This window comes from Oncorhynchus masou, chromosome 11, assembly GCF_036934945.1.
Source record: "Oncorhynchus masou masou isolate Uvic2021 chromosome 11, UVic_Omas_1.1, whole genome shotgun sequence".
Taxonomy (NCBI): domain Eukaryota; kingdom Metazoa; phylum Chordata; class Actinopteri; order Salmoniformes; family Salmonidae; genus Oncorhynchus; species Oncorhynchus masou.
This window is the reverse complement of record NC_088222.1, coordinates 31,876,268-31,988,798: the sequence shown is the minus strand read 5'-3', so window position 1 is coordinate 31,988,798 and position 112,531 is coordinate 31,876,268. Positions and strand designations below refer to the sequence as shown.

The 112,531-nt window shown below is 43.6% G+C and overlaps 4 protein-coding genes across 14 annotated transcripts; 2 read left to right on the top strand and 2 right to left on the bottom strand.

The window, feature by feature from the left end:
* Nucleotides 1–18,803: 18,803 nt before the first annotated feature.
* LOC135548541 (glucose-6-phosphate exchanger SLC37A4-like) lies at nucleotides 18,804–35,635 on the bottom strand. 2 transcript variants are annotated; one of them, XM_064978266.1, is made up of 10 exons: nucleotides 35,567–35,635; nucleotides 33,915–34,643; nucleotides 31,781–32,013; nucleotides 25,133–25,370; nucleotides 24,791–24,946; nucleotides 23,183–23,268; nucleotides 22,989–23,102; nucleotides 22,775–22,840; nucleotides 21,643–21,781; nucleotides 18,804–21,519 (listed from the first exon to the last, which is right to left on the bottom strand). In XM_064978266.1, exons 2-10 carry the CDS (start codon nucleotides 34,060–34,062, stop codon nucleotides 21,353–21,355), a joined length of 1,347 nt encoding a protein of 448 aa, XP_064834338.1. In that variant the 5' UTR covers nucleotides 34,063–34,643; nucleotides 35,567–35,635; the 3' UTR covers nucleotides 18,804–21,352. The 2 variants fall into 2 exon arrangements, with proteins under 2 accessions (XP_064834338.1, XP_064834339.1); XM_064978267.1 differs by lacking the exons at nucleotides 18,804–21,519; nucleotides 21,643–21,781 and adding an exon at nucleotides 21,853–22,240.
* Nucleotides 35,636–41,451: 5,816 nt separating this feature from the next.
* On the top strand, nucleotides 41,452–65,338 carry nup98 (nucleoporin 98 and 96 precursor). 10 transcript variants are annotated; one of them, XM_064978263.1, is made up of 33 exons: nucleotides 41,452–41,618; nucleotides 43,055–43,161; nucleotides 43,331–43,429; nucleotides 44,101–44,148; nucleotides 44,702–44,887; nucleotides 49,186–49,328; nucleotides 49,591–49,698; nucleotides 50,256–50,442; nucleotides 50,529–50,707; nucleotides 50,809–50,952; nucleotides 51,045–51,180; nucleotides 51,307–51,399; nucleotides 51,589–51,729; nucleotides 51,946–52,267; nucleotides 52,483–52,602; nucleotides 52,690–52,849; nucleotides 52,992–53,193; nucleotides 53,285–53,423; nucleotides 53,627–53,804; nucleotides 53,887–54,042; nucleotides 55,874–56,101; nucleotides 56,213–56,342; nucleotides 56,640–56,905; nucleotides 57,197–57,372; nucleotides 57,517–57,749; nucleotides 57,949–58,215; nucleotides 59,608–59,765; nucleotides 61,322–61,605; nucleotides 61,755–61,976; nucleotides 62,351–62,592; nucleotides 62,671–62,825; nucleotides 63,129–63,240; nucleotides 63,894–65,338. In XM_064978263.1, exons 2-33 carry the CDS (start codon nucleotides 43,083–43,085, stop codon nucleotides 64,079–64,081), a joined length of 5,481 nt encoding a protein of 1,826 aa, XP_064834335.1. In that variant the 5' UTR covers nucleotides 41,452–41,618; nucleotides 43,055–43,082; the 3' UTR covers nucleotides 64,082–65,338. The 10 variants fall into 10 exon arrangements, with proteins under 10 accessions (XP_064834335.1, XP_064834337.1, XP_064834336.1 ...); XM_064978265.1 differs by lacking the exon at nucleotides 44,101–44,148 and having other exon boundaries at nucleotides 51,048–51,180; XM_064978264.1 differs by lacking the exon at nucleotides 44,101–44,148.
* An 8,439-nt stretch (nucleotides 65,339–73,777) lies between these two features.
* Nucleotides 73,778–79,111, top strand: LOC135547966 (neuronal acetylcholine receptor subunit alpha-9-like; the record flags this gene model as incomplete). The annotated part of the gene is made up of 5 exons (XM_064977169.1): nucleotides 73,778–73,942; nucleotides 74,106–74,260; nucleotides 75,799–76,045; nucleotides 76,409–76,694; nucleotides 77,509–79,111. Coding segments are annotated over 5 exons (1,704 nt in total), but the record flags the coding sequence as incomplete, so codon positions are not given.
* Nucleotides 79,112–104,032: 24,921 nt separating this feature from the next.
* On the bottom strand, nucleotides 104,033–104,971 carry LOC135547965 (olfactory receptor 8G17-like). The gene has a single exon (XM_064977168.1). The coding sequence runs from the start codon at nucleotides 104,969–104,971 to the stop codon at nucleotides 104,033–104,035; it is 939 nt and encodes a 312-aa protein (XP_064833240.1).
* Nucleotides 104,972–112,531: the final 7,560 nt, after the last annotated feature.

Below are 112,531 nucleotides of genomic sequence, written 5' to 3'. Positions count from 1 at the left end.
CAGCCCTCTCCTGTACTCCCTGTTCACCCATGACTGCATGGCCATGCACGCCTCCAACTCAATCATCAAGTTTGCAGACGACACTACATTGGTAGGCTTGATTACCACGACGAGACGACCTACACATCGGGATACACATCACAGACAAACTGAAGTAGTCCACCCACACAGACAGCATGGTGAAGAAAGCGCAACAGCGCCTCTTCAACCTCAGGAGGCTGAAGAAATTTGGCTTGTCACCAAAAACACTCACAAACATTTACAGATGCACAATCGAGAGCATCCTATCGGGCTGTATCACCGCCTCGTAGAGCAACTGCTCCACCCACAACCGTAAGGCTCTCCAGAGGGTAGTGAGGTCTGCACAACACATCACCGGGGGCAAACTACCTGCCCTCCAGGACACCTACACCACCTGATGACACAGGAAGGCAAAAATGTTAATCAAGGACAACAACCACCCGAGCTACTGCCTGTTCACCCCGCTATCATCCAGAAGGCGAGGTCAGTACAGGTGCTTCAAAGCTTTACACTTGTGTGTATAAGGTAGTTGTTGTGAAATTGTTAGATTACTTGTTAGATATTCCTGCACGGTCGGAACTAGAAGCACAAGCATTTCGCTACACTCGCATTAACATCTGCTAACCATGTGTATGTGACCAATACAACTTGATTTGATTTAGTTGAATCCATTCTCCATTTAATGGATTTATTCACAGGTAAATAGTAATGTGCTCTAAACCGCTCTGCTGACAAACTTTTTGCCCTGTTTCCAATTGTCAACAAGTAAATACAATTTTTAACAACTTTTTATTATTAGCAAACTAGCTCCAGGGCTGGCCAACTTTTACATACGATATAGCTAGCTAGATAAGTGAATTAAATATCACCAGCTACCTAACTTCATATTAGCTAGCTATCTTGGTGTATTTATCATTGTAAAAAAAAACAACTCTAAATGCATTTAGCTAAAAGCCATGGCGGAGGGTGAAAGAATAGCAGCCCCAACTGTCAAAGTGAGAGAATAGGCTATTCTGCATAGGGCAGGTGCTTTTATGGAGTTCCTCTCCCAGTAAGCATGCTCATAGATAATAGTAACAATAGTAAGATAATGCTCAGTGCTGTATAATTTGAGTATAATGAAGTCTGATTCTTCTGATGTTTTCTGTCCTCAGATACAGAGAGCTGTGAAAGCCTGTATGCAGATGAAGATGTCCCAATAAAGAACAGTGGTTCTCAGTCCTGGTCCTGGGAACTCAAAGGGGTGCACATTTTTGGTTTTGCCTCAGCACTACACAGCTGACTCAAATGATCAACTCATCATCAAGCTTCAAGTGGTATTTATGCATTCATTTGTGATGCTATACTTGAAATGATCCTGCTGTTGTCATGCTACACATGCACATGTGTGTGCACGTGCATCTATCCCAATGTTATCATGATTTGTTATAAGATATATTATACTTTAGTAATCCACAATGACATGGTGATATAAACGTCTAATAATGACATTATCTTCCATATTCCTACAGACACCTTGCAATTGGAGATTCCTTCAAAACGATTGCCTATAGTTACACGTTTGGGTGACCAGGGCCATCTGGGACTGTCTCCTGGGAAATTCGGGCATGTGAAGGCTACCTGTGTCCTGTATAACTTCATGAGAATGGACACGGGGACCAGGAGGGGATCTGCAGCTCGCCACCGTGTGCCAGAGGAGAAGTCTGCTGCTCTGCAGGATGTTTCAAGGATGGGGTCCAACAATGCAGCAAGAGAGACAATCTGTGAGCGGGAGCTCTTCATCTCCTACTTCTTCGAAGAGGGTGCTGTTCCCTGGCAACACCATAGACTACACTATGCACAACCAAAGGCTCTTTTAACCTCTTGGGGCTAGGGGGCACTATTTTCATTTTTGGAAAAATAACGTTCCCAAAGTAAACGGGCTATTTCTCAGGACCAGATGCTACAATATGCATATAATTGACTGCTTAGGATAGAAAACACTACAGTTTCCAAAACTGTAAAAATATTGTCTGTGAGTATAAGAGCCATTCACATTTTAATCACAGTATTATTCCATTTACTTAGCTATGTTAACTGCAGTTCTTCAATTCCCAATTTCTTTCCTTTTGATTTCTACTTCTCAGGTGAGGGGGCTGTTAAGGTAAGGGTGTGATGTCTGTACAAAAACAAAACACTATTTTAAGTCACTCATATTGAAAAACATTTGAACAAATACATGCCCTATAACCCACACTTACACACTCATGTACAGTGCCTTGCGAAAGTATTCGGCCCCCTTGAACTTTGCGACCTTTTGCCACATTTCAGGCTTCAAACAAAAAGATATAAAACTGTATTTTTTTGTGAAGAATCAACAACAAGTGGGACGCAATCATGAAGTGGAACGACATTTATTGGATATTTCAAACTTTTTTAACAAATCAAAAACTGAAAAATTGGGCGTGCAAAATTATTCAGCCCCTTTACTTTCAGTGCAGCAAACTCCCTCCAGAAGTTCAGTGAGGATCTCTGAATGATCCAATGTTGACCTAAATGACTAATGATGATAAATACAATCCACCTGTGTGTAATCAAGTCTCCGTATAAATGCACCTGCACTGTGATAGTCTCAGAGGTCCGTTAAAAGCGCAGAGAGCATCATGAAGAACAAGGAACACACCAGGCAGGTCCGAGATACTGTTGTGAAGAAGTTTAAAGCCGGATTTGGATACAAAAAGATTTCCCAAGCTTTAAACATCCCAAGGAGCACTGTGCAAGCGATAATATTGAAATGGAAGGAGTATCAGACCACTGCAAATCTACCAAGACCTGGCCGTCCCTCTAAACTTTCAGCTCATACAAGGAGAAGACTGATCAGAGATGCAGCCAAGAGGCCCATGATCACTCTGGATGAACTGCAGAGATCTACAGCTGAGGTGGGAGACTCTGTCCATAGGACAACAATCAGTCGTATATTGCACAAATCTGGCCTTTATGGAAGAGTGGCAAGAAGAAAGCCATTTCTTAAAGATATCCATAAAAAGTGTAGTTTAAAGTTTGCCACAAGCCACCTGGGAGACACACCAAACATGTGGAAGAAGGTGCTCTGGTCAGATGAAACCAAAATTGAACTTTTTGGCAACAATGCAAAACGTTACGTTTGGCGTAAAAGCAACACAGCTCATCACCCTGACCACACCATCCCCACTGTCAAACATGGTGGTGGCAGCATCATGGTTTGGGCCTGCTTTTCTTCAGCAGGGACAGGGAAGATGGTTAAAACTGATGGGAAGATGGATGGAGCCAAATACAGGACCATTCTGGAAGAAAACCTGATGGAGTCTGCAAAAGACCTGAGACTGGGACGGAGATTTGTCTTCCAACAAGACAATGATCCAAAACATAAAGCAAAATCTACAATGGAATGGTTCAAAAATAAACATATCCAGGTGTTAGAATGGCCAAGTCAAAGTCCAGACCTGAATCCAATCGAGAATCTGTCGAAAGAACTGAAAACTGCTGTTCACAAATGCTCTCCATCCAACCTCACTGAGCTCGAGCTGTTTTGCAAGGAAGAATGGGAAAAAAAATTCAGTCTCTCGATGTGCAAAACAGATAGAGACATACCCCAAGCGACTTACAGCTGTAATCACAGCAAAAGGTGGCGCTACAAAGTATTAACTCAAGGGGGCTGAATAATTTTGCACGCCCAATTTTTCAGTTTTTGATTTGTTAAAAAAGTTTGAAATATCCAATAAATGTCATTCCACTTCATGATTGTGTCCCACTTGTTGTTGATTCTTCACAAAAAATAAAATGTTATATCTTTATGTTTGAAGCCTGAAATGTGGCAAAAGGTCGCAAAGTTCAAGGGGGCCGAATACTTTCGCAAGGCACTGTATCAATCTGATCAATGGTTGTGTTGTGCAGTAAGCAGGTTCAGGTGTATAACTGTGGCTCCTTCCACCTTCAAAGAATAGGCAAGAGGGCCTACGCTATATTGCTTGTCCTCGTGTGTCTGTGCATGTTTTTCAGTATAAAGTACTCTGAAGCCACTTAGTGTGGATGCCAGGTGAGGCTACACACACAGATACCTGTTGAACATGGTCTCTTTAACCACCTTGTTTTCTCAATAACAGTCTCTCTCCTTCACTTCATCCCTCCCCCGTCTCCCTAAATCCTCTAGGTTATATCAGCTATGTCGGTGAACCCTTCCTGCATCTGAACTGGCTACATAGAGGGCACAGCAGGACCAGAGGTGAGAGGTCACTTGGTCGGGTCAACAGGAAGTATTATCAATGACATGCTTTACATTGAAATACAGATAGAGATGTAGTAGTCTCAGAGTTAATGATCCAAGGTCAGTTTTGCATTTCACCTCCTGATGGTTATGATGACTGACAATGTTAGCAAGTTTAAGCCTTTTTTGTTCTCTTTCTCCATCTGTGTCTCGTCTGCAGGTATGTTTTGATGTGAGAGAGGATGCCAACCCCCAGTCCCATCATCGCCGCCTCACCCACTCTTAAGATAAACTGTGGGCCAACTGGGGGCCCAAGGCTGGTTAGGAGACACCGCCAGAGACACTTATGTAATTGGGATGAACTGAGAGAATATTAGAGTAGCACTGTGATTCATTAATCATATGCTGTCTTCCTTGCACCTCTGTTCTTACCTCTTTCCCTTTCTGTTACTCTCCCCACCTCTTTCTTCCTCTGTTTTATAATGCAAACCAGATGTGCATTGAAGTACAGATTGAACTTGTATTTATAATATTACATTTTTTATAATCCATGTGTTATGTATCTATAACACTTGGATAATGAACTTCTTTCAATAAAGCATTTCACATTCTCTACTGGTTGAAATTAAGTCTATCATTTGGTGAAATACTACACCTATCCTGCATCCTCAGATCAGTGCAGATGAAGGAAATTCTATATTGATATGAACCCATTTTTTAGTATTTACATGATGCGTCGGAAGTGTCGTTTAGTGTTTTTTAGATTCTGTTTCTGTATAGAGCACCATTCAAGTTCGAACACACCTATAATTTTTACTATTTTCTACATTGTAAAATAGTAGTGAAGGCAAACTATGAAATAACACATATGGAATCATGTAGTAACTAAAAAGTGTTAATATATTTATATTTGAAATTCTTCAAAATAGCCACCCTTTTCCTTGATGACAGCTTTGCACACTCTTGGCATTCTCTCAACCGGCTTCATGAGGAATGTTTTTCCAACAGTCTTGAAGGAGTTCCCACATATGCTGAGCACTTGTTGGCTGCTTTTCATTCACTCTGCGGTCCAACTCATCCCAAACCACCTCAGTTGAGTTGAGGTCGGGTGATTGTGGAGACCAGGTCATCTGATGCAGCACCATCACTCTCCTTGGTAAAATAGTCCTAACACAGCCTGAAGGTGTTTTGGGTCATTGTCCTGTTGAAAAACAAATGATAATCCCACTAAGTGCAAACCAGATGGGATGGCGTTTTGATGCAGAATGCTGTGGTAGCCAAATTCTCAAATTCGGACTCATCAGAACAAAGGACAAATTTCCCACCGGTCTAATGTCCATTACCTGTGTTTCTCGGCCCAAGCAAGTGTCTTCTTATTATTGGTGTCCTTTAGTAGTTGTTTCTTTGCAGCAATTCGACAATGAAGGCCTGATTCACGCAGTCTCCCCTGAACAGTTGATCTTGAGATGTGTCTGTTACTTGAACTCTGAAGCATTTATTTGGGCTGCAATTTCTGAGGCTCGTAACTCAAAGGAACTTATACTCTGCAGCAGAGTTAACTCTGGGTCTTCCTTTCCTGTGGCGGTCCTCATGAGAGCCAGTTTCATAGCGCTTGATGGTTTTTGCGACTGCACTTGGAAGAAACTTTCAAAGTTCTTGACATTTTCCAAATTGACCTTCATGTCTTAAAGTAATGATGGACTGTCATTTCTCTTTGCTTATTTGAGCTCTTCTTGCCATAGTATGGACTTTGTCTTTTACCAAATAGGGCTATATTCTGTATAACATCCCTACCTTGTCACAACACAACTGATTGGCTCACACGCATTGAGGAAAGAAATTCCACAAATTAACTTTTAAGAAGGCACACCTATTAACTGAAATGTATTCCAGGTGACTACCTCATGAAACTGGTTGAGATAATGCCAAGAATGCCATCAAGGCTACTTGAAGAATCTCAAATATAACATATTTTGATTTAACACTTTAGTTACTACATGATACCATATGTGCTATTTCATAGTTTTGATGTCTTCACTATTATTCTACAATATAGAAAATAGTTTAAAATAAAGAAAAACCCTTGAATGAATAGGTGTCCAAATGTTTGACTGGTACTGTGTATGAATTACAAATCTGCCTTTAACTAGTCAAATCATGTTTCTTGTCTATTGCATAGTTACAATGTGCAGACATGCAGACACAGGATCATTCAAAGACTGGAATTTGATACTCCTGGTATTAGATAGAACTGAAAAAGAATGCCTCACAGACATTCATACCTGAACTACACCTTTATTTGCTAAGGTAGAGTACATGATCAGTGGATATATTCAATATACATGCTACAATGTAGGGATCTCATGCATGGTAATAACCACATGTATATATAAATTGTATCCAGGGCAAAGTTATATTATAGTCTACTCAATCCATAGGCTTCTTTAATTTCATTCAGACCGTTTTGAAGTTGATACAACCGGCTATGATAGCTGAGGTTCATAGCTAGTTTCTGAACTAATATTTATAGCAAACGTTTTAGGGTCCATACACAAATCAGCTACATAGCTAGCTACACATCCATACATGTAGTTTTATCCTCCACTGCACAATAAGCAAGAACATAGTAAGCTAGCTAAGTTATTTCAGCTGCATTGCATGGCAAATATCAGCAAGTGAAGATTACAACATTTTACATTCATTTTGCTGTAAATGCTTTAGCGAGCTAGACTCTTTACATCCACTGTTTCAAAAGACCACAGCCTGGTTTGCTGGTTGTTTCAGGAGTCCCTAAAACATTAAAACAACCAGAATTATAATTTCATACTAACCCATAAAGCTAGCTGGCTAATGTTAGCTAGCTTGCTAAATTGTGGTTTTGTAAATTTACTCTATGACCAAAAAATATGTATAATAATTCTCAACATTAACATATTCAACAACTTTTTTGCATGATTCATTATGACGTTATATTTACCTCCATCCTAGTATTTTTGTCAGCCATCTTTGCTGAATGCCTCCCATGCCACCTTGGATTGCACAGCGTCAAATTCATCATGGGAACCACTTGATATGATTGGTCAACGCCCAGTGGTCGCCACTGGCGATTTGCATGACGTTGGGAAATTAACTTTTTCACTGCCTCCCATGCCACTTTTGCACCGCACAACGATCCCCCGCCCTCTCCGCTTTCCTTCCATTGGAAATTAATGGGAAGCTGTGTTTCACTGCGTGCTCGTGTACACTGGGCATGAGCTGATCTACTAGTGGTCTGAGGCAGGCATTACTATTAAAGGCTGATATGTAATTCACATACACAGAAACAATGTAAAAACAGTACACTACACTTCCAATGCATCAGCAAGTAACTGATGTGGTGTATTCCTCAATGTCATTGGAAGAATCCCGGAACATGTTCCAGTCTGTGATAGCAAAGCAGTCCTGTAGTTTAGCATCTGCTTCATCTGACCATTTTTTAGACCGAGTCACTGGTGCTTCCTGCTTAAATTTTTGCTTGTAAGCAGGAATCAGGAGGATAGAGTTGTGGTCGGATTTACCAAATGGAAAGCTTTGTACGCGTCTCTGTGTGTGGAGTACAGGTGATCTAGAATTGTTTCCCCTCTGATTCCACATTTAAGATGTTGATAGAGATTTGGTAGAACTGAATTCAGTTTCCCTGCATTAAAGTCTCCGGCCACTAGGAGCGCCGCCTCTGGGTGAGTGGTTTCCTGTTTGCTTATTTCCTTATACAGCTGACCGAGTGCGGTCTTAGTGCCAGCATCTGTCTGTGGTGGTAAATAAACAGCCACAAAAATTATAGCTGAGAATTCTCTAGGCAAGTACTGCAGTTTATCACAATATTCTCCACTTCAGGCAACCAAAATCTAGAGACTTCCTTAGATTTCGTGCACCAGCTGTTGTTTACAAATATGCACAGACCCCCCCCCCCCATCTTACCGGAGTGTGCTGTTCTATCCTGCCGGTGCAGCGTGTATCCCGCTAGCTGAAAATCCATGTTGTCATTCAGCCACGATTCCGTGAAGCATAGGATATGACAGTTTTTGATGTCCCGTTGGTAGGATATTCATGATCTTACCACGTCTAGTTTATCATCCAATGATTGCACGTTGGCGAGTAATATTGACGGTAACGGCAGCTTTCCTAGTTGTCTTCTGCGGGTCCGGATGAAAAATCTGGCTCTTTGTCCGCTTCCTTTTGTGAATAATTGGGATGTCTGCCCTGTCGGGTGTTTGGAGAATATCGTGTGAGTCCTGCTTGCTGCTGTTGAAGAAATCTTTGTCTAATCAGAGGTGAGTGATCGCTGTCCTGATATCCAGAAGCTCTTTTCTTCCGTAAGATACGGTTGCAGAAACATTATGCACAAAATAATTTACAAATATCGCAAAAAAAAACATAATAGCACAATTGGTTAAGAGAGCGTAAAACGGCGGCCATCTCATCCGGCGCCATTTTGCAATGCTCCATCCCCCACGCCACATGTAAATAGTCTAAAACCGGTCAATCTGCACTGATTTGAGGACACAGGATAGGTGTAGTATTTAAATGAGACTTAATTTCAAATCAGAGAATGTGAAACGCTTTATTTAAAGAAGTTCATTATCGAAGTGTTATAAATACATAACACATGAATTATACACATATTATTATTGTAATATTATAAATACAATTTCACTCTGTACTACAATGCACATCTGGTGTCCATAATAAAAATATAGGAAGAAAGGAGGTGGGGAGAGAGGTGTGAGAGTGTAAAAGACAGAAATGGAAAGAGGTAAGAACAGAGGAGCAAGGAAGACAGCATATTAATGAATCACAGCGCTACTAAACTTAAAATTCTCTCAGCTCATCCCAAATTACATAAGTGTCTCTAGCAGTGTCTCATAACCAGCCTTGGGCCCCCAGTTGGCCCAAAGTTTATCTTAAGAGCAGGTGAGGTGGCGATGACGGGACTGGGAGTTGTCTGTTTTGATGTGAGAGAGGATGCCAAGACAGATGGAGAGAGTGATAGCATGATTTAGTGTTTTTTTTATTCTAACACTGTCAGTCATCATAATAATCAGGAGGTGAAATACAAAACTGACCTTGGATCATTAACTCTGGGACTACTACGTCACTCTGTAAAGCATCTCTTTAATAATTCTTCCTGTTGACCCAACTAAGTGACCTCTCACCTCTGATAATGCTGTGCCCTCTATGTTGCCAGTTCAGATGCAGGAGGGGTTCACCGACACAGCTGACATAACCTAGAGGATTTAGGGAGAAGAGGGAGGGGGATGAAGTAAAGGAGAGAGACTATTGAGAAGATAAGGTAGTTAAAGATAGTGTTCAACAAGAATCTGTGTGTGTGGCCTCACCTGGTGCCCACATTAAGTGGCTGCAGAGTACTTTATACTGATAAACATGCACAGACACACAAGTACAAATAATATAGCATAGTTATAGAAATAATGACGTACTATTCTCTATGGTTGGTCCTCTTGCCTATTCTTTGAAGGTGGAAGGAGCAACAGTAATACACCTGAACCTGCACAACACAATCCATCAATCAGATTGAAACACAAGTGTGTAGGTGTGGGTTATAGGGTGTCGAATTGGTTTTTTTTTATCTTAAAAAATAGCCTGTTTTGTTTTTGTACAAACATCAATTCCCCTTACCTAAACAGTATCCTCACCTGAGAAATAGAAAAGGAGAGAAACTGGGAATTCCATAACTGTGGTTGACATAGCTAAGTAAATAGAAAAATACTCTTATTGCAATGTGGATGGCTCTTAAAGAGCCTTTGGTTGTGTATAGAGTAGTCTATGGTGTTGCCAGGGAGCAGCACCCTCTTCAAAGAAGTAGGTGGTGAAGAGATCCCACACAGGGGAAACATCCTGCAGAGCAGCAGACCTCTCCTCTGGCACACGCCGGCAATCTACAGATCCCCTCCTGGTCCTCGTGTATATCCTCATTACGTTATGCAGGACACAGTTAGCCTTCACATGCCTGAATTCCCCTAGGAGGCAGTCCCAGATGGCCCTCATCACCCATTCTCACCAAACACGGTAACTGTAGGCAATCAATTTGAAGGAATCTTCAGTTGCATGGTATCTGTAGGAATGATGGAAGTCATTAGACTTTTCCGTCACCAGGTCATTGTTGATTACTGAAGTATAATAACAAATCATGACATTGAATAGATGTGTGTGCACGTGTGGCATGTGACAACAGCAGGATCATATCAAGGATAGCATCACAAATGAAATACCACTTGAAGCTTGATGAGTTGATCATTTGACCCAGCTGTGTAGCGCTGAGGCAAAAACAAAAGGACCAGGAGTGAGGACCACTGCGCTTCATTGGAACGTCTTCATCTGCAGACTGGCTCTCAGTATCTCAGAACAGAAAAGATCACAAGAAACAGACCCCGTTATACTCTAATTTGACAGCACTGAATATTATGTTACTATTATCTCCCTCCTCACTTCTAGGGACTGAAACTACACAAAAGCACATGCCCTATGCAGAATAGCCTCCTCTCTCACTTTGACAGTTGGGGCTGCTATTCTTTCACCCTCCTCAATGGCTGTTAGCTAGCTACCTACAAATATATTTAGAGTTGGTTTTTTACAATGATAAATACATCAAGATTGCTGGTGATGTTGGCTAGATTGCTAGCTAGCTACATTAGCAGCTCATTTGAGTTAGCATGCACTGTAGCTAGTTAGAGTTCTCTTTTAAACTCTTTATAAAAGGGTGTAAATAATTTAGGACTCCACTGTATATAAAAGATAAATGTGACTAAGTTAGAGGCCACATTCAATAGACGCAAAGCTGGCTAAATGTTCTGTAATCATGGATGTGGTCTACTAAATGTCCAAAATGAATACATGTGTGTTCCTACTGAGTGCCAACCACCATCTCTGCAGTGCTATTGAAAGGATCACCTAATTTCTTCCTTACCTTCCTTCTCCTCCTTTTTCTGCGCCTTCACACTCCTCAGTGCCCCTTGTGTAGATCACCTGTGCTCTGTGCTTGGACACCAGCTTGATCATACCTGTGGAAAGCAGATAGGAAGAATACGCTGGATAAGAACACACAGCACATTTATGGGAGCACAGAGGCTATTAACAAATTACTTCCAGTGAGCTTCAATCTGTAGATTCATGGAGAAGAACATGTCCAATAGATGGGTCACATGTATGCAACTAATATACTGACAAAGCTACATACTGATTTACCAAATTCATTCTTAACTTGGCAATTTGCTATGTTCCAACTCTCTACCCTTTCCCTCAGAATGTACAATCATTCACTCCCCCTCAAGTACTTCAAAAAATGTGCAGGAAGGTTTTTTGACTATATTCCTTACACTGGTCGATTCCTTTAAATATTTGATGTTCAGGAGGAAGAAGGGTAGAGAACAGGACTGAAGCCAGTTTGAGGTATACCTTTAGACAGCAGTTCCTGGATGGCTACCCTGGCGAGACAGCCTCTGACCTTTAGCCTTTCAGATACAATAGTTGGGGTGATGAGTTTGTAGTTGGGCACTTCCTTGAGCAGTTTGTCATAGGTGGCTTTGCTGAAGAGGACCAGGATATTGAGTGTGTCCCTCACTTATCCTTTGGAACACTTCTACTCAGGACAGAGAAAGATGATATTAACTACTTATTATACAAGGCCAAACGGTGAGTTATTATAGCAACCTATACCAATAGCTACATTCCCAATGATGTTAAAGTTGCATCAAATCCAATCAGATTGTCACGTTCATCACATTTATGAGACCAAGGCGCAGCGTGATAAGCATACATTCTTCTTTTAATGAAGGAAAAACACTAAACAAACTAATAAAGAAACAAATGGGAAGCTATATAACACGAGTGCTGCCAGGCATAGACAATAACCCACCAAACCCAAAATGGAAAATGGCAACATAAATAGGATCCCCACTCAGAGACAACGATAAACAGCTGTCTCTGATTGGGAACCAATTCAGGCCATCATAGACCTACATACAGTGGGGCAAAAAAGTATTTAAAATCACATTGTAGGATTTTAATGAATTTATTTGCAAATTATGGTGGAAAATAAGTATTTGGTCAATAACAAAAGTTTAACCTCTATACTTTGTTATATACCCTTTGTTGGAAATGACAGAGGTCAAATGTTTTCTGTTAGTCTTCAAAAGGTTTTCACACACTGTTGCTGGCATTTTGGCCCATTCCTCCATGCAGATCTCCTCTAAAGCAGTAATGTTTTGGGGCTGTTGCTGGGCAACACAGACTTTCAACTCCCTCCAAAGATTTTCTATGGGGTTGAGATCTGGAGACTGGCGAGGCCACTCCAGGACCTTGAAATGCTTCTTACGAAGCCACTCCTTCGTTGCCCGGGCGGTGTGTTTGGGATCATTGTCATGCTGAAAGACCAATGCCCTTGCTGATGGAAGGAGGTTTTCACTCAAAATCTCACGATACATGGCCTCATTCCTTCTTTCCTTTACACGGATCAGTCGTCCTGGTCCCTTTGCAGAAAAACAGCCCCAAAGCATAATGTTTCCACCCCCATGCTTCACAGTAGGTATGGTGTTCTTTGGATGCAACTCAGCATTCTTTGGTCCTCCAAACACAACGAGTTGAGTTTTTACCAAAAAGTTATATTTTGGTTTCATCTGACCATATGACATTCTCCCAATCTTCTTCTGGATCATCCTAATGCTCTCTAGCAAACGTCAGACGGGCCTGGACATGTACTGGCTTAAGCAGGGGGACACGTCTGGCACTGCAGGATTTGAGTCCCTGGCGGCGTAGTGTGTTACTGATGGTAGGCTTTGTTACTTTGGTCTTCAGCTCTCTGCAGGTCATTCACTAGGGCCCCCGTGTGGTTCTGGGATTTTTGCTCACTGTTCTTGTGATCATTTTGACCCCACGGGCTGAAATCTTGCGTGGAGCCCCAGATCGAGGGAGATTATCAGTGGTCTTGTATGTCTTCCATTTCCTAATAATTGCTCACACAGTTGATTATGGCAGGTTCAGTCTTCCCAGCCTGGTGCAGGTCTACAATTTTGTTTCTGGTGTCCTTTGACAGCTCTTTGGTCTTGGCCATAGTGGAGTTTGGAGTGTGACTGTTTGAGGTTGTGGACAGGTGTCTTTTATACTGATAACAAGTTCAAACAGGTTCCATTAATACAGGTAACACGTGGAGGACAAAGGAGCCTCACAGGTCTGTGAGAGCCAGAAATCTTGCTTGTTTGTAGCTGACCAAATACTTATTTTCCACCATAATTTGCAGATAAATTCATTAAAAATCATGTGATTTTCTGGATTTTCTTTTCTCATTTTGTCTGTCATAGTTGAAGGGTACCTATGATTACAGGCCTCTCATCTTTTTAAGTGGGAGAACTTGCACAATTGGTGGCTGACTAAATACTTTTTTGCCCCACTGTATACCTAGACATACCAAAACCCCACAGAATACAAAAAACCCTAGACAAGACAAAAACACACATACCACTCTCGTCACACCCTGACCTAACCAAAATATTAAAGAAAACAAAGAAAACTAAGGTCAGGGCGTGACACAAATTGTATTTGTGTCAGGTGTAGACCTTACCATGAAATGCTTACTTACAAGTCCTTAAGCCCTTAACCAACAATGCAGTTCAGAAAATACAGTTCAGAAAATATTTCCAAAATAACTAAAGTAAAAATAAAACCCTACAAAAATAATTCAATTTCCCCAAAGGCCTTGTCAACGAACCATGGCAGAGTTAGTACCTACCCCAGACACCATTACTATTGCTCTCTATTTGTTGTACTTCCGGGAAACCCTGAGCCGCCGACTCCTTCTTCTTCGTGTGGTGTTCCAGCAGACGCCTCTTTGTTGCATATTGCTCCCTTTCACAATTCGGAAAATGCATTGCATATTTGTTCTCAAAAAGAGGGAAAAGGGGAATGGGGGAAAATGGAAATTGCGCCACCATTTAACCCTATATATACACACATCCACAACACACCTCAACACCCCTTCCCACTACTTTGGCCCTAACAGATCCTACTTCAGGCTGTTGGCCTGGAACCCCTTTTCTCAAAACCCTCTACAGTTCTTCTGCACTAAAATCTCTGACACCCAAAAACTTCTCTGCTGCTGCTACTACCAATTAAATTTTCTGAGATTATCTTTTAATTTGTCCGGTACAATTAATGACCATAGCAATAAACGCCAAGAAGTCAACCTTAGCAAAGCACAAACAGTTCGGGTCACTCTGTACTGACCTACTACTCACATGGATCCTCTCAGGCTACAATTTGCCCTCCATTCTCTACTTTCCTCACTGCCTCAGCATATGACACATTCTGCACTACTACCACCCTGGAAACTTGAACCGGTGTTACTCGCACAGGACATTTCTGATCCCCAGCAACATGGCCACCCCCACAATTGAAATACTCCACTTTTTCCACTGAAACTACACTCCTTAGTCCCATGCCCTCCTGCTAATTTCTCATACCTCAGAATAAAACTCAGAGCAATTGGGCTTGTACGACATTGCAGGCAGCTTTCCATACCCTAAGGGAACATTTTGACATTCGCCATATGGTTAGTGAGAAAGTCCACATTGCAAATGTACGGTGCCTTACTAGAAGTCCGCCAACGTTTCAAAAAAATTGCGGATGGCGGCGGGCCGTGCAGCAGGGCCGGATCTTCCGAGAAGTCATCAAACGAAGTCTCTCGGACATCCGGTTTCCGTTTTATAAAATGTTCAAATGGTGTCGAGGACTCAATGACTTTTGAGTTATGGCCATTTTTCTGTGATTAAAGGTCAAAAATGAAAATAGAAAAATAATTTTACTGCTTCACGTCAAAGTAAATGAACCTACGGTGTCAGGAAAAAAAGAACCATTTATCGATCAAGAGCCATTTATCGATCGTAATTTAAGAGAAATCGTACAATGTATGGTGATGTTCAATTTTTTTTTTTTTTTTTTTTTTTTTTTTTTTTTAAGTTACAGATCCAGTTGCAGTGTGTTCAGACAAATCTTTTTGAAGTTTGTTTCCGAGCTCTGCGAGATTTCTGTGATTTTCTGAAAAAACACACACTCATTCAACCCTCTGTAAATAAGTCAGTTCTTAACATAAAGACTTAAAACTCAATATTCTATAAGTACCTACCCCAAGGAGGATATGTGTTCACTTTCATCTTCCTGTGTAAACCGGAAGTGCCTTAAAATGGTGTCATAGGTGCTGTTTTGAAGGGTTAAAAAAGTCAGATCTTTTCAAAACTTCATGTGTGAGATTAGGCAACCCTCATGAACTGGAAGTCAGTCATTTCTCCCAACAGTCAAAGAAAAGCTCTCTATCACACACACACACACAGCAAGGATGGAGTGACAAAGTGCAGTGCTTAAAGACAGCTAGCAATGGCATTACCATAATCTCTAGGCTGTGCCGAGTTCAACGAAATGCCCTGCTTGACCGTAGCTCGCTCGGTGTAAACGCAGCGACCATGAGAAAAAGTAGGCCCAAAATTAAGCCTGGTCCTAAATTGAATTTGGTTTTGGGTGACAGTGGGATAACCTTTAGAGTGAGAAGCACAATTTGACCTCAGGAACGTTCCTGAGGTCCTCCCGATCTGTGCAAGCCTAACCTTGACCGTGTGGCATTAACCCTTAACAGTTAAAAGAAGGTGTTTACATCAAACAGTTTTCAATGACTTCTCTCCCCATAGGAATACATTGCCTGTACCCCTAAATTCAACCTGAAGCCTATGTGGTTTATGAATGCCGTATGAACCTGTCTTCGATGACAATCCATCAGGCCACTATGAGGTTGACCTGTGTTGATTCTAAGCTTCCTGAAGCAACCGGAAGTGATAAAATTCACCCTAAAAGTGTTTTAATATACATAACCTGCAATTATGAAAATCACTGCATTCAACCCTGTGTATCAGTCAATTCAAAACATAAAGACTTAAAACTCAGGATTCTGTAAGAGCCTACCCCAATGAGGACATGTGTTCACGTTCAGCTTCCTGTGCCAACCAGAAGTGCCTTAAAATGGTGTCATAGGTGCTGTTTCGAAGGGTTAAAAAGGTCAGATCTTTAAAAAAAAAAATCATATGTGTGATTAAGCAATCCTCATGAACTGTCAGTCATCAGTCATTTTTCCCAACAGATGTCAAAGGCTCTCTCACACATACACACAGCAAGGATGGAGTGACAAAGTGCGGTGCTTAAAGACACACAGAGCCTGCAATGGCATTTCCATATTCTCAAGGCCGTGCCGAGTTCAACGAGATGCCCCGCTTGACCGTGGCTCACTCTGAGTGCAGTAGGCCCAAAATTAAGCCTGGCCCTAAATTTAATTTGCTTTTGGGTGACAGTGAGAGAACCGTTAGGGTGAGAAGCACAATTCGACCTCAGGTACGTTCCTGAGGTCCTCCCGATCTGTGCAAGCCTAACCTTGACCGTGTGGCATTAATCCTTAACAGTAAATCAGGGTTGTTTGATCTCACAGATTACAATGACATCTCTCTTTATAGGAATACATTGCCTGCTCCCCTAAATTTAACCTCGAGCCTATGTGGGTTAATATTGCCTTATGAACCTGTCTTCGATGACAATCCATCAGGCCACTATGAGGTCTACTTGTGTCGATTCAAAACTTCCTGAAGCAACCGGAAGTGGTTAAAATCACCCTAAAAGGGTTTTGCCATACTCAACCTGATGTTTGATAGAAATAGTGCATTCAACCCTGTGTAAATCAGTCAGTTCTTAACGTAAAGACTTAAAACTCAGGATTCTGTAAAACCATACCCCAATGAGTTTACTTTTAGCTTCCTGTGCCACCTGGAAGTGCCATAATTGGTGTAACAGGGGCTGTTTCGAAGGGTTAAAAAAGTCAGATCTTTCCAAAACTTCATATGTGCGATTAGGCAACCCTAATGAACTGTAAATCAGTCATGTCTCCCATAAAATTTCCAAGAAAAACTCACACACACACACAACTTGGACAGAGGGACATAGTGTGGTGCGTAGAGACAGATAGAGCCTGCAATAGTTACCTTTGTTCGAATTATTAAAGAACCGTCAGACCTAGAGTTCTGAAACCTGTTCCAGAGCTCAGGTTGATAGTGTGTGGTGAGTTATGTGGCTCTAGAAGGTTCTCGGGCCGAGAAACAGCCTCGTACATTTGCAATAACTTCAATTCAATTTGACAAAAGTATATTCATACAGTTCTTACACTCTTGGGTCTTGACTTGTGTTACATTTGCAATATGAAAAATTACGGTGGATTGCACTTGCCATCTGTTGGATTTTTGCAGTGTAACACTTGGCATTTACCATATGGCATTTGCAATCAATTTTGAATGAAACAACGTCCAATTGAGTGGTATTGGACACCGTGTATATGTTTCGTATGGTGCCAATATGTTCCCATTCATTTTTGTACATTTCAGGGGGGAGTTCCCTTACATTAGATAGCACAGCCACAAAGTCAAAATTGTCTGTATCGTAAAAAATGTATGTAAACAAAAATTTGCTTGTTCATAATTTAAGGTTAGGTTAAAAAAATCACATTTTAAGAAGATAAATTGTAGAAATAGCTGGGGTTTGACTTTGTGGCTGTGGTAACTAGTTTTGACCTTGCAGGTGACTGCTGACTGACTGATAGACAAAGAACCTTGCATCATAAATAACTACTCATTATTATTTGTAGAGAGTCGGACTCATAATACATTACAATTTGATCCTCTCGAACATGAGGTAACCTAAATAGCTTGCGTTCCTGGGACATTGAGTTTCTCATTGGTACCTCACACTTTTTTCTTCATATCCACCCATATCACATTTGAGAGATTTTTTGTTGTTGTATACACTGACCAACATCTATGAAGGTTTTTGCACTATGGGACTAATATATATATATACTGAACAAAAATCTAAACGCAACATGTAAAGTGTTGGTCGCATGCTTCATGAGCTGAAATAAAAGATCCCAGAAATGTTCCATACCCACAAAAAGCTTATTTCTCTCAAATTTGGTGCACAAATTTGTTTACATCCCTGTTCTTGAGCATTTCTCCTTTGCCAATATAATCTATCCACCTGACAGGTGTGGCATATCAAGAAGCTGATTAAATAGCATCATTACACAGGTGCAACAGACGCCTCACAAGTCCTCAACTGGCAGCCTCATTAAATAGTACCCGCAAAACACCAGTCTCAACGTCAACAGTGAAGATGCGATTCCGGGATGCTGGCCTTCTTGCCTTCTATTAGGGCCAAAATGAATTTATTTAAATTGACTGATTTCTTTGTATGAACTGTAACTCAGAAAAAAATAAATGATATTGTTGCATTTATATTTTTGCCCAGTACATATATTTATTAATTTAGTCCCATAGTGCAGAACCAACAAATATGTGCCCAATATGGTTACTTCTATTTCTGTGGTTAATGTAACCTACAAGGCACATTGGATTAGAAAACCAGTACGTTTTATGATTAATGGTCTGTCCATAACAGGCTTTAGGGTGAAATAAGAACAGGGTGACAATACATTCATTGCTCTTTATTAGTTTTCCTTAACATATCAATAATTCCAGTTAGACAAATATGCCTGAGTGGCACAGAATAGTGAGATAAATATTTTTCAGTTAAAAACTGCTTGTGAAAAGGTCCAATGCAGCCATTTTTATCCCAATATCAAATCATTTCTGGGTACAAGTATGTTTCTGTGATTATTTGTTTACCATTTTAAAACAAACAAAAATAGCTTCTTAACAAAGAGCAATTTCTCAAGTAAGAATTTAGCTAAGACTGTCTGGGAGGGGAAAACTGTCAATTTAGGGGTTATTAGCCAAGATGTCTGTAACTCTTTCTTATTGGTCTATTAACTAATTTACCGCCTGGTGATAACACCAGGAAGGCCAAAACTCCATTCCAACAAAACAGGCTGAAATTTCTTTTCAAACAGCTTACACAAAAAAATGGCATTATCATAATTTTCACAATTTCACAGTATTACTATAATTAATGGATAAAGAGCTGAGCTGATTGGCCGAAAGACCAATTATTGGCAAAAAATCAGAATAAGGCTGCCTGTGTAAACGCAACCATTGGGCACATTGCTCAGCCCAGGTGTTGCTGATGCATGCCAGATCTTACAGAGCCTGAATAGGTATTTTAAGTATCAGCTAACCACATCATATGTTAAAGCAATCTGTCAGTCAATGACGGTCGATGACGTGGAATGAAACCATTTGTTGATGCATGCAACGTCTGAGCAGGGGAATGTAACCAGTGGATGTGCTATTTTGCCAATAATTGGACAAAAGATCAGAATTAGGCTACCTGTGTATAAACACAACATTTCATACTTTTGTGAGAATATCAGGATGATGCGAGCCTGGTGTTCCAGTCTGATTAGCCTCTTTGGCTGCATTTACACAGGCAGCCCATTTCGGATATTTTTCCCCCCAACTAATTGGTCATTTGACCAATCAAATCAGCTATAAAACAATATCTGATCTATTTCAGAGACCAATTAGTGAAGAAATAAACATCAGAATTGAGCTGCCTGTGTAAATGCAAACATAGAAGAGTTGGCCACAGCTCATACAGTATGGGACCAGGCTCAGAAATCTAATTCTGATATTTTTTTCACAAACCAGATCAGCTCTACTACCAATAATTGGGGAAAAGATCAGAATTGGTATACCTGTGTAAACCCAGCCTCTGTGACCACATTGTCTAATAACAAAACCTGTAGTGACAAAATAGTATCCTGTGACAAACACTTGGACTGTGTGCATACTTCAATGCTTTCAAGACTTCACATTATTAAAGGGATATTTTGGCAATCCGGAAATGTCCCAGGTTAGCCCTCAGAAAGGAAAAGCTACTCCAAAGTTAAATTGCAGCTGATATTTCAATAAATCAAACGCTCTGGTACAATCAGATTTGCATGTTCAAACAGTGTTTATCCCCGAACCAAACTCATTTGCTCCCACAGCTTCACCGCAGACCTTTAATGAGAATGTTGTATGTGATACCTAGCCTCTTCCCTCCCGAAGTGGCTAAGTGATATCTACATTGTAACCACTGCATATGAACAACCATGCCCACAGCCAGAAAGTGTTGTATCCGCAACAGCATAGGCTACAGAACTTGGGTGATTCTGAAATTACTATACTATTTTAAATATATTTCACCCCCATAGATTATACATTTTTTCACACAGCTCCATCACCTTAAGTTAGCAATTTCCTTCAAACTGCACGTAGATACATTAAAATGTTCATCTGACTATGGGGAAGTAGATAAAGGGCCTCAATGCCAAAATCCTGAACTATCCCTTTTAAGTTGATGCATTTAAATATTTTCATAGACAACTAGCTAAGATCTCTAAACTTTAAAAGTCCATTTAGTAAAGCCAGTATGTCTTCAAAAATAGATGTTGTGTTTGTCGTAAAGTATCTATTTGACTGAACATTATTTTATAAATGAAGAATTAGTGAAAGGGAAATACTACTGTGATCGTCAAACATTACCGTTTTGTGCAAATTTCTATACATACAGTTTTAATGCTGGCTCATCAATGAAGCATTTGGGAACTTCAAGACATTTGGCATTCACTGAAGGCAATCTATGCAATGGACAGCAGATTCACTGTGTATCAACAACATGCTTCAAATAATATTAGTTATTATACCGACTAAATAAGTGGTAAGAGAACAGATTATTTGAAATTTAGGACTTAGGCCTACATGATATACTATACTTTTTGAAGTCATTACTGTGAGTGGATGCCATAGGTGTAGATTCCATAGGTGCTTAGAACTGTACAGCTTGTGAGGTGTTTGATTCTGACGGTGCATTAAATGGCAAACTAAAGTGTAGCAAAGTATCCTTTTAGAAAACATGGTTGCTAACATCTAAAACGTCTCGAGGGGAGATCACTGACACAGTGTTGTGTTTCCAGGGATAGGAGATGTACTTTAAGGGGCTATGTAATGTGCAGCCAGTCCAACAACCCTTGCTGTAGAATATTCACCCAGTCACACAGCAGGAACCAGTGCATAGCTCAGGAGATGCAGAGATCAATCAATCCATTTTCTGGGGGATGTGGCCCATTTTGGTGCGAATGTTACGGAACAGAAAGAAGATGACTGTCGTCACGGCAATGGTCACTTCAGCTACCCAGAAGGCCATGTCCCAGCTGTAGTACTTAGCGATGGTGCTGAAGGGGAGTCCCGCAAAGAAAGCCCCAACTGCAACCAATAAAAACACAGCTAGCTTACTGATATGAATGTCTCAGAGAATTGCAGAGTTCCAGAACCATGCGTTGTCTTTTTGAGAATACAGATAAAAAGGAACCAATATAGGAGACTTACCATTGGCCATGAGAGCTACGATGGCATGGGAGGACCCACAATAGTTTGCTGGAGCACTTTCATTGGCTATCACACCAAACAATGCGATGGGTCCATAAGAGGAGAATCCGAACATAGCACCCAGGGAAAGTATCCAGATCTGGATGAGAGAATATGAAACAGAATATAAAACGTAATGAATGTTTTTTCATATACATCATTTCAAATTGGTCTACAACTCAGATAAATATATACTGAACAAAAATATAAAAACGCAACATGAAACAATTTCAAAGATTTTACTGAGTTACAGTTCATATAAGGAAGTCAGTCAATTGAAATCAATTCATTAGGCACTCATCTATAGATTTCACATGACTGGGCTGGGGTGTAGCCATGGGAGCCAGGCCCACCCACTGGGGAGCCAGGGCTAGCCAATCAGTTTATTCCCACAAAAGGGCTTTATCACAGACAGAAATACTCCTCAGTTTCATCAGCTGTCCGTGTTGCTGGTCTAAGACGATCCCGCAGGTAAAGAAGCTGGAAGTGGAGGTCCTGGGCTGGCGTGGTTACACGTGGTCTGAAGTTGTGAGGCCGGTTGGATGTACTGCCAAATTCTCTAAAAAAACGTTGTAGGTGGCTTATGATAGAGAAATTAACATTAAATTATCTGGCAACAGTTCTGGTGGAACTGTCAGCATGCCAATTGCACACTCCCTCAAAACTGTGGCATTGTGTTGTGTGACAAAACTGCACATTTTAGAGTGGACTTTTATTGCCCCCAACACAAGGTTCACCTGTGTAATTATCAAACTTTTAGCTTCTTGATATGCCACACCTGTCAGGTGGATGGATTATCTTGGCAAAGGATAAATGCTCAGTAACAGGGATGTAAACAAATTTGTGCATTTTAGAGAAATAAGAGTTTTGTGCATATGGAACACTTCTGGGATCTTTTATTTCAGCTCTGGAAAAATGGGACCAACACTTTACATTTTTCGTTTATATTTTTGTTCAGTATAAATATTCCTGTTCTTGCAACCAATATACATTTTTCAACAGATAGTGTTGCCAATGACTCAGGACGTTATGTGATAGCGTATAAACAAAGTAAGCTACAAACACATTTGAGTAAATTCGTTATAATGGCTACCTCTTTCTCTGACAGGCCAATAAGGACAGAGAGAGGATGAAGGGCCACTACCCAGACGGGAGCTTCCTGTGGGAACAGTGATGTGACAAGAAAAGATAAATGGCACAGATTATAGTTTTACATACATTATTCTTTAAACGAGGAGTAACAACTGAAAACTTGCAAAAACACCATCATGACTGAGATTTTAGTGGAAATGTTGAATTTAATGTACCTTTAGGGCCTCAGCTGTGATAGTGACACGGAACAGGTATAGGGACAAAAACATGCCAGCCATCATGGAGAGGAGGAGGACATGGCGAGGGTTACCATGGGTACCCAAACCTTGCTGTGGGACAATAAGACAATAAAAACAATGCAGAGTGATGTAAACACTTATTTTGATGTGGGATTGGTGTTGTCACTCACCCGAGCAACAGCCCTGTCAGACAGGAAGCCAGCTGCGAGGCTGCCCACCAGACCTCCAACCTCCAAGGCACTCATGTAGGAACTGCCTTTGGATGACATACAGTACCAATCAAAAGTTTGGACACACCTACTCATTCAAGGGTTTTTCTTTATTTTTACTATTTTCTACAGATTTCTACATACAACCCTGTTTAAAGGCACTTACATATTTGATGTATATACTGTACCAGTCAAAAGTTTGGACACATACTTATTCAAGGGTTTTTCTTTATTTTTACATTGTGGAATAATAGTGAAGTCATCAAAACTATGAAATAACACATATGGAATCATGTAGTACCCCCAAAAACTGTTAAATCTGAGATTCTTCAAAGTAGTCACCCTTTGCCTTGATGGCAGCTTTGCACACTCTTGGCATTATCTCAACCAGATTCATGAGGTAGTCACCTGGAATGAATTTCAATTAACAGGTGTGCCTTGTTAATATGTGGAATGTCTTTCCTTGTTAATGTGTCTGAGCCAATCAGTTGTGTTGTGACAATGTAGGAGTGGTATATAGAAGATAGCCCTATTTGGTAAAAGACCAAGTCCATATTATGGCAAGAACAGCTCAAATAAACAAAGAGAAACAATAGTCCATCACTACTTTAAGACATGAAGTTCAGTCAATCCGGAAGAGTTACCTCTGCTACAGAGGATAACTTCATTAGAGTTACAAGCCTCAGAAATTACAGCCAAAATAAATTCTTCACAAGGACATCAACAGTTCAGAGACTGTGTGAATCAGGCCTTCATTGTTGAATTGCTGCAAAGAAAACACTACTAAAGGACACCAATAATAAGAAAATACTTGCTTGGGCCAATAAACACAAGCAATGGACATTAGACTGGTGGAAATCTGTTCTTTGGTCTGATGAGTCCAAATTTGAGATTTTTGGTTCCAACCTCCGTGTCTTTGTGAGACGCAGGGTAGCATGGAGGAGGAGGTGTGATGGTGTGTGGGTGCTTCGCTGGTGAAGCGGTCAGTGATTTATTTTGAATTCAAGGCACACTGCAGGGATCCGCCATCCCATCTGGTTTGCGCTTAGTGGGACTGTCATTTGTTTTTCAACAGGACAATGACCTAACACACCTCCAGTCTGTGTAAGGACTATTTGACCAAAGAGAGTGATGGAGTGCTGCATCAGATGACCTGGCCTCCAAAATCACCCGACCACAACACAAATGAGTTGGACAGCAGAGTGAAGGAAAAGCATCCAACAAGTGCTCAGCATATGTGGGAACTCCTTCAAGACTGTTGGAAAAGCATTCCAGGTGAAGCTGGTTGAGGAAATGCCAAGAGTGTGCAAAGCTGTCATCAAGGCAAAGGGTGGCTACTTTGAAGAGTCTCAAAAATATTTGATTTGTTTAACACTTTTTGTTACTACATGATTCCATATATATTATTTCATAGTTTTGATGTCTTCACTATTATTCTACAATGTAGAAAATTGTAAAAATAAAGTAAAGCTCTTGAATGAGTACGTGTGTCCAAACCTTTGACTGGTACGGTACATGATGTTAGGCAAATACCTAGATATACACTTGTAAATTGTGTGTGTGCGTTACCTATGAGGACAGTCTGGCCCTTATCCTGAATGAGATAGAGCTGGCCCCAGTCAGTGCATGCCGTCTTCACCCCGAACACTACCAGGTAGCCTAGGGACAGCACCCACAGGTATGGAGACAGCAGGAACTCACTCAGAGTACTGTCACAGTTGGCTACTGCAGGATAAAACAACAAGAAAACATGTTTTTAATGATTATGCTCCAAGTCTGTTGGACAGAGTAACCAGAGCAATACATATGGATATAGTCAATCAAAATGTACACATGGATCTTAAAACACACAAAATCAACAAATACAAAACAGTCCCTCTGTCCTGCGGTAACAGCTTTTTTTCTCCTCACCTCCTTTCTTGGCTGAGGCCTCAATGCTGGGCAGGCCCACATCTTTGGGTTCGTTTTTTATAAACACCAGGCAGATGACAGAAAAGGATGCACAGATGATGCCTGACATGGACAGGATAGTCCTCCAGTCGTAGTACTGAAGCAATACCATAGCCAGGAGAGGACCCAATCCACCGGCCAGGTTCATGCTGCAGGACAGCACTGCCCACCATGTCCCAAACTGAGACGGCTCAAACCACTGAGAACAGAGAACAGATATGTTGATGGCATGAATATGTAAACTATAGAATGAGAACACTGAAAACAGTCAAATAGATCTGACATCGAGACATGTGGAAAGGCAAGTCAAAACATTTTCACTTTGATACTACATTTAGACCACTGTGGATACTTATTTTATGGTTTTATCTGTCAATACTGTAACCAGTGTCATCAGTTAACAACCTCTGAAGCTGTGCTGAGTTGTCTAAAGTGATGTAATGTAGCTCAAGCCATTACGCCACCGAAATGGTGACCGCAGCAATTAACAGTAACTTAACAATCAATTTGCCGGCTGACCACTTAATCCTGCCTGCAGGTTGCTTTAATACCATATTGATCCAGAGTGCTAAGCACAGAACCAGCACTACCCCCTGCACTGTTCAAACAGTCCGGCTGAGGTGCTATCTGCATTGTTCTTATTCCATTTTTACAAATTCCCCCCACGTCCCTTCTACACTGGAGGGGAGCCTGCCACCTATTGGTCACCACACACCTCATTCAATGTAATCATTCAGATCACTACCACCTAAAAGGGGTGGAACTAGCCCTTTAAATGCCCCACCACGAGGACTGTGTGCTCTCGTTCTCTGTGGCCGACGTTAGTAAGTCATTTAAGCGGGTTAACCCTTGCAAGGCTTCTGGCCCAGAAGGCATCCCAATCCGCGTCCTCAGTGCATGTGCAGACCAACTGGATGTTTACGAACATATTCAATATCTCCATATCCCAGTCTGTTGTACCCACTTGCTTCAGGATGTTCCTGTACCCAAGAAAGCAAAAGGTAACAACTAAATAATGGTTGCCCCGTAGCACTCACTTCTGTCATCATGAAGTGCTTTGAGAGGCTAAGTTAAAGATCATATCACCACCTTACCCTACACCCTAGGCCCACTACAATTCGCATACCGCCTCAACAGATCAATGGACGACGCAATCGCCATTGTACTGCACACTGCCCTATCCCACCTGGACAAGATAAATGAGAAGGCTGTTCCTGTGAAGGGCTTGTAAGTAAGAGTTTCGCTATAAGGTCTACACTTGTTGTATTCGGCGCTTGTGACAAATAAACTTCGATTTCATCTACTACAACTCAGCTTCCAACACCATAGTGGCCTCCAAGCTCATTACTAAGCTTAGAGCCTTGGGTCTGAGACCCTCCCCTGTGCAACTGGGTCCTGGACTTCCTGAAGTGGGCCTACCCCAAGTAGGCAACAACTCCGCCATGCTGATCCTCAATACGGGACCCTACAGGGGTGCGTGCGCAGTCCTCTGCTGTACTCCCTGTTCACCAACGGTCTCCAACTCAATCATCAAGTTTGCTGACGACAACAGTGGTAGGCTTGATTACCAACAATGACGAGGCAGCCTACAGGGAGGAGGGGAGGGCCCTGGTGGAGTGGTGCCAGAAAAATAACCTCTCCCTCAACGTCAACACAACGAAGGAGCCGAGTGTGGATTACAGGCGACAGCTGAGAGAACACGCCCCTATCCACATCGATGGGGCTGCGGTGGAGAGGGTCAATTCAAAAGCATCAAGTTCCTCGGCTTGCACATCACTGACAACCTGACATGGTCCCTTCACACAAACAGTGTTGTGAAGGAGGCTAAAGAAATTTGGCTTGACCCCTAAGACTCTTATTAACTTTTACAGATACACCATTGAGAGTATCCTGTTGGGCTGTATCACTGCCTGGTACGGCAATTGCGTTGTCCGCAACCGAAGGACTCTCCAGAAGGTGGTGCGGTCAGCCTAACTCATCACCGGGGGTACACTGACAAGTCCAGGACTTCTACAGCACCTGGTGTCACAGGAAGGCCAAGAAGATCATCAAGGACCTCGGCCAACCAAGCCACGGCCTGTTCACCCTGCTACCATTTAGGAGGCGAGGACAGTAAAGATGCCTCAGAGCTGGGACCGAGAGAATGATAAACAGCTTCAATCTCCAGGGCATCAGAATGTTACAGTCACCACTAGCCGGGCTCCGCCCAGTACCCTGCCTTGAACCTTAGTCAATGTTACTAGTAGGCTACCACCTTGTACTCTACCATGCACCTTTGACACTCCTGCCCTATGTACATACTCATTGATCACTGGTCACCTTATTAATAATGTTTACATACTGTTTTACCCACTTTATATGTATATACTGTATTCTGGTCATAGCTCATTCTATATAACTACTACTGTAAACATTTCTATTTATACACACCATTATTTTTTACACACACTACCAGTCAAAGATTTTAGAGCACCCAATCATTCAAGGGTTTTTCTCTCTTTTTACAATAATATTGAAGACATCAAAACTATAAAATAACACATATGTAATCATGTAGGAACCAAAAAAGTTAAATAAAAATACATTTTATATTTGAGATTCTCCAAATAGCCACCCTTTAAATTGATGACAGCTTTGCACACTCTTGGCATTCTCTCAACCAGCTTCATGGGGTAGTCACCTTGAATGCATTTCAATTAACAGGTGTGCCTTGTTAAAAGTTAATTTGTGGAATTTCTTTCCTTCTTAATGCTTTTGAGCCAATCAGTTGTGTTATGACAAGGTAGGGGTGGTATACAGAAGATAGCCCTATTTGCTAAAAGACCAAGTCCATATTACAGCAAGAAGAGCTCAAATAAGCAAAGAGAAATGGCAGTCCATCATTACTTTAAGACATGAAAGTCAGTCAATGCGGAATATTTCAAGAACTTTTAATGTTTCTTCAAGTGCAGTCGCAAAAACCATCAAGCACTAAGATGAAACTGGCTCTCATGAGGACCGCCACAGGAAAGGAAGACCCAGAGTTACCTCTGCAGAGGATAAGTTCATTAGAGTTATGAGCCTCAGAAATTGAAGCCCAAATAAATGCTTTACAGAGCTCAAGTAACAGTACATCAACTGTTCAGACGAGACTGCGTGAATGGTCAAATTGCTACAAAGAAACCACAACTAAACAACTAAAGGACACCAATAATAAGAAGAGACTTGCTTGGGCCAAGAAACAAGAGCAATGGACATTAGACAGGTGGAAATCTGTCCTTTGGTCTGATGAGTCCAAATTTTAGATTTTTGGTTCTAACCGCCGTGTCTTTGTGAGACACGGATGATCTCTGCATGTGTATTTCCTACCGTAAAGCATGGAGGAGGTGTTATGGTGGAGGGGTGCTTTGCTGGTGACACTGTCTGTGATTCATTTAAAATTCAAGGCACAGCATTCTGCAGCGATATGCCATCCCATCTGGTTTGCGCCGAGTGGGACTATCAGTTGTTTTTCAACAGGACAATGACCCAACACACCTCCAGGCTGTGTAAGAGCTATTTGACCAAGAAGGAGAGTGATGGTGCTGCATCAGATGACCTGGACTCCACAATCACCCGACCTAAACCCAATTGAGAGGGTTTGGGATGAGTTGGACAGCAGTGTGAAGGAAAAGCAGCCAACAAGTGTACAGCATATGTGGGAACTCCTTCAAGACTGTTGGAAAAGCATTCCAGAATGCTGTGGTACCCATGCTGGTAAAGTGTGCCTTGAATTCTAAATAAATCCCAGACAAGTTCAACAGCAAAGCACCCCCACAGCATCACATCTCCTCCTCCATGCTTCACGGTGGGAACCACACATGCAGAGATCATCCATTCACCTACTCTGCGTCTCACCAAGATACACCGGTTGGAACCAAAAATCAAAATATTTGGACTCATCAGACTGAAGGACAGATGTTCACCAGTCTAATGACCATTGTCCATGTTTCTTGGCATAAGCAGGTCTCTTCTTATTGGTGTCCTTTAGTAGTGGTTTCTTTGCAGCAGTCTCATCTGAACAGTTGATGTTGAGATGCGTCTGTTACTTGAACTCTGAAATATTTATTTGGGCTGCAATTTCTGAGGCTGGTAACTAATGAACTTATCCTCTGCAGCAGGGGTGACTCTGGGTCTTCCTTTCATGAGAGCCAGTCTTTTACCAAATATATCTATCTTCTGTATACCACCCCTACCTCGTCACAACACAACTGATTGGCTCAAATGCAATAATAAGTAAAGAAATTCGAAAAATGTACTTTTAACAAGGCACACCTGTTCATTTAAATGCATTCCAGGTGACTACATCATGAAGCTGGTTGAGAGAATGCCAAAAGTGTGCAACCTGTCATCATTCTACAATGTCAAAATAAAGAAAAAACCTTGAATGAGTATGTGTCCATACTTTTTACTGGTACTGTATATAAATCAAATATGTAAGTGCCTTTGAACAGGGTCTGGTAGTAGGTGCCAGGCGCACCAGTTTGAGTGTGTCAAGAACTGTAACACTGCTGGGTTTTTCACATTCAGCAGTTTCCTGTGTATCAAAAATGGTCCACCGCCAAAGGACATCCAGCCAACTTGACAACTGTGGGAAGCATTGCTGTCAACATGGGCCAGCATCCCTGTGGAACGATTGAGACACTTTGTAGAGTCCATACCCAGACGAATTGAGGCTGTTCTGAGGGCAAAAGGGGGGTGCAACTCAATATTAGGACCGTGCTCTTACTGTTTTGTGCAGACTGTCAGCTTTAATTTGAGGGTATTTTCCTCCATTTCGGGTGAACCGTTTAAAAAATATAGCAATTTTTGTACATAGTCCCGCCTCCATTTTTTGGGACTCAAAAGTATTGGGCCAAATTCACTTGTGAATTAATGTAATTAAAATGTTTGGTAATTGGTCCCATATTCTAAAATGACACAGTACATTATTTACCATTACCTTCTATTGGGCACAAAATAATCTGAAACAACCAAAACAAACAGCAAATGCATCCAAAAAGTATGTAGAGTCACAATATATTATCAATCATTGCGTGCTAGGAATATAGACCAAATACTAAACTTTGACTACTTTAATACACATAAGTAAATTTGTCCCAAAACTTTTGGATCCCTCTAAAATGGGTGGACTATGTACAAAAAGTACTGTAATTTCTAAACAGTTCACCCGATTTGGATGGAAATACCCTCAAATTAAAGCTGACGGTCTGCACTTCAACCTCAGTCAATGCGTCATTTAAACTCCAAATTGCTGGAGTACAGAGCCAAAACAAACAAAAAAGTGTCACTGTCCCAATACTTTAGGAGCTCACTGGATTATAATGTATTTACCTGCCTGGAGCTAATTTGATTGAGCCTGTGTTTATTTCCCAGAGTGCTAATATTGTATATAGATGCTAATGTATAGCTTTAAGTTCTTTCAGTTTGATATAAGTATGTTGTTTGCAGTTTATTGTCCATGTTAACGGCACAAATCCTGTATGGGCTCGGGAGAGACGAAGGTTGAAGGTCATGCGTCCTCCGATACACAACCCAACCAAGCCGCACTGCTTCTTAACACAGCGCGCATCCAACCCGGAAGCCAGCCGCACCAATGTGTCGGCAACCTTGGTTAGCGTGCACTGCGCCCGGCCCGCCACAGGAGTCGCTGGTGCGCGATGAGACAAGGATATCCCTACCGGCCAATCCCTCCCTAACCCGGACGACGCTATGCCAATTGTGCGTCGCCCCACAGACCTCCCTGTCGCGGCCAGTTACGACAGAGCCTGGGCGCAAACCCAGTCTCTGGTGGCCCTTAACCACTGCGCCACCCGGGAGGCCCCCTGTTGTCTTAACTCATTGTGAATTTAATTGTATCAGGAAATAAAGGATTGACATGGATGGTTGAGGGTAAGGGATGGGGGAAAACACCAATACATTACATTTATATAAGCGGTATATCATTTTTATTTCTCTCACATGTTGAATTCATATAGCACTCAAATCTAATTCAGATATTGTACAAATAGACAACAGTATAATCTACACTGTAGTTCATTCAAATACATATGACAGAAAACAAGTGTGAAATGTAATAGGAAGGCTGTAGTATATGTTGATTGAGAACAGTATTGCTCAATCTCCATGAAATAGTAATTTCCTTGTGGCCCCTAACTCATGGACATGGCACCATGAGCACACAGTGTTCCAAGATTACAGTTGGCATAAGCTGTTGTGACTTCATGCCAGAAATCACCATCTCTCGCCCATAAGGTCACTGCTAAGTCATGGCAAGTGTTCAAATTCCTGACCACACTTGGGGGAGGTGAGTGACAGGTACACTCTAAAGGCAAAGGGTGAAGCACATTCTCGTCACTATTCTTTTTGAAGGGATCTGTTTTTTGGGTGGGGTGTAAATACCTTCCCAAAATAATAGTGTGCATATTGTAAAGCCAAGTGTTAAAACACAGATGGCTGACGGCGCAAGCCTTCAGGTGTGAGAGTTTCCTTACTTCAGGGATTTCCTGAATGGTTTTCATTATGTATTGATTGTGAATTCACTTCATTCTGTTACAGGAGCCTCCCATCCTATAGGAGCAACAGTCTTACCTTGCGTAGTACCTTCCCACATGGTGGCCAGCCTAAGCCCTGGCCCAGACCGTTGACAAACCACAGAGCAGAAAACACAGTCACAGTGGAAGACCATGAGAAGATCACGTTGATGCCCCCCACCACCAAGAGGCCAATGGAGAAGAGCCAGCGAGCGCTGATCTGGTCAGACAATACACCACTGATGAACTTACTGATGGCATAGGCCATGGTCTGACTACTGGTGATCAGGCCTAAGAGGACAGGAGAGGAAAACACATTCTTAACAGGACATCAATCACAAGGGATATAGATCTTAACATGGTTCTAAACCTTAGATAGAAGGCCCAAACTGATTTTCTTATGTGGGTCAGTGAATTGACTAAAGATAAATACAATGTCATCTCTATACAGATGTGTGCTTAATAAAAGTTGCTTACAGTGACTGCTGCACATTCTCTCACGTAATATTGAATGAATTGACACACAGCATTTCATAGGATGCATGTCACAATAAAGATGAACTACAGTTGAAGTCTACATACACTTAGGTTGGTGTCATTAAAACTTGTTTTTCAACCACTCCACAACTTACTTGTTAACAAACTATAGTTTTGGCAAGTCGGTTAGGACATCTACTTTGTGCATGACACAAGTCATTTTTCTAACAATTGTTTACAGACAGATTATTTCACTTATAATTCACTGTATCACAATTCCAGTGGGTCAGAAGTTTACATACACTAAGTTGATTGTGCCTTTAAACAGCTTGGAACATTCCAGAAAATGATGTCATGGCTTTAGAAGCTTCTGATAGGCTAATTGACATCATTTGAGTCAATTGGAGGTGTACCTGTGGATGTATTTCAAGGCCTACCTTCAAACTCAGTGCCTCTTTGCTTGACATCATGGGAAAAACAAAATAAATAAGCCATGTATGTAGACCATAAGTCTGGTTCATCCTTGGGAGCAATTTCCAAACGCCTTAAGGTACCACGTTCATCTGTACAAACAATAGTACGCAAGTATAAACACCATGGGACCGCGCAGCCATCATACCGCTCAGGAAGGAGACGCAATCTTAATCCTAGAGATGAACGTACTTTGGTGCGAAAAGTTCAAATCAATCCCAGAACAACAGCAAAGGACCTTGTGAAGATGCTGGAGGAAACGGGTACAAAGGTATCTATATCCACAGTAAAAGGAGTCCTATACTGACATAACCTGAAAGGCCGCTCAACAAGGAAGAAACCACTGCTCCAAAACCACCATAAAGAAAGCCAGACTACGGTTTGCAACTACACATGGGGACAAAGATTGCACTTTTTAGAGAAATGTCCTCTGGTCTGATGAAATAAAAATATAACCGTTTGGCCATAAATGACCATTGATATGTTTGGAGGAAAAAGGGGGAAGCTTGCAAGCCGAAGAACACCATCCCAACCATGAAGCACGGGGGTGGCAGCATCATGTTGTGGGGGTCATTGCTACAGGAGGGACAGGTGCACTTCATAAAATAGATGGCATCATGAGGAAGAAAATGATGTTGCTTCAATATAGCCACATCTCAAGACATCAGTCAGGAAGTTAAAGCTTGGTCGCAAATGGATCTTCCAAATGGACAAAGACCTCAAGCATACTTCCAAAGTTGTGGCAAAATGGCTTAAGGACAACAAAGTCAAGGTATTGGTGCGGCTATCACAAAGCTCTGACCTCAATCCTATATAAAATAAATGGGCAGAACTGAAAAAGCATGTGCGAGCCAGGAGGCCTACCAGCCTAATTCAGTTACACCAGCTCTGTCAGGTGGAATGGGCCAAAATTCACCCAACTTATTGTGGGAAGCTTGTGGAAGGCTACCCGAAACATTTGACCCAAGTTAAACAATCTAAAGGCAATGCTACAAAACACTAATTGAGTCTATGTAAACTTCTGACCCACTGGGAATGTGATGAAAGAAATAAAATCTGAAATAAATCACTCTAGTATTATTCTGACATTTCACATTCTTAAAATAAAGTGGTGATCCTAACTGACAGGGAATTTTTACTAGGATTAAATGTCAAGAATTGTGAAAAATTTAGTTGAAATGTATTTGACTAAGGTGTATGTAAACTTCCGACTTCAACCGTATATAGCATAAGACTTCTCTTACCCAAGTCATCCTTGTCCAGTTTAATCTCCTCCATCACAGAGGGCATGACAAAAGAGAAGGTCTTCCTGTTGAAGTAGTACAGGGAGTAGCCAGTAAACATGGAGAAGAAGATAACCATGCGATAGTATCCATAACCAGTGGCCCCCATGATTCCAGAGGTAATCAGACCAATCTCTTGGAGCAAAAATCTAAAGGTTGTAAACTGTTAATTTCCAAGGTAAAAAAATAAACAAAAATACTTTAGATTTGCTCTCTCCAAATGATGCAAATCACTGTTTTAGTGAATGCTGGCTCTGAAATTCTTTAGCGTTTGTAACAAAACCAATCACATTGCATGATGCCATTTCCAGTGTATGGGGTTACTGGCCGACTTTGTGTAGAGATACCATGCTCATGTTTACTGAGCAACAATTGAGACGTGGCACTGAGTTGATAACACTGATTCAATCTTGCCCAGGTGGATGTGGATGGACATTACAGAAAAGCAGCTATCACCCTGTTACTCTCTGACATAGGTGGTGCTTCTACTGTACTACACATTCAGGACCATCCCTTCTCTTCCCGTCCACCTCTATGAACTTCCAAGCTATTATTTCTCCTGTATGTGGACGTTGCTGTCTGTTCTCTGTCCCAGCTGTCGTTCTTTCTGAGGAGTGGGAATTCCACAGCAGGCCCGGTCTCTGTGGAGGTCCAGGTAGCATCAGAAGACGGGACCCTCACACACAATGCCTAGAAACACAAACCAATACTTCAGAATACACATAGATCAATAATCAACAATTGATTAATCAATGAAGAATTAACATTTTTGTTTCCACAATACAATATCAGGCCAGCCAATGCATGATTCATAATGAAATTATGACAAAAGAAACAATGGAAGGAATAAAGCCAGTTTTCAAGACCCTCTCTGGTCAGCTAATCCCCAGTAGGCTACTGTATAATGTTGGGTGATTTAAAGTCTGGGGTCCCGCTTTAATCTCGTATCGGACAAACTCTTGAACTTTGACATTGACCACCACCACACATTGCCAAAGCATTTCATTGAATCACTCCAGCAATAGAATCTAACTTAGATTTTGCTGTTGAGACCCAATGATAAGATTATTTAATGCTTTAAAACTCAAGAAATTATCAAAGGCAGTGGAGGCTGCTGCAAGGATGGCTCATAATAATGGCTGGAATGGAGTAAATGGAATGGCATCCACTCCCTGCTCCAGCCCTTACCATGAGCCTGTCTGCCCCAATTAAGGTGCAACCAACTTCCTGCGGTCAAAGGAAAAATAACATTTGAAAATATAATTATTCTGGATAGTTTGCATACAAAGAATAGTTGATTCTAAAATACTGAAGCAAACTATATTTTCTGTTATTAATACACCAGGGTCAAGTTTGATATATTGTAGTAGCTAGGAAATAAACATAGAAAATAACTGAATACCAAAACAACACATCCCCAATCATAGTCTTGGAAAAGTGACTAGAGAGAACAGAAATTAACGCATCCACTCTCTGTAGCAAACGCCAACTTCCATGTAGGCCTACATGAGTTCTGACGTTATACTTCATTGAAACACTGTTGCATGACCTCCGTGGACAATATCTTGATAGTTACATTTTATCTACATAACAATTAGGGACATGTTTGGTACCTTGTTTCGACAGGATCCCTCTCGCTGCTTAGGCTAACATACCCACTGAAACAGGAACTGCTGTCTTGCTCTGTGCTCTCATTGGGCAATTGAGCTGACATTCATGGAAGGAGGCGTTCCTACCGGATAGTTTTCTTCTATACGTAGGTTCAAGGTTGAAGAAACGAACCGACTGCAAAATATAATCCATTGAGTCTGCACTGTCTGGCAGCACGCAGGGGCTGAGAAAAGGTTTACATTATATCCAAAAGAGCTACTACCAAAAATCGCATGCTCACATTTTATTAAACATTTTTTCAGTTTATTAAACATGTCATGATGACATTCTGGAATATGTATATTCTATTGTATTCCATGATATTTTATCGTATTCTGTTTTCCTTCAATAATAAAATGAAACAACGATATTTTTAACATTATGCTTTACTCACAAAGGTTGGTACATTTCAGCCAATCAATATACATTTGAATCATGATCTGAATATGACTGAGGACATCTAGTGGTCAAAGGACAACACCTTGAAAGAAGCGCTCCTGCTAATGTTGAATTTATCCTGTTGAAAAACAATATCCCACGTATAATAAATACAGTCATGTAGGCCTGCACACACTTAAGGCTAAAAATACATGTTCTTAGCAAAATAGTGTATTTTTAGACATAACTGCAAAGTTCAAGGAGTAGGCCATTCAAGGTGGTATGATGGTGCCCTCTGATGTCATCGGCCTCCACACTCACTTGTGGGAACAAAAGAAAAGCAGGTGTTGCTATGTTATTCAGGAACGTTTCAAGACCTGACCCTCAGAGCCTTCCTTCTATTGACCCTGTTGACTCAACAGTAGGAAAGATTTGTTTATCTTTTGACCCTTTCAACAGCAGAGCAATACAAACCTTGTTTGCCTTTATTGGAATGGATTTATTGATAATATATGTTGGGAACAAAGTTTGGATGTTGCCACACACATACCTACTTGTTAACAAAATTAAGGAAGTTTCTGTCAAAATTATTCATAAATATTATCCTGCCAACCACTATATGAAGAAGTTTAAGGAAAACATCAACTCAAATTGCTCCTTTTGTAATGACCACACAGAAACAGTGTTGCATCTTTTTTGGCATTGTATGCATGTAAGCAAACTGTGGCAAGACATCAGTAGGTTTATAATTGAACACATTTATGAAGATTTTACACTATTGTGGAGAGATGTACTGTTTGGATTCTTTACATACAATAGAAATAAGCTGAAACATTTTTATGTAATTAATTTCATTATTCTTATTCTACACAAATGTACATTTACAAACAGAAAACCACATTTTCGTAACCTACAAAAATATATTGAACTGTATTTTAAGATGGTTAAATGCTCTACTGACAAAAAAGTATATGTATGTCCCTTAAGGTCCTTGTGTAATTGTAATGTGATATTGTACCCCCTAGCTCGATTGTCCATTGTTTGTAATCGATGTATGCTTGTGTTCCCTCATGTGCTTTATGTATCGATTTGTTGTTAATAAAAAATAAAAAAGGAACAAAAGAGAAGCAATAGAGACGCCATGTCATCATGAGGATACCTGGACCACCTATTGAGATGTACTTTTTGTAAATCAGGTGATAAATTAAGTTAAAAGGAGACTGGAGTAGGACTATTTGACAAAAGGCCAGAATTGATTTAGAAAGTTTCAATTGCATCAGAAAACAAAAAGTCATACATTAAGTTATTAATTTCTTATAGATCATCTACTGGAGGGAAAACTCTCCATTTGCCCATCAGAAACCCAGAAGGCAAGAGAGACAAGGGGCCTCTCCACCGTGTCTCTATCAAAACACTTCAAAACACAATTATTTTTTAACTGGCCCTGCTCTCCTCACACTATCCTCAGGCCTATAACTGCTCTGTCCTGATCGGGAAAAACTAAGGGGACCGTGTCTGGCGTGCAAACTTCAAAACAATACTTAATTTCCGAATTGGTTAAAATTAGGTTTAGGTTAGGGAAGGGTTAGGCCCGGGTTAAGGTTAGGGTTAAGGGTTTGGTTAAATTAAGAATCACTTTTAGAAATTAAATCAAATCAAATTGCATTAGTCACATGCGTGTAGTAGACCTTACAGTGAAATGCTTACATATGAGCCCCTAACCAACAATGCAGCCATTTGACTAGATGTTCTGGAGTCTTATGGCTTGGGGGTAGAAGCTGTTTAGAAGCCTCTTGGACTTAGACTTGGTGCTCCGGTACCGCTTGCCGTGCAGTAGCAGAGAGAACAGTCTATGACTAGGGTGGCTGTAGTCTTTGATCATTTTTAGGGCCTTCCTCTGACACAGCCTGGTATAGAGGTCCTGGATGGCAGGAAGCTTGGCCCCAGTGACGTACTGGGCCGTTCACACTACCCAATGTAGTGGTGAAGGCCATGCTGCCGAAATGCGTCGGTTTAAAAAAAACTTTGTTTCTATTGAACATGCCATACTAATAAAGGCATTTAAATTAATTATATGAAGAGTGCCTTGGTCCTCCTTTCTTTTTGATAACCCACTGTAGTGCCTTGCGGTCGGAGGCAGAACAGTTGCCATACCAGGCAGTGATGCAACCAGTATGCTCTCGATGGTGCAGGACCCATGCCAAATCTTTTCAGTCTCCTGAGGGGGAATAGGTTTTGGCGTGCCCTCTTCACGACTGTCTTGCTGTGCTTGGACCATGTTAGATTGTTGGTGATGTGGACACCGAGGAACTTGAAGCTCTCACCCTACTCCACTGCATCCCTTCGATGAGAATGGGGGTGTTCTCGGTCCTCTTTTTCCTGTCGTCCACAATCATCTCCTTTGTCTTGATCACTAGTTAGGCTGTCAAAGGCATGCTGCTGGTCAAAAAGTATCTGTCCTGGTTGGTCTTTTGGCTGGTCCCACGGCTGCCCTGCTCTACCTCTGCTTCTAAAGACACTGCTGACAACTGCAGATGGCTATCATGATAATAAATCTAGTATTAATAATAATAATTTGGTGGGTGCTTTTATTTGTCCTATTTGGAAATGTGTTTTTTGCATATCCCACGCTCGTCACTAGTTACCACATCCGCAAAGTAATAATTATGGCTAAATCTTAATCCTAACATTAAGCACACTGATAAATGTATGCCTAACCCTAACCTTCAATTTCAGACCAAAAAGCTCATTTGAGTTTTTATGAATTTTTACAATAGACATTTTGACTTTGTGGCTGTTGTAACTGGTGACACCCTCTGAGTGGGGTTATGGCCAGGGTCAGCCATTATCAAATAAAATAACATTTGATTTGTCACATGCTTCGTAAACAACAGGTGTAGACTAACAGTGAAATGCTTACTTACAGGCACTTCCCAACAATGCAGAGAGAAAGAAAATAACAATGCAGAGATAAAGAAAATATAGTAATAATAGAAAAGAAATAACACGTAACAATAAAAGTAATAATACATGAACTATAATAACTAACAATAACGTGGCTACATACACAGGGTACCAGTCCTGAGTCGATGTGCAGGGGTACGAGGTAATTGAGTTAGATATGTACATATAACTAGGAATACAGTGACTAGGCAACAGGATAGATAATAAACAGTAGCAAAAGTGATGAGTTAAAACAAAGTTAGTGCAAAAAGGGTCAAGACATCTAGTCCAGGTAGCTATTTGGTTAACTATTTAACTAACTATTTAGCAGTCTTATGGCTTGGGGGTAGAAGCTGTTCAGGGTCCTGTCGGTATTGCTTGCCGTGCAGTGTGCGGTAGCAGAGAGAACAGTCTATGACTTGTGTAGCTGGGAAATGTTTAGGACCTTCCTCTTACACCGCCTGGTATAGAAGTCCTGGATGGCAGGGAGCTCCTCCCCAGTGATGTACTGATCCGCAGGCACTATCCGCTGTAGCGCCATGCGGTCGGATGCTTAAGACTCCAGCCATCCAAGTTATAGACGGTTCTCTCTGTTACCGCACGGCAAGCAGTACCGATCCAGCAAGTCTGGAACCAAAAGGACCCTGAACAGCTTCTACCCCCAAACCACAAGACTGCTAAATAGATAGTTAGATATTTAACCAATAACTATTTTCAAATCCAGTTTTATTATTTGCAAACGGGTGTAGCAAAATACTTGTGATCCTACCTCCAACAGTGCAGTAATATCTAACAATACAGAACAATACACATAAATCTAAAAGAAAAAGAATGGAATTAAGAAATAGAGAAATATTTGGACAAGCAATGTCGGAGTCCGGACTATAAATATGTATGCACTATATATACATAAGTATGTGGACTCCCTTTCAAATGAGTGGATTTGGCTATTTCAGCCACACCAGTTGCTGCCAGGTGTATAAATTGAGCACACCGCCATGCAATCTCCATAGACAAACATTGGCAGTAGAATGGCCTTACTGAAGAGCTCAGTGACTTTCATGGTGGCACAGTCATAGGATGCCACCAGTTTGTTACATTTCTGCCCTGCTAGAGCTGCCCCGGTCAACTGTAAGTGCTGTTATTGTGAAGTGGAAACATCTAGGAGCAACAACAGCTTAACCGCAAAGTGGTAGGCCACCCAAGCTCCCAGAATGGGAGCGCCGAGTGCTCGAAGCGAGTAACAATCTTCTGTCCTTGTTTGCAACACTCACTACCGAGTTCCAAACTGCCTCTGGAAGCAACGTGTTGGGAGATTCATGAAATGGGTTTCCATGGCCGAGCAGCCACACACAAGCCTAAGATATCCCCATGCACAATGCCAAGTGTTGGCTGGAGTGGTGTAAAGCTTGTCGCCATTGGACTCTGGAGCAGTGGAAACACGTTCTCTGGGGTGATGAATCACGCTTCACCATCTGGCAGTGCGACGGACGAATCTTAGTTTGGCGGATGCCAGGAGAACACTACCTGTGTCTACCTGCCAGAATGCATAGTGCCAACTGCATAGTGCCAACTGTAACGTTTGTGGAGAAGGAATAATGGGCTGGTGTTGTTTTTAATGGTTCGGGCTAGGGCTCTTAGTTCCAGTGAAGGGAAATCTTAACGCTACACCATACAATGACATACTAGACAAGTCTGTGCTTCCAACTTTGTGGCAACAGTTTGGAGAAGGCCCTTTCCTGTTTCAGCATGACATTGCACCTGTGCACAAAGCGAGGTCCATCCATAAATGTTTTGTTGAGATCGGTGTGAAAAAACTTGACTGGCATGCACAGAGCCCTGACCTAAACCACATCGAACTCCTTTGGGATGAATTGAAACGCTGACTGTGAGCCTAATCGCCCAACATCAGTGTCTGACCTCACTAATGCTCTTGTGGCTGAATGCAAGCAAATCCCTACAGCAATGTTCCAACATCTAGTAGAAAGCCTTCACAGAAGAGTTGAGGCTGTTATAGCAGTAAAGGTGGGACAAACTCCATATTAATGCCCATGATTTTGGAATGAAATGTTCGACTGGCAGGTGTCCACATACTTTTGGTCATATAGTGTACATCAAGTGCCTTCAGAAAGTATTCATACCCCTGACTTATTACACATGTTATGTTACAACCTGAATTCAAAATTGATTAAATAGATTTGTTTTCTCAGCCATCTATACATAACATCCCATAATGACAAAGTGAAAACATGTGTTTTTAGAAATGTTTGCAAATGTATTGGAAGTGAAGAAATATCAGAAATATCTCATTTACATCAGTATTTACACACGAGCCAATACATGTTAGAATCACCTTTGGCAACGATTACATCTGTGAGTCTTTCTGGGTTAGTCTCTAAGAGCTTTGCACACCTAGATGGTACAATATTTGCCCATTATTATTTTCAAAATTATTCAAGTCTAGGACCGATAAAACGTTGGTGCGCGTCGACATATTCCGAACGTAGCTGCCGTGCGTCGTGACGCATTTTGGCCTCGTTACTGCAGTTTCCCTCCTCGTTGTGTAACGAAAAGCCGCAGTTTCGGAAAAAGAACATTTCAATCTATTCCAGTTTAGAGACGTCGACCCAATTTACACCCATATTGTGACTGGATCAAAAGACACGTATTGTATTGAACATAATCTTATTTACGGTGAGTTAACATTGTCCTTCCATCCCTTTTTCAATTGGGTTACATATCAAGCTAGTTAGCACAACATCACAACTCGCTAGAAATGAGTTCTTTAACAGCTAACGTTAGCTAACTATTTTGGTCGGTTAAAGTTGTCATATCTAACTATATTGTTGACTTCAACGACCTAGATACATTTGTTGGATATCAAATATTGTTATGTCAGAGAGTTTGCTAACAGGAGCTAGCTAATTTGTGAGCTAACTGTTAGCCACCGTCAACAGATTTGCGGTTGTGACTCACCAGCGACATTTGCGGATGTTTATAACTCACGTTAGCTAGCAAGTTGAACTGGTCATATCTGGTTTTATCTTGTGCGACGTTGGTGTGATGATTTTCTTAATGTTTTGAGGTGGGCAATTAACTGGCTAAATACCGTTTTAATATCAGTCTGTAAGTAGTGCGCTAGCAGCTAGTTAACTAAGGACGTCTGCCAGGCCTTGGTTTAGCGTGATGAGAACACATTCTGGCGCCTATCTGTCTTTCAAACGTAATCTTTAGTTAACAAGCCAACGGAGCGGTGAGCGCTATTTGTTAGCGGAATCTAGCTAAAGTAATTAAACTATTTCTACATTGACTCTAGGCCTATTGCTCTAAAAAATATATATCATCGAACTGAGGGACTGGCAGGTAGTGAATGTGCGGACGGTGGTTAACTAACGTTACAGTAGCTGAGTAAGCTAGCTCGCTAACTAGGTTCTCATGACAGGAATTATATTGGAACTAACGTTAGTCCTGTCTTCTGGAACTTCGCACCGCCAGAACTAATTAACTACACTGCTTCTCCCAACTCCATTTCTCAACTAACTTTAATTCGTTTATGTGTGTTATTATAACTGCCATATAGGCCAGGTTATGCTAAAAACCAGTTTAACATTTTACAGACCAATCGGCTGTCTTATAGAAAACCTTAGCTTCCAATGGAAATCCTTTTGTAATGTCAACGTCATCCACGCACTGATAAAATCAGGTACTGTGTTCAGCCAGAGCCATCTTTTTTATTTATTTTTACCTTTATTTTACTAGGCAAGTCAGTTAAGAACAAATTTTTATTTTCAATGACGGCCTAGGAACAGTGGGTTAACTGCCTGTTCAGTGGCTGAACGACAGATTTGTACCTTGTCAGCTCAGGGATTTGAACTTGCAACCTTTCGGTTACCAGTCCAACGCTCTAACCAGTCCAACGCTCTAGGCTACCCTACTGCTCTCTTCTTGGTTACGGGAATACCCATGCCCCAAAATCATACATAGCCAGCTGTATCGAGCTGTATTGAGCTAGATCTGGTAACTTAGAACATTTATGTGATTACTATAATTGTATTCAGTTACTGTCAAGTATGTTTGTCAGTTATTTTTGTCTGCTGATGAAGTTTGTCATTTTGTGAAATGCTAAGCAGACATATGCAGTCCTGCTAGCAGGAGAAGATGTTCAACAAGTCATTTGGTGCTCCTTTCGGGGGAGGGACCGGAGGATTTGGAACTTCATCCACGTTTGGACAACAAAGTAAGTAACAACAGTGTGCACAAGTGTAATTTTAATGTATCCCTGACAAGTTGAGTACCTTTATGGTTTCCTGCTTGTCTCATCAATGTCTTCGCCTCAGCATTCACTCTCAAGTAAAGTTAAATTGTTCCGGATTATAAAAGGGGTGGTGTTGACCCTGTGTTTGCAGACACTGGCTTTGGGGCGACGACAGGTGGCTTCGGGGCCTCAGCATTTGGGGCGACCAACAACACTGGAGGACTCTTTGGTGCGACGCAGAATAAACCAGGTTTGCCACATCTCCCTGATCCTGACTATAACACATGTTAATAACTCAGTACCTGCCTACTCCTGTCGAATATCAGATCTGTTCTTCTAATTAACATCCTGTAGTACAAGGGCCAAAGCTGCTTTCCTGAATACTTTTTTCACTATAATCTGCTGAGGCCCTATAGCAGTATGGTTTCTGCAACTATCTTCTGGGTTCAGGACCAGGCCAGTTCTCCATTGCAGTGGTTTTGGTGGTTAACTCTGCTGACGGTTCAGAGCGACCGGGTTCTTTATTTCAATGAATAGCCACATAAGAAAGGTGTCTGTGGCATAAGGTCTTTTGTATAACTTTTGCATAACCTACAGATTACATTATGAAATTTCCCACTGGCATTTTAACCACAAAACTTCATGGGAATTTCCATGTGTCAATATGATAACACTGATAAAGTATGACGTTGAACATGTTTAAGACTAGCTTTTGTACTGTGACGTATGCCTGAACAGTGAACCTGCATGATCACACTGCCACCCGCAGTAGACAGAGAGCTGACTATGTGCTCTATACATTTATCTATTATTCAATATACAATGGTGAGTGTTTTTTGTGCCCACCGTGATGCTGCTACTGACATGTGGTGGTTGAATATGTGTCTAACCCCACCCTGTAATGCTTTACTTTCTCAAAAGTGGTGACGGCCAATCCTCAACAAATCCACACTGGTGCAGGTAGAGGAGGTAAGCATGGGTTGACGCGCGCGCACACACACGGCCCGCTGTTAAACAGGCGGATGTGCACACACAAAAAGGCTGCGCACCCACAGTCCCTGTTATACTCTTGAAAGGGTTTTTTGTATATACAATATGTAATATTTGGTTTGGAGCAAAGCCACAGTCTGCATTCTGCTCTTAAAGGGAGTGTGATCATGTAGACAGGTGGCACTGTGTATGGCCCTATTGTCTGTAATATATGTGAGTTCGTGGGTTATTTGTGCTGAGTGAGAGGAAAGAAAAGGTGGGACAAGGGGGATGAAGGCTGCATGTTATTTGAGACAAACTCTCCTTGTGATGAGTGAAATGATTAGGGGCTCCCATAAACTAGTTCAGATGGACCATCTGGCTGGCTTAGTCAGATCATGGATGCACAACTCCAGTTCTAGAGGATCCTCAGTGAACATGAAACCAAACCATTAGCCCGGGTCCTACAAGAATTTGAGTTGAGCACTCCTACAGCTGGCCATAGGGACCTGTGTGTGTGAGCTGGTTTGAGGTGGTGTGTGTCCCTCCCCAGGTGGCCTGTTTGGTTCCAGTACGTTCAGCCAGCCCGTAACGTCGTCCACCAGTAGCGGCTTTGGGTTTGGCACGGCCAGCGGCACGTCCACTAGCCTGTTCGGCAGCACCAACACGGGCGGCGGCGGAGGACTCTTCTCCCAGCAGAGCAATGCTTTCGGAGCCGCCAAACCAGCCTCCTTTGGCAGTCAGTGTCTATTTTTACTGTCTAGCATTGAGGTTGTTCAAACAGGTTTACCATAGAATTAGTTGTACTATAATGCATTCCCATTCAAAGGAATGTTCCATGACCAGTGGGACAGTGACCAGTGGGACAGTGGTCATATTGGGTGTACTATGTAGTCCCAGTCGGTATTCACGTATTAATAAGGAATTCTCCTCGACCACACTCACAAATTGGGGGAAACCAACTTTCTTTCCTATTAAGCCTTATTGTAAAAGAGGAAACTTCGTTAAAAAAAATTGGTTTGTTATACAGAAATATCAAATGACGAAAAGCTGCTGTCAGTGGTGGAAAAAACCCTCAATTGTCATACTTGAGTAAAAGTAAAGATACCTTTTTAAAAGAAAATTACTCAAGTAAAAGTGAGTCACTCAGTAAAATACTACTTGAGTAAAAGTATTGGGTTTTAAATATCCTTAAGTATCAAAAGTAAATGGAATTGCTAAAATGTACTTTATCAAAAGTAAAAGTATAAACCATTTAAATTATTTCCTTATATTTTGCAAACCATGCGTCAAAATTTTCTTATTGCGGATAGCCAAGGGCATATTCCATCACTCAGACATAATTGACAAATTAAGCATTTGTGTTTAGGGAATCTGCCAGATTAGAGGCAGTAGGGATGACCAGGGATGTTCTCTTGATAAGTATGTGAATTGGGTCATTTTCCTGTCAAAATGTAACGAGTACTTTTGGGTGTCAGTGAAAATGTATGGAGTAAAAAGTTCATTTTCTTTAGGAATGTAGTGAAGTAAAAGTTGGCAAAAATATAAAGTCAGAACCCCCAAAAATTACTTTAGTACTTTAAAGTATTTTTTTACTTAACCTTAACCTGGAACCCTGTTCTGCTAGCGGAACCCCTCGCCAACAGCCAATGAAATTGCAGGGCGCCAAATACAAATCAACAGAAATCTCATAAATCTAACTTCTCAAACGTACAAGTATTAGGCACCATTTTAAATATAAAATTCTCCTTGATCCAGCCACAGTGTCTGATTTCAAAAATGCTTTACAGCAAAAGCTCCACAAATTGTTAGGTCACCGCCAACTCACAGAAAAACCCACAAAAACAAGAAAAGCATTCAAATAAAATCATTTACCTTTGAAGAACTTCAGATGTTTTCAATGAGGAGACTCTCAGATAGCAAATGTTATGTTTTTCAAAAAATATTATTTGTGTAGAACAAATTGCTCCGTTTTGTTCACGTTTGGCTACGAAAAAAACCTGTATCCAGTTATGCTAATGAGCTTGAGGCTATAACATAACATTAACTATTTATGAAAATCGCAAATGAAACAAATATGCTAGCTCTCAAGCTTAGCCTTTTCTTAACAACACTGTCATCTCAGATTTTCAAAATATGCTTTTCAACCATAGCAAAACAAGCATTTGTGTAAGAGTATTGATAGCTAGCGTAGCATTTAGCGTAGCATTTAGCGGGCAACATTTTCACAAATACCAGAAAAGCATTCAAATAAAATCATTTACCTTTGAAGAACTTCGGATGTTTTCAATGAGGAGACTCAGTTAGATAGCAAATGTTCAGTTTTTCCTGAAAGATTCTTTGTGTAGAAGAAATCGCTCCGTTTTGTACATCACGTTTGGCTACCAAAAAACCCCGAAAATTCAGTCACCAAAACGCCAAACTTTTTCCCAAATTAACTCCATAATATCGACTGAAACATGGCAAACGTTGTTTAGAATCAATCCTCAAGGTGTTTTTCACATATCTCTTCATTGATATATCATTCGTGGAAGTCTGCTTTCTCTTCTCAATCACATGGAAAAATACTTGCAGCTGAAGTTTACGCACCAATTTCGACGCAGGACACCTGGTAAATGTGGTCTCTTATGGTCAATCTTCCAATGATATGCCTACAAATACATCACAATGCTGCAGACACCTTGGGGAAACGGCAGATATTGTAGGCTCGTTCAGGGCGCGTTCACAGCCATATAAGGAGACATTGGAAAACAGTGCTTCAAAAATTTTGCTCATTTCCTGTTTGAAGTTTCATCTTGGTTTCGCCTGTTGCATCAGTTCTGTGGCACTCACAGATAATATCTTTGCAGTTTTGGAAACGTCAGTGTTTTCTTTCCAAAGCTGTCAATTGTATGCATAGTTGAGCATCTTTTCGTGACAAAATATCTTGTTTAAAACGGGAACGTTTTTTTATCCAAAAATGAAATACTGCCCTTAGAGTTCCAAGAGGTTAATGCAACCGCTGTGTCAGATTTTTTTTTAATTTTACGGAAAAAGCATAATCTGAGACCGGCATTCAGAGCCCAAACCAGCCAGAGAAATATCCGTCATGTTGGGTAGTCAACATTATTCATAAATAGCAGTATGAATATTCACTTCCCTTTGATCTTCATCAGAATGGACTCCCAGGAATTGCAGTTTTTCAATAAATGCTTGTTTTGTTCGATAATGTCCATAATTTATGTCCAATAGCTTCTTTTGTTAGGGCGTTTGGTAAACAAATCCAAAAGCGCAATCTGGTCCAGTCGGACGAAACGTTCAAAAAGTTGTATTACAGGTCGACGAAACTTGTCAATCTTTAGGATGTTTTTATCATAAAATTTCAATAATGTTCCAACCGGAGAATTCCATTGTCTGTAGAAAAGCAATGTAACGAGAGCTACCACAAGTGAAAGCGTGTGACTGAGAACGAGGCTGTAGGCAGACACCTTGGTCAAACAGCTCCCATCCGGCCCCCCCACATGAGCAGCCTGAAACAACGTTCTGAAGACGGTTGGCAGCCTTAGGAAGTGCAGAATAACCCATATCCCACTGTGTATCGATAGGGGTGAGTTCAAAAACGACAAACCTCAGATTTCCCACTTCCTGTTTGGATTTCTTCTCAGGGTTTTGCCTGCCATATGAGTTCTGTTATACTCACTAACATACATAATTCAAACAGTTTTAGAAACTTCAGAGTGTTTTCTATCCAATACTGATATATATAATGCATATATTAGCATCTGGGACTGAGTTGGAGGCAGTTCACTCTGGGCACGCTATTCATTCAAAAGTGAAAATGTGTTCAAGTAGGCTACACGTATTTCACCTTTATTTAACCAGGTAGGCTAGTTGAGAACAAGTTCTCATTTGCAACTGCGACCTGGCCAAGATGAAGCATAGCAATTCGACACATACAACAACAGTTACACATGGAATAAACAAATTACAATCAATAAGACAGTAGAACAAAATAAAAAGTCTATGTACAGGTGCAGTGATCTGTGAGCTGCTCTGACAGCAGGTGCTTAAAGCTAGTGAGGGAGATATGAGTCTCCAGCTTCAGAGATGTTTGCAGTTCGTTCCATTCATTGGCAGCAGAGAACTGGAAGGAGAGGTGACCAATCGAGGAATTGGCTTTGGGGGTGACCAGTGAGATACCTGCTGGAGCGCGTGCTACGGGTGGGTGCCGCTATGGTGAGCTGAGATAAGATAAGGCGTAGCTATATGTGGAAAACATTTCATCACATGTAAGATATTTAACCTGTTTAGTACAGTTTGATTTAACTCCACTCACTACTTGTAGCTGTATTTGCCGTTTGTTGTTGGTTGGGGCAGACTTCATGTTCCGGTCGGTAGCGAGCTAGCGCTCACTCGCTTAATTGGCTGCTAGCATCGTAATGAAAAGGGGCATGAGTGAAGCCCCGCCATTTGTTTTTTTTAACACTAGGGACCAGGCACTTTTGAAAAGTAATTTACTAAAACAAGCCGACACAATGAAATTGCGTTTGAAAAAGGGCACGTTTTTGCTGTGAGTCCATGGGGTAACCACAGGTTGTTTTCCCCGCTGGTGGGCAGGGTCGCGACGTTCTATCTAATACCGACTGGGTCTATGGAGTGTAAGCTTAGAATTCTGTGCCTTTCTCAGAGTTCCATACATGTAACAATGGCAAATAGAACTGGTTTAGAAAATGTATTATTTTGTGGTGCCACTCCAGTGCCTTCTATTTAGCCTGTAAAATTGTAGTTGATAGAGGGTTCTGGTCCGTTGTAGTAATTGTGTGACAGCTGGTGTTCAATGAAATACAATGAGATCATGATGTGTAATACCTTACATTTATTTTCTTTGAATATTTGTTTATCTTTTGATTAGATGCATTTGATGTTGTATATTGCTCATATTTCAGACGATTTTTAGATCACTCATGCGGGGCAGGAGTTATCTTGGTCAGGTCACATGGTCCTACATCATTATCGATGTCTGGCTAGATCGTTAAGATGTTTGTTTTTTTTGTCTAGCGTTTGGCACGAGCACAGCCAACACCGGGGGGCTGTTTGGGGCGACCAACTCCAACCCCTTCGGAGGGGCGTCTGCCTCCCTGTTCGGAGCTTCAGGGTTCACCCAGCAAGCCGCTCAGCCAGGCACCACTGTCAAGTTCAACGTGAGTTTGGCCTGACCTAGGCTAGCCCATTACACCTGGGCCAAACTACTGTACTAGGACTCTGTCTAGTGTCGTGTATGGAATGTTATTTTATCGAGAAAGGTCTGTACTTACTGCTGTATGTCATGCAACTCTTTACTGTAATCCTCAAGAAAATCATAGGTCAGCTTTCTCTGCAATGTGTACGAGTAATCAGTTTATCCTGCTACAATACAGTAAAGGAGTTTGTATTCCAATAAATGTCCTCTTATGTCCTCCTCAGCCTGCAACAGGAAGTGACACCATGGTGAAAGGGGGTGTGACCACGAGCATTAACACCAAGCACCAGTGCATCACGGCCATGAAGGAGTACGAGAACAAGTCACTGGAGGTGGGTCATTATTATGCAGTTACTTTCAGCTGCCCTCTGTCTTTTAGAATAGTTCAAATGAAAGGGAAAGAGACGGAGAGGAATCCACTTTAAAGTATTGAATCATAATCAAGTTGAATTTGTCACATGCGCAGAATTCAACAGATGTAGATTTTACTATGAAATGCTTGCTTACAAGCCCTTCACAAGAATGCAGTTTAAAAAAAAAATATATACATATATTGGTAACGAGGAATAAAATACACAAGAATTAAGCTATGTACAGGGAGTACCGGTACCAGATCACTGTGCAGGGGTACGAGGTATTTCGGGTAGATATGAACATTAATGCAGGGTAACGTGACTCGGCATCAGGATCGATGATAATAATAGGAGTCAAATATAGAACAGAGTAGCCGCAGCATATGAGTGTAAAAGTGTGTTTTTGTTGTCTGTATGCATGTGTGGTGATTTTTGTTGTGTTTTTGTAAGTTTCAGTGTAGGGTGTGTGCAAGATGGGATCAGTGTAGCCCAGGCCTCACTCACCCTCTCTCCTGTGTGGTGTTTGCTATGTGTAGGAGCTGAGGTTGGAGGACTACCAGGCAGGAAGGAAGGGCCCCACTAACCCCATGGCTGCACCAACGGGGGGTCTCTTTGGGACTGCGGCCGCAGCTACCCCCAGTACGGGGGCTGCAGGGCTGTTTGGCTCCTCGGCCACCAACACAGGATTTTCCTTCGGCCAGGCCAAAACCAACTTCGGCACCAGTAAGTCACACAGGCCCATAGACAGAGCTCAATAGAAAATATAAATACAAATGTATTATATATTAGTTTTAACTCCCTGTTCCCAGGTACTGGTGGGTTTGGTACAGCCACAGGCAGTCTGTTTGGCCAGCAGCAACAGCCCCAGCAGGCCCAGCAGGCAGCCAGCCTGTTCAAGCCCTTCGGTCAGACCACAACCACACCCAACACAGGATTCTCCTTCGGCAACACCAGCACCATGGGCCAGCCCCAACAAACCAGCACCATGGTGAGAGCTCACACGTACATGTTAATACACTCAGACGCCTAACATTAGCTCTGTCTGTGGTGTTGTACCGTTCCACTAGAGTAACTCTCTCTCCATCCCAGGGGGGTCTGTTTGGGAGCACCGCGGCGTCCCAGGCAGGGGGGTTGTTTGGAAACACAGCTCAGACCACACCAGCCACAGGCTTTGGGACAGGCACCGGTCTCTTTGGACAAACCAACACCGCCTTCGGGAACGTCGGCACACAGGTATTAATCGATTCGACTGCGCAGGCTTTTACACAGTTGTTAGGTGCAGGCATGGTGGGATGGGTGTGTATTAATCCGCTTCCTGTCCCTAGCAGAGCTTGTTTGGTAATAAGACGGCAGGGTTTGGCGCCACCACCACCAGCGCCTCGTCGTTTGGCACAGGCACCGGCCTCTTTGGTAACAAATCCGCCCTCACCCTCGGAACCGGCACCAACCCATCTAACTTTGGTGAGTTGATCATCTGCCCTTATTGGAGTGCACCTGTGTGATAAAGGCTAGTACTTGCAAATAAATCGTCTATCGATAATCATATTGGCTATTTAAGTGATCGTGTTTTCTCTGTGTTGTGTGAAGGTTTTGGACCCACTGCTGCTGGCGGAAGCCTCTTTGGGAACAAGACGGCAGCAGGAGGACTGGGGACCGGGCTGGGAGCTGGCTTTGGAGCAGGTATGAACAGGAAGAGCGCTATAGGTCTGGGATACAATAATAAAGAAACCAAAAATACATGAAATATCCACCGTGTAAAGAAAAGCAAAAACAAACACCTGCCCGTTTGGGTGTTTTACCGGGGTCTGTATTGTCGGTCATTAGTAGTCCCCTGTGGATGTTTCTCTAAGTGTGTTCTGTGTTTGTTAGCGGTGGGCACTGGGCAGATGTCTCTGTTTGGGAATAACAAGACACTGGGTTCCACTCTGGGAACAATAGGAGCGTTCGGACCGCAGGGATTCAGCACAGGAACCAGCACTCTGGGCTTCGGGGCACAACAACAGCCTGTTGGTAAATACCACTTCCATCTACCACCTTTATCTCCTCTGCCTAGTCTCAAGCTGATTGTGAAAGCACATTCTCTAGCACTTTCCTTTAGTACCTAGTCATATTACTCTTTCAGTGTACTGAAGAAACTGGCTGGATAACATTACACTGTGGTGGAAACTTCCAGTAGCCCTTGAAGGCTAGGTGAAGCTATAATTGTCTCTCTCTCTTTCTTCCCAGCGCTGACGGACCCTAACGCGGCGGCGGCCCAGCAGGCAGTGCTGCAGCAGCAGATCAATGCTCTGGCCTACTCCCCCTTTGGTGACTCCCCCCTCTTCAGAAACCCCCTCTCTGACCCCAAAAAGAAGGAGGAGCGTCTAAAGCCCACCAATCCGGCAGCCCAGAAGGCGTTGACCACGCCCACTCACTACAAGCTGACGCCGCGGCCTGCGACACGTGTGCGGCCCAAAGCTCTTACATCTTCGGGCTCCTCCAAGTCTCAGCTGTTTGACGGGCTGGATGATGACGAGCCTTCTCTCACCAATGGAGCCTTCATGCCCAGGTAGGTGGCCGTCTGTGGAAATTTGCTTGTAGCTAGTTGACATGTTTCTGTTTCAACTGATTTACCGATTTTGTTTTTTTCTGTTATGTTTTTCTTAGCGAATACTACAACTTGGTTTTCGGTAGCTTTTTTGCTGTTTGCTTCTGTCTGTATTCTGACAGTGATGTTGGTGTATGGTATCTGATCTGTGTGTTTTCTCTGGTGTTGTAAACCAGGAAGAGCATCAAGAAGCTGGTGCTGAAGAACCTGAATGGCAGCAGCCTGTACAGCAGCCCAATCAACAGAGACACAGATGACCTGGCATCTCCACCGGAGTACCCCCTCAATGGACTCAGGTCAGTCACGCGCCCACACACACCGTCAGTGAGATTGATCTTTGTGATGTTTGTTGCTGAACCATGTCTCCCCCACCCCCTCTACAGTGCCAGTGTGGACGAGGATGATTATGTGAGGGAGGTGGTGGAGGGAGGGGCAGAGGATGACCTGGAGATCAACAAGTTCTACACCAAGCCCAGCCTGCAGGACACCATCTCAGAGCTCAATGCCCATAGGGTGGGGGCCAGGGGCAGGAATGGCCTGGAGGTGAGCTGATAGAACAGAGTAGACAGATTATGTATATGGTCGTCTCAAGTGACACCCTATTCCCATTACGGGCACTTCTTTTGGCCATGCTTCTCATATAGTGCTCTACTTTTGAGGTTTGACATGAGTGTTCTGATTCCAGGTGAGCAGCGAGGACATATCGCTGGGAGAGGACTCCATACAGGAGGAGCGAGAGGAGGAGGTGCAGGAGGTTCCCCCACACCCTGCAGGTATCGTTCTGTGCCGTGTGGGCTACTATACCATCCCCGCCATGGACGAGCTGGCCAAGATGGTGGACGAGAACGGCGTGTGTGTGGTGGAGAACTTCACCGTGGGCAGAAAAGGTAAACGATTCTCTTGATTGGTCGGGTGGAAACGGCTCTGGGGAAATAATTGGTCCGTAGCTCACTGCTCTGCTCTCTGATTGGCTCTCAGGTTACGGCTCAGTGTTTTTCCATGGCGAGGTGAATGTGACTGGGCTGAACCTGGATGAGATTGTTCACTTCAGACGCAAAGAGGTTATCGTCTACCCCGACGACAAGAACAAGCCTGCTGAGGGGGAGGGGCTCAACAGGTCAGTGACAGGGAAACTTACTACCCTTCACACTGGGGAAAATGTCGTTATCAGTTTCCTTGTAATTTCATCACAGAAGTCATAAACTGATTCAACATATTCTGATAGTGATCACAGCTGAGACGTAACTCAACTCGTTACTCCACCATATTATTTTATACCTCTTTCTCCCTCCCATCCTTTCCCTCTCTCCTCTCTGCCAGGCGAGCGGAGGTGACTCTGGATGGGGTTTGGCCTAATGATAAGACCACTTGTACTCAGATAAAGAACCCTGAGCGTCTGTCTGAGATGAACTACGAGGGCCGTCTGGAGAACGCCTCACGCAAACAGGGTGCCCGCTTCCTTGAGTACCGCCCCGAGACCGGCTCCTGGGTGTTTGAAGTAAGCATGCCTAGACGCATACGAAAGGTCTGTCTCCATATCTCCCTTCCAATGTCTGTAACTCATCTCTCTCTGTCTGCAGGTGGCCCACTTCTCTAAGTATGGCCTGCAGGACTCTGATGAGGATGAGGAAGTGCCTCTCAAAGTGGACCCCAAGAAGCTGAAGACGGCCACAACACTTCCCCCGGGGCTGCAGCAGCTTCCTCCCTCCCAGCAGCAGGTGGCGCCACAGGCTCAGGTAGACGGAGCAGCACAGCGCGCCCACTCACACTGACAGTCACACCCACTGCTCTCTACATCACCTGGAAGGCCTTAGTCGATATACAACCTAAATATACATGATCTGAATTGAAGCCATTTCCTTTCCACTACCATTACAGCCACATGCAGTGTGTGGGGGTTCTCTGCCTAGATCTCAGCTGTTTCACCACTTCTATAATGGGTTGTATTCAATGGGTTTCTATGGAAAGGTTTTAAGTTTGGTAGTCCTTGATGCAGATGGTCTTGGTGATCTCTGCACCCCAAATAAGGCTGCTAAACATTGATCTGACATCAGTTGGATGGGCTGTTGAGTATAGTGACTGATCAGATGGGACACCCCACATTATCTGTTTATCAGTGGAGGTATGGGGAAGGCTGGGTTCTCCTCTCCTAGGTTCAGCTGTACCTGAGGTGGTGGAGGCCACAACCCACCCACAGACAGGTGGGCAGGGTAGTTTGTCAAAAGTCTGTCAGTCCTGGTTAGTGGTTACATTCTGCCCCTCACAACTGATTCAGGAACATCAACTTCATCTGTGCTCTAAATATAAACGGTCCTGAGCTAAACATCCCCCTGGATCAATAGCTATGGCATGAAGTCATCCGTTGGTTGAAAATAAGGTGTTTTTAAAGGGATACTTTTGGAATTTTTGTCTGCATGCAAAGACAAAAAAATTGTATCCACTAGTTCACCTGAATTTGGAGAAGTAGATAAAGAGCCTCATTGCCAAAATCCCGAAGTATCCCTTTAAAGGCTGTGTTAAATCGTTTTTTAGATCAGAGAATCTAACTGGCAATCTGCAGTTCGAACAATAACAAAGTGCTACCCCGCCACTGATTTGGTAAACAGCTAAGGGATGGGGCGGGAAAAATGTAACCACTCCCAAACACATGGGCAGTGCTATGGATACAGGGACTGACCATCCATGATATTGAAATTGTAGTTTTAACCATGTTTTGAGGCTATACGGTTTGTTTAAATTGACATTGTTCAAACAAAGGAGTAACACAAGCTTATATTTTGGGTGGTGATGGTGTATGACAACTATGCTCATGAGGCATCTGTTATATTTTTCAAGAATCAATGTGTTTATATCATTACTTTCAAAGTCTAAAAATGGATGTACCAACTGCAGATTTCCCCTTTTTAAGGAAATGTTTGAAGTGAAGTCTTAACTCAGAAATAGAGTTTGTTTGTAAGGTTTTAAGATTTCTAAAATTAAATCTGTATTATATTGTAACATGTTTGTATTTTGCCAACTGTTCCTTCCATTGATATGTTTTAAAATCCAATATAATTTGCCCATGTGTAGTAGTGATTATGGTAACTTCAGAAAACCTCACATTATCATGGTTGTATCTCATAAAAATCTACACAATGTATTTTTGATTATTTGTTATGAATATTCTCTTTGAAACGAGCTTTGAGATGATGACCAAAGATAATGAGTGATGTGTGATAAGCTGCCAGTCCTGCAGAATATATTCAGGGTTAGGTCTTTTTTCTGGTTGAGGGTTTAAGAAGCTACAACATCTACTCTTGGGGTAATATTGAGTCAAGCTATTAATTATTTTATTATGTAAAACATGCTCCTATATACATCTGTGATATCTTGTATTTGATCTGATAAAGCTCAGAAATAAACGGATTAAAGATCACACTTTGCTGGTCTGTCTGACTTGTGCTGACCATTTTTAACTGATTTTGTCTGTGTGTCTCTCTCTTCTTGGTGTGTGTCACCTTACTATGTGTGTTTGGTTGCACTTTCCCTGCTGTGTGTGTATCCTGTGTCCATTCGCTCTGTGTCCAGTCCACGGCTGTGCTGGAGCTGTTGAGCCGCATGTCTGAGGTGGACAGTGACATGGCCGACATTACCCAGGATGCCCCAGGGGAGAGCATGTTGGAGGAGGTTGGGGAGAGCGGCATGGGGGAGGATAAGGGCAGTCGGCTGGGTACTGTGACCCCCACAGAACACAACCCTGTCTCTGCATCCAGTCAGATTGCCTCCTCGATGGGAATCAACCCTCACACTCTCCAGGTAAAATACTACTGTACACCCTCAAATTCTACCTTTTTTGTTGAGGCTAATGGAGCCCTCAATCACATCATGAAGACGATGTGTTTGTGATGTGTGTTTCTCTGCTCTCAGATCATGAAGGCATCTCTTTTTGCTGAGGATGATGATGGTGACATGTTCCTTGAACAGGGAGGGATCAAGAGCTCTCTAGACAGGGCCTCCCCTCGCATCCTCCTGCCTGGCACTCAGGGCAGGCCCTCCAGTAAGTGTGACACACAGCCCTAACATTGATGTCTACCCTCACACACAGTCACCCATCCTTCACTCAGAGACCCTAACATGTCTTAAATGCTATTATAAACTGGCTGGTTCAAGCCCTGAATGCTGATTGGCTGACAGCCGTGGTATATCAGACAGTATACCACGGGTATGACAAAACATTTAATGCAGTCGTGCCTAAGACTAGCCTTTAGCCGTGGTATATTAGCCATATACCACAAACCCCCGAGGTACCTTATTGCTATTATAAATGCTCGTCGATCTCTCTTCCTCTCTCCAGTCGGTGGTCTCTTGCAGACTCGTTTCAGCGGGGCAGGTCTCTTCCCTCAGCTCCCTGACGTGCCCTTTGGAGGGGGCCTTCCCGGGAGGCTGTCCCTGTCTCGGCCGTCCGCGGTGGTTCCTGAGCCCTCGCGGCTCTCCCCCTGGCCCTCACTGGGGCCCTCTTTCCTGCTGCCGGCCCCAGCGGCAGAGGCCACTGTACGGACGGTGGGGGCTCGGCGCCTGGGGGGCCCTGTGGCCCCAGAGAACTCAGTCACACTGGGGAAGGTAATGATAACTATACTACTAGTATTTAATTAGTATTTTTCAGGTGTCTTTCTAGACACTTCATCCTACATCATGATACATTTATGATAGTTAAGAGTTTAAATATGTGACAGTACAGTAGACTGAACACACAGGGATACGTAGGGTACAGAGGTACATGGAGAGAACATGGACATTTGTTGGATCATTTCAATGAATCCACTGTGGTTTTTGTATGTGTGAACATAGCTGTACAGTACGGGCAGTTTTAAATCATCTAGACAACGTAATCAACACATTCCCTCCACCCAGGGTCGTCTGCTGATGGATGCAGCTCTGTTCACGGGCCGGTCGTTCCGGGTTGGCTGGGGTCCAGGCTGGACTCTGGTCCACTGTGGAGACAGGCTGAGTGGGGCTGGGGACAAGGAACAGGACCAGGGAGACACTGGAGGTTTTGGATTTTTTCCTAAACATGCCAAGAGCAAACGGTGAGTAACAGACAAACACCAGACCACTCATTTACACAATGCTGTAGGAGTGTCAGAATGGGATCCAGACTTACTGTATCAGAGCAGTGGTTATGGGTGGTAGAAACTGAACCCTAAACTCCCCTCTTTCCCCTCCCCATACAGACTCTCAGACAGTCCGTTCAAGGTGGTGATCGAGCAGGTGGTTGGTCTGGAGCCGCGGGACAGTGAGGAGAGCCAGGCGGTGTACCAGCGGCCCCTGGAGATTGGCCTGAAGCACAGCACCATCAGTACAGAGGGGGCCTGCCCCTTCATCCAGCCCCAGAGTGGGGTGGCCGCCTTGCACGAGTACGTGGAGTGGATTACTGACCTCAACCAGGAGGCTGGTGCCGGAGACGGTAAGCGATGCAACACTCTCATATATATATATATACACACGCACACACAATGGTAGATGGCTCGCACTTTATTGGTCCAATTCCAAAACTTCCCTATGATTCTAACATCTCACCCCTGCTACCTCTGTTTTAATTCTCTCTCCCATTGCTGTCTCAATGAGTTCAGATATAACTTTATGCTATCTCTCTCTCCCTGTAGGGGTCCTGGCTCACTGGGCTCTGGTGTGGACTCTGTGTGAGGCCCTGTGGGGTCGGCTGGGTACGACAGAGCCAGAGCCTGGTACCAGCGGCTACCTGCAGCAGCTGGAGAGGAGGAGGAGCTTCTCAGCCTGGTTGTCCCACAGCGCCACCCAGAGGATCGAGCAGGAGGTGGGCCTAAGCCATGGGGGAGGACATGTGGAGGCCATCTTCAGCTACCTCACTGGACACCGCATCAGTGACGCCTGCAGGCTGGCTCAGAAGAGTGGTGAGGAGAGGGGGGATTGGAGGGGTGAGAGGTGGGGGAGATTGGGGATTGGTAAGAGAGGAAGGGGAACAGAGATCAGGAAGAAAGGGGATGGATGGTTGAGGGGTGGGAAGGTAAAGCCTGCTGCAGACCTGGGGCCTCATTTTAGAAATGTTGCCTACATACAGAATATGCCCCAAACTGGTGTTATGTTACCCTCCCGCACACTATACTGTTTCTAATGGTTGCAGAATCTATTTATTTTCTTTGCATTCTAAAATAATTTGGTTATACCTGCCAATACCTCAAGACGTTTGATTATGTTTGCCGTTGATATTCCCTTTATATACACTGCTCAAAAAAATAAAGGGAACACTTAAACAACACAGTGTAACTCCAAGTCAATCACACTTCTGTGAAATCAAACTGTCCACTTAGGAAGCAACACTGATTGTCAATAAATTTCACATGCTGTTGTGCAAATGGAATAGACAACAGGTGGAAATTATAGGCAATTAGCAAGACACCCCCAATAAAGGAGTGGTTCTGCAGGTGGTGACCACACCACTTCTCAGTTCCTATGCTTCCTGGCTGATGTTTTGGTCACTTTTGAATGCTGGCGGTACTTTCACTCTAGTGGTAGCATGAGACGGAGTCTACAACCCACACAAGTGGCCCAGGTAGTGCAGCTCATCCAGGATGGCACATCAATGCGATCTGTGGCAAGAAGGTTTGCTGTAACTGTCGGCGTACTGACCAGAGCATGGAGGCGTTACCAGGAGACAGGCCAGTAGACGTGGAGGAGGCCGTAGGAGGGCAACAACCCAGCAGCAGGACCGCTACCTCCGCCTTTGTACAAGGAGGAGCCCTGCAAAATTACCTCCATCAGGCCACAAATGTGCATGTGTCTGCTCAAACGGTCAGAAACAGACTCCATGAGGGTGGTGTGAGGGCCTGACGTCCACAGGTGGGGGTTGTGTTTACAGCCCAACACCGTGCAGGATGTTTGGCATTTGCTAAAGAACACCAAGATTGGCAAATTCGCCACTGGCGCCCTGTGCTCTTCACAGATGAAAGCAGGTTTACACTGAGCACGTGACAGAGTCTGGAGACGCCGTGGAGAACGTTCTGCTGCCTGCAACATCCTCCAGCATGACCGGTTGGGAATTATTCAAGCGCAGTTATAATGCTCGTTCAAACATGCACAGACAAACATGCGTATGGATGACGTGCTCTGACTTCAAAAATCTCAATTATTTTGTGAGTGTGCATTCTCTTTTCAGAAATGGCACACGCAGATGTTTAGTGTGAAATTTACGCAGCGGCTATAATAAATAAGGCCCCAGGGGCATCTCACATGGGTTGGGCCAGGCTGTAGGATCTCATTAAGATGTCTTTGACCTGTGTGTGTAGGGGACCACCGCCTCTCCCTGCTGCTGTCCCAGGCGGTGGGCTCTCAGTACGGCCGGGAGCTGCTGGCGCTGCAGCTTGGAGATTGGAACAGAATGCAGACCGACTCATTTCTGCAGGAGGAGAGGCTACGCATCTTCGCCCTGCTCGCCGGGAAACCTGTAAGTAACCGCGTGTGCGCATGCAGCTGTTGCCGTTGTGTTCAGACCACCATTAACTGGGTTATCCTTTGCTATGTTTGTGTGTAGGTTTTGCAATCCACATATTTGTTGTAATATACAGTACCAGTCAAAGGATTGGACACACCTACTCATTCAAGGGTTTCTCTTTATTTCTAATATTTTCTACATTGTATAATAATAGTGAAGACATCACAACTATGAAATAACACATATGGAATCATGTAGTAACCAAAAAAGTGCCAAATAAATCCAAATATATTTGAGATTTTTCAAATAGCCACCCTTTGCCTTGATGACAGCTTTGTACACTCTTGGCATTTTCTCTACCATCTTCATCTGGAATTATTTTCTAACAGTCTTGAAGGAGTTCCCACATATGCTGAGCACTTGCTGGCTGCTTTTCCTTCACTCTGCGGTCTAACTCATCCCACACCATCTCAATTGGGTTGAGGTCGGGTGATTGTGGAGGTCAGGTCATCTGATGCAGCACTCCATCACTCTCCTTCTTGGTCAAATAGCCCTTACACAGCCTGGAGGTGTGTTGGGTCATTGTCCTGTTGAAAAACAAATGACAATCCCAACTAAGCGCAAACCAGATGGGATGGTGTATCGCTGCAGAATGCTCTGGTAGCCATGCTGGTTAAGTGTGCCTTGAATTTTAAATAAATCAGTGTCACCAGCAACACATACCCCTCACCATCACACCTCCTCCATGCTTCACGGTGGGAACCACACAAGCAGAGATCATCCGTTCACCTACTCTGCGTCTCAAAGACACGGCGGTTGGAACCAAAAATCTCAAATTTGAACTCATCAGACCAAATGACAGCTTTCCACCAGTCTGTCCATTGCTCGTGTTTCTTGGCCTGAGCAAGTCTCTTGTTATTTATGTCCTTTAGTAGTGGTTTCTTTGCAGCAATTCGACCATGAAGGCCTGGTTCACACGGTCTCCTCTGAACACTGAAGCATTTATTTGGGCTGCAATCTGAGGTGACGTTAACTCTAATGAATTTATCCTCTGTAGCAGAGTTAACTCTGGGACTTCCTTTCCTGTGACATTCCTCATGAGAGCCAGTTTCATCTTAGCGCTGGATGGTTTTTGAGACTGCACTTGAAGAAACTTCTTGAAGTTCTTGAAATGTTCTGGATTGTTGTCTTAGTGATGATAGACTGTAATTTCTCTTTGGTTATTTGAGCAATTCTGCAAATACATTTTTAACAAGGCACACCTGTTAATTGAAATGCATTCCAGGTGACTACCTCATGAAGCTGGTTGAGAGAATGCCAGGAGTGTGCAAAGCTGTCATCAAGGCAAAGGGTGGCTACTTTGAAGAATCTCAAATATGAAATATATATTTGGTTACTACATGATTCCATATGTATTATTTCATAGTTTTGATATCTTCGCTATTAATTTACAATGTAGATGATAGTAAAAAATAAAAACCCTTTGAGTGATTAGGTGTCTAAAAGTTTGACTAGTACTGTACATTAGTACTACATGTTTTCTGAGCTGTGTATACTTGTCTCTCTAGGTGTGGCAGTCTACAGACTGTGTGGTGAACGTGTGTTCAGAGCTGGACTGGAAGCGTTGCGTGGCGGTTCACCTGTGGTACATGCTTCCTCCCACTGCCTCCATCGCTGACGCCCTGGCCAAGTACGAAGCCGCCTTCCAGGGCTCTGCAGAGGGTCAGAAGTATGCCTGCGCCCCCCTGCCCCCCTACCTTGACCAATCAGTCCCGCTGGACATGGAGGAAGAAGAGTCTAAACGGCCACTCTACGACATCTGTTTCCACCTGCTCAAACTATACAGCGACAGGTACTACATTTCCCACAACGCACTGCATAGGTTTCTCAAAATAGATTAGAATTAATCCTACATTTCCATTCTCAAGCAGATTTAACAGAATAAAAGTGAAGTATCGCTAGAGTGGGGTTTAAATGATAAGTGACGCCTCTCCCTCCCAGACACTACAGCCTGCAGGAGTTGTTGGACCCGCTGACGGTGACGTGGGAGCGTCTGGACTACCGCCTGAGCTGGCACCTGTGGTCGGTCCTGCAGGCGCTGCACTACACACACCTGAGCCCCGCCCGACAGGGCCTCATACACACCAGCTACGCTGCCCAGCTGGAGAGCGCTGGCCTCTGGGACATGGCCATCTATGTACTGCTGCACATATCTGAGGACATGTACGTACTGCAACACACACCTTACAACATGCACACAGGAAGAGACTTCACACTCAACTTTAACATGAATCATGATGAAGTTTAAATTGATTAGTCACAGGAGGATTTTAGGGTCAGTGCCCTCAGCAGATGCCCAGGATGGACCGATAGGCTGAACACGGTTTATCATAATCTAACACAAGTGCTACTGTGACCAGCTGGCTTCCAATTCCAACTGTGAATTGTCTGTAATGTGTTATCTCTCTGTGCTCGGGGAGCTAACGGATGTAATAATCTCAGGCAAGCTTACACATTACGTGAGCAAGCCCTGTTGGGATACTTATAACATGGAAAGTTGGATTAAGTTAAACCTGCTAACATGTCCTCCTCTCCAGGCTCCGTGAGCGTGCGGTGAGGGAGATGCTCCAGCTGCACTGCCCTTTGCTGGAGACGGAGGAGTCAGCCCAGAAAGAGCGCTTCCTCACAGAAAGACTATTGATCCCAGAACAGTGGCTCCACCTGGCCAAAGCTACTAGAGCCAGAAGAGAGACAGACAGACACAGAGAGGCCCTGCACCTGTACAGAGCAGGCCACTGGAACCTCTGCCACAGGCTGGTCATACAACACCTAGCCTCAGGTGTGTATACGCGCGCACGCGCACACACACACACACACACCTCTAACCCTATTCAACCTGTATGTGTTTCCCCTATAGATTGTATCATTAATGATAACCATGAGTACCTGTTGGAGTTCTTGGAGGGGCTGGCTGTTCCAGAGCGCTGTGCTGTGATCCAGGACTGGGACACGGCAGGCAGAGTCTACCTGGACTACATCAGAGTCATACAGACCTTACACGCCATACAACAGGTACGTCTGGCTGGTGTTATGTTGACTCCATTACAGTTGATTATGTTGGCCAATTAGCTATGCTGCTGATCTTCTGATTATCTGTCAGTCTTAGTCATATACCGATGGACAATGGTGGCTATGATCTGGAACACATTGAGGCTGTATGGGTTTTTTAAATGGAAGGATGTGTGTTTGTGGGTGGGAGGGTGCGTGTGTTGGTGCTGCATGGATAGAAAGTGCTGGAGTGCTTCATATTGATGCGTGATGTTTGAATGTAATGGGTCTCTGTCGTTCTCGGTCTCACTCTCCGTGTGTGTTCAGATGGACAGTGCTGGTTATAAGCTGGAACGTCTACACACCGAGGTGACGTCACTCTGCAGCAGGATAGAGCTCCTCCCTTGCTCTTCCGCCAAGGACCGCCTCGCCCAATCAGGTGAGATGGAGCCGTCTGCTCCAATCAGAGGGTAGCTGATCTTTCCTAGGACAGATCTATATACGTAACGTTAATTTTAATGTTCTGCGTTGTCCTGTCTGCCCTAGCCCAGTTTCTAGACCTGAATGGAACTCTGGTCTTATAACATACCTTACGAGTTATTTGTTGGCCTGCACCTGTTTGTTGTCACTTTTCCCACGTCCGAGCCTATAACTGCGATCAGTAGACAGTTCTGATTAGGAAGTAATTGTTTGCGGTTCCCAAGAATTATTTAAATACAAATCAAAACCAAACATGGATTCCATGTTGTGTTCTAGCTTTGTGTACACACCTGTCTGTTTTACATCTGTTTGTCCTAGCTAATCAGCTTTGTAATATGGGCACCATGCTGCCACAAACAGGAAGTAAAATGGAGCGTGTGGGCGCAGACATTGACATCGACATTCTTTACAGGGCACCGCTCAGCGGCGCAAACAACACATTATTTATCCGAGCAGTCCACCAATCACGGATATACCCTCTAATGGGAGAAGTGTCGGTAAATAAGTTGAATGTGGGCTACTGCTAGACTGAGATACAATCTCAGTCTTAAGAAGCCGGACTATAGGTGTGTTCCGAGACCTACCTAAACTTCTCCTCTCTCCTGTCTCCAGAGATGGCCAAGCGCGTGGCTAACATCCTGCGTGTGGTGTTGAGTCTGCAGCAGGGTGGTGAGGGTGGCGAGATCCCCTTGTCCCAGCTAGCGCCCCACATCGGCCGTCTGCCCATGCCTGAGGACTATGCCCTCGAGGAGCTCCGCAGCCTCACCCAATCATACCTGAGACAGCTCATTGTCAGCTAATGATCTTCCCCTGAACCTTCAGCCCCCCGCCCAATAGGAACTGAGGTAGTTTGTTGGGAGCCAATGAGAACAGTGGGGGTAGGAGGGGACTATCTGGCACTGTTTAGTAGGACTACTGGGGTTGATTGAGATGGGAGGGGAAGTTTGGTTGAGAAGGCAGCGATGGACTTGCAGTGCTCCTTTGGAGCTTTGGTTTCTCCTGAAGAAAATGGCACAAAATAATTGGATGAAGCATTCCTCCGTGTGTGTTTGTGTGTGTTTGGAAATGAATGACTTGCAAGTTGTTTTCTTTCATTGTTTTTGTATAGCTTTTTTGTACTTAGGAGGCCTGAGATGTGTGTATGATGTGCATTTAAATATTAAACTGCTGAACCATCCTGATGAGAGCTCTCTTCTCCCAACCTTTGACCCTGTTTAAAGGGACACTCACTCACTGGCTGGTTTTAACGCTGTCATTCTGCAATTCATATTTCCAGTATAAATACTATATGCAAACTACGTGTTTGTTTGACTCCTACATCCCCATGGAAACGGAAAGTTTAATTTAGTGAAGATTGTTTACCTGGATTTTGTTAGTGAGCGGAATCGCACTCACCTGATGAACTCTCAATATGTCTATACATAGGGAAGATCTATCTAGCTTAAAACGTTGACTCATTTTAGTGATGTAATCTTGTACAAACAGCCTGCTTGAAGTGAACAACTTGTTTTTGCGTACCAAAAGAGAATGTAAAATGAGATTGGATAAACTTCTATTTTTGTATTTTATTTTTGGGGGCTGAAAACGAGTCTATTGAAATGGAGATGGTTAGATTCCATTCTCTATCTCAAATATATGGTTTCATATTTCTATTGTATGGGGGACTACCAGAGCTATGTTTGTTCCTTGGTGTTGCTAGGTTTTTTATTTTTCTTGTAATCAGCCAGTCTGGACAGTTTCTCTGTGGTCCTTGCAAGGAGTTTGATTTAAAAAATATATTTCAAATATAATTTACAATTCCTTGGGGTCCTTGGTCTCACCTTCACTCACACCCTCCATTCCCCCTTACCCCCGGTTTTTCTGTTTTTTGATGTTTAAAGTGAAACTGATGTATGTAGTTATTGTTTGGTGTGTGCTGCCGCAGTATGCTTGGCGGGAGACCGCTCCCCGCGCGCACAGTGCCTTTCACGAGGAGGGTCTCCGGTCCGCTACTGTGCATGATTGTGATGACGGTGATAACGTTTTTATTAAAGTCTGAATAAAATGTTTGTCCTGAATTAATGCATCTGTTCTCCTTTAGGCTATAGTACAGTATGTCTATTATTCTGCATACAGCAGAGTCAGCATTTACTTTTGTTTTTAAAGAGGTTTAAATCATTTCTATAATGCTTGATTTAATAAATGTTCCGTGCATACTTTATAACAATGAGCCAGGTTGCTGAGTGGAATCATCCGTGTTAATAGACTGAATCTGATGCATTAATTAGGCTACTTGCTGCGTGTCCACAGTACAAGCAGCTTTTGGCTACCATTACATTGAAATCTGACAAGTGGCCCATCTTCGGTTCAATTATTCACATCACCTGCCCTTCATCACTGATGCATTTAAAAAATAAAAAAAACTTAACATTTGCCAACTCCTCGGGGTAGGCTAAGCACCATCACCTTGCTCTTCAGAGTTGCTTCAAATGAATGGAGGTCAATTGGGCAATGGCCACTTTCCTTGATGGGACTCTTATGTTTACAGGAGTCACTGAGTCAGTGCCATTCAGATATGATGAATCAATTAAATGTATTTATTAAGCACTTTTTTTTTTTTTTACATCAGCTGATGTCACAAAGTGCTTATACAGAAACCCAGTCTGAAGCCCCTAAGAGCAAGCAATGCAGATGTAGAAGCACGGTGGCTAGGGAAAACTCCCTAGAAAGGCAGGAACCTAGATAGGAACCAGGCTCTGAGGGGTGGCCAGTCCTCTTCCGACTGTCAGTGGAGATTATAAGAGGAGCCTGCATGGCCATTAGATAGATCGTTCTCCCAAGATGTTGAAACGTCCATAGATAACCAGCAGGGTCAAATAATAATCACAGTGATTATAAAGGGTTATTAACAGTCAGCACCTCAAGAGGTTTCAAACCTATTTAAAGTATCGCATGTACCTTTAAGTGTGCACATTATATACAAGCACGTGTTATGTTGCAAAATGTTTGTCGCTCACCACAGCGCGGGAGGGAAAAACGATGCAACTGGACACAGCAGCACTCCATCCAGAATCAGCTCTGTGTGCGCAGCTGTCTCTTCGCGGCGCGTTTCAGTAGTGCGCTAAAATCGATAGATACGGCAAATAATCTTTCAATCGCTTTAGGACGGTATCTCAGACGTAGGTGACTATTTTGCTCCTCTTCTGCCTGCTGGATCAAGCAAAAAGCGGCACATTGTGCCAGTTCAAAGCCATGCATCTATGGAGCTTATTTCATATGTTGCTGTTCTTCATCGGTGTAAGTTTTCTTCCAGGTACGTGCTCTTTGTTGCTTAACAAACTGACAACATGAATTGCTTTACAGAGAAGGTTCTGATTGCTTATCCATGGCTTAAATCAGTTTCAAATACGGAATAGACTTTGAGGGCAAATTTTCTCACTTTAGTCAGTCGGTAGACTAATTTACAGTAAGCAGGCTATTTCATGTTCTCCTAGTGTTATAAACTGCCACCTCCACAATAGTGACCTAACTGACCTCACATTGAAAATGTGGCAGACGAGCTATGGTCACATTGGATGATGAATTCATGTATAAACTATACCTCACAGATTTATTTACAGGCAAAGGTGGACAGGATATAATGGCATGCATGGGACTACACACTCTGGGTTGGTGATTTCAGGATGATAATTTTGTGTTTTATCCCACTGGAATGGAAATATGGAGTTAACCTGATATTACTTGATGGGCTACCATGTCATAGTGCCTGACCCTTTTGGTGTTATTGCTGGTTTCACTCTTCACAAAGCTGTGGAGATTATGGTGTGTTTCTTAATTAATACCTGATTACTGTACTCGTGGCAAGCTGTTCCTCATCATTTATTTATCTATCGCTCTCTCTTTTCCATATCATCCCCTGTCAATCTTAACCATCTGGTGCTTAAACCTGCAGTGAGAGTGTGTTCTGACTGAAAGAGAAGACACACACACACACTCAAAGAGATAAGATGAGAGAATTACACTGTTGTCTGGACACGTGATATCTGCCACTATCAACAGGTTAATGCTATCATCCCAGTGACCTCTGACCCAGACTCATGCCTGGTCATGCACATACTGACAGGAGACAAGAGAAGATATGAATAAAGAGGAAGAGGAGAACTGAGAAGATGACAGGGTCTGGACTCTATGGTCAAAGACTTCTGTATCAATACATTGCCCATAAGAAATTAAAACTAATAGTCTCAAGGACTTTGATAGTTTGCTCTTCCTGTTAAAAAAACAACAACATTTAATTGGTAGCGTCAATTTGTAAGAATCAATATCACTAATGTTGCTTTCCAGGAAAGAGGGAGTGGACATAGGGAGGTAAAGCAAAAGGAGAGGAGAGATTGAGGGGACAATGAGTGGTAAAGGGAGAGGAGAGGGATGGAGAGAGGGAGGGGACAAGGAGTGGTAAAGGGAGAGGAGAGGGAGGGGACAATGAGTGGTAAAGGGAGAGGAGAGGGATGGAGAGAGGGAGGGGACAAGGAGTGGTAAAGGGAGAGGAGAGGGAGGGGACAATGAGTGGTAAAGGGAGAGGAGAGGGATGGAGAGAGGGAGGGGACAAGGAGTGGTAAAGGGAGAGGAGAGATTGAGGGGGACAAGGAGTGGTAAAGGGAGAGGAGAGATTGAGGGGGACAAGGAGTGGTAAAGGGAGAGGAGAGGGAGGGGACAATGAGTGGTAAAGGGAGAGGAGAGGGATGGAGAGAGGGAGGGGACAAGGAGTGGTAAAGGGAGAGGAGAGGGAGGGGACAATGAGTGGTAAAGGGAGAGGAGAGGGATGGAGAGAGGGAGGGGACAAGGAGTGGTAAAGGGAGAGGAGAGATTGAGGGGGACAAGGAGTGGTAAAGGGAGAGGAGAGATTGAGGGGGACAATGAGTGGTAAAGGGAGAGGAGAGGGATGGAGAGAGGGAGGGGACAAGGAGTGGTAAAGGGAGAGGAGAGGGATGGAGAGAGGGAGGGGACAAGGAGTGGTAAAGGGAGAGGAGAGGGATGGAGAGAGGGAGGGGACAAGGAGTGGTAAAGGGAGAGGAGAGATTGAGGGGGACAAGGAGTGGTAAAGGGAGAGGAGAGATTGAGGGGGACAAGGAGTGGTAAAAGGAGAGGAGAGGGAGGGGACAAGGAGGGGTAAAGGGAGAGGAGAGGGATGGAGAGAGGGAGGGGACAAGGAGTGGTAAAAGGAGAGGAGAGATTGTGGGGACAAGGAGTGGTAAAGGGAGAGGAGAGATTGAGGGGGACAAGGAGTGGTAAAGGGAGAGGAGAGATTGAGGGGGACAAGGAGTGGTAAAGGGAGAGGAGAGATTGAGGGGACAAGGTGTGGTAAAGGGAGAGGAGAGGGAGGGGACAAGGTGTGGTAAAGGGAGAGGAGAGGGAGGGGACAAAGAGTGGTAAAAGGGAGAGGAGAGGAGAGAGGGAGGGGACAAGGAGTGGTAAAGGGAGAGGAGAGATTGAGGGGACAAGGTGTGGTAAAGGGAGAGGAGAGGGAGGGGACAAGGTGTGGTAAAGGGAGAGGAGAGGGAGAGAGGGAGGGGACAAGGAGTGGTAAAGGGAGAGGAGAGGGAGAGAGGGAGGGGACAAGGAGTGGTAAAGGGAGAGGAGAGGGAGGGGACAAGGAGTGGTAAAGGGAGAGGAGAGGGAGGGGACAAGGAGTGGTAAAGGGAGAGGAGAGGGAGGGGACAAGGAGTGGTAAAGGGAGAGGACAGGGAGAGAGGGAGGGGACAAGGAGTGGTAAAGTGAGAGGAGAGGTAGCGAGTCGAAGAGGACGAGGTAGATGTAGAGAGGAGAGGAGAGAGAGAGAGAGAAAAATAGTGTTGTTTACATGAGAGACCTTTCCTCTGACCTTGTGTGTAAATAATGAGTGTTTACTATTCCCTACAGCGTACACCCAGAGAGAGGCTACAGGGACTTCCTTCACCCTTGTTCATTAATAATGAATCATCAGGACGTCCCTGGGCTCACGCGCGCACTGACACACCCACAGTATGGATCCTAAATAGTTGGCATCTTGTTCTGATTATGTTGTGCATTTTCAATCACTTCACACAGTCAGAGGATAGAATAGAGATATTAGGGTCGGGGTCAAATTCAGTAAAAAGTTAAACGAAATCAAATGTAAAAATTGGCAGTATCACTTTAATGATAAGATGTATGTGACCTAGGATTAAGGTTAGGTTTAAAAATAGGGTTAGTGATTAAAAAAATGATTTGTGGTTAGAAAGCATTTAAATTCTATGACCAGATGGTGATGACCCAGAGTTAGTGTAGATGAGGTCTGGGCTTCTGAAACTACCGTTAGAGTTGATGCCAGAGTGCTCCCTGCCTTCAAGGAGTGGCTGGTGTGTGTGTGTGTGTGTGTGTGTGTGTGTGTGTGTGTGTGTGTGTGTGTCTGTCCCGATGCTAGAGGAGAGCGGGTACAGTGAAGGGCATGAGCGGGATTATAGCAAATAATCCCACAATGCCTCTGGCAGGGTAGGAGTACAGGCTTTGACGCTTCACTGCCTCATGGCATGATGGGACAGATAATACAACCCGGCCCTGTCAGTCTGACAATACACACTCAGACAGTTCTTCTTATTCCAGGACTAATCTTTATCTATATCTGGGAAACCAGCCAATACTGTGTAATGTCTACTCTTATGTATGTTTTGTTAGGCTCTACAGTAGGCCTACATGTGTTTGTGCATGTGTGTGCTCGTCGGTACATGCATCTGGGTTTCTCCATGTGAATGTTCCCTCTCATGTCCGTGTGTTGTGTGCACTTTGGGCAATACAGTAGATAGTTAGACAAGTGTCTGCCAGCTGGCATGTGATGGTCCGTTAGCACCAGGGCCCTTAGATTAATGCTGGAGAAAAACGCTGACTAAACTCACACCTCATGAACCCACCAAACAACTGAACCTGCTTTTCTATAGAGAGAGAGAGAGGGAGAGAGGAGGGAGAAATAGAGAGAGGTGGAGAGTGCGTAACTGAGATAAAGAGAGAGAAATAGCGAAGGAGAGAATGAGAAGGAAAGGTGAGTACAGTGGCAGAGAGAGAGCACACATGAGAGGGATAGAAACAATGAGGAGAACGAGGAACTAAAGAACAGATGAGTAAACCTGCTGTTCCATTAGGAGCTGAGAGAGAGAGAGCTGTGGCCCAGTGAATGTAGTAGTGGGACAGCAGCCCTCTGCAGTGTGGCTGCAGCACTCTATACTGGCACAGAGATGGATGCTGAGCTGGACTGAGAGAGAATGGGGCTATGACAGCCAGTGAGCTGCTGATGGGGTGCTGACTGATCTCAGAAGCAGATAAACATGTTAATGGACCACTCTGTGTGCCATACACATTATTACACAGAACAAAAATAGGACAGAACTTATTTGTATTGTCGCCAAACATTTAGGGTATAAGACCTTCTTCAGTGTGCGTAGGAGGCAATGGCAATCAATGTCACGGCAACAATACAGGCCACACACAGGTGGACATAATAAAGTAAGTTTTACTAGTACATTATTACACACACACACACACACATACACATACACATACACATACACACACACACACAGCATTAGAGCAGCAAGCCATTTTGCACATTGTGTGAGATGATGAAGAGCAATCCAACCATTAAGCACGAACACGTGCACTCACAGTCACACTGAGACAGATACAGAGTTTTCTGTATGAGAGTCTAGAACAATGTTTCACTTTTATAGGTGACACAGTCAAGGTAACTTTCACATTCTTATGCTGAGTTTACAGGCTCCCAAGGCAGGACAAGTAAATACTACCTATGAATATAAATAAAATGCCATGAATCAGCAGACTGAAGAAGCTACTCATAGATGTATGATGCCTTATGACTTGTGGCAACACACACCACACTATATGGATTAGAAAATGATGGAGTAGCTACTCAAGTCCTTAAGAGCACTACGAAGGAGCCATAATGCCCCTCCTGTACTCTTTTAGACTAGATGTATAGGCACCACATGGTACCAAAAAAAGAATTCCCCCTCTGTGTCACTGATGATGTATCAGTTGGGGTAACGTTCAGGAACTTGATCAAGGACAGTAAGTTCCCTGTATAACGCTGCACCAACTGTACAGACAAAAGGTTGTAGTTCAACTCCAATATCGCTGCAATTAGATTGGTCTCATCGTTCCCATTCATTTGGATTTGAGGTATAGAGATTTTTCTGATTTACACAGAAGATGGTATGGAATAATGAGTGGACTTTAGATCACTTTTGAAGTATGACAACACCTGACAAACATTGATTTAGTGGTGAACTGTCTCTTTAACTTAAGGCAAACAGCCACATCTGGTCAGCTTTACATGCAACGAAGCTCTACCCAGAGCCAACCTCCAATCCTTAACACTGCTGCTTATTTACTGTGTGACGTGACCAGGGAAGACTGTGGAACCTAGTCATTATGGGCTCGGGGGTAGGGGTTGAGGTTATGGGATGAATGCTATGTGATGAGGGGGTAGGTTTACAGTGATGGCCTGGTTCACAGATGTGGTTGGTGCTGTAACCAAGTCCTCTTGTTGGTTGACATGCAATCCATGGTGTATGTACATGATATTACAGAGGCTCTATGACATTCACACATGTACAGTACTGCAGATGGGTAAACAGGCCACCAAGTCTTATTCTAACTACATTCTCTTTCTCTATTCTCTCTCTCTTCTCTCTCCCTCTCTCTCTCCTTCCCTCACTCCTATTCAAAGGGCTTTATTGGCATGGGAAACATATGTTTACATTGCCAGAGCAAATGAAATAGATAATAAACAAAAGTGAAATGAACAATAAAAATGAACAGTAAACATTACACTCACAAAAGTTCCAAAGGGATAGAGACATGTAAAATGTCATATTATGGCTATATACAGTGTAGTAACAATCTGCAAATAGTTGAAGTACAAAAGGGAAAATAAATATGTTCTACACTGTTTGCCCTTTTCTTGTGGCAACAGGTCACAAATATTGCTGCTGTGCTGGCACACTGTGGTATTTCACCCAATTCTAGTTTGCTCTGTATTTTTGTTAAGTCTTTCCAGTGTGTCAAGTAATTATATCTTTGTTTTCTCATGATTTGGTTGAGTCTAATTGTGTTACTGTCCTGGGACTCTGTGCTTGTGAACAGAGCCCCAGGACCAGCTTGCTTAGATAAATATTCTACAGGTTAATCTCTCTGTAGGGGATGGCTTTGTTATGGAAGGTTTGGGAATCACTTCCTTTTAGGTGGTTGTTGAATTTAGCGGATTTTAATGGATTTTTATCATTAGCGGGTATCGGCCTAATTCTGCTCTGCATGCATTATTTGGTGTTTTATGTTCTACGTGGAGGATTTTCTTGCAGAATTCTGCTTGCAGAGTCTCAATTTGGTGTTTGTCCCATCGCTCTCTCTATCTCTCTCTCTATCACACACACACTCACACTGATTTGTTACATGTACAGACACACACACATGCATTGTTTGAGATTGAGTGACAATAATGTTTGGCAGTAGTAAGTGTAGAGGCACTGATTGTGTCTAACTTTCTGCAGTGGGGGTTGTAGTGGCACACAGGGCGTGCCTGTGCCTGTGCTGCGCTGTGCTGTCTACAGTAGGAAGTGAATGGACAGGGATTTAGCCGTTCTAGATGGACACACTATCTCATTTACTGTTTGTAATTAACTTTCCGCTTATCTGCCTCTGTCCCCCTCTCCTTCCCCGTTCCCCCTCTCTTTCCTTCTCTCATATATCCAGCGTTTCTCTTCCGTGCGTTGAGTAATTCACTCCTTCCCTCCATTCCTCCAACCCTTTCTCTCTTTCCTCCCCTCACGCTAAAGTCACCCCTAATCTTTTTGTCCTTTTCACCTCTGTTTACTTCTCCCTGTTAACCTCCCTAACATTTCCTCTTTCTCTGTCTCCATCTCCCTTGTCACTTTCTCTCTCACCCTCGGTCTGTCTCTGTCAAATTGAAGGTTTAGAAACACGAGTGTTGCCATTGTTTGTGTGTTTCTTGCCAAACCAAAATCCAAATATCAAGGGACCTCAAGAAGCTGGCCCAAACCCCTACAGGAACTCTTTCAAGAAAGGCTTGAGAGACTGCAGGACTTCCCACCAGTTCCATCAATGCAGCGATTAAGGGAGAACATCTGGAGCAGGGCTTCTGCCAGTGACCCTGCAGTTAAAGAGCAACCGCACAGAAGGGCAATACCTTAAATGTGCCTACATATAGGAAGAAGCCTAACCAAAAGATACTGTAACATTATCAAATGTAATGACTGTTGTGAGTCATGCATGGGGGACCAGACAGACATGTAGAGCTAGCTTCGTGATCAGCTTATCAAATGACTGGACATCATTAAGTGGATTCCAAGGTCGCTCTAAGGTTAATCGAGCTAGGATACTGCAGAGCCAATTTTTCCCATTCCCTTGAGAAACTGAGGCTTCGATTTAAATATTGAATAATATAACCCCCCCCCCTCCTCTCTGTCTTTCTCTCTCTCTGTGTGGCAGTGAGTCTTGGTGCTCATGGGAGGTATGCTCAAAAGTTGCTGACTGATTTGTTCGCTAACTACACCAACGCTCTGAGACCAGTGGAGGACACAGACCACATCATCAATGTCACACTGCAGATCACCCTCTCACAGATAATCGACATGGTAAACACACAAACACACAAACACATCCATGATGACCCCACATCACATGCACACCTCAGCCTCCTCTGATACTACCATTTCTGTATGTTTTCAGTACCTGTAGTCATTGGACCTGTGTGTTTCAGTACCTGTTGTCTCTTTACCTGTGTGTGTTTTTCTGCAGGATGAGCGTAACCAGATCCTGACCACGTACCTGTGGATCCGGCAGGTGTGGACGGACGCCTACCTCACTTGGAAGAAGGAGGACTACGATGGTCTTGATACCATCCGTATACCTAGTAGTTATGTATGGAGGCCTGATATTGTCCTATATAACAAGTAGGTCTGGCTGGTATTGAGACATATCGGTTCTCCCTGCACGGGTTTGTTGTCCTCTTCCTCATACTCCTCTTCTTCACCCTCATCGTCAAATTTCTGTTGTGTTGCCATGGACACAAGCTGGACACCCTAAAAGCCGTTACTCACGGGGTGTCCAGGCAACCAGTCTACTTCTGATGCTCATCACACTGTATTGGAGCAGGACTTGCTTGTTGTTGCACCATGACTAGTGCCAGGGTTTGTCTTGGTTCGGCCACCTGGTCAGGAAAATCTCTTGGCACTTGTTATGATTTATGGCCACCTACAGCCTTTCAAGTTTTTCGTTGCTGCAATGTGCCAATTCAACATTGACAGTGTTCCTAGCCAGAATCAAGTCTTAATCAATAACGCAGTAGACACCAGCCCTGTCCCACCAATGGACCCTGGCCCACAGTTGGGAAACCCTCCAAAAACAACTGTAAAACTGCACACTAGAAAATACAGACAACTGACCTTGACTTCTGTTTATTTTTCATTTTTTAACCTTAAATGGAAAATAAATATAACTAAAGACAAGGTTGGTTGCCTGTCTTTTCTAGTATGCAGTTTTTAAACTTGTTTTTGGACACTAGTTGTTCCTACCTAAACCAGCACCCGGACCTAGATGCACAGGGTTTTCTCATATATATATATATATATATATATATATATATACCGGGAAACACTGTATTAGCAGAATAATCCAGCTCTTCATTCTTTCACAGTCTTGTTATGTTTTAATCTCCCTTTGTTGTTATTGCAACTGAATCAGTAATCCTTCTACAACAGGCTAGACATTCTACATCATTTGTCCTGGAAATATCTGGACAAGTCTGAATGTTGTTTGTTACATGAGACTCACAATAATCCCATACCTAAACTAACACTTTACATGTTTAATTACCAAACCCCTGTTGGAGGACGATTGATAGTAGGGGAATGCCACGCAATGCAGATTCAGTTCCTAAGCTTTGATTTCTGAGAAGAATCAAACTTTTAGGGTAATGACTATTAAAGTTCTAAGTTCAGTCCAGTCCCTGTGATGAAGGTCAGAAGTGTAGTGATATTTCTGAGTGTAGAAGTGGGTTCTTAGGTGGGCTCCACCCCTGCTCTCCCCACTCTCCTTGCGCCCCGGCAATCATCTTTCAATCATCCTGCCTGACTGTCATCACATCCTTTGTCTCTCTGTGAGACACTCCATGCCCATCTTCCTTCCCTCCATTTCTGCTCTCTGTCCTTTCCCAGTCACTCCTCTAAAGAGTCTTTAGTGACTTGACGGTATCTATTGTAGATAAGAACACATTTTCTATGCTTTTAATTGCCTTATTTGATCACCAATGAATTCCTCACACACTCTGCCTCTTCTCCCTCTCTTCCTTCCTCCCTCTGTCTCTCCTTCTCCCACCATCCCTGTCCTCCTTCTCCCCCTCTATCCTCCCTCCATACTCCTCCTTTTCGCTTCAATCTCCCCTCTCACTCACACACTTTCCCTTCCTCTCGCCTTGCTCTCCTCCTCTCAGTGCTGATGACCAGTTCGCCAGCTCCATGGAGACCAATGTGGTGATCCGTAACGATGGACAGATCATGTGGGACCAGCCGGCCATCACTAAGAGCTCGTGCTCAGTGGATGTGTCGTTCTTCCCGTTCGATGCCCAGCAGTGTCGCCTAACCTTCGGCTCCTGGACACACAATGGCAACCAGATGGACCTGGTCAACGCCCTGGACAGTGCTGACCTGGCCGACTTCGTGGCCAATGTAGAGTGGGAGGTCAGATTTATTAGTTAATTTAGAAATTTTTTAATCCTTTATTTATAGCAGTGCTTTTGCTGATATTTGTATGGGCAAAGCCTGATATGTATTCCCTATTTGCACTTTATTGATTGAAAACACTTCTGCATTTATAAGACTGTCTTATCTAGTTGTTTCCATAGTTTCTATTCAACGATGCACAATACATGTATTTTATTTGTTTATTGGATAGGATAGAGAGAGATAGGCGGAGTGTGCTGAAAGAGCATTGGATTGGATTTGAACCCATGCTGGCAGAGGTTCAAAGTATCAGTGTTCTTAGACCACTAGATCACCGCAGGCCATTCATTTATATTCTATTCCATGCTATCCTAACTATAGGTTCTGGGCATGCCAGCCAAGAAGAACGTGATCCTGTACGGCTGCTGCTCAGACCCCTACCCAGACATCACCTACACCCTGCACCTGAAACGCAGAGCCTCCTTCTACATCTTTAACCTGCTCATCCCCTGTATGATGATCTCCTTCCTGGCCCCGCTGGGCTTCTACCTGCCAGCTGACTCTGGGGAGAAAGTGTCCCTGGGGGTCACCGTGCTGCTGGCACTGACCGTGTTCCAGCTGCTAGTGGCAGAGAGCATGCCACCTTCGGAGAACGTACCACTCATAGGTGAGAGAAGGGGCGATAGATGGGCAGAGAGAGAGAGTGTCATGAGTATAGCAATCAGAGAATATATACTCTTCTGGGCTTTTGAGGCCATTTTATCTCCTTCTCCAACACTAACTGAGACTGACTAGCTCTCCTCAGAGACTTTTGTAGGTCTTCTCTCATAAACTCACAGGCAGAGATGATTTGTAAATATTTAATGGGTCTTACTCAGCACAACATCCTCATACAGCCTCTCTCTGCTGCTAAATTGAATTGCCTGGCTACTGTATAGATGAGATGTGATACAGAGCAGGGAGACCTTATGAATACAGAAAAAGCATATTTTGTATGTTTATTCAGTATATTATTCCATATCTTATTGTGAAATAGTATAGGGACAAGCAAAAAGTGCTTATGCATTTTGAATCAACATTGAGATGCAAGCAGAGTAAAAAAAAAGTGAAGTGGGAACTTTTGCAATAGGATTTGAATACATTTGATTTTTTACATTTTCAATAAAGAAGGTATCAGCAAAGTGATAAATTGTGTTGGTGTTTGTGGGATAATGTCAATGTAACGGTACAGAGGCCAGTCGATAGTGGCTGTCCAGCTAATTTAATGTGCCGCAATCACAACTCGATAACCTATACTCTGTCTTTCCTCTGTGGAGCAATTATGCTTGTCTGTCTATTTAACACTGTCTAGAATCCTGAAGGCAGTGATGTTATGTAAGTCAATGTACACCATTACATTGAATAATGATGATTATGTTTGAATGTGTGAGAGTTGTTATACATGGGAATTGACTGTATTGCTGATCACTACTTCCCCACAGGCAAGTACTACATTGCTACCATGACGATGATCACTGCGTCGACCGCCCTGACCATCTTCATCATGAACATCCATCACTGTGGTCCGGAGGCGCGTCCCGTCCCTGAGTGGGCCCGCCGCTTCATCCTGCACTACCTGGCACGGATCTGCTTTGTCTATGAGTTGGGAGAGAACTGCTTCACCGGCATCCCCAAGAAACGGGCCCCGCCCGAGCTCCCACCTGACCACAACATCAACCCCCAAACCAGAAGTACCAACTGGGATGTGAATGGGGAGTCCTTGGGAGGGAGGGGTGGAGAGGAAGGGGTTGGGGTGGGTGTAAAAACACAGAAAGAGGAAGAGGAGGGGGATAGACTGGATGTGAAAAGAGGCTCATACCAAACGTTTGAGCCCAGTTGGTGGAAAGACAACCTGTTTGTGAGTATAGATGCTGGAGAGGAGGAGGAGGGAGCAGCAGGAGGTGAGAAAGAAGGAGGAGAGGCAGAAAGAGAGAAGGGTTTCAGAGGAGAAAGTGGGTACATGGGAGGAGCAGTGGCGGCAGAAAGAGGCAAAGGTGGAGGAGGAGATAGAGGCTGTGTGGGAGGAGGTGTAGAAAGAAGGAAAGGATCGTTAGGAGGCACAGAGGCTAGGGTTAGGAGAGAGGTGGTGGTGAGGGCCCAGTGTGTGTGTCAGCACCAAGCGCTATGCAGGAACATAGAGTACATCGCCAGCTGCTACCACGACCAGCGCTCTACCCAGAGACGTACGGGTGAGTGGAGGAAAGTGGCCAAGGTTATGGACAGACTCTTCATGTGGCTCTTCTTCATCATGGTCTTCCTCATGAGCCTCCTCATCATGGGCAAGGCTGTCTGAGCACGTGCAGAGAGAAAAGGGAGAAGGCTCCGGGTACAAGTTACCCTTAGGCACAGATCTAGGATCAGATCATACCCTTCCCAAATACTGACCTTAACCATTAAGGGGGATCCTAAAAAGACCTTAGCTCAGTTTCTAATGGCAACTTTATCCTACTCCGAGGGGCAGTAGCGGCCAACTAAACCATTCACAAGTTTACCACAGGAGATACTGTGTATGTGGAAATGTGTTTTTGTACCTAGTATACTAGCTGTTTATGTTCCAAGGCTGTGATGAAGAGGATTAATTGGAGGATAATCTCTTGATACAGTGGTGGGGAACTTGGCAGTTTCTCTGTATCGCCACCATACATATGTTTTCTACGTGGATCTAAAGTATTTGTAGAGGAGACAGGAACACACTTAATCTGTGGAATGGAGCCAAAGCAAATCTTCTGCCACCCTGAGACTGTTATCAACACACACACATGCAAACAATCAATCAATTAAATGTATATATAAAGCCCTGTTTACATCAGCATTTGTCACAAAGTGGTCATACAGAAACCCAGCCTGAGACCCCAAAGGGCAAGCAATGCAGATGTAGAAGCACGGTGTCTAGGTAAAACTACCTAGAAAGGCAAGAACCTAGGAAGAAACCGAGGTACAGTCCTCTTCCTCACACACACACACACACACACACACACACACACACACACACACACACACACACACACACACACACACACACACACACACACACACACACACACACACACACACACACACACAGTCTTGTACAGCTAACCTTGTAGCGACACACAATTCAGTCCCATTCTAAATCCTATTTTCCCTAAACCTTACCCTAACCCAAAATCCTAACCTTTACACTAACCCTAAAACTAACCCTAGCTCCTAACCTTAACACTAATTCTAACCTTAACCCTAAACCCCCTAGAAATAGCATTTGACACCGTGGGGACTAACAAAATGTCCCTAATTGGTCAAATTTTGGTTAGTTTACTATTCTTCTTTAACAAGAATAGTTAAACACGTTCACACACACACACACGCTCTTCTTTTTGTATTAATATAATATAACCGCTCTCTGTCCTTTTACTGTATGTGAAACATCCACTCCATATGGACTGTGTCATTGTGTGTTAAGTGTACTTCTCAGGCCTACCAGTCACTGCATGGGAATCACAGCACTTTATAAGGGCACACTTTCTCTGAGTGCTCACTTGACACTTTTGAAGACTTGATGTGTAAATACAGTATGACAATGCTAAAATAATAGGTATCATGTTTAAGAATAATGGATCTGATGTTTATCACTTGTCTTGTACCATAAAGAAGTATCCAAAATGCATAGCAGCATATGTGCAACCACGCCATTAAATGTATTGAATATTTCATACTTTTCAAAACCCTCTGACTTTTTCCACTTTGTAAGCCCAGATAAACATTTCAGTGAGCCATGAATGGGAAAGGAATACTGTTATACACTCATACATTCCAGTTGTGAGGAATAGGACAGGATACATGGAAGAGAACCAGCGTGAAGCTAAATTAGGACATGTAGTAGTGTAATCCAATAACCCTTTAACATCATTAGAGCTTTGTGAATTAATTGGAAAAATACATGTAATCTCAACTTTAAAACCATTCAGAGAGTCCTGGGTAATCTCCTTTAGACACTAATCCTGCTTACGATGACAACCGTTCACATACACTCCCAAACTACACACACGGTTGAAAACAGGGTTTTCATAGGCTGAATTCAGATGGCGACTCGTTGAACCGGACCGCGTAAAAAAATAGTCTATTGACGCACCTGTGCATCAATCTAATTAAAATAATACAAAAGTCCCCATCGGATCTGTCAATTTAAGATATCAGTTTTTTGAATGGGCTGCGTCTCAATCCACCACATCTGCCTCGGCAGCAAGATGGCCGCCGTTTTACGGTCTCGAAACCAATTGTGCTATTATGTGGGGTTTTTTCTCTCGATATTTGTAAATTGTTTTGTACATAATGTTTCTGCAACCGTATTTTATGGAAGAAAATAGCTTCTGGATATCAGGACAGCGATCACTCACCTCAGATTAGACGAAGATTTCTTCAACAACAGCAGCAAGCAGGACTCACACGATATTCTCCAAACACCCCACAGGGCAGACATCCCAATTATTCGCAAAAGGAAGCAACACAGAGGACAAAGAGCCGGATGCCTCGTCCGGACCCGCAGAAGACAACTAGGAAAGCTTCCATTACCGTCAATATTACTCGCCAACGTGCAGTTATTGGACAATAACCTAGATGAGGTAAGATCACGAATATCCTACCAACGGGACATCAAAAACTGTAATATCCTATGCTTCACGGAATCGTGGCTGAATGACGACATGGATATTCAGCTAAAGGGATACACGCTGCACCAGAAAGATAGAACAGCACACTCCGTAAGACGAGGGGGGGTGGTCTATGCATATTTGGAAACAACAGCTGGTGCACAAAATCTAAGGAAGTCTCTAGATTTTGCTCGCCTGAAGTTGATTATATTGTGATAAACTGCAGGCCACACTACTTTCCTAGAGAGTTCTCAGCTATACTTTTCGTGGCTGTTTATTTACCACTACAGACAAATGCTGGCACTAATGCTGGCACTAAGATCACACTCAGTCAGCTGTATAAGGAAATAAGCAAACCGGAAACCGGAGACTCTAACCCGGAAGCTTCCAAGAAATCCCACTATGCCCTGCGACGAACCATCAAACAGGCCAAGCATCAATACAGGGCTAAGATTAAATCATACTACACCGGCTCCGACGCTCGTCTTATGTGGCAGGGCTTGCAAACTATTACAGACTACAAAGGGAAGCACAGCCACGAGCTGCCCAGTGACACGAGACTACCAGACGAGCTAAATCACTTCTATGCTCGCTTCGAGGCAAGCAACACTGAGGCATGCATGAGAGCATCAGCTGTTCCGGACGACTGTGTGATCACGCTCGCCATAGCCGACGTGAGTAAGACCTTAAAACAGGTCAACATACACAAGAACACAAAGGCAACCTGCCTAAATGACTACAGACCCGTAGCACTCACGTCCGTAGCCATGAAGTGCTTTGAAAGGCTGGTCATGGCTCACATCAACACCATTATCCCAGAAACCCTAGACCCACTCCAATTTGCATACCGCCCAAACAGATCCACAGATGATGCAATCTCTATTGCACTCCACACTGCCCTTTCCCACCTGGACAAAAGGAACACCTATGTGAGAATGCTGTACCCTCAAAGCTCATCACCAAGGTAAGGATCCTGGGACTAAACACCTCCCTCTGCAACTGGATCCTGGACTTCCTGACAGGCTGCCCTCAGGTGGTGAGGGTAGGTAGCAACACATCTGCCACGCTGATCCTCAACACGGGGGCCCTCAGGGGTGCATGCTCAGTTTATTTTTTACTTTGAGTAAATACTTCCTTAACACTTTTTTCTTCTTAAAACTGCATTGTTGTTTAAGGGCTTGTAAGCTCCCCAGGGGTGCGTGCTCAGTCCCCTCCTGTACTCCCTGTTCACCCACGACTGGCCAGGCACGACTCCAACACCATCATTAAGTTTGCTGACGACACAACAGTGGTAGGCCTGATCACCGACAAAGACGAGACAGCCTATAGGGAGGAGGTCAGAGACCTGGCCGGGTGGTGCCAGAATAACAACCTATCCCTCAACATAACCAAGACTAAGGATATCACTTGTCTTGTGGACCACAGGAAAAGGAGCACCGAGCACGTCCCCATTCTCATCAATGGGGCTGTAGTGGAGCAGGTTGAGAGCTTCAAACTCCTTGGTGTCCACATCAACAACAAACTAGACTGGTCCAAACACACTAAGACAGTCGTGAAGAGGGCACGACAAAGCCTATTCCCCCTCAGGAAACTAAAAAGATTTGGCATGGGTCCTGAGATCCTCAAAAGGTTCTACAGCTGCAACACCGAGAGCATCCTGACCGGTTGCATCACTGCCTGGTACGGCAATTGCTCAGCCTCCGACCGCAAGGCACTTCAGAGAGTCGTGTGTACGGACCAGTACATCACTGGGGCAAAGCTGCCTGCCATCCAGGACCTCTACACCACGCGGTGTCAGAGGAAGGCCCTAAAAATTGTCAAAGACCCCAGTCTTAGACTGTTCTCTCTACTACCGCATGGCAAGCGGTACCGGAGTGCAAAGTCTAGGACAAAAAAGCTTCTCAACAGTTTTCACCCCCAAGCTACAAGACTCCTGAACAGGTAACCAAATTGTTACCCGGACTATTTGCATTGTGTACCCCCTCCAACCCCTCTTTTACGCTGCTGCTACTCTCTTTTTATCTTTTATGCATAGTCACTTCAACTATACATTCATGTACATACTACCTCAATTGGCCCGACCAACCAGTGCTCCCGCACATTGGCTAACCAGGCTATCTGCATTGTGTTCCACCACCCGCCAACCCCTCTTTTTACACTTCTGCTACTCTCTGTTCATCATATATGCATAATCACTTTAACGATATGACATGAACATAATACCTCAATAAGCCTGACTAACAGGTGTCTGTATATAGCCTTGCTACTCCTTTTTCAAATGTCTTTTTACTGTTGTTTTATTCCTTTACTTACCTACACACACACACAGACATACCTTTTTCCCCGCACCATTGGTTAGAGCCTGTAAGTAAGCATTTCACTGTAAGGTCTACACCTGTTGTATTCGGCGCACGTGATAAATAAACTTTGATTTGATTTGTTGCCCTTCTGCATCAGGGCAACAGTTGCAGATCTACAGCACTGTTTGTCAGACCAGGAGATGAAACTTGATCTTCTCACAAAATGTCTGTAGTGTCCGAACAGTGGTCTACTAATTAATATGACCCCTCAATGGAAAGAACACAATGTTGTTCTCTGTTTTGCTCTATGACCCCCACAAGTGTCATGGGACTTGTCTGAAGGTAACCCATACAAATGAATGGAAGTATGGAGGTAGTTTTGTACCAACAAAAATAAGGGGTTAAATACAGTACCTTCAGAAAGTATTGACACCCTTTGACTTTTTCCACATTTTGTTGTGTTACAGCCTGAATTTAAAATGGATTACATTTACATTTTTTTGTCACTGGCCTACACACAATACCCCATAATGTCAAAGTGGAATCATGATTTTTGAAATATTTACAAATTCATTAAAAATGAAAGGCTGACATGTCTTGAGTCAATAAGTATTCAACCCTTTGTCATGGCAAGCCTTAAGAAGTTTTAAGAAGTTAAACATTTCTAAACAAGGCACATAATAAGTTGCATGTAATCACTGTGCAATAATAGTGTTTAACATGATTTTTGAATGACTACCTCATCTTTATACCCCACACAAACAAAATACCAGGGAGGTTTTCCAATGTCTCGCAAAGGGCACCTATTGGTATAATGTGTAAAAATAAAAAAGCAGACATTGAATATCCCTTTGAGTATGGGGAAGTTATTCATTACACTTTGGATGGTGTATTAATTCACCTAGTCACTAAAAAGATACAGGCATCCTTCCTAACTCAGTTGCCGGAGAGGAAGGAACCCGCTCAACATCGTAGTCACTCCAAAATACTAACCTAATTGACAGAGTGAAAAGAAGGAAGCCTGTAACGAATACAAACAATTCCATAACATGCATCCTGTTTGCAACAAGGCACTAAAGTAATTCTGCAAAATAATTTGGCAAAGCAATTAACTTTTTGTCTTGAATACAAAGTGTGTTCGGTGCAAATCCAATACAGCACATTACTGAGTACCATTCTCCATATTTTTAAGCATAGTGATGGCTGCTTCATGTTATGGATATGCTTGTAATCATTAAGGACTGGGGAGTTTTTCAGGATTAAGAAGAAACGGAATGGAGCTAAGTACGGGTAAAATCCTAGAGGAACACCTGGTTCAGTCTGCTTTCCACCAGATACTGGGTGATGAATTCACCTTTCAGCAGGACAATATCCTAAAACACATGGTTAAATCTACACTGTAGTTGCTTACTAAGAAGACAGTGAATGTTCCTGAGTGACCGAGTTACAGTTTTGACTTAAATCTGATTGGCAAGAATTGAAAATGGTTGTCAAGCCATGATCAACAAGCAATTTGACAGAGCTTGAATAATTCAAATTCTAACATGTATTGACTCACGGGTGTGAATACTTATGTAAATGAGATCTTTGTATTTCATTTTCAATACATTAGCAAAAAAAAACACGTTTTCAATGTGTCATTATGTGTCTATATTTAATAAATGTTGAATTCAGGCTGTAACATAACAAAATGTGGAATAAGTCAAGGGATATGAATACTTTATGTGGCCAAAAAAACAAGAAAGAATCCTGGGCTTTCTTATAGCTACTAGATATAGGACAGACACTTCAAAATCTTATTCCATATGATTTATTTTTTGACTGTCTTTTTTTTGCCATTTACTAATGTGTTATTCATTAAGTTTTTATGGGCTGTAGTAGCAAATGCCAAATTCAACTCTTTTTTTATACCTAAAATTCAAAATCAAATAGCAAAACGATCCATGGTATGGCCATCTTAAAACAATTCCATATGTTAGCTTAGTAGAACCCATCTGTAGACTTTTAGAGGCGTTATAACAGACCACTTGTCACACTCTGATATGTTTCACCTGTCTTTGTGAGTGTCTCCACCCCGTCCAGGTGTCGCCCATCTTTCCCATTATCCCCAGTGTATTTATACCTGTGTCTCTGTCTGTTGCCAGTTTGTCAAGTCAACCAGCGTTTTTGTATCTCAGCTCCTGCTTTTCCCAGTCTCTCTTTTTCTCACCCTCCTGGTTTTGACTCTGCCTGTCCTGACTCTGAGCCCGCTTGCCCGACCTCTCTGCCTGCCCCTGATCCTGAGCCTGCCTGCCCCTGCCCCTGACCCTGACCCTGAGCCTGCCTGCCGGCCTGTACCATTGCCCCACCTCTGGATTATTGACCTCTGTCTACCCTGAACCTGCCAGCCGTCTGGTACAGTTGCCCCACCTCTGGTTTACTGACCCCTGCCTGCCTTGACCTGTCTATTGCCTGCCCCTGTTGGATTATTAAATCATTGTTAATTCGACGTTGTCTGCATCTGGGTCTTACTTCAAACCTGATAGTACAAACTGGCCATGATGCAACGCCATCTCTTCCAAAGGAACCTCCATTTGTAGGCACGAGGAATTGCTTCGTGGTCTTATGGAGGGCGTCAGAATGTTGGCTGAGGGCCATGAACGGGCGTTGGACATGCTGCTGGAGCAATTCCGTGGGTTGTCTGGGGGGCAGCCTACCATGATGGTAACCCCACCGCCCCTCAGTAACTTGGCGGTTAGCAGCGCCGCCCCACAGGCCACTCCACCTTCCCGGGGGCCCTGTTTACCTCTCCCGGAACGCTTTAATGGAGAGCCGAGCACCCGTCGGGCATTTTTAGCTCAGTGTGCACTCATTTTCGAACTTCAGCCCTCCTCCTTCCCCTCGGATCACTCCAAGATAGCCTACCTCATCACGCTGATGTCTGGGAGGACTCTCACCTGGGCTACCACCGTATGGGAACAACAGCCCTCCTCCTTCCCCTCGGATCACTCCAATATAGCCTACCTCATCACGCTGATGTCTGGGAGGACTCTCACCTGGGCTACCGCCGTATGGGAACAACAGCCCTCCTCCTTCCCCTCGGATCACTCCAAGATAGCCTACCTCATCACGCTGATGTCTGGGAGGACTCTCACCTGGGCTACCACCGTATGGGAATAGCAGCCCACCTCCTTCCCCTCGGATCACTCCAATATAGCCTACCTCATCACGCTGATGTCTGGGAGGACTCTCACCTGGGCTACTGCCGTATGGGAACAACAGCCCTCCTCCTTCCCCTCGGATCACTCCAATATAGCCTACCTCATCACGCTGATGTCTGGGAGGACTCTCACCTGGGCTACCGCCGTATGGGAACAACAGCCCTCCTCCTTCCCCTCGGATCACTCCAAGATAGCCTACCTCATCACGCTGATGTCTGGGAGGACTCTCACCTGGGCTACCGCCGTATGGGAACAACAGCCCTCCTCCTTCCCCTCGGATCACTCCAAGATAGCCTACCTCATCACGCTGATGTCTGGGAGGACTCTCACCTGGGCTACCGCCGTATGGGAACAACAGCCCTCCTCCTTCCCCTCGGATCACTCCAATATAGCCTACCTCATCACGCTGATGTCTGGGAGGACTCTCACCTGGGCTACCGCCGTATGGGAACTACAGCCGGCCATGTGTGTGAGTCTGGAGGTGTTTTTTGGGAGAGGTGAGGAAGGTTTTTGATGCCTCATTCTCCGGGAATGAAGCTGTCTGGAAGCTAATCCAGTTACGGCAGGATAGCCACAGAATGGTCGACTATGCGTTGGATTTCCGCATGTTTGGCAGCAGAGAGTGCGTGGAACCAGGAAGCACTGTTTGCATGTTCCTGCACAGCGTTTCTGAGGTGGTTAAGGATGAGCGTGCTGCTTGGGAGTTACCCACAGATCTTGACTCCCTCATCGCTTTGACCATCTGCGGGAATGACGGATGGAGAGGAAATTCGATTTCGCTCTGTTACTTTCCTCAGTTTCCGTGTTGTTGTGGGTTTGTATGTGTGTCTATTTCAGGAAATGGCTTCCTGGATTCCTAAAGCAGCTGATTGGTCGGCCCCATCGCTGATTGGAGCTCTGACCCCTCCCTCTCGTCAGGGGATACAGTTGTTTCTTCAATTACCAACTCCTTCTCCAGCTTGATAAAAGCCAGTGTTCCTTCGTCAGAGAGGAGAGCTTCATTTTATGTCCTATGTGGATTGTTGTGGTGGTCAGTGAAAGTTTTTTAAATATTATTTTGTAGCCGCTCCTTCAGAGGTATGTGTATGACAATAGGACTTAGTGTTTGTGGTTATTGAAATTTCATACTTAAGAATATTGGTAAATTATTCTGTGTTTCATTTGTTCCCAGGGTGGGAAGGGGAACGCACCTTGGGAGTGTTTCGGCAAGAGGCCTGAGGGCATATAAAAAACGTAGTACTTAATCTGTCTATGCACACTATGTAAGACCTGGTCGGACCACCCCCTGTATTTCGGTTAGCGCACCAGGTGGTGCTAAAGGTTAGGTTAGAAGTGGGAAGGCAGGGAAGGGAATACCACTTTCACTCCACAGGGAGTTAAGTGTAGCAGGGTGTCGCGTTCCCTCCTCCAAGAGGCGTGCATAACACGAGCCTATGAAACTTGCCCAGTAAAAGATCAGGCTCAATGGTAGGAGAGAGTACTCTGGTGGGCCATATAGAGAACTTTTCTCCTTTCCTTACCCTCACCCCTTTTCATGTCATTATGTTGTGGGAAAACCAGTCCAAATCTCTCCGGGTCCTCATTGACTCTTGGGCCGATGAGAGCTTTTTGGACACCACACTGGCTTCCGAGCTGAACATCGCTACTCAGCCCTTCTCCATTCCCATGGATGTTAGAGCGCTGGACGGGTGCTCTATAAATCGGCTCTCCCATAACACCACTCCCATCAACCTACATGTTTCAGGGAATCACAGAGAGACTATTCAATTTGTGCTCTACAAGTCCCCCCAGATTTCTGAGGTGTTGGGATTCTCTTGGCTCCAGCGACACAATTCCCTCATCAACTGGTCTACGGGTGCTATCATGGGCTGCTGTCCGTTCTGCCACTCCCATTGTCTGAAGTTGTTCTGGACCTCTCCGCCATTCCCTCTGAGTACCAGGACCTCCGGGAGGTGTTCAGCAAGTCCCGGCCACTTCCCTTACGCCGCACTGCCCCCATTACTACAGGATTGACCTTCTCCCGAGCACCACACCGCCCCGGGGACGTCTGTACTCTCTGTTGGGACCAGAGACCAAGGCTATGGAGACCTACATTGGGGACTCCCTAGCTACAGGATTTATCTGTCCCTCTTCCTCTTCTGCTTGCGCAGGTTTCTTCTTCATGGAGAAAAAGGACAAGACTCTGCCTGCGCCCATGCATTGACTACTGGGGACTCAATGACAATACTGTGAAGAGCCGTTATCCGCTACCACTCATTTCCTCGACCTTCAAGCCACTTCAGGGTGCCACTGTTTTCTCCAAGCTGGATCTACGAAACGCCTACCACCTGGTGCGGATACGAGAGGGGGACGAGTGGAAGACCGCCTCCAACATGGCCAGCGGCCACTACGAATATCTGGCCATGCCCTTTGGCCTCACCAATGCCCCTGCCATGTTCCATGCTCTGGTGAATGATGTTCTCCGCGACATGCTGAACTGGTTCCTCTTCATCTACATTGATGACATCCTCGTCTTCTCCTGCTCCCCACAAGAACACGTGCTCCATGTCCGACAGGTTCTCCAGTGCCTTCTGGAGAAACAGTTGTTTGTTAAGTTGGAAAAGTGCGAGTTCCATCACTCCACCATTCCCTTTCTGGGCTACATCATCTCTGCTGAGAGTGTCCAGGGATCCCAATAAGATGAGAGTGGTGGTGAATTGGCCTCAGCCTATGTCCAGGGTACAGCTGCAATGCTTCCTGGGGTTCGCCAACTTTAATCACCGCTTTATCTGGAGTTACAGCACCCTGGCCTCCCTGGTCTGCACTCAACTCTACCAAAGTTCCGTTCACGTGGTCATCTGCCGCTGACCGGACATTCCAGGACCTTAAATACCGCTTCACCAAATCAAATCAAATTTTATTTGTCACATACACATGGTTAGCAGATATTAATGCGAGTGTAGCAAAATGCTTGTGCTTCTAGTTCAGACAATGCAGTAATAACCAATGAGTAATCTAACCTAACAATTTCACAACAGCTACCTTATACACACAAGTGTAAAGGGATGAAGAATATGTACATAAAGATATATGAATGAGCGATGGTACAGAACGGCATAGGCAAGATGCAGTAGATGGTATCGAGTACAGTATATACATATGAGATGAGTAATGTAGGGTATGTAAACATTATATTTAGTGGCATTGTTTAAAGTGGCTAGTGATACATTTTTTACATGTATGGCAGCAGCCACTCAATGTTAGTTGTGGCTGTTTAACAGTCTGATGGCCTTGAGATGGAAACTATTTTTAAGTCTCTCGGTCCCTGCTTTGATGCACCTGTACTGACCTCGCCTTCTGGATGATAGCGGGGTGAACAGGCAGTGGCTCGGGTGGTTGTTGTCCTTGATGATCTTTATGGCCTTCCTGTGACATCGGGTGGTGTAGGTGTCCTGGAGGGCAGGTAGTTTGCCCCCGGTGATGCGTTGTGCAGACCTCACTACCCTCTGGAGAACCTTACGGTTGTGGGCGGAGCAGTTGCTGTACCAGGAGGTGATACAGCCCGACAGGTGATACCACTGGTCCTATCCTGGTTCATCCTGACCCCTCCCGTCAGTTCCTGGTGGAGGACTATGCTTCAGATGTCGGAGTGGGGGCTGTCCTGTCCCAACGTTATGCCCTGGAACTTAACCTCTCTGGCACCAGTGGGACGGTAGCGTCCCACCTCGGCAACAGCAAGTGAAATTGCTGGGCGCTAAATTCAAAACAACAAAAATCCCATAATTAAAATTCCTCAAACATACAAGTATTATACACCATTTTAAAGAAAACGTATTGTAATTTCAACCACAGTGTCCGATTTCAAAAAGGCTTTACAGCGAAAGCACACCACACGAATATGTTAGGTCAGTGCCTAGTCACAGAAAACCACTCTCAACATCCAGACGAAAAGTTTTAAAAAGTACAATAAAAGTTTGTAGAAACATGTCAAACGATGTTTAAAATCAACCCTCAGGTTGTTTTTGTTATAAATAATCAATAATATTTAAACCGTACAAAAGCTTTGTCAATAGAAAAGGAGAAACAAGAAATGCGCACTCCCGATCACACGCTAGACTTATGTCTGGAAATTTCCACTGTCCACTCATTGAAAGTGCTGTATCTCCCTAATTTTTCAGAGTAAAAGCCTGAAACAATGACTAAAGACTGGTCACATGTAGAGGAATCCATAGAGATTGTGTACTTGGTCCTAAGTCTTTGTATGGTGGATAGGCTTTCAATGGAAAAACAGCCTTTCAAAATAATTGTACTTCCTGGATGGATTTTCCTCAGGTTTTCGCCTGCCATATCAGTTCTGTTATACTCACAGACATTATTTTAACAGCTTTTTTTTCTATCCAAATCTACTAATTATATGCATATCCTAGGTTCTGGGCCTGAGTAGCAGACAGTTTAATTTGGGCACACTTTTCATCCAAAATTCTGAATGTTGCCCCCTACCCTAGTGAAGTTAAGCTGCATCCCTGCGCCTTCTTCTCCCACCGCCTCAATGCCATGGAGAGGAACTACGATGTGGGGAATCGGGAGCTTCTCATGGTGAAGATGGAGTTGGAGGAATGGAGGCACTGGCTAGAAGGGGTGGAACATCCATTCATTGTGTGGACTGACCACCTCCAGGCTTGCCTGTCACTCGGGCTCTCGTCGGACTCTGGCCTTCGTGCGACAACGCTTTGGTGGCCTACTATGGTTCCAGAAGTTGCCGTGTTTGTCATCGCTTGCATGGTCTGTGCACAGAACAAGACTCCTCGGCAAGCTCCGGCTGGTCTTTTCCAAACGCTGCCTGTCCCTTACCGTCCCTGGTCCCATATATCCCTGGGTTTTGTCACGGGTCTCCCCCGTCTGAGGGCAACACTACCATCCTGACTGCAGTGGACCGGTTTTCCAAAGACGCCCACCTCATCCCTCTCCCCAAACTACCCTCGGCCAAGGAGACGGCCCAGTTTCTGGTGCAGCACGTCTTCCGGATCCACTGACTCCCAGTGGACATGGTCTCTGAACCAGGGTCCGCAGTTCTCGTCCCGGTTATGGAAGGCATTCTGCACGCTCATCGGGTCGTCGGCCAGCCTGTCCTCCGGATTCCACCCCCAGTCCAACAGCCAGTCGGAGCGAGCCAACCAGGACTTAGAGACGACTCTTCTCTGCCTAGTCTCTGTCAACCCTACCACCTGGAGTCAGCAACTGGTATGGGTTGAGTACGCTCGCAATACCCTTCCTTGCTCTGCCACAGGTCTCTCGCCCTTAGAGTGTTCCTTGGGTTATCAGCCTCCGCTCTTCCCTGAGCGGAGGAAGTCTGCCCAGATGTTCATCCGCCGCTTTCGCCGTACCTGGAAGAGAGCCCGGCCCACTCTGTTGAAGGCCACCTCCAGGTATAGGAGACAAGCGGATCACCACCGAACCCCTGCTCCACGCTATCGGCTCGGGCAGAGGGTATGGCTCTCCCGTAAACTTTCCCCCCCATTTCATTGGCTGTTCCCCATCTCTCGTCTCTAGAGCCCCACTCCTGTTCGTCTTTTGTTACCCCGTACCCTCCTTATTCACCCTACTTTCCATGTGCCTAGGATTACGCCCGTGTCTCACAGCCCTTTGTCTTCTGTTTCCAGGCCCACCCCTCCTCCCCATGTCATTGATGGCCATCCAGCATACATGGTGAGATGCCTCCTGAGTGTTCGACCATGGGGCAGGAGTTTTCAGTATCTGGTTGACTGGGAGAGTTATGGCCTGGAGGAGAGGTGCTGGGTCCCCGCTAGAGACATCCTGGACCCAGCCCTCATCGCCGACTTTCACCACCGTTACCCTGGTCAACCAGGTATGCGACCAGGCAGGACGCATACCTGCCCAGGTAGGACGCCAGGTGGCACCAGGTACTGTCACACCCTGATCTGTTTCACCTGTCTTTGTGATTGTCTCCACCCCACTCCAGGTGTCGCCCATCTTGCCCATTATTCCCTGTGTATTTATACCTGTGTTCTCTGTTTGTCTGTTGCCAGTTCGTCTTGTTTGTCAAGTCAACCAGTGTTTTTGTGTCTCAGCTCCTGGTTATCCCAGTGTCTCTTTTACTCGCCCTCCTGGTTTTGACCCTGCCTGTCCTGTCACTGTTTTTGGTTTTCGACAAATATCAATATTGAAAACTGGGGCTTATTCAGGATGCAGCCTTGCAGAATGATCAGACATAAATGTGATCTCTAGAACAGTGCAGACTAAAATGTGGCTCACCAGAAGGATCCAGATTTCTGTCTGATCGTTCTGCAAAGCTGCATCCTCCCAAATAAGCACCAGTTTTCACCATTAATCTTCTCCTTTCCCCCTTCTGATGACCAGGTGGCGAATCGCATCTCTGCATGTCTGGCAGACATATCAGTGTGGACGACGGATCACCACCTCAAGCTGAACCTCGGCAAGACGGAGCTGCTCTTCCTCCCGGGGAAGGACTGCCCGTTCCATGATCTCGCCATCACGGTTGACAACTCCATTGTGTCCTCCTCCCAGAGCGCTAAGAACCTTGGCGTGATCCTGGACAACACCCTGTCGTTCTCAACCAACATCATGGCGGTGGCCCGTTCCTGTAGGTTCATGCTCTACAACATCCGCAGAGTACGACCCTGCCTCACACAGGAAGCGGCGCAGGTCCTAATCCAGGCACTTGTCATCTCCCGTCTGGATTACTGCAACTCGCTGTTGGCTGGGCTCCCTGCCTGTGCCATTAAACCCCTACAACTCATCCAGAACGCCGCAGCCCGTCTGGTGTTCAACCTTCCCAAGTTCTCTCACGTCACCCCGCTCCTCCGCTCTCTCCACTGGCTTCCAGTTGAAGCTCGCATCCGCTACAAGACCATGGTGCTTGCCTACGGAGCTGTGAGGGGAACGGCACCGCAGTACCTCCAGGCTCTGATCAGGCCCTACACCCAAACAAGGGCACTGCGTTCATCCACCTCTGGCCTGCTCGCCTCCCTACCACTGAGGAAGTACAGTTCCCGCTCAGCCCAGTCAAAACTGTTCGCTGCTCTGGCCCCCAATGGTGGAACAAACTCCCTCACGACGCCAGGACAGCAGAGTCAATCACCACCTTCCGGAGACACCTGAAACCCCACCTTTTCAAGGAATACCTAGGATAGGATAAGTAATCCTTCTCACCCCCCCTTAAATGATTTAGATGCACTATTGTAAGTGGCTGTTCCACTGGATGTCAGAAGGTGAATTCACCAATTTGTAAGTTGCTCTGGATAAGAGCGTCTGCTAAATGACTTAAATGTAAAATGTAAATGTAATATGTCGGAAACCAAAAAATTGAGAAGCGGTCTGTAATAATGCCTCTAAATATGGTATAGCGGTCTAAAGCACTGCATCTCAGTGCTAGAGGCGTCACTACAGACCCTGGTTCGATTCTAGGCTGTATCATAACCGGCCATGATTGGTAGTCCCATAGGGCAGCGCACAATTGGCCCAGCGTCGTTAGGGTTTGGCCTGGGTCGGCCGTCATTGTAAATAAGAATTTGTTCTTAACCGACTTGCCTAGTTAAATTAAGGTTAAAAATGAAATAAATAAATACAAATAAAAATGCCCCGCTTAGTTCATAGAACTGCGATTACTTGAGTAATCTCTGATATCTACTAAATGTGGTTGGAACAAACAGAGCGGTTTGGAGCTTTTACCTATTAAGACCCGGACAACATCCACCAGCAGCACAGGAGACGCTAGAAGCGACAGTGACAAAACCGCAGTTGAAAGCAAGGCACAACTTTTTTTTACAGACACAATTATTACCTGATAAGCTTTCCTGGTGTTTTCCTAAACTTTCCAATACCTTTCTTATGCATTTCACTCACTTATTGATGCAAATGAAAAATGGTTACACCTTTCCAATATTCAAGTTATTAGCCGTATGAACATTAACTTGGTTGCTCACCTATTGACCTCACACACTGCATGCTGCCACAGGTAATGGGGTTATGGCAAATCGCTTTCTCGCTCTCGTCAGGCTACAGACGGATTACAACAGACTTCTGTGCAGGGAACTCTATTGAGTGGTCCCTATTCTGTGGTTGTGTGTGGCCCTCCTCATGGCAGAGAGCTACAGTTACCTACAAGTGAACTACCCTTCAGATGAATTCCCCCCACCACATCCAAATAAAGGTACACAGGTTTTATGTCACGTTCTGACCTTTATTTCCTTTGTTTTGTATTCATTATTTAGTATGGTCAGGGCGTGAGTTGGGGTGGGCAGTCTATGTTTGATTTTCTATGATTTGGGGGATTTCTATGTTTCGGCCTAGTATGGTTCTCGATCAGAGGCAGGTGTCATTAGTTGTCTCTGATTGAGAATCATACTTAGGTAGCCTGGGTTGCACTGTTTGTTTGTGGGTGATTGTCTATGTTGAGGGCACAGTTCTCATTAGCTTCACGGTTGTTATTTTGTTTATTGCTTTTGTATAGTGTTTCAGTGTTCAGTGTTTTCTTTATTAAAATTCATGATGAACACATACCACGCCGCATTTTGGTCCTCCGATCCTTCTCGCCTCTCCTCTTCAGATAAAGAGGAGGACGACCGTGACATTTTAAGATTCACTAAGCATTCCCAAAACTAGTCCTACCCTTCTAAATCATTCTGTCATATATCTTAGATACAGGTCACCACCTCAATAAGTTCTTTAAATCTCCATCTCTCTAATGAAGATCCCATGTTAAATCAGGCTGTCATGGTGTTGAGAGAGGGTCAGTGCTCCTGTTATCTGTCTAACTCTCTGCAGTTCTATTGAATAGGGGTTTTAAATCATCCTGCCACTCTGTGAGAGGGATTTCGACCTTGAGATGGTTCTCGGCGTTTCTTGCTTACTCCTTAACTCTGATTCAGTCTAAGAGGGTGCCAAAGGAGGAAAGAACAGCCATGCTGCACTTCTGCCCTGATTACCACCCAGCCTGATCCGCTGACTCAGAAACCTGCTCCCTCCCTCGTTCCTTCCTTCCCCCTCTGGTTGTCTGTCTGTCTGCTTCTTTCTACCTCTTTACATATACTTTGCCTTACGTTCTCGCTTTCTTCCAAAACAGACTCTTTCTCCTAATGTAATTATAGCTAAATATTTTTTGTATGTGTAATATACACTACCATTCAAAAGTTTGGGGTCACTTTAAAGATTTCCTTGTTTTTGAAAGAAAAGCTAATTTTTTTGTCCATTAAAATGTAATCAAATTGATCAGAAATACTGTGTAGACATTGTTAATGTTGTAAATGACTATTGTAGCTGGAAAAAGCTGATTTGTAATGGAATATCTACAGTACATAGGCGTATAGAGGCCCATTATCAGCAACCATCACGCCTATGTTCCAATGGCACGTTGTGTTAGCTTATCCAAGTTTATCATTTTAAAAGGCCAATTGATCAGCTGAAAAAAACTGTTGTCTGATTAAAGAAGCAATACAACTGGCCTTCTTTAGACTAGTTGAGTATCTGGAGCATCAGCATTTGTGGATTCGATTACAGGCTCAAAATGGCCAGAAACAAAGACCTTTCTTCTGAAACACGTCAGTCTATTCTTGTTCTGAGAAAATAAGGCTATTCCATGCGAGAAATTGCCAAGAAACTGAAGATCTCGTACAACGCTGTGTACTACTCCCTTCATAGAACAGCGCAAACTGGCTCTCACCAGAATAGAAAGTTTGGGAAGCTCTGATGCACAATTGAGCAAAAGGATAAGTGCATTAGAGTGTCTAATTTTAGAATCAGATGCCTCACAAGTCCTCAACTGGCAGCTTCATTAAATAGAACCCGCATAACACCTGTCTCAATGTCAACCGTGAAGAGGCGACTGGGATGCTGGCCTTCTAGGCAGAGTTCCTCTGTCCATTGTCTGTGTTCTTTTGCACATCTTAATATTTTATTTTTATTGGCCAGTCTGAGATATGGCTTTTTCTTTGCAAATCTACCTAGAAGGCCAGAATCCTGGAGACAACTCTTCACTGTTGATGTTAATACCGGTGTTTTGCGGGCACTTGTGATGCATTTCTCAAACTAGACATTCTAATGTACTTTTCTTTTTGTGCACTGGGGACTCCCACTCTTTCTATTCTGATTTGAGCCAGTTTGCGCTGTCCTGGGAAGGGAGTAGTCCATTTATTGGCAATTTCACACATGGAATAGCCTTCATTTCTCAAAAACAAGGACATTTCTATGGGACCCCAAACTTTTGAACGGAAGTGTGCATATTTTTTTACATTTATTTTATATATCCAATTACTATCTCGTCTCATTGCTGCAACTCCCCAACCGGCTCGGGAGAGGTCGAAGGTCAAGTCATGCGTCCTCCAAAACATGACCCGCCAAGCCGCGCTTCTTAATACCCGCTCGCTTAACCCGGAAGCCAGCTGCACCAATGTGTCAGAGGAAACACTGGTCAACTGACAACCGTAGTCAGCCTGCAGACGCTCAGCCCACCACAAGGAGTTGCCCCAGGGGTAGGTGCAATGCCATCGGGGGTACGCCAAATAAAAATGTGATTCACATTTTTTCTTCTTCACATTTTCAAACAGTCCATTTATATTTTCCAACGGGGCTATACTGTCATGACTTCCGCCGAAGTTGGTCCCTCTCCTTGTTCGGGCGGCGTTTGGCGGTCGAAATCACCAACCTTCTAGCCATCTTCTGACCTTCTGATCCACTTTTAATTTTCCATTGGTTTTGTCTTGTCTTCCATCACACCTGGTTCCAATTCCATCACTTACATGTTGTGTATTTAACCCTCTGTTCCCCCCCATGTCCTTGTCGGTAATTGTTTCTTGTAGTGCTTATGCACGGTATGCTGGTATTTACCGGGTTTCGTTTCACCCATTTATTGTATTGTTCTGTTGACGGTGGTTTATGGATATTAAACGACACCGTTGTAAATCAGTTTTCGCTCTCCTGCGTCTGACTTCTCTGCCGCCAGTACGCACCTCACTACATATACATATGGGTGAGGTTTTTACATATTCATATGGGTGAGGTTGAGTCGTTTCACTGCCAAAGATAAAAGTAAACTATCTAGTGTTCAGCGAAAATAACAACACAATGTCAAATACATGTAGCCTAGTCAAATAATTAACAACCAATCACATTAACTGTTACTCTCTCGCAGGAATTCCACTAACAGTCCGTATGTAGCCAAACGTAGCTACTGCTCATTCCGTTTGCTTGAAAATTGATAAATAGTTTAAAAAAGTAAGGCCATAGAGACACATACCAGCTCTACTGGTAGTACTGCTACTACCAGCAGTATTACACCTGCACCTGTCGACGACACAAGCTGTTCTGCTTCCACGAGCACATTCAATGCTAGCATCAGTAATTCTACATTTGTTGTTAGCCTAGCTAGCATGGACACTGACTGTTGTGAATCTGATGCAGCCGAAGAGCTACTGCCCCCTTACCCGGGAAAGCACCGACCAAAAGACAGGGACATTGAATCATCGAAGAGGTGAAAATATGATGAGAACTACATTGATTTGGGGTTCCCTTATATTGGGAGTAGTGCCTATCCCACAACTTGCGCAGACATCTAGAAACAAAACATGGCAATTTGGAAATAGGCCACGGGAGTTTTGAGCGAGAATTAAAGCGACTTTCGAGTAGTAAGACATGTATAAAAGCAACAGATACCATTAATAAGAAGGGGCACAGTCACTGTCCCCAACATGTTGTCAGGCTTCCTGACTGAGGTCAAGACTGTTTCCGTCCCCGGCTGCTTCATCCAGATGGCCGTCAACAACCACGCCCTGCTGACCGTCATGGCCTACGACTGCTATGTGGCCATCTGTAATCATCTCCTCTACACCGCTGTGATGACTCAACCCGTCCGCCTGCCCCTCATCATCGGGGCGTGGACCTTAGATGCCATCTGCACCCTCTCGGCCACTGCCATTGCAATGCGGCTTTTGTTTTGCAAACACAACGTGGTGCGCCACTGCTTGTCCTCGGCTGGTGGATAGTATCATGTCGCGGTCTTTTGACCTTGTAGCGCTGCTCACCACGGTGTGCTCATCTTCACTTCCTACATCCTCATCGGTGTGGCGATAGCTAAAATGGGCGACTCCTACCTTGTGGGAAACTTCTCTCCAGAGTTGACCCTTTTCTTCACCCCCCCTCCTCTCTTCCCATGTCTGTTTAACTCTGCCATCAGACATCCTTCAGTCAACACTGTGAATTCTACAATCACCAGCTGAAGAGTTTGTCTGATATTTGTTCCATTACTCTGGTTACCCATGTCCTCTGATTTGTGTCCTTTCACAGTTAATGTATACCAGTATGCAAAATGCGTTCCCACCAGGAGATGGTAGTGTTGTATTAATTGTGTGTCGCATACTGTACTGATGCTCTTCAGTCATTGTTGGTTGAGAGAGGTCTGTGTCATGGTGGTAGGGCTGTGATAATCCTAATAACAGGGTTGGGGTCAATTTAATTTAAATTCCAGTCAATTCAGAAATGTATTCATCCAAATTCCAATTTGAATGATTTTTTCCTTATTGAAAAGCATGGGCAAGAATTGGAATTTCAGAGTACTTCCTGAATTGACTGGAATTTAAATGGAATTGACCCCAACCCTTCCTAATAATGCTGTGTAAATGCTTATGGGTAAATATGATCCAGGTCGTGCTATTAATAATGTTGTGATAAGGTTGGATAACATTGTGTTGATGTTGTAGGTGCGTATCATTGTTGTATAATAATGTGTAACTTTGCATTTATTTTATTTGTTTGAGGGCGGGGTGGTATCATTGTCACATTGCGGTTGTCTTAATCTTGTATTAGTGTTGTGTTAATGTTGTAGGTGTGTATCATCGTGTCAGTGCTGTACACAGCTCTGACTCCTTTCATGAACCCGATAATCTACAGCCTGAGGAACAAGGAGCTGAGAAAGGCTATCACAGGGCTGCAGAAAACTCAACACGCTGTCCTGGCCACAAAATAGTAAGCAAATTCTCCTGACCGCAAAACACTCAATACAGTCTACTTTTAAAATACTAAAGAAAAAAAGATGTTGATGCTGGATAGTAAACAATGCCAGAAAAGCCTTTGTGCAAACAAACTTCCAGAAGTAATCAAGGCACTATCATTTAATGTAAAAATTCAAAGCCTTTATTGTTTTACGGATTATGCATGAAAAAAACCACAGACACGTTGCGGCTACAACAGCCTTCATCAGGGTGATAAAGAGTATTGGTGGAGAAACAGGTGTATATGCCAACTCAGTTCATTATCATACACAATGCAGATAGCCCGATTAGCCAATGTGCGGGAGCACTGGTTGGTCGGGCCCATTGAGATAGTATGTACATGAATGTATAGTTAAGGTGACTATGTATATATGATAAACAGAGAGTAGCAGCAGCATAAAAGAGGGGTTGGGGGGCACACAATGCAAATAGTCGGGGTAACCATTTGGTTACCTGTTCAGGAGTCTTATTGCTTGGGGGTAAAAAATGTTGAGAAGCCTTTATGTCCTAGACTTGGCACTCCGGTACCACTTGCCATGTATTAGTGGAGAGAACAGTCTATGACTGGGTTGGCTGGGGTCTTTGACAATTTTTAGGGCCTTCCTCTGACACCGCCTGGTGTAGAGGTCCTGGATGGCAGGCAGCTTTGCCCCAGTGACGTACTGGGCCAGACGCACTACCCTCTGTAGTGCCTTGCGGTCGGAGGCTGAGCAATTGCCGTACCAGGCAGTGATGCAACCGGTCAGGATGCTCTCAATGTTGCAGCTGTAGAACCTTTTGAGGATCTCAGGACCCATGCCAAGTCCTTTTAGTTTCCTTGCCATGAGAATGGTGGCGTGCTCGGTGATCCTTTTCCTGTCGTCCACAATCATCTCCTTAGTCTTGGTTAAGTTGAGGGATAGGTTGTTATTCTGGCACCACCCAGCCAGGTCTCTGACCTCCTCACTATAGGCTGTCTCGTCGTTGTCGTTGATCATCACTGTTGTGTCGTCTGCAAACTTAATGATGGTGTTGGAGTCGTGCCTGGCCATGCAGTTGTGGGTGAACAGTGAGTACAGGAGGAGACTGAGCACGCACCCCTGGGGAGCTCCAGTGTTGAGGATCAGCGTGGCAGATGTGTTGCTATCTGCCCTCACCACCTGGGGGCAGCCCGACAGGAAGTCCAAGATCCAGTTGCAGAGGGAGGTGTTTAGTCCCAGGATCCTTAGCTTAGTGATGAGCTTTGAGGGTACTATGGTGTTGAATGCTGAGCTGTAGTCAATGAACAGCATTCTCACATAGGTGTTCCTTTTGACCAGGTGGGAAAGGGCAGTGTGGAGTGCAATAGAGATGGCATAATTTGGGGATCTGTTTGGGTGGTATGCAAATTGGAGTGGGTCTAGGGTTTCTGGGAGAATGGTGTTGATGAGAGCCATTACCAGCCTTTCAAAGCACTTCATGGCTACAGATGTGAGTGCTACGGGTATGTAGTCATTTAGGCAGGTTGCCTTTGTGTTCCTGGGCACAGGGACTATGGTGATCTGCTTGAAACATATTGGTATTACAGACTCAATCAGGGACATGTTGAAAATGTCAGTGAAAACACCTGCCAGTTGGTCAGCACATGCCCAGAGCACACATCCTGGTATTCCGTCTGACCCCGCATCCTTGTGTATGTTGACCTGTTTAAAAGTCTTACTCACGTCGTCTTCGTAGAGCGTGATCACACAGTCACCCAGAACAGCTGATGCTCTCATGCATGCCTCAGTGTTGCTTGCCTCGAAGCGAGCATAGAAGTGATTTAGCTTGTCTGGTAGTCTCGTGTCACTGGGCAGCTCGCGGCTGTGCTTCACTTTGTAGTCTGTAATAGTTTGCAAGCCCTGCCACATCCGACGAGCGTCGGAGCCGGTGTAGTATGATTCAATCTTAGCCCTGTATTGACGCTTTGCCTGTTTGATGGTTCGTCGCAGGGCATAGCGGAATTTCTTGTAAGTTTCTGGGTTAGAGTCCCACTCCTTGAAAGCGGCAGCTCTACACTTTAGCTCAGTGCGAATGTTGCCTGTAATCCATGGCTTCTGGTTGGGGTATGTACGTACAGTCACTGTGGGGACGACATCCTTGATGCACTTATTGATGAAGCCAGTAACTGATGTGGTGTATTCCTCAATGTCATTGGAAGAATCCCGGAACATGTTCCAGTCTGTGATAGCAAAACAGTCCTGTAGTTTAGCATCTGCTTCATCTGACCACTTTTTTATTGACCGAGTCACTGGTGCTTCCTGCTTTAATTTTTGCTTGAAAGCAGGAATCAGGAGGATAGAGTTGTGGTCGGATTTACCAAATGGAGGGCGAGGGAGAGCTTTGTAAGCGTCTCTGTGTGTGGAGTACAGGTGATCTAGAATTTTTTTCCCTCTGGTTGCACATTTAACATATTGATGGAGATTTGCTAGAACTGATTTTAAGTTTCCCTGCATTAAAATCTCCGGCCACTCGCAGCGCCGCCTGAGTGGTTTCCTGTTTCCTCCTTATACAGCTGACTGAGTGGTTTCCTGTTTCCTCCTTATACAGCTGCCTGAGTGGTTTCCTGTTTCCTCCTTATACAGCTGACTGAGTGGTTTCCTGTTTCCTCCTTATACAGCTGACTGAGTGGTTTCCTGTTTCCTCCTTATACAGCTGACTGAGTGGTTTCCTGTTTCCTCCTTATACAGCTGACTGAGTGGTTTCCTGTTTCCTCCTTATGCAGCTGACTGAGTGCGGTCTTAGTGCCAGCATCTGTTTGTGGTGGTAAATAAACAGCCAGGAAAAGTATAGCTGAAAAGTCTCTAGGCAAGTAGAGTGGCCTGCAATTTATCACAATATACTCTACTTCAGGCGAGCAAAATCTATAGACTTCCTTAGATGTCGTGCACCAGCTGTTTATAAATATGCACAGACCGTGTGGTAACTGCAATCACTGCCATCATATTGTAAAAACAAATACCAAGTGCAACTGCTACACTACCTACTGTACATGGTGTACAGGCTGGATTATTTATAGCCCCATGTGGGTTATTTTACAAGAGTACTAAGAGAAGGCTCAAGGACAGGGTGTCTGAACATGCTTATGCTATAAGAACTGCTAATGATAAGTTTCCGAAGGCTAAACATTACAGACATGCTGGCCATGGCAGCCCAAACTCTCTGAAAGCAATGGCCATCTCAAACGTCTCCTACAACGTGAAACGTTCTGGATCTTTAAATTAAATCAACAGTATTGCAGGGTCTAAATTGGGAAATGTTTTATTCTCCCTTCCTGTAAGATATATGTGATTTTCTTTTTGTTCTCAATTTTTTGTTCTCCATTCTTATTTAAGTTTGGTAACATGAACTCATGTGTACATAGTATGTATTTTTCTTTTATGATTTTGCATTTCTTTTGAGGTGTTGCATTCTCATTATGCAAAGTTTGTTTTGTTTATCTCTGTATTTTGAATGTGTTTTTCCCCCAATTTTTGTTGTTGTTGCCTTTACATTTTAAATGTAGGCCTTCATTGTAAATAAGAATTTGTTCTTAACTGACTTGCCTAGTTAAATAAAGATTAAATAACATAATATATATATATATAATTTATTGAACCACTTCCTGTAAAAGTTGGGATATACACCTGTTTGTTCAACAATATTCTTTGTCACCAGGATGAAGGCTGTTGCCGCAGAGCTGTGTTTTTTAAATTCTTGCCATACATAAACCTTAAAACAACAAAGGCTTTTACATGTTTTACACTAAATGAGAGTGTCTTGATTCATTCTTGAAGTTTGTTTGCACAAAGGCTTTCCTGGCATTGTTTACTATCCAGCACCAACTTTATATATATATATATATATATATATATAGTATCCCTTGATCAAAGAGCACCTCATTTATTAAATATAAACCAAAGAAGTGCTCCTCTCCTGTGCCTCTACTTTTAAAATAGTTTAGTATGGGCTAAAAAGATAAATCATTTTCAGATTCCAAAATAATACCAAGTCACTACTTCCAATTATTGATTGTTTTTCAGAAGGCAGAAAAACGAAATGTTTAACGCTCTTAGAAACTAAACCGAACAACATTATTGTTCACCATTTGTTTCATGATGTATATTGCACAACTGTATACATTTGATTTAATAGTTTATTGATAAGGAACACAAAAATAATAACAACTGTACATTCCTGTTAATTTGCATTGTACAGACTACCAGATAGAGTACTATATGTTTTGTAATGATACATGTTTTGAATTAATCTAAAAGAAACCAAAGAGTAATCATTGGGTGATTTCTTGTGTATCTACAATCTGACAATGTTCTTTCTAAATATCAGGGAAATAGCACACTGTAAAATAAAGTATCCACACATTTCATTTTTGTGCCTCTGCCTTTTCTGTAAGCGTCACAAATTAAAATAAAACTTTGCACAACAAGAAAGACCTCTTGATGGAATAATTGAAAGTAATACTCGTGTATGATGGTTTGCATGTGGACATTTAATCTATAAATCATTCATGGAACACTCCCCAAACACCTTGCACCAGATAAAAATAAACGTCAATTTGAAAACCACATAGAGCTCTTCCTAGTTTTATATTTGCTTTGGAGCAGGAATGAGGACATTTTTCAGTAGTACTAACACATACAAGGGTGGCTGTATGTTATACATTTTAAAACATATTTTTAATGTGGAATATCACTGTAGAAATCATGGTTTTCAATTAATTTTAGCATACAATTCAAGAGAACTTGTCCCTCAGCTGATGGCTGAGAAGACACCCCACCCTTGTTTCATGACACACAGTTCTCATCATATGATATATCATTTATTTCCCTGTCAGATTAACACATTATGCAGCCACCTTGGCTCTGTGAAACACTCTAAAGATCCTCTGTTTAATCTCTTTAGTCTGTAAACCATATATTATGGGGTTGAGACAAGTAGGGACCACACTACCCAGAACACTGCTCACTTTGCGCAGGTCTGCAAAGGCTGGGAAGCGGTGGAGGATGATAATGGTAAACCCACATCCCAGCACGATGAGATAGACCAGTAAGTGGGTGCTGCAGGTTGTCAGGGCCTTGCTGTTTAAAGAGCTGTTTTTACTGCTCAGACACACAATGGCGATCTTGAGATAGGTGAGACTGATGCTGCCTATGGACGAGACAAACAGCACAACAGTAAAGATTAAGCCATATATGTTATTTATGAACACGTTCTCACAGGAGAGCTTGAATAAAGAGGCGTTGTCGCAGTAAGGGTTAAATATGTTAGACCTGCAGCGTGACAGGCGGATGGTGAGGCCCAGCAAAATCCCCACTAAGACTATGGCCACCCCCCAGGCAGACATAGACAACCTGATAACCATTTTGTTTGTCATGATGGTAGCGTACCGCAGGGGGTTGCAGATGGCCACATACCTGTCAAAGGCCATGATCATGAGAACGGTGTGTGATGTTGTAGCATAAACATGAGTATAGAAAGCCTGAATGACACACTCTATGTAAGTGATATATCGCTCAGGAGCTGTGGTCAAAATGTCCCATAACAGACGAGGTATCATCACTGTAGCACCAACTATGTCATTAAGTGGCAGGTTGCAGAAGAGGATGTACATGGGCTGGTGCAGGCTCCTCTCCATGGAGATCAATGCTATGAGTCCGATGTTGGCCACCATTGTGAAGATGTAGATAATGAGGAAGAGGATGAAGGCAGGGTACGAGGACTGTTGTGTGACCTTTAACCCCTCCAGGAGGAGAACGTGTTTAGGGTACGTGTGGTTCTCCATTTGTCGGTCAGGGAGTAGCTCAGAATCTTGAGAGGAGAATTTGAAAAGATTAGTCGTACAACTTGGGGAATCAGTTTCAAAACACAAACTTTAAAAGCATCTACTGATTTTGTGGTAGCAGTAGCAGATAAACAGTTTTCTTAAAGGGGCAGCTGCCCTGCCAGGTCATTTGGTAAACTGCTGAGGTATGGGGCTTTTTCGGGGTTAGCTTCTCTCCAGCTCCAGCTGGTAGCTGTATATCTATCATCAGTCAGATGAGATGTAGCTAGCTAGCAAAGAAAGCTATACATTGTTATGGAAGGTTTATATGACACAAATGATCTCAGCTATTTAGCTAAATAGCTATATTCTGCAAACAGCTGACCTAAGTAAGTTAATATCCTTACTTGACAGCCAGATAACTAGACAACATTACCCAAATAAGATTGTATGTATGGACATTTCATACACCAAAACACATTAAATTATATATATGAATCACTCGATTCCACACTAGATAGCAAAATAATAACTGTCCTTGACATGAAGAGTTGAAGTTAAGCACTAACATAAGCAGGTTTTCTACAGCTTTCTTCAGTGTCTTCAGTGTTCCAAGATGATTCCTGTGTTCTATCCCATCCATCCAGACTTACTACAGAAACAACATCACAGCCTTTTATTTACAACAAAACCCACAATGTGATGACGAATATGTCAGTCAGGATGTAAACATGTACGTCATGACTCCATTGACACAAATTCCCAGAAGCTAATGAGGAAAGTAACAAACATGGCTTGTGGGATGTTGTCCACTTGGGCTTTGCAAATTTACAAAATATTACAAGGTAATTTGTGTTCAAGAGATTAAAGGGGAAGTTCAGTAGTTTACAACTTGATGTTAGATGGTTTGTCACCCTGACCAGGAGGAACTGTAATCCACTGTTTAGTTTTCTTTAAACAGCCACAAATGTCAGCAAGCTTTAGCCACCACCATCTAACAATCAATCAAAGTAATAGGGGCATGTGTGCATTCTTTTTATTGTTTAAGGTCCATTATGTAGCTTTGCGGGTGACCTCACCAAATTCACATAGAAGTGTGAGTTATAGATCTGTCATTCTTATTGGAAGCAAGTCTGATAAGTGGTAGATCAGTTCTATGCCCCAGCAAACAGGAGATGTCTAAGGACATTAGGCAACATTCCCTTTGGGTCCCTTTAAAGATTTTCTGAAACGTTCTGAAAATGATTTAGGAACATTAAGACATCATGTTTTCTCAGGATCATAAGAAGACATTCAGTACAGGTCCCCGTTTGGTCAAGGTATAATTTTATAATGAGGTATTTTGATGTTCCTACTTTGTTCTGATAGGACGTTGTCCATGGTACATTCAATGACCACAAGCGGAAATTTCATGGTGGTCAAGATGGACATTGCATGATGGTCCCATGGTTACATTCAGGACCTTTTTAGGACATTCTCTCACAAAATGTCCTTGGGGATGTCGCTGGAACAAACCAAGAACTAGATAAAAAAAACTCCAGGGGATCATGACACAATGTTCTGAGAATGTCCTAAAAATGTACTTGGGGATGTCGCTGGAACAAACCGTGAACTAGAAAAAACCTCCAGGGAACCATGGCACAACGTCCTGGCCACTTTAGGACACCATTTCGTGAAGTTCCCGGGGATGTCCTAACGTCAAATTTTGGCTTGCAGGGGTGCTATTTCTATGCTTCTCCTTCTTAAGTCTCGCATTTGTCTCTTTTTACTTTTGTTTTTTTCACCAGCAAGTATTGGATACAGCCTATTATTTGATAGTATGTTGAAATTGTTTCATACATAATGGCCCTGTGATTTCACATATCGCACTCTACACAATGTTGCTTTTTGTACTGATTGATGTACTGTGCCAGTCAAAAGTTTGGACACACCTGCTCATTCCAGGTTTTTCTTTATTTTTATTATTTTCTACATTGTATATAATAATATAATAGTGAAAACATCAAAACATCAAAACATCAAAACTATGAAATAACACATATGGAATCATGTACTAACCAAAAAAGGGTTAAACAAATCAAAATATATTTTATATTTGAGATTCTTTAAAGTAGCCACCCTTTGCCTTGATGACAGCTTGCACACTCTTGGCATTCTCTCAACCAGCTTCATGAGGTAGTCACCCGGAATGCATTTCAATTAACAGGTGTGCCTTGTTAAAAGTACATGTGTGGAATTTCTTTCTTTCTAAATGCGTTTGAGCCAATCAGTTGTGTTGGGACAAGGTAGGGGTGGTATACAGAAGATAACCCTTTTTGGTAAAAGACCAAGTCCACATTATGGCAAGAACAGATCAAATAAGCAAAGAGAAACAACAGTCCATCATTACTTTAAGACATGAAGGTCAGTCAATCCGGAACATTTCAAGAACTTTGAAAGTTTCCGCAAGTGCAGTTGCAAAACCATCAAGCGCTATGATGAAACTGGCTCTCATGAGGACTGCCACAGGAAAGGAAGACCCAGAGTTACCTCTGCTGCAGAGGATATGTTCATTAGAGTTACGAGCCTCGGAAATTGCAGCCCAAATAAATGCTTCACAGAGTTCAAGTAACAGACACATCTCAAAATCAACTGTTCAGAGGAGACTGTGTGAATCAAGAAACCACTAATAAAGGACACCAATTAGAAGAAGAGACTTGGACATTTGAAACACGATCAATAGACATTTGACTGGTGGAAATGTGTCCTTTTGGTCCAAATTTGAGATTTTTGGTTCCAACTGCCATGTCTTTGTGAAACTCAGAGAGGTGAACAGATGATCTCTGCATGTGTGGTTCCCACCGTGAAGAATGGAGGAGGAGGTGTGATGGTGTGGGGGTACTTTGCTGGTGACACTGTCAGTGATTTATTTAGAATTTAAGGCACACTTTTAACCAGCATGGATACCACAGCATTCTGCAGCGATACACAATCCCATCTGCTTTGCACTTAGTGGGACTATCATTTGTTTTTCAACAGGACAATGACCCAACACACCTCCAGGCTGTGTAAGGGCTATTTGACCAAGAAGGAGAGTGATGGAGTGCTGCATCAGATGACCTGACCTCCACAATCACTGACACACTGTGTACCAACACACACATGCAACATGGCACCAACAGAGTTGGTCGCCTTGATTTGCGTTCTAAGGAAACTATTGTCATGTCTTTGGCTATGCCGGATTAAGTGATATGACATGCCAGTCTATAAAATAATTTCTCTGTAATTAATATTACCTGATTAAGCTAATCAGGTAAATGTAATTAACTAGAAAGTCGGGGAACCACGAAAGAATGTTTATAGAGCTGTTATCTTCTGAATAAACTCTTAAAGACCTGGTAATCTTTTACCTCAATAGCAGTCAATATTTAATCGTCACCTTATTTAGTCTCATCTGAAAGTTGTAAATTCTTGGTTATCTTCACGAACAATGGCTAACAAGTTGAATCAGCAATACAAAATTTGGTTTAATTATTTATTTACTAAATACCTAAATAATCAAACATAATTACATCTACACAGAATGGATCATACATTGATTACAAATTATGTCATAAAGGAAAACGTCCCTAGTGGACGGAACAGATATGAAGGCTGGTTACAGAAAGAGAGTTGGGTTTTGAATGAAAGAGCGGGAAGGAACAAGGGAACAAAGGAAGATTTTGTGTCTCTATCAGGCCGTAGGCAGCTACTTTGTCGTAAATACAGAATCTTATGTATTCTAAATAACCACAGGTACTTTGTTCGTCCTTTCCTAGCCCACGTTTACAGCTGCTGTTGTTAACGCAACAGCTAGGAGGTCTCACTTTTTTAGTGAATAAGAGTTTAAAGTTCATACCAAGTTGCCATGCTATATGATCATGCTATATTCTGGCTGGTATAGTCGAAATCCATCCTTCCGGCATGTAGGTCGTCACCTTCACGTTGCGATTCGATGCTAATTTCATTAGGTTCCTGTCGTTCAACCAGAAATGCAATTGCCTTCCAGAGAGACATCAGAGATGGTAACATTATCTGTTTCACGGAAACATGTCTCACTCGGGATACGTTATCAGTTGGTACAGCCACCCGGTATCTTCACTCATCGTGCCGACAAACAAACATCTCTCTGGTAAGAAGAAGGGCGGGGGTGTATGCCTTATGATTAATGAGTCGTGGTGTGATCATAACAACATACATGAACTCAAGTCATTTAGTTCACCTGATCTAGAATTCCTTACAATTAAACGGCGACCGCATTGTCTACCAAGAGAATTGTCTTCGATTATAATCACAGCCATGTATATCCCCCCCAAGAAGAAACCTTGACGGCCCTGAAAGAACTTCATTGGACTCTATGTAAACTTGAAAACACATAACCTGAGGCTGCATTTATTGTAGCTGGAGATTTTAACAAAGCTAATCTGAAAACAAGGCTCCCTAAATTATATCAGCATGTCAAATGCGCAACCCGGGCTGGAAGCATTCTGGATCATTGCTACTCTAACTTCCGCGACGCATACAAAGCCCTGCCTCGCCCTCCTTTCGACAAATCTGACCACGACTCCATTTTTTTGCTCCCAGCCTATGGACAGAAACTTAAACAGGAAACGCCCTTGCTCAGGTCTGTTCAATGTTGATCTGACCAATCTGATTCCATGCTTCAAGAATGCTTTGATCATGTGGACTGGGATATGTTCCAGATAGCCTCAGACAACAACATTGATTAAACACTGATTTGGTGAGCGAGTTTATTAGCAAGTGCATCGGTGATGTTGTACCCACAGTGACTATTAAAACCTTCCCCAACCAGAAACTGTGAAATAATGGCAGCATTTGCGCAAAACTGTAAGCGCAAACAACTGCTTTTAATCATGGCAAGGCGACCGGAAACATGACCGAATACAAACAGTGTAGCTATTCCCTCCGCAAGGCAATAAAACTAGGTAAGCGTCAGTATAGAGACAATGTAGAGTCGCAATTCAACGGCTCAGACACGAGAGGTATGTGGCAGGTTCTACAGTCAATCATAGATTACAAAAAGAAAACAGCCCCGTCGCGGACACCGACGTCTTGCTCCCAGACAAACTAAACAACTTCTTTGCTTGCTTTGAGGACAATACAGTGCCACTGACACGGCCTGCTACCAAAACCTGCTGGCTCTCCTTCACCACAGCCAACGTGAGTAAAACATTAAAACGTGTTAACCTGGCCCAGATTGCATTCCTAGCCGCGTCCTCAGAGCATGCGCAGACCAGCTGGCTGGTGTGTTTACAGACATATTCAATCAATCCCTATCCCAGTCTGCTGTTCCCACATGCTTCAAGAGGGCACCATTGTTCCTGTTCCCAAGAAAGCTAAGGTAACTGAACTAAACGACTATCTCCCCATAGCACTCACTTCCATCATCATGAAGTGCTTAAAGAGACTAGTCAAGGACCATATCACCTCCACCCTACCTGACACCCTAGACCCACTCCAATTTTCTTTCCGCCCCAATAGGTCCACATACAACGCAATCACAATCACTCTGCACACTACCCTAACCCATCTCGAACAAGAGGAATACCTATATAAGAATGCTGTTCCTCGATTACAGCTCAACATTTAACACCTTAGTACCCTCCAAACTCGTCTTTAAGCTCGAGACCCTGGGTCTCGACCCCGCCCTGTGCAACTGGGTCCAGGACTTTCTGACGGGCTGTCCCCAGGTTGTGAGTGTGGGAAACAACATATCTATCCCGCTGATCCTCAACACTGGGGCCCCACAAGGGTACGTTCTCAGCCCTCTCCTGTACTCCCTGTTCACCCATGACTGCGTGGCCATGCACACCTCCAACTCAATCATCAAATTTGCAGACGACACTACAGTGGTAGGCTTGATTACCTAAAATTACGAGACGGTCTACAGGGAGAAGGTGAGGGCCCTCAGGAGTGTGGTGTCAGGAAAATAACCTCACTCTCAACATCAACAAAACAAAGGAAATGATCGTGGACTTCAGGAAACAGCAGAGGGAGCACCCCCCTATCCACATCGACAGAACAGTAGTGGAGAAGGTGGAAAGTTTTAAGTTCCTCGGCATACACATCACGGACAAACTGAAATGGTCCACCCACACAGACAGCATGGTGAAGAAGGCGCAACAGCGCCTCTTCAACCTCAGTAGGCTGAAGAGATTTGGCTTGTCAGCGAAAACACTCACAAACTTTTACAGGTGCACAATCGAGAGCATCGAGAGCATCCTGTCGGGCTGTATCACCGCCTGGTACGACAACTGATCCGCCCACGACCGTAAGGCTCTCCAGAGGGTAGTGAGGTCTGCATAACGCATCATCGGGGGCAAACTACCTGCCCTCCAGGACACCTACAGCACCCGATGTCACAGGAAGCAAAAAAGATCATCAAGGACAACAACCACCCGAGTCACTGCCTGTTCACCCTGCTATCATCCAGAAGGCTAGGTCAGTACAGGTGCATCAAAGCTGGGACAGAAAGACTGAAAAACAGCTTCTATCTCAAGGCCATCAGACTGTTAAACAGCCATCACTAACATTGAGTGGCTGCTGCCAACATACTGACTCAAATCTCCAGCCATTTTAAATGTTTTAAGTTGTATGTAATAAATGTATCACCAGTCACTTTAAAGACTCAATTGTTACTACCTATTTAGTTTGCTACTATGTATTTACATTAAAGGTCTGTAAAATGAAAAGTTACCCAAAATTCTCCTCCAGCCACTTCCAGCTTCCTGCTGTTCTCACATTTTTATAGCCCCATGAGAATGCGTATCTTGCATTGTATGATAAGTAATAAAGATGAACATCTGAAACATGGGCAGTTTTTTATAGTAAATTCTTGTGTCTTTCCACAAGAAGCCTGAAAATAAACAGTTTATCTCTTTAAATCAATGCTGAGGGAATTGAAGTGGTATAACTGACATGAGAAAAGAAAGTCTATGGAGTATGTTCATCTTTATCACCTCTGCTCTACCGCATAGTGATAAAGGTAAATCTCTTAATGTCAATCATCCCTGATGGTTTTTATTAAAATATCTTACTGATTAGTGACCTGATATTTATCCCAAGGTATTTCATACCATTTGATTTCAATACGAAAGGAGCAGTACCAAGTTGGGCTGGAAAAGTCTGGTGGGTCAGATGAATAGCCTCGCTTACTCCAACACAGCTAACAACAAACGTTCCCACACCATTATAGAACATTCTCTTAAGTCTCATTTGGTCATTACCTTACATTTTCATAGGAATGTTACAGTGATCTGCAAGGACTGTTTCCAAGAGACCATTCCCTTAATGTCAAACAGAACTTACCAGTGGTTACCATGTTCTCTGAATATTCAATATTCATGTTCTGGACATGTTCTGTTTTTACGTTTCAAGAATATTCCTGTTTCCAGTTTTCTACGGGTTAGGAGACTATTCTGTCAACCTCATACCAAACATACACAGACCATTTCTTTGGGACCATCAGGTGACATCCTGACGACTGATACACAAGAATGTTCTTCATGAAACGTGTTTGGAACATTAATATCTTACATTCTG

What these genes read in the sequence shown, in the direction of transcription:
- LOC135548541 (XM_064978266.1), bottom strand. Translation starts at nt 34,062, where the DNA reads ATGGGGGCCACTGGTTATGGATACTATCGCATGGTTATCTTCTTCTCC. An exon ending in GTGGGAAGGTACTACGCAAG is followed by an intron (nt 25,371 to 31,780) that starts GTAAGACTGTTG and finishes CTCTGTTCTCAG; the next exon opens with TGGTTTGAGCCGTCTCAGTT. An exon ending in GGCCTCAGCCAAGAAAGGAG is followed by an intron (nt 24,947 to 25,132) that starts GTGAGGAGAAAA and finishes TTTATCCTGCAG; the next exon opens with TAGCCAACTGTGACAGTACT.
- nup98 (XM_064978255.1), top strand. Translation starts at nt 43,083, where the DNA reads ATGTTCAACAAGTCATTTGGTGCTCCTTTCGGGGGAGGGACCGGAGGA. An exon ending in GGGAGCTGGCTTTGGAGCAG is followed by an intron (nt 51,400 to 51,588) that starts GTATGAACAGGA and finishes TGTGTTTGTTAG; the next exon opens with CGGTGGGCACTGGGCAGATG. An exon ending in CCCTGCTCGCCGGGAAACCT is followed by an intron (nt 59,766 to 61,321) that starts GTAAGTAACCGC and finishes TTGTCTCTCTAG; the next exon opens with GTGTGGCAGTCTACAGACTG.
- LOC135547965 (XM_064977168.1), bottom strand. Translation starts at nt 104,971, where the DNA reads ATGGAGAACCACACGTACCCTAAACACGTTCTCCTCCTGGAGGGGTTA.